At 43.0% G+C, this 120,190-nt stretch overlaps 3 protein-coding genes, 1 long non-coding RNA gene, 1 other non-coding gene and 1 pseudogene across 9 annotated transcripts; 4 read left to right on the plus strand and 2 right to left on the minus strand.

The window, feature by feature from the left end:
- Nucleotides 1–4,319: 4,319 nt before the first annotated feature.
- FAM76A (family with sequence similarity 76 member A) lies at nt 4,320–27,448 on the plus strand. Of its 3 annotated transcripts, XM_004741046.3 has the most exons (9): nt 4,328–4,769; nt 5,998–6,062; nt 9,436–9,490; nt 10,219–10,371; nt 13,307–13,464; nt 16,612–16,698; nt 21,095–21,230; nt 24,513–24,614; nt 25,133–27,448. In XM_004741046.3, the coding sequence occupies exons 1-9, from the start codon at nt 4,689–4,691 to the stop codon at nt 25,217–25,219; spliced, it is 924 nt and encodes a 307-aa protein (XP_004741103.1). In that variant the 5' UTR covers nt 4,328–4,688; the 3' UTR covers nt 25,220–27,448. The 3 variants fall into 3 exon arrangements, with proteins under 3 accessions (XP_044919975.1, XP_004741105.1, XP_004741103.1); XM_045064040.1 differs by lacking the exon at nt 16,612–16,698 and having other exon boundaries at nt 4,320–4,769; XM_004741048.3 differs by lacking the exon at nt 25,133–27,448 and having other exon boundaries at nt 4,322–4,769; nt 21,095–21,272.
- Nucleotides 27,449–35,060: 7,612 nt separating this feature from the next.
- Nucleotides 35,061–74,408, plus strand: STX12 (syntaxin 12). Its single transcript, XM_004741045.3, has 9 exons — nt 35,061–35,314; nt 51,157–51,226; nt 53,404–53,503; nt 59,191–59,328; nt 65,457–65,500; nt 67,048–67,153; nt 69,816–69,888; nt 70,600–70,682; nt 72,392–74,408. The coding sequence occupies exons 1-9, from the start codon at nt 35,197–35,199 to the stop codon at nt 72,482–72,484; spliced, it is 825 nt and encodes a 274-aa protein (XP_004741102.1). The 5' UTR covers nt 35,061–35,196; the 3' UTR covers nt 72,485–74,408.
- Nucleotides 50,532–50,702, minus strand: LOC123387482 (annotated as a pseudogene).
- A 7,470-nt stretch (nt 74,409–81,878) lies between the features above and the next one.
- PPP1R8 (protein phosphatase 1 regulatory subunit 8) lies at nt 81,879–100,723 on the plus strand. 3 transcript variants are annotated; one of them, XM_004741044.3, is made up of 7 exons: nt 81,879–82,039; nt 83,904–83,964; nt 89,184–89,337; nt 90,636–90,856; nt 92,449–92,593; nt 96,820–96,884; nt 99,270–100,723. In XM_004741044.3, exons 1-7 carry the CDS (start codon nt 81,984–81,986, stop codon nt 99,621–99,623), a joined length of 1,056 nt encoding a protein of 351 aa, XP_004741101.1. In that variant the 5' UTR covers nt 81,879–81,983; the 3' UTR covers nt 99,624–100,723. The 3 variants fall into 3 exon arrangements, with proteins under 3 accessions (XP_004741101.1, XP_044919976.1, XP_044919977.1); XM_045064041.1 differs by lacking the exons at nt 89,184–89,337; nt 90,636–90,856 and having other exon boundaries at nt 81,885–82,039; XM_045064042.1 differs by lacking the exons at nt 81,879–82,039; nt 83,904–83,964; nt 90,636–90,856 and adding an exon at nt 88,261–88,411.
- Nucleotides 85,444–85,609, plus strand: LOC123387455. Its single transcript, XR_006601907.1, has one exon.
- Nucleotides 100,724–105,374: 4,651 nt separating the features above from the next.
- On the minus strand, nt 105,375–115,701 carry LOC123387311. The gene is made up of 3 exons (XR_006601690.1): nt 115,468–115,701; nt 112,133–112,215; nt 105,375–108,524 (listed from the first exon to the last, which is right to left on the minus strand). It is a non-coding gene; the product is annotated as an uncharacterized LOC123387311 (long non-coding RNA).
- Nucleotides 115,702–120,190: the final 4,489 nt, after the last annotated feature.

Raw genomic sequence — 120,190 nt, forward strand, 5'->3', positions numbered from 1 at the left:
GGTCCTGATCCCAGAGTAGTGGGATCGAGCCCCAAGTGGAGCTCCCTGCTCAGGCAGGAAGTCGGCTTCTCCCCCTCCCATTTCCTCTGCTTGTGTTCCTGCTCTTGCTCTCTCTCTCTCTCTCTGTGTCAAACAAATAAATAAAATCTTAAAAAAAAAAAAAAGAACTGAAACTTGCATTTACATTTACAACCTGACTCTCTGGCACAAGGGGCTAGCTTTCAGCCTGCTTCAGCTTTTGACATGCCTTCCTCACTAAGCTCAATAATTTCTAGCTTTTGATTTAAGGTGAGAGACATTTGGCTCTTCCTTTCACTTGAACATTTAGAGGCCATTGTAGGGTTATATATTGGACAATTCCAACATTGTTCCCTGTGTCTCAGGGAACAGGAAGGCCTTAGGAGAGGATGAGGGAACAGCCGGTTCATAGTGTAGTCAGAACACACATTTATTGGGGTCCTTGGGTGGTTCAGTCGGTTAAGTGTCTGACTCTGATCTTAGCTCAAGTCTTGATCTCAGACTCACAAGTTGAAACTCTGCATTGGGTTCCACGCTGGGTATGGAGCCTACTTAAAAAGAAAAAAAAACCAGGGGCACCTGGGTGGCTCAGTGGGTTATGCCTCTGCCTTCAGCTCGGGTTCTAATCTCAGGGTCCTGGGATCGAGCCCCAAGTTGGGCTCTCTGCTCAGCCCTCTCTCTGTCTGCCTCTCTGCCTACTTGTGATCTCTCTCTCTGTGTCAAATAAATAAATAAAATCTTAAAAAACAAACACACACACGGGCCACCAGAGTGGCTCATTTGGTTAAGTGCCTTTGCTCAGGTCATGATCCCAGAGTTCTGGGATTGAGTTCCACATGGGGCTCCTTGCTCAGCAGGGAGCCTTCTTCTCACTCTGCCTGATGCTCCCTCTGCTTGTGCTCACTCTCTCTCTGACAAATAAATAAAAATCTTTTTTTTTAAAGATATTTATTTATTGGACAGAGAGTTCATAAGTAGGCAGAGAGGCAGGCAGAGAGAGAGGAGGAAGCAGGCAGAGAGAGGAGAGGAAGCAGGCTCCCTGCTGAGCAGAGGAGCCAGCACCCCGGGATCATGACCTGAGCCGAAGACAGAGGCTTAACCCACTGAGCCACCCAGGCGCCCCAATAAATAAAAATCTTTAAAAAAATCACATTCGCATTTATTAATCAAGTTTACCCTTTTATATGAATGTCATTTGTGGTGCCCAATTACAATAATAACATCAAAGATTGCTGATCACAGACCACTGTAACAAATAAAATAATGAAAAGATTTGAAATATTGTGAGAATTACCGAAATGTGACACAGAGACAAGAAGTAAACAAATGTTGGAAAAATGGTGCACACAGACTTGCTTGACACAGTGTTGCCATAAACGTTCAATTTGTAAAAATGCAATATCTGCAAAGTGCAGTAAAGCCAAGCTCAATAAAATGATGCATGCCTGTATGTCGAAAATAAAATGCTTCATTTTGTCTCTGAAACCTGTCCTCCTTATCTTCCCTTTTGCTGGAAATGATACCACCATCCACATAACTGGGTACATTGATCATCATTTCTTCCTTTCCCTTACCACCTCCTAAATCCAATCCATCCCTAAATCCTGTTGACTCTTTCTCCAAAATATATCTTGTATCTCTCCATTTCTCTCACTGCAACATTTTAATCGTCACCTCTCACCTAGATGACTGCAATAGCCTCCTCCCGTCTCTGGGCATTTATGTTGGCCCCCCCCCCCCACAGTCTATTTTCCTCATAGCAGCCAGCCCAAATCTTAAAAAATACAAATCTCACTTGTGTGCTTAAAACTGCCAATGGCTTATGCCCCATTATACTCCAGACATTGTGCTTTGAAAAAAAATAATCCATGTCCATATCAGGGTCTACAGATTCTATACATCTGGCCCCAGCGAAGCCCTGCCAACCTCTCTACTTGTCTGCATCCCACTAAGCTCCAGGTATAGTGGCTTCTTCATTCTTGTACATGCCCAGCTCTATTCTACCGCGAGATCTTCACCTTTCCCTCTGCCCAGATCTTTCTTGGCTAAGTCAAATGGCTAAGGTCTTCCTGACCTTCTTGTCTTGGCACCTCCTCAGAAAATTATCCCCTCATCTTCTCTACCCAGGTGACTCCCCTTATCTTCTCCCCTATCCTAACACTCTTCTCTATTCCTGCGGTACGTCTCATCATGCATGCAGTCCTTGCTGTTCAACTGTCTTTGTTAGTAGGCTTTCAGCTTCACAAGGGCAGGATTCACATTGGTTTTCCACACCAGTGCATCCCCAATGCCTAAGCCAGAGCCTGGTACATAGTGAACACTGAATAAAGATCTGTTGGAAGAATGGATTAATTCACCCTGCACTGGATAAAGAGGATACAGAAATGACCTAGATATGGTCCTTATATTCCATAATGCCATAGTCTGGTGGATGAAAAATGTGCAAATAGGCAATTAGAAAGCTGGTAAGTAATACACTGGAGACCAGAACTGGAACACAGAGAGACTCATACTCCAGTGTGGGGTTATAGATGTGAGTAAAAGGGAGGCTGTATTTACATGATCCAAGGCACCAGCGTCTCCCTAGTAAGAAACACAGTTTTTATCTTCTAATAATGAACATTTACCTAGTGCACCAAGTTCCATCTACTGTTTTCACTGTTTCTTGTTTTGTTTATTTTGTGTTTAATATGCCCCAAATAATACAGCTTTTAAGTGATAGAGCTGGGATTCAAAGCGACACAGTCTATCTCCCAAACCTACATCTTTTTTTTAATGATTTGAGGTAAAATTCACATAATATAAAACTGCCATTTTAAAGTTTAGTTTTCTTTTTTTTTTTAATATTTTATTTATTTATTTGCCAAAGAGAGAGATCACAAGTAGGCAGAGAGGCAGGGGTGGGGCAGGGAGCAGGCTCCCTGCTGAGCTGAGAGCCCAATGTGGGACTCCATCCCAGGACCCTGAGATCATGACGTGAGCAGTGGCTTAACCCACTGAGCCACCCAGGTGTCCCAAAATCTGCCATTTTAAAGTGAACAATTCAAGGGCAGTAGTACTTTCACAGTGTTAGGCAGCCACTACCTCTAACTAGTTCCAAAATATTTCCATCATTCCAAAGTAAAACTCCTTACTTACTGAGTAGTTTCCCCATTATCCTCCATGTACTGTTCTGTACTGTCTCTGATCCTCATAATGCTTCAGCTGTGCAGCTGAGTAAAGTGACGCTCTGAGAAGTTCAATGATAAATCCAAGGTCACATCACATAGCTAGGAAATGCGGAACAGTAATTTTGAACCCTAGCGTTCTGACCCCAGAGCCTAAACCTTTGATTTAACACACATCTTTGGGTAAACTCCCAAGAAGGGGGCTGGATTTGGGTTTAAGAGGTCAATTTTGTTGGGCCAGGAATGTAGAAACCCTAAGGGCATCCTCAATTATAAAAAACGCACGTTGAAATAAAGCTGCGATTAGGACTGTATATTATATAGGTGGTTGGCAGAATCTGAAATAATCTAAGGCCAAGAGCAGCTATAGGGCAGGGACTTGGAAAGGTCAGCACTGCAGGAAACTTTGCCAAAGTGTCAAGAACAAGAAGTTCATATTTCCTCCTTGGGGGCCCCTATATGTGCCAAGCTGAGAACTGAAGAGTGGCTGAGTATCCAGGAGGATGTGGCTCCCCTTGGGGTGGGGTGGGGCAAGGTCAGCCAGGAGACCTCAGGTGGTTGCAAGAGAAGCTGGGGGTGCAACTGGGGAACACAAAGTAGGAAATAGGCCTCAGGCCAAATGTGTATCCCACTCTGAGGGAGGCCACCAGAGCAGGAGGTCTCCGAGGGGTAGAGGGCCTCGCCTTAGTATTCTTCTACAACGTCCTGCAGGGGCTGTCATCACTCTAGCAGCCTTCTTCCTCCACACAGGGGTCCTCTTTCTGGGGTTTCCCACGTTCTCTCTGAGGTCAAGGATCCCCGAGTTACCCCCTTTTAGGGATCTCTCAGAGAGGACACCCCTCTTAGGTTGTCTCTCATGGTTTCCTCTTTTCTCTCCCTGTGTGGGCCCCTCCTGTCCAGACGATGGTAGTGTTCTCTCACAAGCCCCCAACCTTTTTCAGGCTCGGGATCTTGCGCGAGTTCTAGTCCAACAACGCGGTGCTCTTAGCCCAACCGCGCCCCTCCTGCTCCCAGAAGGCAGCTCCATGGAAACCAAAACATCACAACTCCGCGGAGATATCGCGAGAGGCGCCGTTGCCACCGCGGCCGGGGAGAGGCGGAGCGAGGGCGGGAACAAAGAGCGAAGTGGGAGGGGTCTGGGCACTTCCGAGGTCCCGGGCGGGAGATGGTACCTCCTAGTGGCGCCCCCGCGTGACTGCGCTTTACATAATCGAGGCCGCGCGCGTCATAAGTGGCGTACTCCAGTCCAGACCGAATCAGAGTTGTCATAAGCTCTGTGTTCCGCCCCTTCGTGCTTGATGGACGTCGACATGAACCAGTGAACGGGCGACCAACGCCGCCACGCCCGCCTTGATCCGCCCGCACTCGCCGGCCAGCCCGCCTGCCGCAGCCCGCAGCTTGCTGCCGCCGCCGCCGCCAGCTTGTCTCTCAGACTGTCAGATAAAGCGGCGGGCCGGGCGGCGGGCCGGGCCGGCTGGCCGGTGAGCACGGCCCGGGCCGGACATGGCGGCGCTCTACGCCTGCACCAAGTGCCACCAGCGCTTCCCCTTCGAGGCGCTGTCTCAGGGGCAGCAGCTGTGCAAGGTGCGCGGGCTGGGGCGGCGGCCGGGAACTGGGACGCTAGAGGCGCGGCCCGGAGCCCCCTGTTCTGCGGGGCCGCTCAGCGGGGTCCGCCGGGCAGGGCGTGGCAGGCCCGCCCAGCCGAGGCGCCTCATCCTCTTCGCTGGGGGCCAGCGGGGCACGTGGGGGAGTCCCGGGCTCAGTCCAGGCCCCTGCGGCCGGCGTGTCCGGGTGCTTAGCAACCACGAGGGATTGTTCTCGGACCCCTTGAGTTCAGGGGAGGGGACAGTGGGTCTCCTGCTTTCCCCCAACCAGACGCACCACACCGAGATCCCTCCGGGGCTGGCTTCCCCGCCGTTGGTTGCAGACTGAGGAACCCCCCTTGCCCCGCCTGGGACTGAACTCCAGAGTTGGGTGCTGCCTGGGAGGAGAGTCTCCCAACTCGGGCGCCTCACGGGCACTTTCCAGCCAGTCTGAAAGTCTGAGGTGGCGCGACTTTATAGAAAAGCCCTACAATTAAGCGCAGGAAGCAAAAGGATTTTTCAGCACCCAGTTGGTGACCTTCGGTCCCGGCCCTAACCAGCTACTGTTCAGTTTTTACTCCTGAAGTTCCAAGGTTTTTTTTCGTTTGAGTTGCCTCATCTGCTTTGCCTATTTAAGTTAGTAGAAGTGCTGTGAGGTGACAGTTAAAAGTAAGCAAGGCTGCCTGGGACGGATTTTCCCATATTCCCAGATCATTCAGTTTGTGCCTCTAATATGGGTAACTCATAACTGTATGTCGCCGTTGCCTCAAATGGCCCTGACTTGTCTACTCTGTTTACTCTGTAAGAAAGAGCTCAGATGTTTGAGATATTTATATACATATATATCTTTTAAGGAAGTTTCATATAGGTAAGCAATAATGATTTTAATTTAGCATTTTCATTTTCCAAGTGAACCTGCTCGGAAATTAAATGGTGGAAGTGGCAGAACTAGAACCAGAATCGAGGGCTTTCGATTTCCAGTCTGAGCCTTATTCATACATACTTTGTTTTACAATTTATGACTAGTTCCTTATAAATTCCCTTTTAATTCCCACATCAATGCAGGCCAGTGATGCCAGTATTACAGAAGAGAAAAGGCCCAGAAAGTTCAAGTGACTCACTCAAGCTCAGTGGCTATGCTGGGAATAGTACCTAGGTCTTCTGCCTCCTACTGAAGGCTATTTCCATTTCTGACTGCCTTTTAAAATTATATCCTCATTTCATTTCAGGAATGTCGGATTGCACACCCTGTTGTGAAGTGCACCTACTGTAGAACTGAGTACCAGCAGGAGAGGTACAGTTTTTGTTGACCATGGAAGATGTTGATAGGCTTTGTCCTCTTAAAATCGACAGTTAGTTGCTTTTCACATTACAGATCTGTAATTGAGCGCATTATACACAGATTCTGTGTTTTTTTTTTAAATTATAACACATTGACAAATAAAAAACACACGTATCATTCCCTAGTTATCCATTGATTGCTTAAATTTTTAAAGTTACTTTTTTTCCAGATCCTTGGTCATTTTATATTGTGTTTATAAATCTTTATGACATGAAGAAACCACAACAGTAAAACAATGAACCTCTTGTTTCAGTATGTTTGTATTCAGAGTGTCAAGAATTTATAATCCAAAAGAAGATACTTTGGGAAATGTGACAGTTCTGATAAGGGTTTCTTAGCCCTAGTCACATTTGAAACTCACTTGCCTTATGTAAATCTCATTTTTTTTAAAATGTGAAAAACATTTAGGTGTCAGGAAACACACATTTTTGGGAGACTTTCAATAGTAGCAAAGTAGTTTATTGGTGTAAATTCTGTGGGACTACAGCTGTAATAGTTTCTTCAAGCAGGGTGGGGTCTGTTTGCAAGCTCACACATAGACCTAGAAGCCTAATTTTAATCAGTCTTATTTCAGTTCTAGGAACATTTTTCCCAACATTTTATTATGGATATTTCCAAACCAGAAATGGTTGAAAGAATTAGACAGTAAACACTCATATATCCACCACTTGGATTCTATAACTTACATTTACTATATTTGCATCTATGATCCATCTTACTTTAAAGTTGTGGACATCACTATATTTGATCCTAAACAGTTAAGCAGGCATATTGTTAACAAAGTTCAACATTTGTTTACGGTCCTTTATTTTTTAGAGGTAAATTTTGTGTACACTGAATGCTTGAATCTAAGTATGTCATTCGATGAGTTTTGCGAACTATGTACATCTGTGTAGCCCCAAACCCCTTGCAAAATCTAGAACATTACCATCACCACAGAGAGTCCTCTCATGCCTCATCCCACTCAGTCCCTATCCTTCTTGTCTCCCCCACACTACTGTTTTGATTTTCCTTTCCACCACAGATCAGTTTTACCTGTTCTAGCTCTTCATAGAAATGGAAACATATAAAACATCTCCAGAAGCATTGTTTTAGCTTTAACATTTGGGTCTATGATCCATCTTGAATTAGTTTTTGGGTGGGGGGGGTAGATAATGAAGTTTGACCCTTCATTCACTCTGCACATAAAAATTTACTGAAGATGGGGATGCCTGGTTGACTTAGTCCATGGAGCATGTGACTCTTGATCTTGGGGTTGTAAATTCAAGCCCCATGTTGGGTGTAGAGATTACTTAAAAAAATTAAATCTAAAAAAAAATTGATTCAGGGGCACCTGGGTGGCTCAGTTGGTTGAGTGTCTGCCTTTGACTTGGGTCATGATCCCTAAGTCCTGGGATCAAGATCTTCATCGATCCCTGTGCTTAGTGGGGAATCTGCTTCTCCCTCTGCCTCTTACCCTCCTCATGCTTTTTCTCTCTCTCTCAAATAAATAAATAAAATCTTTTAAAAAAAATTGATTCAAGATGGATCATAGTAATAGTTTTTCTTTGTATGTTTTCTAAGTTGTCAGGAGCATTTGTGTGTGTGTGTGTGTGTGTGTATCCCACTTCTTCAGTAATCTAAACATAAACCAAAATGTTCAGCATCACAGAATTTCTGATGGGAAGCCTCTTTCTGAAAGTTTCCTTTAAATGCACCTTACTTTATTTTTAATCTCACTTTTTTTTTTTTTTTAAAGATTTTATTTGTTTGTTTGACAGAAAGAGATCACAAGTAGGCAGAGAGGCAGGCAGAGGTAGAGAGGAAGGAAAGCAGGCTCCCTGCTGAGCAGAGAGCTCCTTATGGGGCTCAATCCTAGGACCCTGGGATCATGACCTGAGCCAAAGGCAGAGGCTTTAACCCACTGAACCACCCAGGTGCCCCTCACCTCACTACTTGTACTGCCTCTTTAAAATGGCAGAAAATTGCCCTGGAAAATATTTTGTTTGAATATTCCACTTTTAATTTAAATGTTTTCTACTTTGAGACTTCTCTTTGTTTTAAGTTTATGGTCACTTTTGTAGGACTCTATGAGAAAATAATCACAGAGGCTAATAGGCTGGATTTTTATGTGATTTTATTTTCAGCCCCAGAATATAGTTTATTCTTACACATTAAGCATTTGTTCGTACCTCCCTTTGTGAAGAATTAAACTTTATTTGAAGATGGTTTTATTCCCCCATGGTAGTTTATCAGTTTAGATATTTAGGTAATATTATGACCTCTGGACCTTCACAAGATAGAAGATGTTTTTATTTTTGTCAGTGCTTAGTTCTTAGGGAAATTGGAAGTATTGATAAAATATTTGGTCATGGGTGCTTGGGTGGTTCAGTTGGTTAACCAACTGCCTTCAGCTCCGGTCACGATCCCAGAGTCCCGGGATTGAGTCTTGCATTGAGCTCCCAGCTCCATGGGGAGTCTGCTTCTCCCTCTGACCGTCTTGTCTCTCATGCTCTCTCTCACTGTCTCTCAAATAAATAAATAAAATATTTTTTTAAAAATTTGGTCATACCATCTATTTCCCCACATCTAGGATTTTCTTTTTTCTTTCCTTCTTTTTTTCTTTCTTTCTTTTTTTTTTTTTTTAAAGATTTTTATTGATTTATTTCACAGAGACAGAGAGGGAACACAAGCAGGGGGAAATTAGGAGGGGGAAGCAGGCTTCCCTCTGAGCAGGGAGCCCAGATACAGGGCTCTATCCATGCGGGGCTTGGGACTTGATCCTAGGACCCTGGGATCATGACCCAAGCTGAAGGCAGACGCCTAACAACTGAGCCACCCACGTGCCCCACATCTGGGATTTTCGTATGCTTTTACCTACTCAGGAGAGAGTAGACATAATATAGTCTACATGGATAGAGTCTCTTAAGTTTGTATTCCAAACACATATACTTCATTTCTCACCTCAGGTTTCTCAGATGTTTATCTGAATTGAGGAATTACTGTGAGTGCATTTCAATCTAATCTAATATTTTTTTGAGGGTCCTGTCCATATTTGATAATTTTGGTTAGTGATACTTTGAGATGTGATAATCAGAAATAACTCACTCTCTACTTTAAAGTCTCATTTAGTCTGAGCTAATAAAATTAATAACCACAAGATAATTAAAAAAGAGTTAGTGGCCAGATACTCAGCCTTCAGTTAGCCAAGTATCTAGACCACATATCACCTTGGCACTTAGCAATGAGAAAATTCTGTGGGCTTAAGGAGAGACCAATTTTCAAATGTTGTGAGTAAAACAAGTTTTTTCTTATAAAAGTCTTGTGTGTCTTTTTTCCTTAACAGTAAAACCAATACAATATGCAAGAAATGTGCTCAGAATGTGCAGTTATATGGAACGGTAAGTAGGGTTTCTCTGTACCTAACAGTGAGTACTCAGGTCCTTGGAACCTTATATTCTGTGGATTATCAATGTAATTACTATATTTTTATTAGGACTTCTTATGTGTAAATACTTTCTCAGTGAACTTTGTCCAGTATTTGAGCTTTCGAGCAGGTCTGTGTTTATGGTCATGATGGCAGGATTGTCATAATTTTCCTTGAGAGCTTCAGTAACCAGTGTGAAAAGAGGAGGAGAAAGATGGATCCTATGATGTGACCTCTTTGGTAGCATTTGACTTCATTTGGATGAATGGATTTTTTTTTTTTTTTTTTTTTTTTTTTGGTCTCTCAGTATTAGGATTCTGGATATTATGTCCTTGCAGGGAATCTCCTAGCCTGTGACACTGTGATAATGACAAAGAGGTCTTTTGAGAAATTTGGAAGCACTTGCTGGTTTCTTCAAAGTACTGGTTCTTTTGAATTTCTCACAGAAGTCCCAGCATATACACGAATGGGCTTTTGTTATTTGTTCATTTATTTGTTTTAAAATCAATAGTCTTGTGCAGAAAAACACCTTACATAGTGTTGGGAATTGGGCTTCATTCGATTGGTGTAGAAGGAAATTTATGAAGTTGGGAATACATTTTTACAGTGAATAACGAACGATGTAATAGGAATGGTTGCTTTAAAAAATGTACTGACTGGTATTTTATAATATACTCAGTTGACACTTTTTCTCTCTTTAAGCCCAAACCTTGTCAGTACTGCAACATAATTGCAGCATTTATTGGCAACAAATGCCAGCGCTGCACGAATTCAGAGAAGAAATATGGACCACCATATTCGTGTGAACAGTGTAAGCAGCAGTGCGCATTTGACAGGAAAGATGACAGAAAGAAGGTAAAGCTCTGTGTTTTTGTTGATTTTTTTTTCTTTCAGAGAAATTAAGGTGGGTCACTTATGTCAAAAAGACATAAACAAGGGGCGCCTGCTGGGCTTAGTGGGGACCATATGACTCTGGATCTTAGGGTTGTGGGTTTGAGCCCCATGTTGGGTGCAGAGATTACTTAAAAATAAAATCTTTAAAAAGGGGGGCTGCTCCTGGGTGGCTTAGTCACTTAAGCATCCGACTCTTCATCTTGGCTCAGGTCTTGATCTCAGGGTTGTGAGTTCAAGCCCTGACTTGGACTCGGTGCTGGATGTGGAGCCTACTTTACTTTAAAAAAAAAAAAAAAAGGACATATGACAGAGAAAAGAATTCTCAGTTTCTCTGCTAGATGTTATTGACCTTGAAGATTTTTAGCCTTTAATTTCTTCTTTTACTAAATGTGGACCATTTTATTCTCTTTTTTTAAAAAATAGCATATGTATTTTTTTAAGATATTTGTTTGTTTATTTAAGTGATCTCTACACCCAAGGTAGGGCCCGAACTCATGACTCCAAGATCAACAGTTGCATATTCTTTTGACTGAGCGAGTCAGGTACCGCCGGAGCATTGTATTCTAGTATCTCATGAGAATCTGAATTACAGTGATCAATATCTCATGTAAGTGAAGTGATGACTGCCAAAAGTCTATTGAATTCTGTAAAGGAAAGATTGTGACTTAAGCAGGATGCATGACCAGTTTCACTATCTGACTCTTTAAGTGTTTCTATGTATTGAAGTTAAAAAATTACAAGATGACGTGAAAGAGAGCCCTATGTGGAGGGATGGAGTAGGATAAAAGTGGTTTAGATTTGTTCTGTTTTAAAACCCAGTGGCTTCCAGCTGCACTTAGAATAAAACCCAAACCCCTTCCTTGGCCTGCATGGCCCACACCTGCCTCTCAGTCTCATCTGACCTCACACCTCCTGCCCCTCACCTTGTTTCAGCCACGTTGGCTGCCTTTCAGCCCTTTAGACATGCCCGTGTCATTCCCACCTTTGTGCTAGCTGTTGTTCTGCCTGATACATCCTTCTCCAAAGCATCTTTAACTGGTTCCTTATGCTCAGATGCCTCTTCTTCACAAAGACCCTTTACTAACTCACTTACTCACCCCTTATCATATTACCCTGTTTTATTGTCTTCATAGCATGTAACATTGTGAGAAATTAATGTTGTTTATATGTTTGTCAACCTCCACTAGAACATGAGCTCTGTCTTGTTCTTTGCCACATTTCCAGTGGCCTGGCATATAGTAGGTGTCCCCTCTAATATTATTTTATATATATATATATATAAAATAATGTAAAATATAAAATAATATTAGAGGGGATACCTACTATATATATATATTATTTATATATATGTGTGTATGTATATATAATATATATGTTACATAAATGTATATGTATATATTTAGGTTGATAAGAGTTATACTTTGTTGAGAAATATTTCCTTTTTCTTTTGTTTTACCAAACATGGCCAAAATATTAGTCTGAAATATATCTCCAGCTTGCTGTTACTTACTGAGAGAAAGTTTACTTCTCACTCTCTACTTTTTAAAAAGTGACTGAAAAAGTGATTATTTTATGTATCTTTTTAAATTGAGGTGTAACATACCTTATGTTAGTTTCCTATCTATAGCATAATGATTAGGTATTTGTTTATATTGGAAAGTCATCAGCACAATAAATCTAGTTAACATCCATCATTATGCACAGTTAACAGAATTCTTTTTCTTGTGATGAAAACTTTTAAGATTTACACTCTTAGCAACTTTCAAATATGCAACGTAGTATTATTAACTGTAATCATCATACTGTACATTATATCCCTGTGACTTATTTTATAACTAGAAGTTTATACCTTTGACTACTTTTACCCATTTCATCTACCCTCCACTCCCTGCCTCTGGCAACTATCAATTTGTTCTCTTCAATAAATATTCTTTTATTTTATTTTTATTTTTATTTTTTTTAAAGATTTTTATTTATTTATTTGACAGACAGAGACCACAAGTAGTCAGAGAGGCAGGCACAGAGAGAGAGAGGGAAGCAGGCTCCCCACTGAGCAGAGAGCCCGATGTGGGGCTCAATCCCAGGACCCCGGGACCATGACCCAAGCCGAAGGCAGAGGCCCAACCCACTGAGCCACCCAGGCGCCCCCAATAAATATTCTTTTAATGAAAGAATACAGTACAGACACTTTTTCAGTGTCCAGAGCTACTTTTTGGAGACGTTTAGGCTCATAAGAGCTAACTCTTATTAACCAAATTCCATTAATTTACAATGGGAGGATGTAACTCTCCATTGACCAATGAGAGCAATGGTCATTGCTTCCTGCCAATGAGAGCACATTTTCCCTGAATCAAGATACTGGAGAAGCTGACTTAGGAATCAGGAGGCAGCGTATAATAATAGTTGGAGTATAAGCCTCTCTGTCTCATAGATCTGGGTTAGCTGAATGATCCTGGACGAGTTACTTAATCATTTTTTTTTTTTTTAAGATTCTGTTTATTTATTTGACAGACAGAGATCACAAACAGGCAGAGAGAGAGGAGGAAGCAGGCTCCCCCCTGAGCAGAGAGCCCAATGCAGGCCTTGATCCCAGGACCCTGAGATCATGACCTGAACCAAAGGCAGAGGCTTTAAGCCACTGAGCCACCCAGGCGCCCCGAGTTACTTAATCATATTATGCATCAGTTTCCTCTTTCCAGTGGGAAACAACAGTAGCTGCTTCATAGGACACAGGGAGATTTAGTTGAGGTAGAAGACTTGCCTAAGTTCACACATCTCACAAGTGGCAGAATTGGGACTTAACCCAGAGGTTCTAGCTCCCAGTACCTATATTCTGTAGTACCCATGTACTACATTCTCTTTTCTTTATCTTTATCTTTGTCTCCTTGTCTTTCAGGTAGATGGGAAATTGCTGTGCTGGCTTTGTACACTTTCGTACAAACGAGTCCTCCAGAAGACTAAAGAGCAGAGGAAACATCTGAGCAGCTCTTCCCGTGCCAGCCATCAGGAGAAGGAACAGTATAGTCGACTGAGTGGTGGCAGCCATTATAACAGGTAACCCCAAGATGCATAAGATAGGACTGGAAGTACTGGTTGGTCCTACAGAATACACAATTAGCCATGGGAGATACCATTTAGTATACATTTTCCTGGTCTTCTCTCTCTGGTTGCCTCTACCACATTTTACAGTTCGTATATCTTCCAAGTGCCGGAGAGATTTCTGTAAGGTATCAGGATTTCCTGACTTCGTTTGTACTATCTGAAAAGTTTGTGGAACTTTCCCTGTAATGTTCTCCTCACCTTTGGAGTGGGCTATCTCCTTAGAAGTTTGAACATTTCACTTTCTGAGGCATGCAGCATTTTTATGCATATTTGATCAGGAGATTGATAGATGTTCTAGGTTTGTCCTGGTGGGATCTAGTCAAAAAGACGTCCTTTCATTGTAGCCTTAGCTTTCTCAGAGTATCTGAAGTGTTAAGAGTTCTGGGTCTGGATTGAATCCCAGCTCTGTCAGGTTCTCTGTGTGGGATCTTGGGTAAGCTTTTTTCATCTTTAAAATAGGGAAATAATAGTATTACCTCATGGAATTGTTGTGAAGATAAATTATATAGTGCATGCATAGCGATTAGTTTTATAACTGGCATGTAGGAACCATTCACTATATTTTAGTTACTGTTTGTTGCTGTTACCATTATGATTTTGTTTGTTCATTTAGCAAACGTTATTAAGTACTCTCATGGGCCAGCGACTCTGCTAGGAAGGCAGAGATGAATACAAGAATCAAACTGCTCATCGAGAGTATGCAGTCTGGTAGGGAAGACAGACCTGTAACCCAATCATTGCAATATAATTCGATAAGCATGAGAAACATCGAGATACAGGCACGAGAGGCAGTAGTAATTAACTACCTTGGAAAGTCAGGCAAGAGACCCTCAGAGAAGAGCTGGTGTTAGGCCTGGAGCTTAGGATGAGTTGGAATCCTCACAGAGGGAATGAGCAGATGCTTCCTAGGCTGAGGGAATAGCATTTGCTGAGACATGGAGGGTGTGAGACCACATGGAACCCTGGGGAACTACAGGTCCTTTTATGTTGCTGGACCTTATGTTCGAGAGCCAGGAAATGGGAGAAAAGAAGGTTTTGCAGACATGTTAAGGAGCATGAACTTGAGCCTGGCGTCCTTAAAAAAAATTAACCCTGATTATTGTGGAGAATACACTGGAAGAAAGAGACTGGGGGATAGTTAAGAAGCTTTTCATATGAGTCCACAATAAGAGATACTAATATTAGAATCTCAACTGAGGCCATGGCACCGGAGATCAAAGAAGCAGATTCAGGAAGATAGTTTAGAGGGAGAATTATGAGAAATTTAGATAATTTGATGAACAGGTAGAAGGGCAGGAGCTGGGGGAGTAAGGGATAATTCTCAGGTTTCTTACTTGGGGGAATAGGTAGATTCTTAACTGAGAGAGAATATAGGAAGAAGGGAAGTTCAGTTTTTAAAAGTTGAGTTTGTGGGGCGCCTGGGAGGCTCACTTTGTTAAGTATCTGCCTTCAGCTCAGGTCCTGATCTCAAATCCTGGGATGGAGCCCTGCGTCAGGTGCCCTGCTCAGCAGGGTGTCTGCTTCTCCCTCTCCCTCAGCTTCTCCACCCACTCATGCTCTCTCTGTCTTTCTCTCAAATAAATAAATAAGATCTTTTTTAAAATTAAAAAAAAAAATAAGTTGAGTCTGCGGCATCAAGAAGAATTATTTTTTGGGAGCTTAGCCTAGAACTGAGAAGAAAGGTTCAGATGTGGCCCATTGGTAGCAAGGAAGAGTCAGTAGGAATAGAAGTTGGTATAAAGTGTGGATTCCTGCTGCTTTACCCCCGACTTTAATTCATTAAGATGTAGGATAGAGTCCATGAAGCTGCATTTGGGGAATACCATTTCCAACCCATATGATAAGTAGTTGTTAAAACCATACTCTTGGATGATGTAATTCAAGTTGGAGGCTGAGAACAGAACTCTAGAAGGCCTCAAGAAGGATGAAATAGGAGTGCCTGGGTGGCTCAGTTGGTTTAGCCTGTGCCTTCATCTAGGTCATGATCTCAGGGTTCTGGGATCAATCCCCGAATTGGGCTCTTTGCTCAGCCAGGAACCTGCTTCTCCCTCTCCCTCTGCCTGATTCGCCCACTTGTGATCTCTCTTTTTCTCTGTCAAATAAATAAATAAAAATCTTAATAAAAAAAAAAAAAAGAAGGACGGAGTATTTGCAAACCATGTATCTGATCAGGGGTTAATCTACAAAATATATGAAGTGTTCATACAACTCAATAATTAAAAAAGCAAATAATCCAATTTAAAAATGGACAAAAGACCTGAGTAGACATTTTTCCAAAGAAGACATACAAATGGCCAGTAGATACATGCAAAGGTGCTAAACATCACTAATCATCAAGGAAATGCACATCAAAACCACAATGAGCTATTACCTCACATCTTTTAGGATGGCTGTTCTCAAAAAGACAAGAAGGGTGCCTTGCTGGCTCAGTTGGTGGAGTGTGCGATTCTTGATCTCAGGGTCATGAGTTTGAGCCCTACATTGGGGATGGAGCCTACTTAAAATTTAAAAAATTAAGATTTCTAGAAAAGTACTTTTTAAACAATAAGATGAATTATACTTCTTATTAAGATTTTATTGACTCTGTTCCCATAGTTATTAATAAAGCAGGTAATATTTAGTTCAAGCTAAGAATTTTGGGGGCCTATGAAGGAGAGCTAGCCATGCATTCAGGACCTATGAAATCAACATGTTGGTGGATTTTAATAATCAAGAATAGGGGCACATGGGTGGCTCAGTTGGTTGAATATCTGCCTTCACCTCAGGTCGTGATCCCAGGGTCCTGGGACCTTTGAGGACAGACCCAGGGCCAGAGGATGGGAATGACTGTTGGTATAGTGGCTGGTTTCCAGCAAGGAGCTCAATGGGAGGTCTGCTTCTTCCTCTCCCTCTGCCTGCCGCTCCCCCTGGTTGTGCTTTCTTTCTCTCTCTTTTGTCAAGAGAATAACTGAAATCTTTAAAAAAAAAAAAAAAAAAGACCGATTAGCTCTTGTATAGAAGAGCTATGATGTCATGTTGGTCCCATTTAACAAACCTTTATTGTGATGTTTTATAAATCTTTGATTTCTAATGTGTGTCTCTCTATTTTTGCATTAAAAGCCAGAAAACACTTTCTACATCTTCAATTCAAAATGAAATCCCAAAGAAAAAATCCAAGTTTGAGTCAATTACAACCAATGGAGACAGGTAAGCCAGTTGGTGTGTCTGCATGCTTCCATTTGAGCTCCTGATACAGTTCCTGAAACAGGACATTCCAGGGTATCCCTTGGACCTAATCTAGGGTTTTTATTGAGGCTCTGAGCATCATTACATTAGCCGCTCAGCATCTTACCAATAAGCGGTGCCGATGTTTGTTTATAACTAATCCTGTCAGTAAAAGACAAGCACATATAACTGGATTTAATAGCACCTGAATTCTGTAGTCCACAAATAACTCCCCCGCACTGATTCTAAGAAATCAGGAGCTATATGTTTTTCGCTATGATCTGTGCCTGTGGCCTCCTCCAGGCAGGACAGGAGTTGGTCTTGAGAGGTGCAACAGAGACCAGTTAGAGTTAAGGCAGTATTGCTCAGTCTGTGAGGGGGTAATCCAAGCTTCCTTAGTATGCAGAAAGCCCAAGGCAGATAACGAATTAGCAGTGAATGAGATGCATTCAAATATTTTTACTTCTTTTAAACCTGTCTAAATACATATTTTTACTCAGTATAAGCCATTTATAAAGTTTAAATGCTACAATTTTATACCAAATACTCCTATGTTTATTTGCTAAAAATATATATATATTTTTTTATTCTTTGCTTTCTCTTCTCCTGACCGACGTGTCCTCTTGCAAGCTGCTTTGTCCTAATATCCAGAGTGCCCCATCCATGTTGGTAGAGTGGCTGGTTTCCAGCTAAGTCTTGGGGCCACCCATTTTCCCGTTTCTGCAGGCTCAGGAATCCTGAAGTGAGACACTGACATACTCTTCCCGAGAATTCTTAGAATCATGTCCATTCTGAAAACTCCTAGTATCAGTTCTCCCTCCCAGCCAGTGGTGGGTATGGGAGCAGACTAGCACATAGGCTTACCAGGGCTGAATTTCATTTAGGGGAGCACAAAGCATCTGTGAAATTTATTCTTTCCTTTTACCTTTTTTATTACGTTGATTTTAGATTCTACAAGGTGTCTAATTTTTTTTTAAGATTTATTGATTTATTTGAGACAGAGAGTGTGTGAGGTGGGGAACGGCAGAGGGAGAGAATATCCAAGCAGACTCTCCACTGAATGCTGAGCCCAACCCAGGACTCCATCCCACAACCGATGAGATCGTGATCTGAGCCAAAACCAAGAGTCGGGTTTAAACCAACTGAGCCACCTAGTCACCCCTACAAGGAGTCTTTTTATCAGCCAGTATCACTGATTTATACTTTTTGAATTGAACCTTCTGGAAATGTTTAACTTAGATATTCAAATTATATGGGAGAAAGAACCATAAAGACCATCTTCTTTGGTCAACTTCACTGTGCTGAGCACAGAGCCTGACATGGGGCTTGATCTCACAACCCTGAGATCACAACCTATGCCAAAATCAGATACTCAACCAACTATATAGCCCCCTCAGATAGCTTTATACTTCTAAAATGGTTTTTGTTGGTTTTTTTAAGTATCCTGCAGAATTCATAGCCTCCCTCTCGTATTTTCTAGTTTGTTGAAATTGTAGCAAAAACTTTCCAATTTGATGAAAGTCTGAGTTGATTTCTAGCTTTCCTTCCCAGAGGAAAGCTACTTTTTGATCATATTTATTTATTGTTCTGTTGGTAATAAAAAAGTACCCTCAATAATGGGTGATGCCCAGGCAACCTTGTGGTTTATTGTTTCTAAAGGAGTTTCTAAAGGACATTCTTTTCCTTTCCTCATAGGTTTTTGTTTTTGTTTTTTTAAGATTTTACTTTTATTTTTAAAGGTTTTTTTTTTATTTATTTGACAGAGAAAGAAAGATTACAAGTAGGCAGAGAGGCAGGCAGAGAGAGAGGGGGAAGCAGGCTCCCCACTGAGCAGAGAGCCCCGATACAGGGCTTAATCCCAAGACCCTGAGAGATCATGACCCGAGCTGAAGGCATAGGCTTAACCATTGAACCACCCAGGTGCCCCAAAATTTTACTTTTTAAGTAATGTCTACACCCAGCATGGGTCTTGAACTCAGGACCCTCAGATCAAGAGTTGCATCTTCAAGTGACTGAGCCAGCCAGACACCCCCTCCCCCTTGTAGTTTTATTTCATTCTTCATTTGAAATATGCCTGAAAGAGTAGACTTACTTTGTGTGGCCTTTGAGGAAAGAAGAGGATGGGAATGACGAGGCAGGTTTTGGCTTAACCTGAGGAGGATTATTCTTATATTAAAAGGTTTAGAAATGACAAGAAGCTTCCCAAAGAAGTGTAGTGAGTTTCCTGTCATTGGAGATATTTGAAAAGAGACTGGATCTAATTTTCTGCCTTGCTAACCTAACCATTTGTTTTCATTTGATTTCTAGCAGTTCTTATTAATCAAAAGTTAGAGAGTTAGAAAGGTCAGGCCCTAACACAGCATAGACATGACTGGTTTTGTCAACAATGTATTGGAATGGGAATAATCTTCCCTTAAGAAGCAGGTAGAGAAGAGCATTAGAAACTTTGGGGACCACAAGATTAATATTAGCCCATGACTCTGTTTCATTTGTCATTCTAGTTATGGGCTTACGTAAATTCTTTTGGATCGAGGGAAGACAGTCCCTTGGCAGGTATTGAAACTGGTGGAGACTTTGATGGGTTCTGTCAGTATTTTCTCCTGCTTGCCTTGTTTTATTATATGGCATTTACTTTTTGTCACCCAGTAATTCTGCGTATTCATCAGTTATGAAAGCACAGGTCCTTTCTTCTGACATGCTTCATGTAGACCAAGAGAGAATATTCTTAGCAGTGGACTGTGTCTTTTAGCCATAGAAATGTTTGACTTGGTAACTGTGAGGCTGTCCAGTGATTCTGCTTGCTGTTTAGAGGTTCTGCCTGTGTAGAGAAATGCTGGTTGTTAGGTGTAGTTCAAGATGGAGGAACGAGCCAATAGCAAGGGGGACCTAGAGTCCTTGCCATATTGATGCAGGGAGCTGAGAATAAACATTCTGGTGTGTGCTTAGGAAAAACAGGTCTGTGTTTTACTTTAAAGGTTGCCCAGGGAAGAGTAAGAGCTTTCTTTGGGAAGTCTTTAGAGAAGGGCAGGATTTGACTCTCATGGCGATGATTCCTTAACTTGTTTTGGGTATAAGACATCTCTGACCAACCAGGGAAAGCTATGGATCCTCACCCTAGAAACTGCCCATTGTATGTATACATTGAATTGTACATACAATTTCAGGGGGTTACAGATTCCCTGGAGCTGGGCCTGGTTAGAAGACTCTGCTAAGAGGACAGAGTTCACCTGGCACTTGGAAAAGATGAAGTGCTCAAGTGGTGTTACTGGGAAGAATCTGTTAAAAACCCAGGTTGTGGTGTGACTGGAATTTGCTAGAGTCTTTTCCGGGAGTGTGCTACGATTGAGCCCCACATCTGGCTCCCTGCCCAGTGGGGAGTCTGCTTCTCTCTCTCCCTCTGCCCCTCCCCCTGCTTGTGTTTTCTCTCTTTCTCTCTCAAATAAAATCTTTTTTTTTTTTTAAGATTTTATTTATTTGACAGAGTGAGAGAGAGCACGAGCAGGGGGATCTGTAGGCTGAGGGAGAGGGAGAAGCAGGGTCTCCCCTGAGCAAGGAGCCCCACCTGGGACTGGATTCCAGGAGCCTGGGATCATGACCTGAGCTGAAGGCAGCCGCATAACCAAATGAGCCACCCTGGTGCCCCAATAAGTAAAATATTTTTTAAAACTATCATCTTTTTATAATTTTTAAAAGGGACTGACTGCCTCCGAGATGGAATCAGCAGCTTCTTTTTTTATTTTTTTAAGATTTTATTTATTTATTTTAGAGAGAGAGAATGGTGGGGGGGAGGGACAGCAAAAGGAGGGAGAAGCAGACCCCCACACTAGCAGGGAGCCCAACGACAGATGCTAAACTAACTGAACCACTCAGGCACCCCTGTGTAGCGGCTTCTTAGCAGCTGTACCACATCACAGTACTTTGGAGCAGAAAAAAAAAGAACCAAAAGATGAACTCTATGGGGAGCTTTAAAAGAAAAATACATGAGCTTACAATTGATCATTTATCCAGATTCTGGGGAAATTAGTCACAAAAAATTGACTGTTTCACCCATAAATAATTGGGCATCTTCAGTGCACCTGAAACAAAAAGTCCTTGACTCTTGGAGAATGCATTTGCTTTCACCTTGACTATGAATGCTGCAGAAATGCCCTGGGTTGTGGTTTGGTTGGTATAGTTATCTCATGATCACCGTGCCTGTGCAGTTTCACAAATGCTGTTGATTCTGGCATTTGTGGAGCCTTGTGCTTACTGCTGGGAATTCAGATAGTTGTTCTCACCCTTGAGCTTGTCATCAAGTGGCCTATGGTGTGTCCTCAAGGAGAAAAAGGTTTATCCCTCCAAGTTATGATGTTTTTCGCCCCTCCATGTTTCTACTCAGCTTTTCCCCAGACCTGGCTCTGGACTCACCAGGCACTGACCACTTTGTCATCATTGCCCAACTGAAGGAAGAAGTGGCCACTCTGAAGAAGATGCTGCATCAAAAGGATCAAATGATTTTAGAGAAAGAGAAGAAGGTACAGTTTTGTTAATGCCTCTCAGGCCAGAGTGATGCCAGGGTAAGCATGTGTACCGTGGGGCATGGTGCTGACTCTTGTTTAACTGGTATTTATTTGGTACTGACCACTGACGCTTTGAGAGATACAATGGCAAGGTTGGGCTATTCTGGGGGAGAGTTACTATCTGCCAAGATGACTCATGATCTGGTAATACTGTGGTGAAGCTACCTTGGTCAGGTGCATTTAGCAAGTTGATTTTTCTCAGCATTTGGTGGGAACTTCCGCTTTTCAGGGAGGACTTGTGTTGACCAGGCTTACAGAGGTTATGTAAAAAACTACAGTGCCCCTCTTAATTCACAGTGGGGCATACCTGGTTACCATTCTCAGTGTGAGCTCCTTTAGAAAGTTGTAATCAGAAGGTGCTGAATGAGCAGAGAGTCAGGACAAGAGGAGGTAGTTATATAATTGGAATTTTTAATGCTCTCAAGCTAAAAGAACCTGATGTCTCCATCTCTATTATTGGGAAGGCCATGTCTGTGGGACGTAATACTCAAAATATGTGGGCCAGGTCTTCCTCCTTCCTGGACAGTGTTCAGGTAGGCCTTCCTCCATGACTCTTGTGTTACTTTGCTTCCATTACTTCCATTGCTGACAACTCCCTTCCTGAGTGACCCATTCTTGAAACACATTAACACCTTCAGAAAGTCTTACTCTGGTCTAACAGTTAGCCTCCCTCTTTAAGGGAACTTTCTACATCCTTCTTCTGACTCAGGTCTATTTATCTTGTTTTTAGGTTCTTAAACAATATCTCATTTTTCTCTTAATATATTAATAACAGTAATAGCTAACTTTTATCAGATACTTAAGTACCTGACTGTTCTGCATGCTTTCTGTGTATTAACTCATTTGTCTTTTTTTTTTTTTAAAGATTTTATTTATTTATTTGACAGAGACACAGCAAGAGAGGGAACACAAGAAGAGGGAGTGGGAGAGAGAGAAGCAGGCTTCCCGCTGAGCAAGGAGCCCGATGTGGGACTAGATCCCAGGACCCTGGGACCATGACCTGAGCTGAAGGCAGATGCTTAACAACTGAGCTACCCAGGCGCCCCCTCATTTGTCTTTATAATAGCTCTTTGAGAGGGGAATTACTGTTATCATTATGTCATAGTTGAAGACAGCCTCCAATATTTTCCCTCTTAGGCTTCCATTCCCTTCACCTGGTTGGGTTTTTTTTTTTTTTTTTTCCCTGAAGCTGGATGTTTTTTTGTGCCAAGTTTGGAGTGCTAGTGTTCATTGTGAATGGCTAACAAAGGCATTTATAACATTAAAATATTTATATGCATTCTTTCTACTTTCAACCTCATTTTATAGATGAGGAAATGAACCCAAAGATATTAAATGATGTACCAAATCCCACAACCAGTAAATGGCAGAACAAAGTAATTAACTCAGATCTTTCTGACTCTGCTGTTCTTTCTACTAGCCTATGCTCTCTTCTGCCAGCAAGGTGGAGATTCATGGGGAGAGACCAGTATTTACTACATGGCTATTGGAAGAAAGCAGACCCAAGTGTATTTTCTTCATGGACTAGATCAGAAGGGCACATTAAAGGATTTTGCAAATTAAGATTAAATGGACCCTTGGTTTACTGCTTTGCCAAGTTTGGGCTTTAAAAGGAGCAAAAACAGGGCACCTGGGTGGCTCAGTGGGTAAAAGCCTCTGCCTTTGGCTCAGGTCATAATCCCAGGATCCTGGGATTGAGTCCCGAACTGAATCGGGCTCTCTGCTCAGCGGGGAGCCTGCTTTCTCCTTTCTCTCTGCCTGCTTCTCTGCCTACTTGTGATCTCTGTCTGTCAAATACATAATTTTTTTTTTTAAATTAAAAAGAGCAAAAGCAAATAGTAGATTGTTTCTCATCACTTTTAGGATCAAGGTCACGCTTCTTGGCTTAGAACACAGGCCCTTCCACATCATGCCTGCCTATCTGTTGTATCATCTCCTGCCACTCTCCATGCTCATCAGTCATTCGAACAAGCTGTCATTTACCTCGTACTCTCTGGCTGTGTCCATACAGTTTCCTTAGCTTGGATGCTCTTCTCCCTATCTCGTGTGCCAGTTGTAGCTAATGTACCTCAAAACTCAGCTCACACATCACTTCCCTCTCTGTTCTTTGAATAGTGTAGTCAGTAGAAGGAGGCCTAGGGTTTGAATTCTAGCTCTGTTACTTGCTAACATGTATGATCTTAGCCATGTTACTTAACCCTTTCTAAGCCTTGGTTTTCTCATCTATAAAATGGGAAAAATAATATTGCCCCCCCCCAAAGATTTATTATGGGATTGAATTAAAAATATAATCAAATAGGTTAGGGCCCCTGACTGGCTCATTTGGAGGAGCATGCAACTCTTGATCTCGGGATTGTGAGTTCAAGCCTTACACTGGGTACAGAGATTACCAAAAAAGCCAGAACAAGGGGTGCCTGGGTGGCCCAGTGGGTTAAAGCCCCTGCCTTCGGCTCAGGTCATGATCCCCGGGTCCTGGGATCGAGCCCCACATGGAACTTTCTGCTCTGCGGGGAGCCTGCTTCCTCCTCTCTCTCTCTGCCTGCCTGTCTGCCTACTTGTGATCTCTGTCTATCAAATAAAAAAATAAAATCTTTAAAAACAAAAAGCCAAAACAAAACAAAAATAACCAGAGAGAGAGAGAGATTACTAAGCAAAAACAAAACAATTGTGTATATATTCAAACATTTTGCCTGGAACAGGGTTAAAAATTCAATAAATGCTTTTATTCTCCTGGCTTCTCTCAAACCGTTAGTCATATTGTATTATAATCACTGATTTATTTGGAGGATTATTGACATGTATTAAATACATAAAGTTTTTGTTTTTTTGAGATTTTTTAATTTATTTGACAGCGCTCACAAGTAAGCAGCGAGGCAGGCGAAGGGAAAGGGAAAAGCAGGCTTCCTGCTGGGCACCAAGCCCAGCGTGACATGGGGCTCATGACCTGAGCTGAAGACAGATGCTTAACCGACTGAGCCACCCAGGCACCCCAATACATAAAATCTTTAAAACCTGGCAGTGATGAAGTATCAGAAATGATATGTCAGGATTTTGTATAATTTTCAAGAAATCTTCAGACTAGGATACAGAATCTCTTGGCTTTGATTTAGTCATGGATCTTCAGGAGAGTCCTGGATTTCATTCATTTGGGAAACAATTTAGTTCTTTGGTACCAGAACATTTTTCATTGTACAAATATTTCTTCTGGTCATTCTGCCTTTTTTTCCCTCCCGTCAGATCACAGAGTTGAAGGCTGATTTCCAATACCAAGAATCTCAGATGAGAGCCAAAATGAACCAGATGGAGAAAACCCACAAAGAAGTCACAGAGCAATTGCAGGTGATTCTGCTTATTTTATGTGATAAGCCTGGTGTATTTAGCTGATTGTATTTTAAGTGATTGTCCCTTATATTTTTTTGTTCTCAGGGAATTGACAAATTCACATTAACTCACCTTATAGTTGTCTTTTATTGTTTGACTGTTGGGAGTGTTCTGATCTTTTTCCCTCAAAAACAGTGGAAGTAATAAATGCGTATTTTAATTTTTGGATAAGCCAGATGTGATTCCAGATGTCTGGATTATGCATTCTGTTTATCCAGCACGTTAAGGCACTCCATGGTTTGTTTTTGTTGCACAAAGCACCTTTTGTAACCGTAGATCCCAGGAGGTTGTAGTGTGCTGATTAACCTCCAGCAAACACTGTCTTCCTCTAAACCAAGCCCTAGAGCTTTCTGTTGTTTTCTGCCTCAAGAGCTTGTTCTCTTCCTGACCCTCTATATTGTATGCCCTAGCATCTGCATGAAAAACGTGTCCTGTCCTGTTAAAACATCCTTCTTGCACTGACTTTTTTTGTTTAGGCCAAAAACCGAGAGCTCCTGAAGCAGGCAGCTGCCTTGTCCAAGAGCAAGAAGTCTGAGAAGTCAGGAGCTATAACCTCTCCATGAGAGATCATAAGGAGGCTCCCAGCCAACAGCAGCGGGATTCCTGGGTTAGGCTTGGTGACCGGGCTATTCTCTGGGAATTGCAAGCTTTCTTAAGAAATCTCTATTTTATTACAGTTGCCCTTCTTTGTGGGATTGCAGTGGGCTGAATGGAAACATCTGGTTAGTGCTGTGTCTTGACTGCATGCTTGGATGTTTGGGGTTCCAAGCTCTCTGTCTCGTGCTCTCACTTCTCTTCCCCCCCACCCCCAACCCCCAGTCCTACTCTCTGTCTCTTTGTCTCTCCCTTTTGGTACTATTCTTTGTGTGTGTGTGGTGGTCACTGCTCAGTGTTACGTGCAGAATGATTTTTTGTTTGTTTGTTTTGTCCATCATTGCATCCTGCCATACCCATGAGCAAATAGTTTGGCATTAATTACATATCACTGCCACCCTCTGAACTTTCAAAACTGCCACCTTAAGACTTGGTAAATGGAAGAGGCTTTCTCTCTCCAATAAACCTTTTGCTTCAGGGTATATTCTTGGGTTTTTTTCCAGGTATATTATGTATGAACTTTGTACTATGTATAGCCAGAGTTTTATTTATTTTTTAAAAAAAGAAACTTTTTCTTGATAAAGGAATAATGGTAGCCTAGCTTGTTCTTCTTGTAAAAGTGATGCCTCTTAAAAAAAAAAAGTTCTACTCTCTACCTTTTCGTAAAGGAATAAGACCTTTTCTTGTTACCTTGGAGTCTTAAAAACTGATTGCTGAGGTGAAACAACTCAATGCAGAAGTATGGAGTTAAGTGCCTTTTGGAGGATTTCTTGGAAGAGCATTTAAGAAGAGGATACTTAAGGGAGATAGCAAAGATTTGAACAGTCTGTCTTTTTAAGTAAGGGCAGAAAGAAAGGTTGTCCAGGTTTTACTGGACATTTTCCTCCCCTATCCCTTTCTTGATTGTTTTATGTGACTGATTTTAAATTCTCACACTGCCACTTCTTTAGAAAAAAAAAAAAGCACCCTTATATCAGTTGTTATATTGGGCCATTGTCAGAGAACTTTTTTTTTTTTTTTTTTTAATGAGCAGATTCAAAATAGAATCATACTCGAACTACAGAGCATTTTGAGAGTCAGTATGAGCTGCTCAAGTATGGACTCTGAATCTGATTGCAAGAATTGATATCACCGTACCTTCTCCCTACTCCTCTTCATCCACCCCAGCCTGTACACTCCCTGCTTTGAATGGAAATATATTGAAAACAGGTGCTTATCAGAAGCAGCTTGGCCTCAGCCAGAATTGTTTGTGTCCTGTTTTCCCTTCTTGACCCAACAGGCACATGGATTTACTTTTCTAGGAGAGGAGATAGATTTGCACTTCTAGCCATTCTCTCAGGTCCTCTATGGGATGTTTGTGAAAGAAATGAAAGATGTGTAATATGCCATGAAACACAGTAAAATCAACTACCTTGGAATCCTTAATGGAGAGGGAGGGGTGCTGAGGCTAGAGGTAACGATGAGGGCAGATGACCTTTGTACCTCAGTGTACCAAAATTGTAAGCAGTCAGTTTAACTTGCTAGGCAATTCCTAGAGGCAGATGCTTATGATTTGTAATAACATTCTCACAAGTGGAGCCATGCACAGAATTGGACAGAGATGTGGAAATGGGTGGCTTTTTTTCTGAGAAGAGAAACAATGGACCATGTTGCTTCTATCTCACTCTAGTAGGGGAGGTCATTTTCCCTTCTAAGCAGGGGGAACGGCAGTGCTAAATAGTTTTGTAACTTTTTGAATGAGAAACTTTTAGGTAAAGATAAACTGTCAGATAATATTTTTCAGACGCATTTACATTTGACTATGGGGAAATGATGGTGAAAAAAGTTACAGTCATGGTTTTTTGGGTTTTTTTAATTTGGAAGACTTGAGAAATTCTGTTTCATGAAGTGATAATATAAAAACACATAGTTAGTTTTATACTAAATCTTTTTTTAAGGTCTTGGCATTTAATATAAAGCAGATTCACACATTTTCTAACTTTCCACAAGTTCCAAAAAGTAAAGGAAGAAAACTCAGTCTTAAAATTTTGGTTTTTAAAAATCATGACACTGTTTTACCATGAAATTGAGTAGCTAACTTTTGGTAACACCTTTTGTTCATTTGTATGTTTGTATAATGGACATTTTGAAACACAGGAATGTTTTGGTTTGTACAAACTTTGAAAAATGTGTGTTAATAAAAATTCAAATTGACCCAAGTATAATTGTTGGATGATTGATTGATTGAAGGCTGGTTTACCAATGGACATACCCATGGTGCCCATCAGCCTAGAAAACATTTGTCTTGCTTGTAGACTTAAACAATTAAAAGCCTAACTGTGGTAACAGGGAGTTTCAGATCTCCATGATCAGAAAATAAACTCTCTTTTTTCTTCCACTTTATTTTCCAGTTTAAGTGCTTATTTTGTTATAAACACTATGCTAGACAATTGAAGGAAATTGACAAAGTTACTGTCCTTACAGGCTTCCATTTAGTGAAATACTGGACAACACTAGTTGTCTTGTTTCTTGATTTTGTATTTACCATTGTTTTTCAAAATATAGGATGAATCTTTATAAGGTATGAGTGAAAGGATTTTGAGATACCATCTCAAGAAGGAGAGGAATGTTACTAGTTTGAAACTTTGGTACTGATGAGTTTTATTTTTTTACTTTTATAAAGATTTTATTTATTTATTTGTCAGAGTGGGAGAGATAGTTAGAGAAGGAATACAAGCAGAGGGAGTGGGAGAGGGAGAAGCAGGCTTCCCGCTGTGCAGGGAGCCTGATGCGGGGCTTGATCCCAAGGTCCTGGAATCATAACCTGAGCCAAAGGCAGATGCTTCACAACTGAGGCGCCCCAGTACTGGTAGGTTTTAAAATTAATAACGGGTGCTTCTCATGTACACTGGAATGTTTATAATCCCACAGTAGCCAAACTATGGAAAGAAACTAGATGTCAATCAACAGATGAATAGATAAAGAAGATGTGGTATATATATATATATATATATATGTATGTATGTATATATATATATATATATACATATGTATACACACACAAGGGAATATTATGCAGCCATCAAAAAACTCTTGCCATTTGCATTGATTTGGATAGAACTAGAGGGTATTATGCTAAGCGAAATAAGTCAATCAGATAAAGAATTATCATGATCTCTCTGATACAAAGAATTCGAGAGGCAGGGCGGGGGTCATGGGGGGAAGGGAGGGAAAAAAAATGAAACAAGGTGGGACCTGGGAGGGAGACAAACCATAAGAGACTCTTAATCTCAGAAAACAAACTGAGGGTTGCTGGGGGCTGGGGGGTGGTTAGGGATAGGGTGGCTGGATGATGGATATTGGGAAGGGTATGTGCTATGGTGAGTGCTGTGAATTGTGTAAGACTGATGATTCATAGACTTGTACCCCTGAAGCAAATAATACATTATATGTTAATTTTTAAAAAACACATACTTTTCAGACATTGTCACTGTCACATCCTGATCATTCTATTCCATAGACTCAATGACAACTTACTTTCCCTAAATTAAAGACTGTCTTATTTTGTAAGTACCATGGTCTGAATGTGCCTCCCGAATTGATATGTTGAAAACTTATCCCCAAAGATTATAGTGTTAGAAGGTGGGACCTTCCTTTGGAAGGTGCTTAAGCTCTGCCTTCATGAATAAAATTAGAGATACCTTGCCTCTACCAATGTGTGAAGACGCACCTTACATAGGACCCCTCCATATGTAACTTCACCTTCTCCAGTATAGTGGGTCAAGGATATCACTTCTTTCATGGTGGCTCTAGAACTCCAAGCACAAGTGATCCAGTGAACAAAGCTGAAGATGCAGACGTCTTCTGATGTGTCCTCAGAGGTCACATTACCTTACTCGTGCAGCAGTCTATTGGTTGAACAGTCAGAACCCCATCCAGAGTTGAGGGGAGGAATCATAGATCCCTTCTCTTTATGAGAGGATGACAAAGTAGAAGAGCATGTTGGATGGAAGCTATTGTGGTGGCTAACTTAAAAAATAGAATCTGCCACGTAGGGAATAGATTCTGGAACCAAACCAAATCCAAAAGAGCAAGACAGAGCTGCAATGTCTTTCATGGTCTACCTTCAGATGTGACTCTCCGGCATTTCTGCAATACCTTACTGGTTACAGAGGTCAAATTACTGACACTATTCAAGGTAGAATGGTGCCACCCACGTGGAGGCAAAGAGGTAAGGATCATTGGGGTCTGTCTTGTAGGCTGGCTACCACATTGCCTATAGAACTGAGTAAAATGATGTGAACCTCTAGATTTGGAAGCCAGAAATGAAAGCTGTCAGTTTGGGGGAAGTAGTTCATATTCCTCAGCTCTTTGTGGAATCAATGACTACTTTCCCTACCAGTGTCTGTCAGGTTGTTATTGCAACAGATTATCAACTCTGCTTGAAAATTGATACCGGTGCCATGCCACAGTTAACTCTGAAGTCAGATGCCAGAATTTGAGTTCTGTCTCTACCTACTTTGTGGTGGTTGTGAAGATTAAGTCATATCTGTAGAAGTCATTAGAACAGTGCTTGGTATTTAGTATGCACTAGATTTTGTGAGCAATTTTTATGTGTGACTTCTATAGAATCTACATTTTCTGTTTCCTGAGAGAGAAGGTAATAGAGTCACAAATTGGAATAACCATGGATGTTCACTTGCTTTTGGTTTCTATAGTTACTGTATCCTAAGATCACATTTAGGCCCTCAGAACACTCATGCAACCCACAACTGGTATATCCTTTTTTTGACTCCAATCTACGCATCTCATGCATGGCACTTTATCACACTGGTTCATGACACACTGGTGTCATATATTTTTTTAGTTTAATAAGATATCGTTTGCATACAGTAAAATTTACCCATCTTCGTATATAGATCAAAGAGTTTTTATAGCTGTATACCATTGTATAATCACCATAATCAAGATATAAAACATTTCTATCAACCTCAAAACTTCCCTATGCCCTTTGGTAGTTAATCCCCTTCCCCCAACTCCAGCCCCCGGCAACCATTAATTTGATTTTTAGCTCCGTAGCATTGCCTTTTCCAGAATGTGTCATAAATGGAATCATACAGTATGAAGGCTTTCATGTCTGACTTCTTTCATTCAACACATGCTTTTGAGATTTGCCCACACTGTTGCATGTCTCAGTAATTCATTCCATGTTTCAGTAGTCTGTTCCTTTATTTTATAGCTGAATAGTTTCCCATCGTGTGAATACACCACAATTTGTTTATTCAGTAGCTGATGGGACATTGAGTTATTTCCAGCTTTTGGTTATTATGAATAAAGCTGCCTTGCACATTTATGTACATATCTTTATAGAAACATGTGTTTTCATTTCTCCTGGGTAAAAAAACACCTGGGGGTGGGATTGCTGGATTGTATGGCAAATTTGTTTGATTCTCCAAGAAACTACCAAACTCCTTTCCAAAGTAGCTATTTGATTTTGCATTCCCATGAGCAATGTATGATGAGTGCCCATTTGAATAGTTTTCGTTGCAACCTATGTGAATATCTCCATTGATCCTTTCCTATCATTCCCAAGAAAACTTGCCATATTGGTGATAATGATACTTTATTTTTAAAATAGGAAACTTATTGGGGCACCTGGGTGGCTCAGTGGGTTAAAGCCTCTGCCCTCGGCTCAGGTCATGATCCTGAGGTCCTGGGATCGAGCCCCACATTGGGCTCTCTGCTTAGCGGGGAGCCTGCTTCCTCCTCTCTCTCTTTGCCTGCTTCTTTGCCTACTTGTGATCTCTGTCTGTCAAATAAATAAATAAAATCTTTTAAAAAATAGGAAACTTATTTACTGATGTACAGCATACTTCAGAAGAGGACACATTACATGTATATGACTTGATTAATTTTCACAAAGTAAACACACCTATGTAATAATCACCACCCAAATCAAGCAGACTGCTACCAACATCCTAGAAGCTCACTTTATGTGCCCATTCCCAGTCACTTCCTCTCTCAAAACTAACTACATACTGTCCTGACTTTTCATAATAATTTTGTTGATTATGAATCTAATCAAAATGGATTAATACAGGATGTACTCAATTTTTCTTTCTCTTCCTTTTTTTTTTTTTAAGATTTATCCATTTGAGAGAGAGTGAGAGAGAGAAAGCATGAGAGGGGAGAATGTCAGAAGGAGAAGTAGACTCCTGGTGGGAGCTGGGAGCCCAACGCTGGGACTCAATCCCAGGACTCCAGGATCATGACCCGAGCTGAAGGCAGTTGTTTAACCAAGTGAGCCACCCAGGCGCTCTATACTCAATTTTTTCTGGCTTCTTTTGCTATACATTATGTTATTTTTAAATTTTTTTTAAGTAGGCTTTATGCCCAACATGGGACTTGAACTCAACATCAAGATCAAGGGTCACCGACTGAGCCAGGCAGGCACCCCATAATGCATTGTTTGGATGAGTTCACCCACATTGCTCACATAGGAGTAGGAAATTTATTTTTGTGTTCTATAATATTACTACAATTTATCCATCCTACTGTTGATGGACATTCAGATCGTTTCCAGGTTGGAATTAGTAAAAATAAATGCTGCTGTGGCCTTCGTCATGATAGCCTCAAATTTGAAACAATTGAAATGTCCGTTGATAAGAGAATGGATAATGCAGGGACACCAGGGTGGCTTAGCTGGTTGAGCACCTGCCTTTGGCTCAGGTCATGATTCCCATCCTAGGATCCTAGGATCCAGGATCGGGCTCCTTGCTCAGCAGGGAGTCTGCTTTCCCTCAGCCTGCCTGCTCCCCCTGCTTGTGCTCTCTCTCTCTGACAAATAAATAAAATCTTAAAAGAGAGAGAGAGAATGAATAATCAAATTGTAGTATATTCATATGATAAAACAGTACTAAATGATAAAAAAAACTAAACCACTGATATATGCAACATCATGAATAAATCCCCCAAATATTTTGTTAATTGAAATAAGCCAAATCCTAAACAATACATAAAATTTGATTCCATCTCTACGAAGTCTAAGAACAGGGAAAACAAATTTGCAGTGATAAAAATTGGAAAGTGATTTCTGGGGATGAGAGAAACTGATTACAAAGGAGCACAGCTTGTTAGAGCAACGTGTACAAACCTGCAGTTCACTGGTGTTTTCGTACAACCCACACCCATTTGCTATGTTCCTTTTTCCCCCCCTATAAAGTATGCTATAGAAAGGAGCATAGCTCAAGGAAACTTCATTGGGTGATTAAATGGTCTATATCTTGAGATAGGTGGTTGTTCTATGGATGTATACAAATGTCAAATTGAACACTTAATACCTGTACATGACACTGTATTGTAAGTCAATTATAACTCCATCAAAATAATTAATACAGAAAAATGCTGCTTAGTCCTAAAAAATGTTATTATGAACACTCCTATACTTGGTTTTTGAAACACATATGTATTCATATCAGTTGAGTATTTAGTTAGGGGTAGAATTGCCCGGTCATAGAATATGTATGAATCACGGCTTTGCAACGTAATAGCTGTAGAGCACTGGGCAAGTACCCAGGACCTCTAGAGAACACCAGATTCCTTATCTGTTACCAAGGAGCTTAATCTCCCAGTGATGGGTGCAAACCAAGAAAACTGTTTTTGTCGGTTAACAAAAGGACATAATGCTGAGAAAAATCACAGATTTTCAGGATATTTGCTATTCGAAATATCAGTAGGAATGGAATATTCCACTCCTGCCTGGAGGATTTGAGTTACTTTGACACAGAGGAGCAGCCTCAATTTCCAATCCAGGTGCAGAGCTTCAGATAAGGGGTTTCCAGATACAACAGTCCACATTTATCTTCACGTTGTAGTTTCCAAGGAAACAAGATCCTGAGTCCTCTTGTTAGCTCAGGCCTGATGATAATCCCCTTAGCCTGGTGTGCTTTGAGGCTATCAAAACACTGCTTCTTTTAAATTTTACCTACACTCCATCTTTTCCCCAAATCCTAGGATAACTCTATCTCCTCCTGTGCTTGGTGAGACACCCCATGATTCCTCTGACGTGCAGTCTTCCTTGCAGCATTAAGTTAATAAACCTAACTATGTCAGACCACAGGTGGTCTTTATCAGATAGGTTTTATCTTGGGGGATAAGGTTCATAAAATGTGTTCACATTGCCTGGATAGGCATTTAAGAAACGGTAGTTATTTTTTACTATTCTTGTATAAACATAATAAATGTTCATTTGACATCCAGTATTTGCAAGACACAAATGTATTGCTATAACAGTAGGAATGAACAAGATAGCACAAGGCACATATGGAAAACCACTTTTATTTTAGATGGAGAAAGAAAACAGTAACAAAACCTTATGTCTTCAATTCCTAGGAGAAAAATACCTTTACTGAATTTCACTCTAAATAGAGTCAAGTGTAAATGAAAAAATACTCAAGACTATTTTATAAGTAAAAATGTACAACTTACATGATTAGCTAGAAGATTTGATATAAAACTATGGATTCTAAGAAACGGTAGCATTTTAATAACCAGAATGAGAGCTCACAAATGTCATCTGTCCCTTTCTATAGAGAAATGCTCTTAAAAATGCCACAAAGAGATCTGCGTACAAGATCTCTAGAGCTCTTTCCCTCATTTGGGGTCTCCTCCCAAATAGGCAAACAGCTTCCTCTCTTGCCAATCCCCAGAGATTGAAGAGTAGGCAGGGGTGGGATTGGGTGGAGAACACAGGAAACAAACATTGCCAGTTTCCCTTTCGCTTCTCCCTGTCTAGATCTCTTCCAAAATCCAAATCCTACCCACGTCTGTCCGTTTACGATAAGCTCACAAAATGCATTCTTCTAAGGGAACACTGAGGTCATACAAATTACTTGGGGAAATTACAAATTACAAATCTGCAAATTACTTGGGGAATGATTTTTCCCCACCCTCAAGGGAATGATTTTTAAAATTTGAGAGTGTAGCTCTCAAAAAAAAAAAATCCTGGTTTGGGATATATAGTAAAGGAAGAGGCTGTTTGGGAAGGATTTAGATGGAGAATGAGTTTGGGAATGTGAGAATGCGTTTAGGGAAATATCGAGATGAGTATGGAGTTAGCTTAGTGTTTGGGTTTGCAGTCAAACTTCAGAAAAGCAAATTAACCACTGTGGTCTTCATTTTCTCAGTTTTGCAAAAGGGAAAATAACTCTTGTTTTATCGAATTACTTTGCTTCAACAATTAAAAAACCGATTTTCCATTATCTATTCTGAACGTAAAAATATGGTTAGAACATTGTCCTTTGCTATGGTAGAGCTTATGAACAAATGAATTGCATTGAAGGCTCATACATAGTATATGCTCAATAAATATTATTATCATCGCTTTATTGTTTAGATTAGAAGAGGGGTGGAGGGAGAAATGAAAGCGGTCTGTAAACCATAAAAGCGCTCTGCAATTACTACAAAGCCCTGCAGGACCCAAGTAGAGTGAAGAATTTCAGGAGTTTGGTTACCGATCTGAGTTTCAGGGTTGTCGAATTCTCCCATATTTGGGCCTGAATTCTCAGACTAGAACAGAATAGGCTGTCAGGGCTGAGATCATCTGGTACAATTTTATGCTAATCGAAAATTCTTGCCTCCTGTCACCGTGCTCCGGCGAGAAACAACACTACCACACCAGCTCCTCCAATCCGAGCCCCGACCGTGTGACGTCACGCCCCGCCCCGTTTCCCCAAGGCCAAGGCGTCCAGTCTCTAAGCTACGGTCCCCGGCACCAGTTCCAGCGGCGCCTGCGCACTGTGGGGCGGGGCGCGTGCGCGCGGCGTGGGGGCGGGGCTAGTGCGCACGCAGCACTAGTCCCTTCCCCCGCCCTTTCTCTTCTCGGTTTCCCCGTCAGGCTGCGGGTTCAGTCTGGCGGCTGCTTCCGGTAGGAGCTCGGTGCAGGAGAAGTCGGTCCCAGTTCCTCGTCATGTCCTACGGTCCCTTAGACATGTATCGGAACCCGGGGTCCTCCGGGCCCCAGCTCCGGGACTTCAACAGCATCATACAGACGTGCAGTGGCAACATCCAGCGGATCAGCCAAGCCAGTGAGCTGGGGGTCCGGGATGGGGGGCAGGGGCTGCCCCGGGGACAGGCCCGGGTAAGGTTGTCGGGATGCGGAGCCCGGCCGAGGCTATGGCCAAAGCCACACCTGAGGCGGTCTTCGGGCTCTCCAGTGCGGGGGCGGCGGCTGCCATCCTCGAGTCTGTCAGGCCCAGGCTCCCCGAGGGTCCCGAGCCCCAGCTGAAGCTTGAGTTTCTTCTCAGGTGTACTGCCCTCATGGTATGGGGGCCAAAGCAGGAGCCTGACAGCCTTAGGGTGGGAGGGGTATGGGTGTCATCTCGGGAGCAGTGAGTGAGTTCACTTGGCGCAGTGGTCAGCCGAGTTTTTCCTGTCATCTGCCTTATCCCCACCCACCTCTCTTTCCTCTCTGGCCAGTTTGGATCGCGAGTTGTTTACTGATCAAGACTTTAAGTTACATTCTGCTCAGCTTTTTGCTCCTTGGAAGTCAGCAGCTTTCAATTAAGGGAAGTGGAGAGTGCATGTGTTTGGGTGACTTAATACCCAGCTCTTCCTGTAATGAATTTGGAAGTCAGATACAATGACATGTATATGAGTGGTAAGATAACTTCTGTTTTAATAAAGAGAATTCACCGCAAACATTCCCATTTACATGGTTTTGTCTTTTGTAGCAAAAGATCTGCACATATTTTTGGATTTCAAGCTGATGAAACTTCTGCATTCCTTCCCCGTTCAGCAGCTTTTTTAAACAGATCTCTTAACACAGAGAAGTTCAGGGACTTGGCCACAATCACATAGCAAGCAAGACATGGTAGAGTTGGTGGTGGATTTCAGAATGTCTTTGCTCATCTTAAAACTAACCCCCACCCCATCACTAAGGTCTGAGTAAGACTGATTGAGCTGATTGAGTCAAATATAGGCAGTTTCTTGTGTGGGAAAATCATCACAGAGCCTTATAAACAGGTCAGTGGCACAACTTTACTTGGAAAGAATGGGGACCAGCATCCTTGTTTGTTACTGCGTTTTTGTGAGCTTGGCTGTACTCTGTTAATAGGTAGAGCTCAGTTAGTCCTGGATTATAATTATGTTCTATATAAAGAGGGGGAAAGTTTCTGATGAAGAGTGTGAGACTGGGTGAATTAGAAGTGGAAGGAAGATGACATGGCCTGCTATGTATAAAAATTAAAAAGAAAATTAATGTGACCACTGGTTTGAAAGTATAGTACTTTGTGTTCCAATATATCCTTTTGTGAGGAAACTGTAGTACCAGTTAGAAGATTCTGGTTCAAGGCTGAAAGTTTATTGTTGAGGCTAAACCTAACCTTAATGTCTATCTGTGAAATGTTCTACATGTATTTGTTTGAGTATTAGGCATATGAGTATAGGAACTGGCATGGCGTGGATTCTTTCAACAGGGAGCCCTTAGAGTACATAACAACTAAAATATAAAGTTGAAAGGGTTCGGTACTATAGAAGAGATCTAGCAGCATTGAGTAGGCATTCAGGGGAGAAAGATACCGTTTTCACTTGGGAAGGATCTGGGGGGTGGGGTGAGGGAAGGGGCAGAAGGAGAAGTAGGCTCCCCACTGAGCAGAAAGCCTGACTCAGGGCGCCTGGGTGGCTCAGTGGGTTAAGCCGCTGTCTTCGGCTCAGGTCATGATCTCAGGGTCCTGGGATCGAGTCCCACATCGGGCTCTCTGCTCGGCGGGGAGCCTGCTTCCCTCTCTCTCTCTCTCTCTGCCAGCCTCTCTACCTACCTGTGATCTCTCTCTGTCAAATAAATAAATAAAATATTTAAAAAAAAAAAAAAAGAAAGCCTGACTCAGGGCTCCATCTCAGGACCCTGAGATCATGACCGGAGTCGGAGGCAGCTGCTTAACTGACTGAGCCACCCAGATGTCCCTTGGATTTAGTTATTTAGAAATGTATAAATTGAAAAAAAAATTTATAAATTAAATTGGAAGGAAGAGACTGGAATTAGAGACACCAGTTAGGAATTGTGAAAATGAAAAGGAAGGAAAGGAAAGGCTTCTTTGGTGACAGAATTAAATAGGATTTAGCTGTTGGTTGGGTATCTGGCTCAAGGGATCATTGGAGTCAACCATTAAGAACACTAATAGAGGGGCGCCTGGGTGGCTCAGTGGTTCAGCCTCTGCATTTGGCTCAGGTCATGATCTCAGGGTCCTGGGATCAAGCTCTGCATCGGGCTATCTGCTTGGTGGGGAGCCTGCTTCTCTCTCTCTTTCTGCCTGCTTCTCTGCCTACTTGTGATCTCTGTCAAATAAATAAATAAAATCTTTAAAAAAAAAAAGAACACTAATAGATAACATATTGAGTACATACTGTGTGCCAGGCAATGCGGGAAGTGCTTTATATGCAGTATCTTACTTAATTTTTTAACAACTCCATTAAGTAATTACCAATATTATTTCCTTTTATGGGTTAGGAAACAGGCTGAGAAGGTTTATTTTTTATTTTTTTAAAGATTTTATTTATTTATTTGACAGACAGAGATCACAAGTAGGCTGAGAGGCAGGCAGAGAGAGAGGAAAGCAGGCTCCCTGCTGAGCCCAGGACCCTGGTACCATGACCTGAGCTGAAAGCAGAGGCTTTAACCCACTGAGCCACCCAGGCACCCCAGGCTGGGCAGTTTTAAATAATTACTGAGAAAATGGGTGCTTGGGTGGCTCAGTCGGTGAAATATCTGGCTTTAGCTCAGGTCATGATCCCAGGGTCAAGGGATTGATCCTGATGTTGGGCTCCCTGCTCAGGGGACAGTCTGCTTCTCCCTTTCCCTCTCTCTCTGCCTCTCCCCCTGCTTGTGCTCTTCCTCTCTCTCTCAAATAAATAAATAAAATCTTTTTTTTTTAAAAGATTTTATTTATTCATTTGAGAGAGAGACAGTGAGAGAGAGAGCATGAGCGAGGAGAAGGTCAGAGTGAGAAGCAGACTCCCCATGGAGCTGGGAGTCTGATGCGGGACTCGAACCCGGGACTCTGGGATCATGACCTGAGCCGAAGGCAGTCGTCCAACCAACTGAGCCACCCAGGTGTCCCAAATAAATAAAATCTTAAAAAAAAAAATTACTGAGCAAACAAGTGGCAGTGGCTGAATTTGAAACCAGGTCTATCTCTTATGACCGGTAATTAGGATTTTTATAATTTTTAATTAATATTACAGTATTGTAGCACCTGGCAGTTCAAGTTAGAAGTGACTTGGTTTTTTTACTCTCCATAGGAAACTAGGGAAAACCTGAGGCTATAGAACTTTCTCATGTGGTGTGTCTAACCTCTGCTGCTAGATTGTTAGCTCCTTTCATGAAGCATGGGGCATGACTTACTCATTTTTATATTTCTAGTACTTATCTCAGTCCCAAATATATGATAGATTCATACATTTATTGTTGTTAACAGATACTCTTTGAGCACCCTCTATACACTGGGGTTGGCGTCATGAATAAGAGACAAAATCACTGCTGTGAGAGTGTGTGTGAACATATGTGTTTGTATACAGGTGTGTGTGTGTGTGTGTGTGTGTGAGTTTCTCCAGTAGTAACAAGTGCTGTGAAGAAAATGGCTGGGTAAGGGGATGGAGGTGAGGAGAGAAAGAGGGTGGGTGTTGTATATTTTAGATCAGATGGTTAAGGAAGGGCTCTGTGAGGAGACATTTGAGTAGACACCTGAGTGAAGTGAGGGAGAGAGCTGTGTGAGTAGCTGGGGGAAGGCATTCTGGGCAGAGGGAATAGCAAAAGCAAAGATAGTAGTGTGTTCTTCTTCTTCTTCTTTTTTTTTTAAAGTCGGCTCAGTGCCCAGTGTGGAGCCCAACTCAGGGCTGGAACTCACAACCCTGAGATTGAGATCTGACCTGAGACCAAGAATCAGAGGCTTAACCAACGGAGCCACCCAGACGCCCCTCAAAGTTTATTTTTAAGTAATCTGTACACCTGATAGGGGGCTTGAACTCACAACCCTGAGATTAAGAGCTGCGTGTTTCACCAACTGGGTCAGCCAGGTGCCCCCTCCAGGGTGTTCAAAGAATAGCAAGGAAGCTAGTGTGGCTAGACTGTGGTTAAAGATGGGGAGTATAGTAAGAAAGAAGTCAGGGAGGTAGCCAGGGGTCATATCATTTAGGGTCTTGATGCTTACTAAATGGTACATTTGAATGAATGAGCTTTTCTACCATCTTTGGAGTCTTCCTGCCACATTCTCCCTGTACTGTGTGGTAGCTGCCACATCTTAGGACCTTGGGTGGTGTCAGTTGGAATTCTTCCCTGAGGGTTGTTTGGTGAGGAATTAGGAGTTTGCAATTAGCAGAGTTACACTGTTTCCACCGTGTTATCAGGTTAATGACTTTCCCCACATCTCTCCAAGAGCTGGTTGGTGGTCATACTAAGTGTCCGCTCTGAATGTGAGCTCACAGACATATACCTGCGGGGAGTATGTATCTGTTGAGAATTTGAGAGGATAGTTGTTCTTTTTTCCCAGCTGTTCAGCCACAGATGTGGGTTTGAAATTGCTGAGTGTATAAGCTGAAATACAGCAGGCCACTACTTGGGTTGTTAAGGGTACAGCTAGGGTCGATTGCCTGGTACAAAAAGGGCTGTTATCAGTATGGGTGGGGTACAGAAGAAATGTACTTGACTGTGCCTATTATGGGGATCTGGGCAAGTATTACTGTGTCAGATATAGGAAAAAAACTAATAGTCTCCAAGTTATCTCTGAAGAGATTAAAGAACAGCATTTCTCTTCTTTAATGTTGCTTACTTATTACTATGTTTTTTTTTTTTTTTTTTTTTTTACTAAAAAAAATTTTTACTAAAAAATTTTTACTAAAAAAAAAAAAGAAAGGGAGTTGAATTTTTTTAAAGGTTTTTTTTTTTTTTAAGATTTTATTTATTTATTTGACAGAGAGAGATCACAGTAGGAGAGAGGAAGGGAAGAGATCACAGAGAGAGAGGAAGGGAAGCAGGCCCCCTGCTGAGCAGGGAGCCCGATGTGGGACTCGATCCCAGGACCCTGAGATCATGACCTGAGCTGAAGGCAGCGGCCTAACCCACTGAGCCACCCAGGCGCCCGAAAGGGAGTTGAATTTTTAAAACCAATTATTATGAAGTCCCATAGGCTGTTTTTTCAAAGTTATTTTCACATTTGCGATTTGCTTTTTATTTCATTGCCATCTCTTAAATCTTCCTGATCTCAGTATCTGTATCACAGCAGCAAACTCTCAGTGTCTCTGTTTCCATTCCATTCATCCTGGTAACGCTCTCAGTAGTAGTATGTCTAAAATCCTGTTTTCATTATACCACTCACCTTCTCAAGAGCCTGCCTTAGCTCTCTCTTTGTCTGCTGCATCACTTTCTACCTTGTTTTCATTCTCTGTCATCTTTTTTCCCCCCAATATTTTATTTTTAACCAATCTGTATGCCCAGTGGGGGGCTCAAACCTACAACCCTGAGATCCAAAGTCACACACTGTACCGCCTGAGCCAGCCAGGCGCCCCTCACTCTCTGCCATCTTAACCCGGATCAGCGCGATTGTCTCTACTTCTCTGCACCCTTTGCCACAGGCAGGCTATTTTTCTTAACATCCTTAAACACTGGTTTTTGCTCCAAGTTTTTACTCATTCTGTGCCTCCTTTAATATCTTTCCCTAACTCACTAGCTATCTAAATTATACAAATCCTCTGAGCTGTGCTTCAGTCCTGCCCTTTGTAACTATCTAAGGTCTGTAGATAGTTATGTATACACAATATGCATTGTGTAGATACAATGTGTAGATTTGATTTTGAAAGAAAGTCAAATCAGAAATAGCATGGGTTTTAGGGTCAGCAGTTCTGTGACTGAGTCCTTGCCCCTATATGCGCTGTTAACCTTGGGCAGGTCATTTCCCCTTTTTATCTATAACGCTGTCTGTAAAATGAATAGAATTGTCTGTTGTTGTTTTTAAGATTTGTTTGTGTATCAGAGAGGGAGAGAAAGAGCACTAGCAAGTAGGTGAAGGGCAGAGGGAGAGAGAATCACAAGTAAGAGTCCCTGCTGAGCATGGAGCCCCATGTGGGGCTCGATCCCAGAACCCTGAGATCATGACCTGAGCCAGAATCAAGAGTTGGCCACTTAACTGCCTAAGCCACCCAAGTGCCCCATGAGCAGAATTATTAAAGTGGGGTTTTTGAAAGTAGAGTGACTGGCACATTGTAGACATTCAGTTAATGGTGATATTATTGTTTGAGTCTCTTGCCCTACTATGGTAAAGTAATTAGGTGAGCAGGTTTGGGAGTCAGACTGTCTGGGTTTGAATCCTAATCTGCTTCTTACTACCTGTGTAAACATACAGCTTTACCTCTGTAATTCTCAATTTCCTCATCTATAAAGTAGAGGTAAAAATAATATCTACTTCATAGGGTTTTGAGAATTAAATGATGTAATTGTGTAAAGTGCTTAAAACAGTGCCTGCAACATAGATGTTTAAGAAATGTTGGTTATCCTTTTGCTGTTGTTTCATTGAATTTGCAAGCACTTTTCATTCACAGTTTAGCACTTTTCCGGTATTCTTTAATTAATTTTTTTTGACCTTGTCATTCTGACCAGGGAGATTATTTTTCATTTTCTGGGGCTAGAGTCCGCGTGCATTGTATGGTTAGTTCTATTTAATTCCAGTGCCTGGCACAGCAATGGATATGTAGTTGGCATTCAGTATGTACTTAATTGATGTTATCATTGCTAAATATATTGTTCTTGGTCTTGAGTTTGATAATTATACCTATCCTTAATTGAGTTCTTTTATGTGCCAGACACTGTTCTAAATTTAGCTCTACATTATCTCATTTTATCTGCTCAAAAACTGTATGAGAGTTCTCTTGTTACTCCCATTTTTTAGGTGAGGAAACTGAGGCACAGAGGAGTGAAGGCTTTTGCTCAAGATCATAAAGCTAATTTGGATGCCTGGCTGGCTCAGTTGTTGGAGCATGCAACTCTTGATCATGGTGTTGGGAGTTCAAGCCCACATTGGGTTTAGAGCTTTCTAAAAAGGGATCATAAAGCTAAGAAGTGGTAGAACCAGGAAAAACACATAGGCAGTCTTAATTCAGAGTATGCTCTTCACCATTACATACGTTGACACTGGTACAGTAAATGGAAGATTGTGCCTTTGATATTTAGTGCTTATGTTTGGTTTAGAGCCTTAATATTATAATATAGTGACTACATTTTTCAAGTCAGGTCATTTTCATTGTACCTATATGAAAACAGAATATAAACCTGATTTTCAGAGTAAGACATTGAGATAACTTCATTGTCATAATCACCACATAGGCTATCCTTTTCCCATTTGGAAATTTTCGTTTGGTGTAAATAAAGATTTTCCTTTGAAAAAGAAACACTGCTGGGCGCCTGGGTGGCTCAGTGGTTTAAAGCCTCTGCCTTCGGCTCAGGTCATGATCCTGGGGTCCTGGGATCGAGTCCCGCATCGGGCTCTCTGCTAAGCAGGAAGCCTGCTTCCCTCTCTCTCTCTCTGCCTGCCTCTCCATCTACTTGTGATCTCTCTCTGTCAAATAAATAAATAAAATCTTTAAAAAAAAAAAAAAAGAAAAAGAAAAAGAAACACTGCGATGGTCGTTACTTTGATATGACTAGACTTCGATTTGGATTAAGGTTCATTTGGAGATTTGGGGGTGCCTCAGTGGCTTAGTCGGTTATGCATCCAACTCTTGATTTCAGCTCAGGTCATGATCTCAGGATCCTGATCTTAGGGTTGTGAGATCGAGCCCTGTGTTAGGTTCTGTGCTCAGTGCAGAGTCTGCTTGAGATTCTCTCCCTTTACACTACCCCCCCCCCAATAAATAAATAAATAAATAAATAAATAAAATCTTTTTAAAAAATTTAGTTTAATTTAATTTTTTCAGTGTTCCAAAGTTCATTGTTTATGCACCACACCCAGTGCTCCATGCAATATGTGTCCTCCTTAATACCTACCACCAGGCTCACCCAACCCCCCACCAAATAAATAAATAAAATCTTAAAAAAAAAAGTTCATTTGGAGATTCAGATTCTACTTAAAGCTGGTATCAGCTAAAAGCACATAAAGAGTATTCAATTTAGAGTAGTTTATAGTGTGGATATCAGCTGTAATGTACAACAAATTGATTTGTTTTGTAGTCTTAAAAGTTCTAGCCAGGACATGCTTTTAAAAATAAGAGGTCAATGATAGATATTGAGATCTAGTTTTAAAAATAACAAAATTGCTTACACAGAACTTAAGGACTTGTCTTTATATTTGGCCTAGTCATCTGGTTTCCAGATTATATAGCATTTCATAGACTATTATTTTCATCCAAAATGTTGTAACAAGTCTACCTAAGGTAAAATTTTTATTTACCAGAGTGCTTAGAAAAGGAGTTTTCTGACTAACCAAGTTGACCAGAAAGTTCTTATAGATTCAACCCATTTTTATAAAAATCTTTCCAAAAAGTATCACTTTACTTCATTGTAAGTACACTCCAGTGAAAATAGCTGTGTATAGGAACATCCTATTCCTTTCTGGGCTTTAGGTTTACTAAGGGATAATATTCTTAGATATAAAATAGATGGGTCATTGAGTCACTATTTTTTTTTAAAGATTTTTTATTTACTAATTTGACAGAGATCACAAGTAGGCAGAGAGGCAGGCAGCGAGAGAAAGAGGGGGGAAGCAGGCTCCCCGCTAAGCAGAGAGCCCGGTGCTGCTCCATCCCAGGACCCTGGGATCATGACCCGAGCCAAAAGCAGAGGCTTTAACCCACTGAGCCACCCAGGCGCCCCTTGAATCACTATTTTTTAATAGATCCCTGAAGTTGGTGGTTATGGAGGATAGTACACAAAAAATTCTGCTTCTTTGGATTTTAGTAAAGTAAGACACTACTGTCCTTACGATTTGAGTTTTGTGGTATCTGTTACCTGAGTCTTGCTGGAAACTCTTAGGAAAATACCTTAATATTCAGAAATTTAGTAGGAGTTGATGGAGGCTTGGATTAATTCTGGTGCTTAGTTAGGAAATGACTCTGTAAATCCCTTTTCCCCGAACTTTTGTAATTGGCACCCCCACAAATTCAGGTACCCTCAACAAACAAAAGAAGTCAGAAAAGTCTAGATGAAAAAAGTTCTCAGTTGAGAATACACGAAGAATAGTTGATTTTTAATAGATTTTTTCCATGTCCTGTAAAATACCATTGTTCTCTAGGGTATTTACTTATTTTTATTATTATTTTTAAAGATTTTTTATTTTATGTATTTGACAGAGAGAGATCACATGTAGGCAGAGAGGCAGGCAAAGAGAGAGGGGGAAGCAGGTTTCCTGCTGAGCAGGGAGCCTGATGCGGGGCTCGATCCCAGGACGCTGAGATCATGACCTGAGCCAAAGGCAGAGGCTTAAACTGAGCCACCCAGGCACCCCTCTAGGGTATTTAATACAAAAAATTTTTAAGTTTATTTTTTAGTTAATCTCTATACCCAGTGTGGGGACTGAACTCACAACCCTGAGTTCAAGAGTCACATGTTCAGAGTTTCTGGGTGGCTCAATAGGTTAAGGGTCCATCTTCAGCTCAGGTGGTGATCCCAGGGTCCTGGGATCTAGTCCAGAATCCCGCTCCCTGCTCAGTGCAGGGAATCGGCTTCTCCCTTTTCCTCTGCCCCTCCCCTAGCTTGTGCTCGCTCTTGCTCACCCTCTTTCCCAAATAAATAAATAAAATCTTTAAAAAGTCACATGCTCTTCCAACTGAGCCAGCCAGGTGCCCTGGGTATTTAATGGGTTTTGATAGATGATTATTGATACCTTGATACTTTGACATGTCTCTAGAGTTTCTAAGGAGGGTACTCTGTAAATACAGTCAATAAGATGAGATCTGTTTCCTTAAACTCTTTGTAAGACCTGCCTTTATATGTCTTCATATATTCAACCAGCTATTTTCTGGAAGTGTATATGTGTGTGTTGTTATGCAAATTCAGAAATGAGTAGAATGTGGCCCCTGCCCTCCTGGATGGGAGGACAGAGCACATACTTCATCCACTCCCATTTGTACGCAGGTGGAACCTCTCTAAACCAAACTCTGGCTTGCAAAACGCACTCTTTGATTACACAGCATCATTCTGGGACTAGAGCTTATTTATTATCGTTTTAGCACCGAGCAGGATGGGAGGACTCAAAGAACATTTATTCCTCACACAGTTGTAAAGATTTAATGAGGAAAAAATAGTATAGATGGTAAGTATTGTAACAATAGGAAGTGCTCAGTGTGTGTTAGTTAAACCTGATTATCACATACAATTGGTGAAGAGAGACCCAGCAACATGAAATGACTTGCTTGGCACCATGCATCGAGTTAGTGGTCAAGTGTGGCTTAGAGGTCAGGTCTCACTATTCCCAGCTCATGTTCTCTCATATCTTCTGCCTTAAAGAAAGTGTCATGATATAAAAGGGAGGTTAACTCAACCAACAATGACTTATGTACCCACTGGGTGCCTGGCACTTGGCTGGATTCTGGGGAGTACACAGGAATGTTCCCAAAGGTGGGAGGGAGTTGGGGAAGAGAGCAGGTTAGAGCAAGGACATCGGCCTACCTCTGCCAGAGAGCTATTGAGTTAGGGAGGCGTCAGATAAGCAGGGTGGGGCTAAGTGGAACACTGGAATTGAGGCCTGCCCTGTGTCACTCCATTCTGTTTCCCTTAAGCCTTAGCCTTTTGAGAAAACATAACGTGGCACAAAGAATATAGCCATTGGAATTTGCCCTGGGTTTGAGTTCCGGTTATTATGATACCATGTGGCTTCCCATTTCATTCCAGTTTAAAGTTCTTGCTCTAGTTAAGAAGGCCCTATATGATCTGGCCTTTACCTCTTTGGCCACTCTCTCGCTTGCTCTACTGTAGTCTCACTGGCCTTCTCACTGTTCCTCCTTCACAAGAAGCACTTTGCCTTGGGGGTTCACTTCATACTCTGTTAGAAAGCTGCCCCCACGCCCCCCCCCCCCAAAAAAACACAAGCAAGCAAGCTGCTTCCCCATGTCTTTGTATGGCTTGATCTTTCACTTCCTTTCTATCTCTTCTCTGTGTCACCTTCTCAGAGAGGTTTTCTCTGACCACACTGTGGAAGCTAGTATACTCTCCCCACCCTGTCTTTCCAGCCCTTACCTGAATTTCTTTTTCTTTTTCATTTTTTAAAAGATTTTATTTATTTATTTGACAGAGAGAGAGCATAAGTAGGGGGAGCAGCAGACAGAGGCAGAGGCAGAGGGAGAAGCAGGTGTCCTGCTGGACAAGGAGCCTGATGTGGCACTGGATCCCAGGATGCTGGGATTATGACCTGAGGCAGACGTTTAATGGACTAAGCCACCCAGGCGCCGTTATTTATCTTTATAGTACTTAATCACCACCAGAGATACATGCTTACTCTCTGTCTCTTTTCTCTAAAATGTTAGCTTCTTGGGTGCCTGGGTGGCTCAGTTGGTTAAGCAACTGCCTTCGGCTCAGGTCATGATCCTGGAGTCCTAGGATCGAGTCCCACATTGGGCTCCCTACTTGGCAGGGAGTCTGCTTTTCCTGCTGACCTCTCTCCTTTCATGCTCTCTTTCTATCTCTCTCTCAAATAAATAATAAAATCTTTAAAATCTTAGCTCTTAAGAGCAGTTGTTTTCTAGAGCATAGGACATAAAGAGTAGGTACTCTGAATGAATGAATGGGTGAATGAATGAATGAGTGAACTAACGAATGAATTCTGTCTCAGTCATGAGCCTCAGTGTACCCATCTATAATACTGAGATAATAATGTTTATTTAAAGGGTTGTTGGGATCAAATAAAATCATGCTTATCAAGTATAAAGGAAGAATACTCCTGTTTTTCCTCTACTTCAATACTTCTGACATTAGATGTGTGGATTTTCCACACACCAAACAATTCTGAGATTCTCCAAACACCAGTTAGATATCCTGCAATTTAACCCAATTCTGACACTTCTACCTGGAGTTAGTATCAGATGCCACAAGGGTTGAGTCCCATGTAACTGTTCCCCTTCAGACACCAGTTGCATCCGGTTGTTACTTGTGCTTCTGACCAATGGACTCTAAATCAGAGATTCCCATCAACCACCCCTTGGGTTTGATTAATTTGATGGAGCAGCTCACAGAATTCAGGAAAACATTTACTTATTACAATATCAATTTATTATAAGAGGACATAATTCAGGAACAGCCGGATGGAAGAGATGCCCAGGGCAAGGTATGTGGGAACTAGCTTGGACACCCTCCAACACCCTCCCTGTATATTTGCCTGTTGACCAACCCAGAAGCTCATCGAACAGTGTTCCCGAGTGTTTTTATAATGCTTAGTCTCAACCTGCAGCGCCTATCATCCCCGCCCCCTGCCCCCTACCGCGATTTCCCTAAAGTCAGTGGGTGGGGCTGAAAGTTCTGGCGTAATCACTTGGTAGTTCTGGTGACTAGCTCCACCCAACCTAAGGCAGTCTTGCCCTACCTCACCCTAGGAACTTAAACTCAGTGTGCTCAGAAGGGGCTCTTTATGGGGTACCTAGAGGGTTCAGTCCCTTAAGCAGCTGACTTTTCTCGTTGGCTCAGGTGGTGATCTCAGGGTCCTGGGATCCAGCCCTGCACAGGGCTGTGTACTCAGCGAGGAGTCTACTCGAAGGTTCTTCTCTCTCTCCCTCTGTCCCACCCCCTGGTGCTCTCTCTCTTTCTCAAATAAATGAATAAATCTTAAAAAAAAAAGGGGGGGGGGAATCTTTATGAGTAACAAAAGACACTCCTATTACGCACAAAATTTCAAGGGTTTTAGGTGCTTTGTGCCAGGAACCAGGGACAATGAATATATATATATATATATATATATATATATATATATATTTAAGATTTTATTTATTTATTTGACAGAGACACAGCAAGAGAGGAAACACAAACGGGGAATGGGAGAGGGAGAAGCAGTAGGCTGCCTGCTGAGCAGGGATCCTGATGCAGGGATCAATCTCAGGACCACCTGAGCCCAACGCAGACGCTTAACCAACTGAGCCACCCAGGCCCCCCACAAATATATTTTTTATTATAGCATGTCAAGTACCTAGCCCTGTGTCTGGCACATAATAAGTGCCCAGTTAATGCTAATGTCAGCCCTCTTATAAATTATTTGTATGGCTAGCCAGCTGATAGCTCTGTTGGTATCTTGATTCTAATTTGACTGAGATAAGAGGGGAAATTCCACATGTTAGTAACAGAAAATTTATTTATATCTTACAGAATGTTGTCTTAGCAAAATACATTCATTAGAGTGCTTGCTTTTTCCTGTGGAACCATTAAGCTAAAAGTAACGCTTAATAGAATAATTAATCTATTTTAGGAAAGTTGGTCAAAAGGCAAGATTTAAATCACTTGAACACTATATTTCCATTATAAAATTGAAGTTACATTTTTGCTAAACAAAAGAAAAACACGGTCTCAAAGTAAGATAAAATCATAATTTGAAGTGCTAGAAGTTTATATATTTTTGACTTTGGAATTTTTTGCTTTCTAACACGCATGATGTAGTGATTTTGGCTAGACAGAAATAACTTGTACATATTTCTAAGGAATAGGTTGTTCATTTTCTGCTTATGAGTAGAGAGTCACCAGCAATCAATTAGATTTTGCTTCATCATTGTTTCTTATCAGACTTAGAGGCTATTAATTCATCTGTGTTTGTAAAGGTAACTTGGTATTTAATAAACTTCAGCTTGCCTTTTTACTACTCTCTCTCTCTCTCTTTTTTTTTTAAGATTTGTGTATTTGTTTTAGAGAGAGAGCATGGGGGGTGGGGCAGAGGGAAAGGGAAATAGAAGCAGATACCCCGCTGAGTTCAGAGCCAGTCTACAATCCTGGAACCCTAAGATCATGACCTGAGTCAAAATCAAAAGTTGGACTTTTAACTGGCTGAGCCACCCAGGTGCCCACTTCTTTGTTACTCTTGGTGACCAGATTAGGAGCAAGATTATGATTGACCCTCAAATTTTATTATTTTAAGGAGCACCCTATCATAAGTTTAAATAAGTGAAGGGTTTTTTTCTTAGTGGACATGGAAGCACAGTATGTACGTTGTCCCTGTAATATATACAAATGATGATTGATTTCCTCCTCATTTTCCACTAAGCCAGTCATTTAGCAGTCTGATATCTCACAAGTGAAACTTTGGCATTAATGCTGAGAGAATAGGAAAGGCCTTCACAAAGGAGACGATGTTTTGGCTGGAAGAGTCATGTACCTATTGTGTCCTGTTATCTCTTGAAGTTCTGGTGAAACTTGAAGATAATCCTGTTTCCTCTGGGCAGGAAGTACTCTGTTATTATGTTCTGTACTCCAGCAACTTGGAATAGAAAACAGCAAATGCTCTTCAGAAGCAAGCAAGCAGGGGTACCTACCTGGGTAGTGCAGTCAATTGAGCATCTGACTTGGTTTCAGCTCAGGTCATGATCTCAGGGATGTGAGATCGAGCTCAGTGTCAAGCCCCATGTCAGGCTCTGGGCTCTGCATTCTTCAGAGTCTGCTTGGAATTCTCTCACGCTCTCCCTCTGCTCCCCTCCACTCCCTCCACCATTGCACACGTTCTCTCTCTCAAATAAATAAATCTTAAAAAAAAAAAAAAAAAGCAAGCAACAACAAAAAGAAATACAAGAAAATTCCAACCTCTACAAATGAATGAATGAATGAATCTAACTCCGTCATCCTCCCCGCCAGTCAGGAGAGGAACAGAAAGCAGGACACAAAAGAAATCAAAAGGTCAACTGCACTTCAAAAAAACCCACCCCAAACCCCAAAATATTTAGAATAAGAGAAAAAAAAAAGAAATCAGGGCTCTATTTCTGGTGCACAAATCGGTGAGGTCCAGGGCTACTCACATTCCCAGGCAAGCTGCTGTTGGAGTGTTTTTCCTTATAGGTAGATGATCAGTTTCTCTGGACCTCTGCTTTCCTAGTCCAGGGCTAGAGGCCTAAATATCTAGAATTCAAACATGACTGTCTTAGCAAAATATCTAGGACGTTATCTGAACAAAACCATACATTTGACTGTAGACAACATAGTTTAAAGGACATAGGCCTTGGAGTACAATGTATCTGGGATTGAATTTTTTGCCCTGTTACTTAACCATTGTGTACCCTTGCATAATTAACTTATATAAATTTAACTTTTATAACTTAGCTAAATATATTTCCTCATCGGCAAGATGAAGATACCTACTTTAGACCATTGCTGTGAAAATTAATAAAATAATGTATATGGAACTTCTAATATAAAAGCTCCTGGCACATGGAGGTGCTCAGTCAGTGGTAATTTATTATTATTATTTTTTCAATTAGCAGTAATCGTACCTTGTATAAACCTCATTGGCTACGATACTGCCACTGCACAAAGCTTATTATAATTACTTTTTAATGGTAATTTATTATTAACAACAAATGTACATTGTCTTTCCAAAAATGTTTGCTATAAAAAATTATTGTGAAAAAAAGGAAAAATTATTGTGTACTATGAATTTAAATTTTAATTGTTGCAAGTTGATATTTGGTTCTAAGATCCTTGCAAAGGTGTTGAAACTTTAAACCAGCAACATGGGAAATCTGGAAAATTTTGGAAGTTCTTTGGGAATGATGAACAAAACTGCCACCCTCTACTTGGTGACATAGTTATCTATAGGAGAAAGGTGAACCCCGTGATTAGTTTTAGAAGGAATAGACATGCCGAAGTTTCAATCATAGCATGCTTTCTGTTAGTTGCATGAACTTATTCAGGATGTGGACAGAGAGACCAGTGATCTAAGAAGTAGGATGCTCATGATGAATGTATTTTTCTTTTCCCCCGTCTCCCCAGCTGCTCAGATAAAGAATCTGATGAGCCAACTAGGAACTAAGCAGGATTCAAGCAAGCTACAGGAAAATCTGTAAGTAGCTTCCTAATGTGGTTGGGTTCTGTGAGGCCCTGTGAGAATTCTTTTGAGGACACACCCACTGTCCTTGCTGCATGGCAGCTTAGGTTTCCAGGAAAGCCTGTGGAGTTAGCATGACAAACCGTGGGACACGAAGTAATAGCTTAGCTGGATCTAGATGAGGGACAACAAAATATATTCATGGGTTGTGATCTCTACTGCCTTTCAAAATCCTTGAACACAGATTCTTTCTTCCCTTGGGCTGTTTAGCAGAACCCTCTGAGGAAGTAGGGAGGCGAACTTTGACCACTATTAGTCTGTAGTCTGCCAAAATGAGCCTCCTTGTTGATCAGCTGCAGAGATCATCTAGTCTAGTGGGATTTCCAACCGTAAAAATTCAAAAAACGTATTCACAATGATCTGAGGGGTGTCTGAAGGAGAGAATGGACTTGGAGTAGGGACTCACGATTCTTTTTATTACATCCTTCTTGACCCCATTTCTGCTTTTAGAAGTTATTTTCTTCATCTTTAAAATATACTGAGCAAAAAAGAAATGAAATCTTGCCATTTGCAACAACATGGATGGAACTAGAGCGTATCATGCTTAGCGAAATAAGTCAAGCAGAGAAAGACAACTATCATATGATCTCCCTGATATGAGGAAGTGGTGATGCAACATGGAGGCTTAAGTGGGTAGAAGAATAAATGAAACAAGATGGGATTGGGAGGGAGACAAACCATAAGTGACTCTTAATCTCACAACAAACTGAGGGTTGCCGGGGGGAGGGGGTTTGGGAGAAGGGGGTGGGATTATGGACATTGGGGAGGGTATGTGATTTGGTGAGTGCTGTGAAGTGTGTAAACCTGGTGATTCACAGACCTGTACCCCTGGGGATAAAAATATATGTTTATAAAAAATAAAAAATTAAAAAAAAAAAAAAAAAAAAAAAAAATATACTGAGCAATATTCTTTGTTTTCTGTCCTCAACAGTGTGAAGTGAGAGAATGACTTACTACTTTGAGCTTTTTCCAGGGAGATGTGAAAAACACATCTTTGGATGTGTTAGTAATGTCTAGGAGGTACAGGCTCCTGACTGCCTCCTTCTTGTTTTTGACTCCCTCGTTTTTTTTTGTTTTTTGTTTTTTTTTTATCTTGGAGGCCCCTTTGCAATGAAAAAGTAGTACTGATTGAGTAGTATGGTTTCTGTCCTCCCTTAAAACCTCTGTAGAAATGGCCATAGAGTAGAGGAAAATCATGACCAAAAGGGGCTCTTTTTGTGTTTCCACTACTTTCCAATCCCACTTAATATGATGCATATTCCTCCTTTTTTTAATATTCTTCCTCTTATACTCCTTATATGTTTTTATGCAGTACAGGGCTTCTTTGTTTTGGAGGGAGGAGCCAGAAAGTCAAGCATGAAGGACAATAGGGAGCCAAGAATAAAGCTGAAAAAGCACCAGCTTTAAGCAGGAACATGGGAGTAGATCTTCGGAGATTGTTCCTTAGGGTAGAAGCTGTGCTTTTTTTTTTTTTTTAATTTTATTTATTTATTTGACAGAGAGAAATCACAAGTAGATGGAGAGGCAGGCAGAGAGAGAGAGAGGGAAGCAGGCTCCCTGCTGAGCAGAGAGCCCGATGCGGGACTCGATCCCAGGACCCTGAGATCATGACCTGAGCCGAAGGCAGCGGCTTAACCCACTGAGCCACCCAGGCGCCCCAGAAGCTGTGCTTTTAATGCATGTTTCATCCAACCCCCAGTGTCTGGATCCCATCTCCAATCAGTGCCTGGACAGACAGCAGCTAGGCAGAACTGCCGGGTGATGGACGGGAGAGTTTTGTGAGACCTTGGTGTGTTCAAACTATCAGATTTAGATGTGGGGGCAGTTGCTCTTATATTTCTATCAGAACTGCTGGTAGGCCTTTCTTTTCTTCCCAAAGACTTAAAATACCTATCAGCAGGTTTCACTGAGGTAGGTTTTTTCTTCTCAGTAATATGGAGATGCCTTGCAGTGGGTCTGACTGAGTAGTATTTCTGGAATTTTTTTTTTTTGTGAAACTGGGCCTCTGGGAACCCATTCTTTCAAACACCCCCTTTATTCCTTGTACTGGGGCACTCTGATAACTAACTGTACTAACTGTAACAGCTCTCAAGCTGTGGAAATAATCCTGAAACATGTCTTTTCTCTCTTAGGCAACAGTTACAGCATTCAACAAATCAGCTCGCCAAGGAAACAAATGAATTACTGAAGGAATTAGGGTCCTTGCCCCTTCCCTTATCTGCTTCAGAACAGGTTGGTATTTTCTGGTATGTGTGTTTGTTTAATAGGAAAGGACTTTGTTTTAATGGGAAGACTGTGTGAAACAAAAACAAGTTGGTCTTTGGTGTCAGGTAGACCTTCTCTGACCCTCAGTTTCCTTATCTGTAAAATTGGGCTATGTGACTATTGTGACAATATAAAGAATGTATGCACTGGGTCTTGTAAAGTGCTCAGCATTCAGTAGCTACTCAGTATCGGCTGTTATTATTCATAATAACATACTATTATGGGTGCCTGGGTGGCTCAGTTGTTAAGCATCTGCCTTTGGCTCAGGTCTCCTGGGATCAAGCCCCACATTGGGCTCCCTGCTCGGCGGGAAGCCTGCTTCTCCCTCTTCCACTCCCTGTGCTTGTGTTCTCGATCTCCCTGCATCTCTCTCTCTCTGTCAAATAAATAAATAAAATCTTAAAAAGAAAACCAACAACCCATACTTACATATTGATAAAATTAATTTAACTGGTAAAGAACTTCAGTGTTTGCATCTCTAGGGTTTGGCCAGTAGCTTTATGTTGCAGGTTAGGTCCTAGTTTGTCTTGTAGTCAGTTTCTATAAATCTCAATCAGATGTTTTGCCTTCTATTTTGCAGTCACTTTCATGTCCCATCATGAGTCATTCGTAGGTCTCAGGTTGAAGAAATGCCCAGGGAAATTGAAATCCTTTAAAAAAACCACTATTTTTAACAGGAGTTCATTGTTCCCTTGATGTTCCAGGCCTTTTCTTCACATATTCCAGAAGTCAGTGTGCCTCTGCCTTTATTGTGGCTTCACCTGTTTTAATTATCATTCATAGTTCTACCTCAAATCCTTTCTCTTCCAGGAAAAAAAATCAAAAACCTTCTCCATCTACATTAGCCTACTATGATTCCATTTTTCTTTAGCTTCTCTACCATTCCTAGGAGCACTTGACTTGTTTTCCTTTTTATTATTGAATTTTTTTCTGATGATGTCCTATCCCTGATGGCTATAAAGACAAAGCCTACAACTTCCCCATTCTGGGTTATTTTTCACTCTGTGAGTTGTGCCTGGTTGGAACATGAAATAATTTTAGTGTGCTGTGCTCATCATTTAGAAAATAAAATAGAGGGGCGCCTGGGTGGCTCAGTGGGTTAAGCCTCTGCCTTTGGCTCAGGTCATGATCTCAGGGTCCTGAGATCAAGCCCTGAATCGGGCTCTCTGCTCAGCAGGGAGCCTGCTTCCTCCTCTCTCTCTGCCTGCCTCTCTGCCTACTTGTGGTCTCTCTCTCTCTGTCAAATAAATAAATACAATCTTTAAAAAATAATAATAAAATAGAGTAGGAGTATCTGAATATATACCATGTAATAAAGGAAACTATTCTTACAGGAAGCTTTCACTTCATACATATGTGTATATACGGTACTAGGTCAAGATGTCACATTATTTCTGCATGTCTCCATCAAAAAAGTTTAAAAATGTTGGTTTAACCCATACATGGCAAGCTCTTTAATGGAGCACTAGTCTGTGGAGTTTTGGCGCCCCCCCCCTTGCACAAAAGAGAGGAACCAAGACTAGATGGTTTGTTGTCATGCTACAAAGGAGCTCTGATAAAAAGTAATCTTAAGGGGCGCCTGGGTGGCTCAGTGGGTTAAAGCCTCTGCCTTCAGCTCAGGTCATGATCCCAGGGTCCTGGGATCAAGCCCCGCATCGGGCTCTCTGCTCAGCGGGGAGCCTGCTTCCTCCTCTCTCTCTGCCTGCCTCTCTGCCTACTTGTGCTCTCTGTCTGTCAAATAAATAAATAAAATCTTAAAAAAAAAAAAAAGTAATCTTAATGTAATCACCTTTGGTTGTCCATAGGTGTGCTGTTATTCTTGCTGAAATTTCACGTAGAGGCCAGTTCCCCTTGCCGTCCAGTATCTCCAATAAACATCACCTCTTTTGTCCTCCCAGCTGGGCACTTAGGCTAAGCTCCACTTAGGGAATACACACTTGTGAATGGTTCTAGTTAGTAACAAAAAAGGAGTCTAAGGTTTTTTTTTTTTTTTAAAGATTTTATTTATTTATTTGACAGAGAGAGAGAGAGAGATCACAAGCAGGCAGAGAGGCAGACAGAGAGAGAGGGATGCAGGCCCCCCGCTGAGCAGAGAGCCCGATGCAGGACTTGATCCCAGGACCCTGGGATCATGACCCGAGCTGAAGGCAGGGGCTTAACCCACCGAGCCACCCAGGTGCCCCGAGTCTAAGGGTCTTGATGAAAGCAGAAGTGTTGGGAGTCCTTAAGAGTTAATAGTAGCCTAAGCAAAAATAAATAGAAAGTTATATCTGCTACCAAAAAGAGAGAGAGAGAGAGAAGGATTTAATGTAGTCCAAAGTCAAATAGAAGTTATTTTTGGGTCATGCATGCTATTGTTCCCTTCCGTCATCTTGGATCCTTAAGAACACGAAATAGATCTGCAAATAATTTTTTTTTAAGATTTTATTTATTTATTTGACAGAGAGAGATCACAAGTAGACAGAGAGGCAGGCAGAGTGAGAGGGGGGGAAGCAGGCTCACCACTGAGCAGAGAGCCTGATGCAGGGCTTGATCCCAGGACCCTGGGATCATGACCTGAGCTGAAGACAGAGGCTTTCACCCATTGAGCCACCCAGGCGCCCCTGCAAATAATTTCTTGATCCCTGTCCTGTTGTGCTGAATACCGTTTGCCCTTTCAATTCTTTCTTCATCTAGTCAATCTTAGTCTTACCACCATCTTTTTGCTGCTGTCCTGTATATCAGATCATATATCCTCCTTTCAATCTTTCGTACTTATGTGCTATCATCAGTGATCTTCTTGCTGCCAAATCCAGTGGGCTTTTTTCTGTCTCATTTGAAACAGCCCATCCCATCTCTACTGAAACTGTCTTCTTCTTCCCATGATCCCCTTTCAGTATGTCTTCCAACTCTGGGATCCCTTGCTGGCCTCTTCTCTCTTTCCCCAGGTAGAGTCTCATTCTCCTTCCCTGACTCTTGGTCTTCCTAGGAGTAAACATGTCCCAAGGCTGTGCCATTGACCTCTCATTTTCTTAGTCTCTGCTTTTTCCCTCAGGAGGCTGATCTATTTTTATGAGTTTACCTTTATGAACATGACCCCGAGATCTTTTCCTGGCTCTAGGCTCTAACCTCTAAGGACTGGGCCCATATTGTCATTTCCTACTCTAAGATCTCTTCTTGAATATATTGCCTTCATCTAAAATTTAATGCGTTGTCTTATACAGGATTTCTCCCATTTCACTCATATCCCTTAACTAAGCTGATTGATATTACTGATTGTCTTAAAAAAAAAAAAGTTTGTGCCTTTTGACCTAATATTCCCATTCATGAAAATTTGTCCTAAGGAAAAAAAGTTGGAAGAAAAAAAAACTGTAGTCTGGAGCTGGATTTCCTGTATTTAAATTCTACCCCTTCCACTTACTGACAGTGTGATCCTAGGCAAGTTACTTAACTTCTTCGTGCCTTGGTTTTCTGATCTGTAAAGTAGGGACTATAATATAGGTTGTTTAGGTTAAAGTGAGTTATTATGTTGAAGTACTTATAACCGTATTAGTACATGGTAAGTACTGTATTAATATTAGCAATTACAGTGGGGCTTCCATTAGCTTTCTTTATAATAGTTAAGTAGTTAAAACATGGGCATAATCTAGAAGGAATGTTTACATAAAATTTCCTAGATCAAATTTTCCTTGATAGGGTATTATGTAACAAAGGCCATAATTGTGAAGAGGATGATAACATGGGAAATGTTTATGATATACTTCAAGATAGCATTTTTTGTGGGGCACCTATCTGGCTTAGATGATGGAGCATGCAACTTTTGATCTCAAGGTTGTGAGTTCAAGCCCCATATAGCGCCTACTCCCAAAAAAAAAAAAAGAAAAGTGTTTTTGAATAGTAAGATTAGGGAATGATGATTTTTCCCTCTTATTGTTATAATGTTAATGTGAAAAATTTTTTTAAATTCCAGAAAAAGAGGGAAATGTTCCTCATGTAAATTTGCTCTCAGGGGCACCTGGGTGGCTCAGTGAGTTAAGCATCTGCCTTAGGCTCAGGTTATGATCCTAGAATCCCTGGATTGAGCCCCACACTGGGCTACCTGCTCAGCGGGGAGTCTGCTTCTCCCTCTGCCCTTTACCCTGCTTGTGCATGCGCTTGCTCTCTCTCTCTCTCTCTCTCTCAAATAAGTAAATAAAATCTTAAAAAAAAAAATAAACAAATTTTCTTTCAGGGCGCCTGAGTGGCTCAGTTAAGCATCTACCTTTGGTTCAGTCATGATTCCAAGTTCCCAGGATCGAGTCTCCCATTGGACTCCTGGCTCAGTGGGGAGCCCGCTTCTTTCTCTCTCTGTCCCTCCCCCCTGTTCATTCACACACACTCTCTCTCTCTCTCTCTCAAATAAATAAAATCTTAAAAAAAAAATAAATTTGCTTTTAGTATTACCATAATTCTCCCAGGTGTGATATTTGAGTCATTCTTGACTTTAGCCCCCTTGCAGCCCTATAGGCAGTTGCTAAGTCATAATGTTTCTTAAATTCATGTCTTTGGGGTTCCCATTATTGACACAATGTCCTCCTGACCTTTAACCTAGAATATTGCAAAAGTCTTTTTGACATGCTTCTTTTTTCCATCCTGCAGACTACTTTTTCTAAATTATCATTTTGTACCCATCATGTTTCCTGCTCAGGAATCTTTCTTGTTTTTTCCTTAGGGATTGAATCCCAAACTCATTAGCTTAGCATTTAAAACCTGCTCCGGTCAGCCCCTTCTCTGTCTTTCCAGTTCTGTCTTTTAGCTAGTCTTACGAAAAAAGCTTTGGTTCCAGCCAAACCATCTCCTTATAGATGCTCTTCAGATATTTACTGTCACACCTTTGCTCACACTGTTTCTTTGACGAATTTGCCTTACTCCTTCCATCTGCTTATTCAGACCTTTCTCTTCCTTCAGTGTTCACTTTCTCTTGGCCTTTATGGCTACTTGAGTTCTTAACTGATTATACCTGCCTCCAAACTCCTATAGTATTAATAGGATATAGCAGTTATTTATAATGACTTGTAATTTTTGTGTCTATATCCCTTATCTATAAGTAGTTGGTAAGCTGTTTGAGGTCAGGGATGAGTTTTTACTTCTGTGTTCTCAGCACGTAGCAGGAGCTCTCAGCATGTGTTTTTTGAGACACAGAATCAGTAAGCTTAGTAAAGATAGCCTATAAGAGTTTCCAGGTTCTCAAAGATTTTAAATCTCATTACAGTATAAAGGAAAATGATTCTGTAGTTTTCAGGGACACTATGAACTCAGTGTGGATGAATATTTTTTAATATTTTAACATAAAACAATCTCTTTTGGGGTTCAGTCTGAGTCTAAAGTTATTTATTCTGCTTTTAGATTCTCCAGGGAACCAAAATTCTCAATTGCAATTCCCTCTGATATTACCTTACAAGGTAAATGACACACAGTTCCAAGTTTGTCAGAATGAAAGAAGGAAAACTCAGACTTGGTCTATGGCATTTGAGGGATTTGAGTTAGCAAAGAACAAATTTATTAAGGAAGAGCCTGTTTTATAGTAATTTTCCTGGTTAGAAATCTTTAGGGGGAATAATTTTGTTTTTAATGGAAATTAGAACCAAATGATTCAGGGTTAATATGAAATTTCAAGTCCTTCTTTATTTCCGTAGCGCCAGCAGAAACTTCAGAAAGAACGCCTCATGAATGACTTCTCTGCAGCCTTAAATAATTTCCAGGTTGTGCAGAGAAGGGTATCTGAAAAGGAAAAGGAGAGCATTGCCAAAGCAAGAGCTGGATCTCGTCTCTCGGTGAGTTGATTCTGCAAAGAAGACCCTTGCAATTGCAGGATGTTCTTTCCCACCTTGTTGGGTTATTTTTTTTTCCTCTCCTATTTCTGACCATTTTGACCCTTAGCTTTTGTTGTTATTTGCTCCCCTTAATAATAATAAATATAGTCATTAGCTGTTGTGAAAATACCAGACTGGCTCAACTGATATAAAAAATATGTATGCAGGGTACCTGGCTGGCTCATTTGGTAGAGCATGTGATTCTTGATCTCAGGGTCGTAAGTTCAAGCCCCACGTTGGGCGAGGAGCCTACTTAAAAAAATTTTTTTTTAATAAAAATAAATTTTAAAAATATGTATGCCTGTAGTCTCAGACTAGAAAAGAATATGCACAAAGATTTGAAAAAGTGACAGAATTATGTGTAATTTCTTTTCTGTTATTTTATTTGTCTTATATTAAAAATTAAGAAAAAAAGGAACAATGAATCTATTTCCTAGAATAAGGCGGCCTAGATTATTTGCACTAGACCTCTCTCTGAAACAAATTAACAAATATTAAATTTTAACAACCCAACTTCTCAAAAGTATCAAAGAGCCATGAAAATATTAAGGTCAAAATCTAAGAGAAGATGAGAACCCCTAGAGAGGTAAGCAGAGCACTGAAACTGTTTGTGCATGGAGTACATTTACTGAGGGCAAACTTGAACTTCAGTTTTGATGTCCTTATGGTATGAGGGGGAAGAAAAGCCCAGAGTCCACACAAAGTGGGAAATCTAAAAGAAGTTGCTCCTCCAATCAAACTGGACCCCAAAAGACTATATCCTTCGGGTATGGGTAAACCAAAAGTAAACCCTTCTTTCCTACAAAAAGATTGCATTAGCACTTAACTGAGTAGGAGGTAGAGGACAGCAAGAGAGAGGGGAAATCCTGACACTAACTTGTATCACAGAGGAACTTTGGGGCAAATTTAGTGCTCAAATTCATACTGCATTAATGATCCAAAAGCATCAGGCTAGATGCCAGACAGAAGCAAATACAAATAAATCCTCTCTGGTTAGACACGTTTATCCTAGCCCTGAAAGAATACCCTCAAACAATTTTTGAAGTGTTATGAGCAGCACAGCGTTAAAAAAACCCAAGTAGGGGCTCCTGGGTGGCTCAGTGGGTTAAGCCTCTGCCCTCAGCTCAGGTCATGATCTCAGAGTCCTGGGATCGAACCCCACATGGGGTTCTCTGCTCATCGGGGAGCCTGCTTCCCCTCTCTCTCTGCCTGCCTGTCTGCCTACTTGTAATCTCTGTCTGTCAAATAAATAAATAAAATCTTTAAAAAAAAAATACCAAAGTACACAAAGAAACAAATAACTCTTAAGTAAAGTAAGAATGAATAGAAACAACAGTGAGGTGAAATGGACCTACTTCATGTATTAGAATTATAAGACAACTGTCCTTATTGTATTTAAAGAAAATCTTGAAAACATCTGCAAGAAGCAGGAGGCTACAGAAAAGACTTTGGAAAAGAGTTAGAATACTTTCTAGAATTGAAAAATATAATGTGGAAACTAAAAACTTAATGGGTAGGTGATTTAACTAGGAAATAGAAAATATTTTCTATCTCACGATATTATGTATCAACATGTAGGACAGAGGGTTAAGAAATTCAATAGGAAGAAACCTTCTGAGAAAGGGAGAATGAAGAGGAAGGATCTGACCTAGTTTTTATTGGAGTTTCAGAATAAGAGTGGAGCAAACATAGAATAGAGGGGAATGACTGGTAATATTTTAGAACTTATGAGAGGCACTCATTTGCAGTTTCAAGAAGCCCAACAAATCCCAAAAAGAATAAATAAAAGACTCTTATCTAGATACATCAGAGAGAAACTTCAGAACACTAAAGACAAAGAGAAAATCATAAAAATAGCCAGGAAAACAAGATACTACCTTCAGAGACACAGTAGTTGGATTGGCAATTTTCTTCTCAGCAGCAACAGGGGAAACCAGTCGAGGGCCATCTGTAATATTCTAATAACTGCCTGGGAATCTAAACCCAGTGAAAGAAGATATACGAATGAGAATTAAAGACATTTTTTTTTTTTTAGATTTTTTTTTTTTTTTATTTGACAGAGAGAGATCACAAGTAGGCAGAGAGGCAGGCAGAGAGAGAGAGGGAAGCAGGCTCCCTGCTGAGCAGAGAGCCCGATGTGGGACTCGATCCCAGGACCCTGAGATCATGACCTGAGCCGAAGGCAGCGGCTTAACCCACTGAGCCACCCAGGCGCCCCTAAAGACATTTTCAGTCAAAGGTGAGTTAGCTGTCAGCATATCTTACTTAAGAACATTCTAGAAAATATACTTCAGGCAGAAGGAAGGTGATCCCAGATGGGAAGTCTGAAAAGCAGAAAAGAATGAAGAGCAAAGAAGGTGGTAAATACATGAAAAAATAAACTACAAACAGGGAGAAGATACTGTTATATGTATAATTAGCAAGGGACTAGTAACCAGAATAGATACAGAACATATAAAAAATTCCTGTGAATCATTATGAAAAATATACAACCCAATACAGCATGAGTTTCTCAGACTTTTTGATCTCAGGACCCTTTTAGACTTAAAATTATTAGAGACCCCAGTGAGCTTTTTATTTGTATGAATGGTGTATATTGATATATGTTAGAAATTAAAACTGTGAGGTTTTTAAAATGTTTTTTCATTTATAATTAATAATAAACCCAATATATAGTAATATAAATATAAATGACATTTTAATTAAAAATAACTTCTTTTCCAAAACAAAAAAGAAATTAGTGGGAAGAGTGGCATTGTTTTCATTTTTGCAAATCTTTTTAATATTTGGCTTAATGGAAGGAAGCTGGATTTTCACATCTGCTTCTGTATTCAGTCTGATGTGATAAGTTGTTTTGGTTGAGGTATCTGAAGAAAATCAGACTTACAGGGATATGCAAGTAGAAAAGGAAGGAGTATTTTAATTAATCTTTTCAGATCATTGTTGATATTATTCTTTGATACTACATCAAAACTTAACAGAAGTTAGTGGAATTACAGAGTCTAAAATGGTATTAATTACTTTTTCAGACTCTGCTACATTCAAATCTGTTGGTCGTATGTTTTGATTGGATCTTTTTTCCATGTATGATTTTTATATCATATATTTATCTTTTGGAAAATATTGATTTCCTGAGTTATGCAGGTCTTCTAAATGTTGATATATTTCATTATACGATATCAAAAGGTAATGTAGTATCTTTAGTTTTATCGGAAGAGTCTTTAGATATTTTAAGGGGGGTTGTGAATCTCTTAAGTTCACAAGTGGTGCCACCCAGGTGCCCCTTATTTTTTATTTTTATTTTTTAAAGATTTTATTTATTTATTTGAGGGGGGAGAGAGAGAGTAAATGAGAACAAGCAGGGGAGGGGCAAAGGAAGAGGGAGAAGCAGACTTCCTTGCTGAGCAGGGAGCCCCACTTGGGGCTCAATCATAGGACCCCAGGGTCATGACCTCAACCAAAGGCAGACACTTAACCAACTGAGCCACCCAGGCACCCTGAAAGCTAGATTTTTATCACTGGCAACATACACTGTCCATTGTTTTCCTTGATGTGACAGGCTTACATTGTTTATCTTCAAGAGTTTATCTGCCAGGGGTGCCTGCGTGGCTCAGTCTGTTAAGCGTCTGCCTTTAGGTCAGGTCCTGATCCCAGGGTCCTGGGATTGAGCCCCTGACTGGGCTCCCTGTTCAGCAGGGAGTCTGCTTCTCCCTCTGCCTTCTACTCCCTCTTCTTTTACTCTCTCTCTCTCTCTCTTTCAAATAAATAAATAAAATATTTTTTTAAAAAGTAGGCTTACATGGAGCCCAATTGGGGGGCTTGACCTCACAACTCTGAGATCAAGTTCTGAGCTGAGATCGAGAGTTGGATACTCAGTGGTCTGAGCCTCCTGTGATTTTGCTCCATGAGTATAAACGTCAGCACAGTGAAAACGGCAAGTAACATCTTTGTATTATTTTGAATAATGGTCAAACAAACGGAAAAGTGCCCAACTTCTTTAATCACCAGGAAACTGCAAATTGAAACCACAGTGAGGTAGTATTTCATGTCCAGATGTGGGGCAAAAGTGTAAAATTCTTTGAACACTGAAGGTGATTGTTATAGATATGATGCAACAGAAACTTTCCTACCTGGCCAGTTAGAGTATGAATTGGGACAACCACTGGAAGATATTTTGCCTGTGAACTTCTGAACACATCAGTTCTACCCTAGAGAAAACTGGAAATGTTTGTATCAGGATATATGTATAAGAATGTTTATTGCAGGGTGCCTGGGTGGCTCAGTGGGTTAAAGCCTCTGCCTTCAGCTCAGGTCATGGTCTCAGGGTCCTGGGATCAAGGCCCACATCGGGCTCTCTGCTCAGCAAGGAGCCTGCTTCCCCTCTTCTCTCTGCCCGCCTCTCTGCCTACTCATGATCTCTCTCTCCCTCTGTCAAATAAATAAATAATGTTTAAAAAAAAAAAATAAAGATTGTTTATAGCAGACACACCTGGGTGGCTCAGTGGGTTAAGCTGTTGCCTTTGGCTCAGGTCATGATCTCAGGGACCTGGGATCGAGGCCCCCATCGGGCTCTCTGCTCAGCAGAGATTCTTTCCCTCTGCCTACAGAGACAGAGAGAGTGATCTCTCTCTCTCTGTCAAATAAATAAATAAAATCTTTTTTTTAAAATATTTTATTTATTTATTTGACAGAGGGAGAGAGAGATCACAAGCAGGCAAAGAAGCAGGCAGAGAGAGGGGGAAGCAGGTTCCCCGCCAAGCAGAGAGCCTGACGTGGGGTTCGATCCCAGGACCCTGGGATCATGACCTGAGCTGAAGGCAGGGGCTCAACCCACTGAGCCACCCAGGTGCCCCAATAAATAAAATCTTTAAAAAAAAAAAGAATGTTTCGGGCGCCTGGGTGGCTCAGTGGGTTAAGCCGCTGCCTTCGGCTCAGGTTATGATCTCAGGGTCCTGGGATCAAGTCCCGCATCGGGCTCTCTGCTCAGCAGGGAGCCTGCTTCCCTCTCTCTCTCTGCCTGCCTCTCCATCTACTTGTGATTTCTTTCTGTCAAATGGATAAATAAAATCTTTAAAAAAAAAAAAAAAAGAATGTTTATAGCAGCATTATTTGTTGGAAACATCTGAATGTCCATCGGTAGTTGAATAGGTAAATACATTATGGTATATTCACATAATATCATACAGCAGAGAGAATTAATGAACAGCAGTTACATTCAGCATCAGGGATGGATCTGGCACAATCTGGCATGATCCAGTGAAAGCACGGAAGAGTATAAACAGTGTAATTTCGTTCATGTGAGGTTGAGAAGCAGGTAAAATGATATTAAATAAGGATACATGTCTATATTGAAAATACGAGAAAATGATCATTGGAAAGTCAGGATGGTGGTTACTTTAAGGGCAGAGAGGGTGTGTTGTAATTGGAGAAGGGGAGAGAGGTAGGCTGGAGGGCGCTACCAGTGTTCTGTTTCTTGAAAAAGTAAACATTTCAAACAACAACAGTAACAACAAAAAACCTCACAGTGTTCCTCTGGGTGGGTAGAACTTTGAAATTTTCCTCATTTTGCTTGTTCTGTTAATTATGAAAAGGGAAAGACTTGTTTTTTTAATGGGAATAGATTGCTCTTTTAACGTTTTTTCTTAACTTTTTTTTAATACATGCATTAGACTGATTTTTTGAAATGAGTCTGTCGCTTTAGCGCCTGATGTGCCATACATGCCCATTTTTTAATCTTTACATGTTCTGAAGATTTGTTTCCCTGCAGGTTTTCCACTTGTTCCCTTGTGCTGCTTCCCTGCAGACTGTAAATAAGTTATCACTATTACTGTTGTTTACTCCTCTCTCCGACCCACGTTCCTCCACCCTATTCAGTCAGGTTACCATTCCGAGCCCAGATTTGCTTTGAACTACTTCACGCCCATTTTATAGTAGAGACAGATTGCCAGAGCCCTGTGTCGTCTTACAGATCCCGTTGGAGCCAAGGGTTGTTGCTTCTTTATACTGTAGCGACAGGAAGCCATTGTTTTGTGTGTCTGTCTGTGACATGTTTCTGGATAACAGCAGTAATAATGCCATCTGCTTTCTAGGCGGAGGAGAGGCAAAGAGAGGAACAGCTCGTCTCATTTGATGGGTAAGGAGTTATCCATCCAACCCCCTGGCTTGTTGAGAAGGGATTCTGTACTTTCTACTTAATTCTAATTTAAAACATCAGTGTGGAGAAGAAGGAAAAATAAAGGCAGACCTGGGGTGGGTAACTTATAATCCACCAAGTAAAATAAAAAAGTCAAAACCTTGTGCTTTTCCAAGATCTTTGAATTAGGGAAGAAACAATTTCAAGGTAAATAAAAAAGCCAGAGAAATCCCTGATGTCTTTGTGTTGGGGAGAGGGCTTGGCTCACTAGGAATAAGTACGAATCTATGAATCTACAGATTAGGACTTTATCTCTAATACAGATTTAAGTTTTTCTAAGTTCTTGGGTGTCCGTTTACCCATCTGTAAAACAGAAGCAACTCATTTTTTTAGGAGTAGTGCAAGAAAAAGCAGACAATTTGCATCTGAAAGACATCTTCTTTCTTAACTTCTCCACACTGAGTTAACTGATTCCATAGAAATGTGTTGGTGTTATTAATTCAGAACTTAGAATGTTTTATCATAGTTATGTATCTGTCTCTTCCCACTACACTGTGAGCACCTCAAAGGGGTGCCTGATGGGCTCTACCCTACTCCATTTTGTGTCTCTAACGTGTGGAAGAAACTCTAAATACTGTTGAGACAATGTCTGATTTATGCATACTGTTGGAAAAATGCTTAATACTGGAGTTTCAAAATGTTTTATGTCTAGCATCATATGTAGTATGCCTTTCTTCTAAACGTGGTACCTGAAAAGAAGAGTTACAGCATTTCACTAGCTTTTTTACTTTAGTTTTCTCTTAAGAGGCATTTAACCCAGGAGCTCCTGGGTGGCTCAGGTGGTTAAGCATCTGCCTTTGACCCAGGTCCTGATCCCAGGGTCCTAGAATGGGGCCCCTGGGGCAGGCTCCCCGCTCAGCGGGGAGTCTGCTTCTCCCTCTTGCTCTGAACCTTCTCCTGCTCATGCTCTTGCTCTCTCTCTCTCTCAAATGAATCAATAAAAAAAACCTCAAAAGTATTTTTTATAAAAGAGGCATTTAACCCAAAATATAATCTCAAGGAATGATCTGAAAACCAGAAGGTGTGATTCTGTTAGATTAATTGGAGAAGCCCTGACAGGTCACTTAGCTTGCTTTTCTCCACCCACTTAGTACCAAAGAGACCAACACAGCTTACTCTCTGAGGGTGCTCTAGAAGAGGATGGGTCAGTGTGCTTCATTGACTTGAAGTCTCTGTCTGCTTTCCTTGTCTAGCAAGCTCTAGCAGGATTGCAGAGTGTACCTCTAACTAGAAACTAGCAAGGAGGCCCTTATAACCCTGTTTCATCTCAGTTTTGCCCAGGGAAGCTGAGACTTTGTTTTCTTGTGGTATTATCAACTCTTTGGCTCCAGATATGAAGAATGTGGCCCTTAAGGACTTTGTATCGATGCCAGAGGGGTTGGAGCCCTGGTAATGGCTTTGGATAGGCTCTGCTGGTAGTAGAAATGTGGGTGTCTTGTGCACACCTTAGAGGGGAGGAATCAACTAGTGTGCTTATCTCCTTGCAGCCATGAGGAGTGGAACCAGATGCAAAGCCAGGAGGATGAGGTGGCCATCACTGAACAGGATCTGGAACTTATTAAAGAGAGAGAAACAGCAATTCGGCAGCTGGAGGTAAGAGCCACGTCGTGTCTTTTGTTTGACTCAATGTATCTGCCACTCTAGTCCACCCGGATTTTCTCTCAGCTATTAGAAAAAAGTATGAAATGAGTCCTTAGGTGATTTTCATATTATGTCTCAGTGCAATCATGGTGAATTTGAACTACTTTTATGATGGTATTAGTCATGGTGCCCAGGAAGATTCAAATCCTTTCCTCCATGGTCTTACATGGTCTCTGGGAGAACAGGGATGAAGAACAGAGCAAGGCAAGGCAAACAAATATTTTATTCCTCATTAAGACTCAGTCTGTTGGGCATCTGCCTTTGGCTCAGGTCATGATCCCAGGGTCCACAGCAGGCTCCCTGCCATTTAGGATTTTTATGGAGGCTTCATTATGTAGACACGATTGATTAAATCATTGGCTCTGGATGGTTGATTCAGCCTCCAGCCCTCTGATAACAAGGTTGATTCCCCTGGCAACCAGCCCCCATCCTGAGGGGTTGTTCTTTAAGCTCTGGTGTGGTTGAAAGGAGTTTGTTATAAGTAACAAAAGCTAATTTTCTCTCTTCACCACTTAGGAAATTTCGAGCATTTTAGGAGCTCTAGTCTAGGAATGGGATGAAGACTAAATATATCTTTCTTATTATAAATCACAGTTTCACACTCATGTTATAACCAAGCTAAGCTATTTGTCCTTTAACTCAATTAACTTTTTGTTTATTTGGCTTTTCTTTTGCTTTAAGGTACAACTCAAGTCTTGCTGCTTCTGAAGCCTTCCTCTGCACACCTTCGTATACCATTTACTAGTCACTTCCTCTGTAATGACTTTTCTTATTTATCTTGCTATATGCTCATCCCACCCCCGTTAGCTAGTAAGCCTTTTTGTATCCACAGCAACTAGCAGACTGTCCCAACTACAGAAGACTCTTAGCAAGTAACTAAGGTTTTGATGTGCTGGAAGAACTAGTCTTGCCAAGCTATGATTCGGAAGTCATGGCTTTCAAGGCATTGTTTCTTTTCTTTTGTTTTTTTCCAAAGATTTTATTTATTTATTTGACAGACAGAGATCACAAGCAGGCAGAGAGGCAGGCAGAGAGAGAGGAGGAAGCAGGCTCCCTGCTCAGCAGAAAGCCTGATGCAGGGCTTGATCCCAGGACTCTGGGATCATGACCTGAGCTGAAGGCAGAGGCTTTAATCCACTGAGCCACCCAGGCGCCCCTCAAGGCATTGATTCTGACTGTAGTGTTCTGAGAGGCAGTGTATTATAATCCAGAGAGCATGGGCTTCGGAGCTATTCTGGCTGTAATGCTTAGTTTCCTAATGGACCAGCTTTGTAACTGGACAGTTCTATAACCTCTCCGAGCCTTATTATTCTCAAAGATACTTGACTTCATAGAGTGACTGAATGATTAATGTAAATATCAAAGAAGCATAGTAACATTATGAAAACATCATGAGGGGCACCTGGGCGGCTCAGTGGTTTAAGTCTCTGCCTTCAGCTCAGGTCATGATCCTAGGGTCCTGGGATCCAGCCCCACATCGGGCTCTCTGCTCAGCAGGGAGCCTGCTTCCCTCTCTCTCTGCCTGCCTCTCTGCTTACTTGTGATCTCTGTCTGTCAAATAAATAAATAAAATCTTAAAAAAAAAAAAAAAAGGAGAACATCATGAACTTTTAATTCTCAGCTCTGCCACTTGCTAGCTTTGAGACCTTGGGACAAGTCATTAAACTTTCCTGAGCCCCAGTTTTCTCTTCTGTACGATGGGGATGATACATGTCTCATTGTGTTGTCATGAGAACCAACTAAATAATGATTAATCATAGCTGACACATGAAGTGCTTATTGCACAGTTCCAAGAACTTTACATATATCAACTTACTTAGTGCTTCTGTACTTTAATATGAGGTGGGTACTATCATTGTTCACATTTCAGAGGGAACAGACCAGAGGGGTTCTTTGTTTGTTTGTTTGTTTGTTTGTTTATTTGACAGAGATCACAAGTAGGCAGAGAGGTAGGCAGAGAGAGAGGGGGAAGCAGGCTCCCCGATGAGCAGAGAGCCCAACGTGGGGCTCGATTCCAGGACCCTAGGATCATGACCTGAGCTGAAGGCAGAGGCTTAACCCACTGAGCCACCCAGGTGCCCCAGGCCAGAGGGGTTCCTAACCTACAATGGTACAATTAGACTGTGGAGGATTAACCTCACACAGCAAGACTATCCTCTCTAGCTGACTCTCAGGCTCCAAGAGTCTGTTTAATTACCTACTTGGTATAGTTCTTGGCACATAGTAGGCATTTAGTAGATATTAGTTAACTTTATTTTCATTTTCAGTTTACGGAGAAAGCATGATTTATAAGCCTTAGAAACACATGTGTTGGGCGCCTGGGTGGCTCAGTGGGTTAAGCCGCTGCCTTCGGCTCAGGTCATGATCTCAGTATCCTGGGATCGAGTCCCGCATCGGGATCTCTGCTCAGCAGGGAGCCTGCTTCCCTCTCTCTCTCTCTCTGCCTGCCTATCTGTCTACTGTGAACTCTCTCTGTCAAATAAATAAATAAAAAATCTTTAAAAAAAAAAAAAAAAAAAAAACACATGTGTTATGTTTACAGCCAAAATTTTAGCTAAGTAGAGGGATCGTCTAACACTATTGCTTTATGTTTGTTATTTTTTGTATTCCCTAGGCTGACATTTTGGATGTCAATCAAATATTTAAAGATTTGGCCATGATGATCCATGATCAAGGGGATCTAATTGGTATGTATCATTGATACCATAAACCTCGAGGTGAGTTGATAGCAGTACTTGTGTGTGAACAAGTCAGTAAGACATATCTGAAGAAATTAGACATTTAAAAATTATTAAATTCTTTGTTTAGCCCCCTTTTTATATTGTCAAATGTAAAAACTGAAATGAGACCTCTGTGATTGCTCAGCTCCCTTGCCGTTAGCCTCCTGCTAAGTCTTTGGCTGTTGAGGGAAATAGCTGTTGGCTTCCCAGCTTTTATCTCCAGAAACTTAAATAATTTGGGGGATTAGTAACCTCTTTTTTTAAGCTTTTTATTTGGAAATGATTTAAAGTTTAGAAAGGTTGCAAAAACAAAAAGACTACAAGGAATTCCTTTGTAACCTTTACCCAGATTTACCTCTTGTTAACATTCTACCCCATTTGCTTTAGACTTGCTCCCTCTCTCTCTAAATATATGTGTGTATGCATAATTTTTTCTGACCCAGTCGTGGATAAGTTGCATACTTCACAGTGCTTTGCCGCTAAAATAGTTCAGTGCTTATTTCCAAAGAATAGAGCTATTGTCTTACCCAGTTAGTAACTTTGGATTCCATGGCTGGATAGTTGGAATGGTGGTAGTAAAACGAGGGCCAACATCATCAAGAGTGTGTTTAATTTGCAATCTTGAAACGTCTGATTTGGTAAAAACATCCACTGCCCTCCTTTTTTTTTTTTTTGCAGATAGCATAGAAGCCAATGTGGAAAGCTCAGAGGTACACGTAGAGAGAGCAACTGACCAATTACAGCGAGCTGCTTACTATCAGGTAAGAGCATGTACCCAGGAAAGTCACTGGGCTGCCGACTTCACGAGCCATCACAGCTCATTGACACACTGAGAACAGCTGCAGCTTTGGCTTAGGTTTAAGCTGGAGGCCGGTGTTCATAGTTGCTGTGGTGGTCCATTTGTAATATTTTCCTCTGTAGAGAAATCTACAAAAAGACATCAGTCCTTGAATAAACTTATACAGAAGGCTTTTGGCTACAAAGCTAACCCCATTAGCTGGCATGCTACCTAAATCTGGTATAAAGCTAATTTTATATTATGAATAGCTAAAATTTGTTTCAATTAGTGTAGTAATAGGGACAAAGTAAGACTTTGTGGATACTTTATGTTGACTGTGGCCACAGAGGATGGACATAAAATCAGTTCTAACTACTATTTGTGAATAAAGAGGGGGTTCTCATTCTTCTAAGAATAAATGGGAGTTAATCGTTCTACTTTGTATGAAGTGATTTTTTTTACATATTAGCTGAAATGCTGGTTTTGTGACTTTTACCCGAGTCTTTATCTCAAGTGTACAAATACTGTAAATGAGGTCCTTTTCATTTCCTCTCCATTTGGTGCTATATGATTTTTTAGGTGTAAACAGCATTTCAGTCATTTTCCATGTTCCTAGGATAGTTGTATTTTACCTGGAAATGTTCTTAAAGGAATTTGTGTTTAGTAATAGTGTTTCCTTTTAAAAACTGAGTGATGATGTTAGTGTCAGACAGTAAAGGAAATATGAAGTAAATTATATGCATCTACTCAATATTATGTGGGAATTAAAAGAGATGTTTATAATAACAACAATTTTATGCTAAAATAGTAAGTGAGAAAAATGTCAAACATCATACAGTGTGATCCCAATTCTGTCAGATAACAATATGCATAGATAAAATATCATGAGAAAATACAATAAAAATGTCAGCAATTTTGGGGCGCCTGGGTGGCTCAGTGGGTTAAAGTCTCTGCCTTCAGCTCAGGTCATGATCCCAGAGTCCTGGGATCAAGCCCCGCATGGGGCTCTCTGCTCCGTGGAGAACCTGCTTCCTCCTCTCTCTTCCTGCCTGCCTCTCTGCCTACTTGTGATCTGTCTGTCAAATAAATAAATAAAATCTTTAAAAAAAAAAAAAAGTCAGCAATTTTATCTGTAGGTAATTATTTTCTTTGTATTTTTTAAGATGAACACAGAATTTTATAATTGGTATAAAACCTTTATTAAAATACATATGCACAATGGGGTGCCTGGGTGGCTCAGTGGGTTAAAGCCTCTGCCTTTGGCTCTGGTCATGATCCTGGGGTCCTGGGATTGAGCCTGACATCAGGCTCTCTGCCTGGCAGGGAGCCTGCTTCCTCCTCTCTCTCTGCCTGCCTCTCTGCCTACTTGTGATCTCTGTCTGTCAAATAAATAAATAAAATATTTAAAAAAAAACATATGCACAAATAACTTATTTATTACAAATAATGCCTAGCAGCATAGGTATAAACAATCCCTTTGCAGAAATGTATTAGGGGATCTGGAATTAAAACTGGCACTACTGCCTCGTGCTGGTAACTGTTGAGATTTGGGGAAGATCTCTGAATATTCAAGCGCCGATAGAGTTAATGCTGGATTATGAGGTGGCAGATTTATGAACCACTCTTGAAGTCTCAGATAGCAAAAATTTTACTTGTCTCATGAGTGTCTTCTTTATATATTTTTCTCCTCAGAAAAAATCTCGCAAGAAGATCTGTATCCTGGTGCTTGTCCTGTCTGTGATTATCGTAATCTTGGTACTTATTATCTGGCGAATTTATAAATGAAGTGATTGCCTCCGAGCCACCTTCTGCTGAGCTGTTTTCAAGGGCACCTGCTTCCTGGAGTCTTGCCAGAACAAACTGATCACAAGAAGAGAGCATACACCAGAATGTCCTGTAATAATTTAGTTAGAAAATAACTACTAACTAGTCCTTTGGAATTAGTGACCCGTGGAGACAGTATTTATCAACTTATGTATACATTTTATTGATTTCTCAAATTAGTAATTAATTTATGTGGATTTTGCTTTCTCTTGTATTCTGATTGCCCTTCATCTCCAAGTGTTTACTGAAAATTCCATTCTAGATATTCTTCTTTTGACAGGTGACACTACAGTCTTGTAATATTGTCATTTTATGTGTATACTGGATTCACCTTTTTCTAGCCACTGAGATAGAATTACTTTCTGACAGCCAGCACATTTGTCAGAAACCATATAATAAGCTGATACTTTTTGTTATTTAACATTTTAATTTGAATTTCGAAGAAGCCTATTCTCTATCTGCTTTGAAAGATTTTGGCAACGTATTTAACGAGAAAGTAAAAAAAAAGGCACATTTGATCCCAATTAAAAGTATCTATTTGAGCTGGCCAGTCGTCAAGGTAACCGTTAATGGGGTTTGAAGTTTACCTTATTATCTGCTAGTGTCAGCCATGGCCGTTCATCTGCACACACACTAAACCATCTTGTTCACTTTTTTAAGAGGTTAATTTAATTTAACATTATGCTCTCTGGGGTCCCTCTCCCCCTGTCTGTATAGAAAGGGAGAATTAGACAAAGCATGCTTTTGGAAAGCAAATAGGAACTGTTTGGAATGATTTAAACTTTTTGTTGTTGTTCACTTGTGGTTCTACATTCCTGGTGAATGATGAATATTGCTGTCAAAAGGCTGCCCCTTCCCCATAAGGGTTGCTGGGCATTTGATGGCAGGAAGATTTTAAAAGCTAGACTTGAAGTTGGTTTAAAATTTAGTTCTGTGAACCTGTGATAAAGCGAAGAAAAGGTTCATTTTTGTAAATACTGATGGTTTGGAATAGTGATGTTAGACTTATCCTAATTTATGAACAAGAGATTAATCTCCATGCATAGTTTTAGACAAAAAAAAAGTTTCAATAAAAGATTGCTGTCTTGTAATAGAAATGTTGTCCACTTCCCTTTTTCACACAGGTCTAGAGCCGTTAAAGGGAATATAATTTCTGTCGGCTCACACATAAGTGTGAATTGGGCCAATGATTTCAGTTCATCCTTTAGTGAATTAGAGGACTGGGCTGCCCTGGATATATTTATGTTAATTTCTTCCACTCTGTTTAGTGTTAATCTCCTTTTTACCAAACTAATGTGAATAGTAGGGAAACAAGGGCCCAGATGCCCAAGTTTCTTTGTACTCTTGCACCATTCCACTCCTTAATATAAATAAACATTTTAAAAGCTTTTGTAGTAAGTTTTAATGAGTTAACTTGTGGTAGCTATTAGGTAATTTGCTATCCTGAGAAAAATTGAACCTGGCAAGAAGACTAGAGGTCAGTTGATTGGTTTGGGGGGTGGAATAAAGGCTGCTGCTGCCCTCTCCTTGAAAAACAGGATGACACCCTATTGGGGTGTCACAGTGGCCCAAGAAGCAGCTTCGGGGTTCATTCCTTGGTTCCACAATCATGGCCCCTTCAGCTCCAAAATTACGGCTGGACTTGGATACATCATTTGTAACATTTCAGACAAAAAAATTCCTGATTGTGAAAAATGGTTTTCAGTTTGGGTTAAATGAAGCTATTCATAGTTCTGTTCTATAATACTGTGTAATCCAGCAGTGGTGGTGGTAATAGTGATTGTGGGTAGCAAATTTGACCTTGGCTTAGAATTCGAGTGGCCTGGAGTTTAGGGTAGTTGCCATGAGGTTCTGCTAGATGATCTTAATAAACCTGTTCACAGAATCCTCCTTATCTGTGCTTTGTTTGTCTTTGGGGGGAAGGGGGCACCATGGTCTAGGACAGTGGTTTTTAACCATGGCTTCACATTAGAAACTAAAAAAAATACTGATACCTCAGTGCCCCGCCACAAGATTTTCATTCAGTTAGTCTGGAGTATAGACTGGGCATTTAAAAGCTCTAGATAATTCTCATGTATAACCATGGTTGAGAGCCATTAGTTTGGTCAAAAGCCATACTGGAGCACAGAAGGCTGAAGAATCTTGGCTCTGCCATTAACATGCCATAGGTATTTGGATAAGTCATTTAACCTATGGGCCCTAAGTTTTCCCAGTAACTCTCTTCTAGCTATAACATTTTTTTTTTTAAGATTTTATTTACTTGTTTGACAGAGAGATCACAAGTAGGCTGAGAGGCAGGCAGAGAGAGATGGGGAGGCAGGCTCCCCTCCGAGCAGAAATCCTGATGCGGGGCTCAATCCCAGGTGGAGGCAGAGACTTAACCCACTGAGCCACCCAGGGGCTCCTCTATAACATTTTCTGGTTATAAGGATCCACAGGGGTTTGGTCTGAGCATACGGATTCTGTTTGCCTTGATATTTCTTTCCTTTTCTCTTCCCCTTTTTCCTTCCTCTACAGAATGTTCTGGAAGCACTAAGCAGATCTACCATTCTTTTCAAGTAAATTAAAACTATAGTACTATATAGGGTAAAGTAGAAATGTCATTGTGGGCCTTTCCTCTGGGAATGTTCTAGAACAAGAATTTGTAGCTGCTAAACTGATACTCACAGGGCAGGTTTTGTCTTACCTGCTAAGGGGTGGTGATACACACTGCCTTATACTATTGGGCAACAATATCAAATTGGAATTACCATTGTATCAGTGCAAAGTTAAACACCCTAAGCCGCCTCCATTCATTTTTTTAATTGAAGTATAACTGGCATACAGTATTACATAGTTTCAGGTATACAACATAGTGATTTGATATCTATATACAATATGAAATGGTCACCACAGAAGTCTTGTCACCATCTGTCACCAAATTTTTTACATTATTGATGATATTACCTATGCTGTTACATAATATCCCCATGAGTTATTTTATAACTGGAAGTCTGTACCTCTGAATCCCGTATTTTGCCTGCCGCCAACCCCTCCCCACTCTGGTAACCAGTAGTTTGTCTCCTGTATATAGGAGTCTGTTTCTGTTTTATTTTCTTTGTGCATTTGTTTTGTTTTCTAGATTCCATATAATTGAAATCATATGGCACTTGTCTTTTCTGTCCTATTTTATCTAGCATAATACCCTCTAGGTCTATCTATGTTGTTGCAAATAACAGTATTTCTTTGTTTTTATGGCTGAGAAATATTATATATATATCCCATTTTCTTCATCTGTTCATCTCTCTGGACACTTGGTTTGCTTCCATGCCTTGACTATTGTAAATAATGCAGTGAACATTGGAGTGCATACGTCTTTTTGAATTAGTATTTCCATTTTCTTCAGATAAATACCCAGAAGTGGGATTGCTGGATCATGTGGTAGTTCTATTTTTTTTTCTGTTTTCAATTTTTCAAGGAAACTCCATACTGTTTTCCATAGAGGCTCTACCAATTTACATTTCACCAACAGTGCACAAGTGTTCCCATTTCTCCACATTCTCACCAACACTTGTTATTTCTTGTCTTTTTGATACTGGCCATTCTGACATCTGTGAGGTGCTATCTCACTGTGGTTTTGCTTTATATTTCCCTGATGATGAGTGACATTGAGTTTCTTTTCATGTGTCTATTGGCCATCTGGATGTCTTGGAAAAATGTCTACTCAGGTCCTCTGCCAATTTTTTAATTGAATTTTTGTATTGAGTTGTATGAGTTCTTTATATATTTTGGAAGTTAACTCCTTATTGGATATATCATTAGCAAATATCTTCTCTCATTCAGTAAGTTGCCTTTCCATTTTATTGATGGTTTCCTTCACTGAACAAAAGCCTTTTAGTTCGATATAGTGCCATTTGTTTATTTTTGCTTTTGTTGTCTTTGCCTGAAAAGACAGATCCAAAAAAACTATTGCTAAGGTCAATGTCAAAAAGCTTCCTGTTTTCTTCTAGGAGTTTTATGGTTTCAGGTCTTATATTTAAGTCCTTAACCACTTTGGCTTAGTGTGTGTGTGTGTGTGTATGTGTTTATAAATTTTTTAAAAGATTTTATTTATTTATTTGGCAGACAGATCACAAGCAGGCAGAGAGAGAGAGAGAGGAGGAAGCAGGCTCCCTGCCGAGCAGAGAGCCCGATGCGGGACTCGATCCCAGGCTCCTGGGATCATGACCTGAGCCAAAGGCAGTGGCTTTAACCCACTGAGCCACCCAGGCGCCCCTAGTGTGTGTGTTTTTTTTTTTTTTTTTTTTTTTTTTCATTTGCAACATGGACTTTTTTTTTTAATATTGTAGTTTTATTTTTCTTTAGTGTTCCAAGATTCATTGTTTATGCACCGCACCCAGTGCTTCATGCAATATGTGCCCTCCTTAATACCCATCACCAGCCTTACCCAACCCCCAACACCTCTCCCCTCCAAAACCCTCAGTTTGTTTCTCAGAGTACACAGTCTGTAACTTAAAAGAGTGGTTCAGTTTCATTGTTTTGTATATAGCTGTCCAGTTTTGCCTACATTTATTTTTTTTAATATTTTATTTATTTATTTGACAGAGATCACAAGTAGGCAGAGAGGCAGGCAGAGGAAGAGGAAGAAGCAGGTTCCCTGATGAGCAGAGAGCCCGACGTGGGGCTCGATCCCAGGACCCTGGGATCATGACCCAAGCAGAAGGCAGAGGCTTTAACCCACTGAGCCACCCAGGTGCCCCTTGCCTACATTTATTGAAGAGACTCTTTTCCCCTACTATATATTCTTGCCTCTTTTTGCCATAGATTAACCATATGAGAGTTAGTTTATCTTTGGGCTCTCTACTCTGTTACATTGATCCATGTGTCTATTTTTGTGCCAGTAACATACTATTTCACTTACTATAGCTTTGTAGTATAGTTTGGAATCTAGGAGTATGATATTTCCAACTTTGTTCTTTTTGTTCTTAAAACTCCGTTCTTTTTTATGGGTGCGTGGCTGGCTCAGTTGGTGGACTGCGTGACTCTTGACCTTGGGCTCATGAGTTTGAGCCCCATACTGAGTGTAGAGATTATTTAAAAATAAAGTCTTTTAGAAAATCCAAACAACTTCATTCTTTTTTTTTTTCTTTTTTTAAGATTTTATTTATTTATTTGACACAGAGAGAGAGAGATCACAGTTAGGCAGAGAGGGAGGCAAAGAGGGAAGCAGGCTCCCCACTGAGCAGAGAGCCCAGATGAGCCCCGCTAAGCAGAGAGCCCTTACTGCTTCCAGAACATTCTGGCCCTATCCCAGGACACTGAGATCATGACCTGAACTAAAGGCAGAGGCTTAACCCACTGAGCCACCCAGGCGCCCCTCTTTTTTTTTTTTTCTTTTTTTTTCCCCCTTCCTATTCAGAGGTTATCCTTAGTCACAGGAATGAAGCCTTTGCTTTTGATCGCTAAATGCAGACCAAAACCCAACTCAGATTTCATTCAATCCTATTTCCTCAACTAGGAATCACCCGCTTCTCCCTGCTTTTCTAAACATGTTAAGTGTATCCCTACATTTCATGGGATTTTTCAGTACTGTTTTTCAGTGCTATGAAATACAACTATTTTAGACTCTCCATTTAACCAGGGTATAGTGTGAAGGATTTTTATACCCAATCCCAGATCATACTCACAGGCCGTTTGAGTAATTCATTTTGATATTTATCCAAAATGGAATTTGATTGACAATGTGGCACTTGATTTTTAAGGGATAAACTTGAAATAATAGAATTTTTAATGTTGGACTCTGATTATGGACCGAGTTTTTACCAGTCCATGATGAGAAAAATGATGTAATGGGCTTTTTATTTTTATTTGAGAGAGCACAAGCCAGGGTAACTGCAGAGGGAGACGGAGAAGCAGGCTGCTTGCTGAGTAGGGAGCCCAACACAGAGCTCCAGGGGATCATGACCTGAGCTGAAAGCAAAAGCTTAGCCAACTGAGCCACCCAGGTGCTTTTTAAAAAGTACCATCTTTGGGACGCCTGGGTGGCTCAGTTGGTTAAGCAGCTGCCTTCAGCTCAGGTCATGATCCCAGGGTCCTGGGATCGAGTCCCACATCGGGTTCCTTGCTTGGCAGGGAGCCTGCTTCTCCCTCTGCCTATGCCTGCCTCTCTGTCTGCCTGTGCTCGCTCATTCTCTCTCCCTCTGTCTCTGACAAATAAATAAATAAATAAATCAGATCTTTAAAAAAAAAAAAAAAAGTACCATCTTTGAGTCTGAGATAATGACCTTCCAACTTTTTTTAATTTTTTATTATTTTTTAAAGATTTTATTTATTTATTTATTTGACAGACAGAGATCACAAGTAGGCAGAGGCAGACAGAGAGAGAGGAAGGGAAGCAGGCTCCCCGCTGAGCAGAGAGCCTGATGCGGGGCTCGATCCCAGGACCCCGAGACCGTGACCTGAGCTGAAGGCAGAGGCTTAACCCACTGAGCCACCCAGGCGCCCCACCACCTTTAAAAAAAAAAAAAAAGATTTTATTCATTTATTTGACAGAGAGAAAAATCATAAGTAGGTAGAGAGAGGGGCGGGGAAGCAGGCTCCCCACTGAGCAGAGAGCCCAGTGTGGGGCTTGATCCCAGGACTCTGAGATCATGACCTGAGGTAGAGGCAGAGGCTTAACCCACTGAGCCACCCAGGCACCCCAACCTTCCACCTTTTTAAAAAGGATATTTCAAAACTATAAAAATAGGTGATGTCAGTTGGAAGTCTTCATTTTTAAATCTTCTTAGGTGACAAAAGTTGAGATCCCTGTATTACTTTTTCCCCCTGGTCCATGACATCTCTAATGTCTGTGAGACACTCATGTAGACTAGCCCCATCACTTTACAACTGAAGAAGCTGAGGCTGGGAATGGCAGCCTAATACAGGAATTTAAAGCTACAGGAAGTGTTCTACGTGTGCATGGTCATTTGTGGGATAACATTTGAATCCTTACTACCTTATTATGCTAAATGCAAATTTTTTTGTGTATTTCTTGTCTCCTTTTTATGGATTAGGAAACTGAAGCATAGTAAACTGCAGTATTGTCTGCCCGTGGGCACACAATTTAGGAATGACAGAGCCAGGATTTGATCTCAAGCACTCAGACTTAAAACCACACTTGAGACACTCTACACTGTCTTTTGCTCACCTCCTCTTTCATGTAGCAGTCTCTAAAAATCTGGAGTAGTGGCAATTTCTGCCCATCTTTTCTTTGGTCAGCACCTTGTGAAAAACTTTTCATTCACCACCCTGCTAAATGAAGCCTCTGCTTTGTAGTATCTATTCACAGAGAAACTTTTGGTGTCTCCAGTCGTTCACTCATAAATCAAAAAGGTTTTAAGAAAGTTTTCTGACATCAATATACTCCTAATGTCATTAGGTTCTATTCTAAGGTGGTCTCAAAGTTGAAAAAATTAACCTTAGTTGAGACACCAGATCCCAAGGCAGCTGGCCCATCAGTCTTTCCAATTCAGGGACTGCTGCCTTTCAGTTTGCTGATCTATACTGACATCATTGGCGCCCAAACAAAGAGCATTTTGCTTTATAAGGCCTAGGTAAATGTAAGGTGCCATTACATCAGAAGCCAGTATGACTATCAGCTGTGCTGGAAACAAGAAGCATGGCCAAGGAGTAAAGAATCATAAGGGTAAGAATGTAGCTTTAGGTTTCTTGGATGTATGGTCAGCACTAGAAGGGATCAAATAATGGACCACACACAGAAGCTGAGAAATTGAAAGGCAAAGTTGACATTTGTTATCAGGTCACTGTTAGCTAGAAATGGTTTCAACACCACCTTATGCCTGAAAAGGGCATGGACACTTGAAGACCTGGACAATCTCTGTAGATAAAAGTACATTGTTCTTTTCTGTTACACTCAAAATACTTGAGAATAATTCCTTCTCAGGAATCACGTACTCATGCTCAAAGGAGGGTGTTTCCTCAGAATTTGTATTTTCCCTATCAGCCTGGTCTTTAGTATCCTATGTTTGGAAACGAGGATATTAACAGGTCATTTGATAAGTGTTCCAATCAGTTAGCATCCTTGCCGGATAAGTTTACTCTGCTTCTGAAGGCCAGAGGAAAAGGTGATTCTCCTGCTTGCCTAAGAGTTGGTAATTTAAAAATCCGACTTAATATTATGCTGCAGTTAAGTTTAGATGCCTTGGAAATGTCAAAAGAGCAAACACCAGGCTGATGTCTGATTTAAAAAAATCTAAAGCACCAGCAGCAGGGAATGAAGAAAAGAAGTAACCCCACTACAGCGATAACTTGCTATGCAGGGCCTGTTTTAGTGAACAATAATTTTGCAGTTGGTTTCTTTAAAAATGGCCAGATAATCATTGCCTGTTTTCTACAAAAACGAAAAAGTGTCGGGAATCAACTGTGTGCTAATAATAAATGTAATTGTACTAACATCTAAGTATGAGAGACAGTGGTGACTTAAGAGCATGACCTTTGGCATCAGGCAGATTTAGGTTCGAATCCCACTCACCACTTGTTCTAGGGTGAGACTGGGTAACTCAATCTCTGAGTCTCCCCTCAGGAATCATTATACCTATCTCAACAGTGTTGTGAGGATTAAATGAGATGACCCATACAGAACACATACTTGCACAGACAAGTAAGCATTCAATAAAGCCATTACAATCAGAGGCCCTGCTATTTATTGGTCTCTTTCAGCCCGCCGTAGGCCTAGGGCAGGCCTGAATCCTAACGCTTCCTCGCACTATTTTATTACCATGACCAAAATTTTAAAATACGAAGGAGCCACAGCTGGACTATTTCATTAATGCACACTTAAAATTTGAACGCCTGCCTTCAAATTGGATCCGCCCCCTGCTGCAGTTTGTGCAGTTTTCATAAACAAACTAGAGGACCCCCTAAAGCGGCCTCCCAGATCACAATCTACAGAAATCCTCTGACCCAGATTTGGATTAGGAAGGTGATGTAGTAGCATGCATGCGGCTCTGCGGAGAAGGGCCGTTAGAAGAGAAACTGAGCACTCCATGCTCTGAATTCTGTCCTCTAGCTTCTCTCCAGATTGGGGTGGAAAGGCTGATGGCGCAAGCCCAGCACAAGGACAGGGTCCCAAGACTTTAGAGCCCAGCGGCATGTCTGGAAGAGAACACAGGGTAGACCGATACCTCTCCTTACAAGCCTCTTTCCTCAGACACTCCCCGGTCAAGAAATGCCCTACCCTCCCGAGACTCTTCCAGAGACTCTTCCAGAGAAGGCCAGCTGTCTCAAAACAGCGAAAAAGAACTTAAAAACCACATCCCAGTCTCCACGGCCGCTAGACACGTCCTACGCGTGCGTAGATGTACGTGCGCGCACCCGCGCGCGTGCGTACGCACGGACTGCTGGGATGCCGCCTCTCCTCTCGGGTCTTCCAGTTTCCCGGCGTGCTTAGGGCCCGCCAAATGGGAGGGGGAGACGCAAGATGGCGGCAGCCGCGAACTCCGGCTCCAGCCTCCCGCTGTTCGACTGCCCGACCTGGTGAGTGGCGGGGCGGCCAGGGCCGGAGTGGCCTGGCCCGGTCCGGCTTGGCTCGGCCTGGCAGGGCGGCTTATTTCTCGCAGCAAGCCGAACGGCTCAGAGACGCTGGAACTGATTGAGGGAGAACTGCCCGTCGGGCCGGGCGGCGTGTGGAGGAACCGGGAGCCTGGAGCCCGGGCCCAGAAACTGAGGAAACCCAGACTTGGGGGGCTCTGAGGTGTTCGCTTAGGCAGTCCCTTGGGCGATCAGCCGGTTGCCGGGGCGCTTCGGGGCCTTGGCCCCGAACTTACCTCAACTCCTGAGTGAGTGCCTGGTGCTCTTGTGGAGCACGGTACCTGCCCCCCTGCTTTCTGTCCCGAGCGCGCACGAGCCCGCTTCCCGGCCCCAGCCCAAGCTCAGTGCCCCGCATCCCTCTGTCGTTGCTGCATCTCTTTTGCGGTACTTGTCTGTCTCCGGCAGACGGGAAGCGCCCTGAGGGCAGGGACGGCTCTGACCCACCTCGAAGCCGGCAGGCAGTAGTTGTTGGGATGAACCCCTTTCAACCCTTCTCAAGCTCTTGGGAACAATGGAGGAATTTAATTTAGTCTTTAAGCAAGGTACAAGATGGATACATATGAATTGCCTTGCAAGGAGACCCATCCGAGAGAAATGTTTCTGCTGTAGCTCATCACAGTTTATGCTTATTTCTATCTCTTTCCCTTTATAGGGAGCTCCTCAAGGGCAAGGGCTGTCTGATTCATCTTCCTGTTCCTAGCTCCTGGGCCTAAGCCAGGCACATAGTAGGAGTTCAGAAAGGATGTTGTGGATGTAACATTTAACACTCCTTTTTCCATACAAAATGAGCTTTTGTCCAATACACTGTCCTTTCAGCTACGGTAGAGGAGTTGGGGCAGGAGAGATGACTGTGTTGCATCTTCAGTTAGATGGATGAGGATGCATTGTGTGTGCGCTTGCAAATGTAGGGGCTCTGGCAAGATTGTTCTTTCTTCAAACTTAAAAGGAACAAAGACCAGAAGCAAGTGAAAGGGTGGCCGTTTTCTGGGTCCTTCTGCATTTTTTAGTACCCAGTTATTTCAGTCTACAAATTGTATGCCTATTTTTGGTCCCTTGCTGCATTGATTTGGACCAGGACTTAAAGTTGGACCAGGACTTAAACTTAGAGTTAGAAGAGACTAATTGAGATCACCTACCATTTCCTCGGAGTCTGGTATGCACCAGGCACTGTTTGGTGTTTTGACGTATATGTATCCCCCATGAATGGTGTTAAAAGAAATATAGAGAACAGTTCCTTAAACATGCCATTGTAGGAAGACCTGTTCAAAAGTGACAAACTTTTTTTGTATTTATTGGTACCTGGTTTTATGGGCATGCTTTTGGATTGCCTTAGCTCCCTATAATTTTATACCCCTGATTTGGTCTCAGGAGCTCAGGACAGTACCCTCTGTTTATTCTGTGATGAGACTAATCTTGATCAGACCCACTCACCAACTGATTTATTTTACCTTTATAGGGTATTAGTGGTAAATCTTAGATTCAAACTCCAAGTAGCCAAACTACCCTAGCTGTAGTACTTGGGCTCTTTGTGCTGCTTTTTCTCTGAGGTTGATATCCAGTGTTAAAATATAGGTTTCTTTGGTGCTGCTCTAAATACAGATCCAGTAAAGTCTGTTTTAGAGCAATTGAATCACTGGGGAAGTGTCAAATGTAGAAAGGAGCTGTAATAACAGTGAAGTAGATGACATTTCTGCTTGAACATGAACTAATTATAGGCTGGTAGAAGAGCTGCATTGTTGAATGGGACGGTGATTGTAAACGACATTTACAAACTCATCCTGAAAATGCTGTTCTCACTCTTATTTTTCAGGGCAGGTAAACCCCCACCTGGTTTACATCTGGATGTAGTCAAAGGAGACAAGCTAATTGAGGTATGGAAATACTTGTCTTCCCTTTTTTTCTCCTCACACTAAACATTTTTGCCAATGACTCACTTTTCCACCCCCTCTCCTGTGCTTTGTTTTCCACCAATGCTACTTTCGTTCATCCTGATTTTTTTTTTTCCTATTAAAAGCACATGGTGATATAATACATTCAAACCTGGTATCTCCCACAGACACTCATTTTTTGGTGACTTCTCTCACCTTCCAGATGAGGGTTTTAATTGATCATAAGCTTATGGGTCCCTATGAAACTGGGCTTGGGAAATTCTGTCTTTCTGAGTACATGGAGTTATGTGGAAGTTGCAAGATATGCAGTAACTGTAGAAGAAAGTGAATGATGTAGATTGCATTTCACTTTTAAGTTCCTTTTATGCTGAAAATTCAAGCCCAAGCCCTTCAGAGAAATATAGTAAGCTAAGACGATTGCTCAGAAAAGAGAATGGCATGGTGATGAAACTCATTCATTCATTCAAAACATTTATTGAATGCTTACTGTACGCCAGTCATTGTACTCAGCAGAGGAGGGACTACAACAGTGAACAAAACAAACATGGTAAGAAACACAATCACACAAAAATTACATGGCTATAATTGAAATAAGTACTATACCGGAAAAGTTTAGCAGAATTCCAGCTTTTATACAAGTCTTTAGAATGGACACCACATGGAACTTCAAGAGAACATGAATTTTGATTAGCTCTTAGGTTCTGTAAGTTTTTTTAATCCTTATGGTGCCATTTACTTACCAAGAAATGGAGATTATGCCCCCTATGACCATGGAGTTGTGAGTCTCCATGTCTTAAGACAATTTTATGTTTGCTTACTTAGGCAGAATTTAGTTTCAAAGGCCCCATTATTGAATGCAGTTGGTTTTCTTTGGTGTGTATAGTAAAGATCAAGATGTTCCATGGTTGAAAGGCATCTGAGATCTGAAGGAGACCCAGGTGTTTTGCAAATTATTAAGGCATGAGTTGTGATGAATTCTGTTAATTCATCATACCATTAGCCAGTCACTGATAGAGGCCTTTTGTGTTGAGTTCTTCTATCTTAGAGGTTACGAAACACCCAGATTATTCAAGGAAATAATTTAGCTAAAATGTCTGTCTTTTTTACTACAAACTGTTCCACAGATGTAAAATATTGTTGCTAAATAGCGTGAAGCTTTGAAGACATAAAGGAATTTATTTTCATACTAGAATTTAGTAAATCTTTAGTTTGTAGTAGAAACAATGAGGCATAGCCTTAAAGCTAATATCACATTCCTTTGTGAAATAATTTATATTTTCAAAGCACTAATTTGTCAAACATCCCTCTGATTACTGGTTTCTAACTGATCATCTTCTCTGTCTTTCAGTGCTCTTAGGTATGCTCAGTTGCCACACAATTGTCAAGTTACAATCCTTAGGTGTCACTGTATTGTTTCTGAGGGGAGTAGACCTAAGATGTGCTTATTTTTAAGGGTTTAGGCAGCACTTGATACTAACTGGGCTATCTATATCCTAGCCTTGTGTCAAAGGCTTGTGATGTGTTGTGATAGCTGGGTTTAAGAAGTGCAATATTAAAACAAAAGCCATGAGTCTCTTAAGCCCAGTGTGTAAAGACACACTCTGAGTTATAACTCAGAGGCACAACTGAATACTGTTACTAGCGATAGCTGGGCAAGAAATTGTGGTGTTAGTTACTATTGAAAGAGCAATGTATTATTTTGTTCAGTTGGTATCATTCAAGAATTAACACATTTCCTTGATTCTAAGTTATACTATTACCCCCATATATTTGAACATTCCTGTAATTGAGATTCCTTTTTTTTTTTTTTTTTAAGATTTTATTTATTTACTTGACAGAGAGAGAGTGGGAAAGAGCACAAGCAGGGGAAACGGCAGGCAGAGGGAGAGGGAGAAGCAGGCTTCACCACTGCACAGGGAACCCGATGTGGGACTCAATCTCAGGACCCTGGGATCATGACTGAGCCAAAGGCAAACACTTAACCCACTGAGCCACCCAAAGCATCCCTTGAGATCCCTTTACTAATGAATGTATATCTTTTTAATTTGGAGACCCTTTCTCCTTCCCCACCCCCACCCCACCAGATTACCAGGAGATAACCTGGTATCTCCTTTCCCACCTGGAGATACAGGTTAGGTGACCGGACACCTAAATCTGGTCGGTGTTACATTAGAACTCAGGAGTTACATATTACTTCCTTGAGACCAGCCTGTGGGCACTGTAGTTAGCAAATTGAAGTTTTGTGCATACATAATCTGTGTGCATGTAAATATAAACAAAAAATGCTGTGAGATTCAGCCTGCATAGACAGTACCTGGAAAGAACAAGATGTTGACATTTCAAGGATCTCTCAGTTCTAAATCAATGTCCTATTTTTAACCTAAACATTAAAACTTGGTAGTGACGTGGGATGGTTGATTGAGCTGTCAGGCTGTGGTTCAGTCTCAGTGCTCCATAGTGGTACGGACCTTGCACAGGCTTTGCCAGCAGCAGATGGGCACTGCTGGACAGAGTTTCCCAGAGGTGACCCACATACCTAGACTAGCTTGAACCAATTGAGCCTTAAGACTAAGCTTGGAAGAGACTAGGTAAGTGATAGTTAAAAGAAAAATTAACAATGCGACCCATAGTACTTGTTCACTTCTTAAAATGTTCCTTGCCTGATGGTGCATTTTTTTTGATGTAGGTAGAGTGAAGAAACTATATAATGTAGTGGCTAAAAGAGCTTGGACTCTGAAGAAGATGGACCTGGATCTCTAATCCAGCTTAAAAATCAGTAGTATCCCCCATTATCCATGGTTTTGCTTCCCACCATTTCAGTTACTGACACAGTTGATCCTCCTGACATGTTGTCAGAGATCAGTAGTGGCCTGATGCTGTGTCACAGTGTCTTTGTCATTCACCTCACTTCATCTCGTCACATAGGCATTTTATCATCTCACATCATCACCAGAATGATGAGTATATATTGAGTATAGTACAATAATATATTAATATTAATTATTAATATATAGTACAATAAAATATTCTGAGAGAGTTGCCACATTCACATTCACTTTTATTGCAGTATATTGTTAAAGTTGTTCTTTTTTATTATTGTTGTTAATCTCTTACCGTGCCTAATTAATAAATTAAACTTTATTACAGGTATGTACATATAGGAAAAGACACAGGATGTAAGATTTGGTGTTATAGGAGGTTTCAGGCATCTGCTGGTGGTCTTGGAAGGTATCCCCTGCAGATAAGGAGGCAACTACTGTGTTTAGTTGCCTGAACTTGAATATGTTAATTATCTTCTTTTGGCTCAACTTGATCATCAAAATCAAATAAGAATAAAAGTATCTGCCCCCTGCACAGAGTGGTTGTGGAGATGAAGGGACACAGCAGGAAACCTAGCACAGTGCATGGCACCGAAGTGTTGTGCAGTTGCTGCAGTATCCGTAGGGGATATATTTCTGGATTCACAAGAGGAACACTAAAGCATGGGGGAGAATGGTGGCCCACTGTGCGTTCAGTGATAAAGCCAGGAATGAAATCTAAGCCTCTTGGGTCCTACCTAACTTGACTGTTTCTCTACTCAGCTTCGTGCTATCTTCTCTTGGGGATTTTAGGAGGAGTGTAGTGTGAAATGTGAACTAGAGCTTAAGGAGACCTTGTGTGTAAAGGAAAAACACAAACATTTTCTTGAGCGGTCAAGTTACAGACTTTTGGAACTGGGAGAAGTGTAATTCATCTAGAGTCCTTCATCTATAACAACCTAGTCTACAGCCAACCAGCAAAGTCTTTACTGATTCAGGGTTAAAGAAAGATAAGGATTGGGAACCTGGCTGGCTCCGTTGGTGGAACGTGCCACTCTTGATCTCGGGGTCATTGAGTTCAAGCCCCACATTGGGTGTAGGGATTACTTAAATAAAGTTTAAAAATAAATAAATAAAAATAAGGATAATGTGAGTGTTCCATAAAGCTAAAATGGGCTCAAACAATGTCCTTTATCCTTATCCTTCCTACTTACTTGATGTTGAAATGACCTTCTTTTATAAAATGATTACGATGATACTAATTGGTGACAGTTTTTTTTTTTAATGTTCTTATTTGGCAAAGTCAAAAGTTAACAGTGCTACATCAGCTCCTACTCTCCTCATAGCTTTTTTTAAATAATAGTTTGCTGGTCTGTGAAATCTCCTTTTATGGTATTATATTGGGTCATTCTATAGTTTTAGATTCTTTTTCGTGCCATAGCAGTGTCTAGAAACGTTCTAGAGCTCATCTCTTAGAATTGTTTCAGACAATGGCACATTCTTTACAATATTGGCATTGCAGGTCATTCTCACCTGAGTTCAAATCCCAGCTCTGCTACTTAACCAGCTGGGTCACCTTGGATGAGTGACTTCATCTCTTTCCATCTGTGTTCTTGTCTTTAACAATAGAGGTGATACTTGTTTCACAGAGTTGTTTTGAGAATTAGATGATATCATGCTTAAAATGCCTAGCAGTAAAGGGTCTGTCAGTCAGTGTTAATCCCCATACCCTTCTAACCCAGACCTAGAAAATCTTTGCCCCATGAAGTAGTTCTATGTTTGGATATAACAAATACTTATTTAGAGTTAACTTAGAGTAATACTTTTTTTGGCCAATGAAGTTGGATTTAAATACCCATACCATGATATGTAATGTAATTGTACTTCCTAAAGAGGGTTCCAAAAATACTCTGGGGCTATGGCAGCACGATTAAAATACCCATAGGTTTTTACACCCCTTTCCTTTCCTCACCAGTTGTTACTATTCATCTGAATGTAGGTTTTCTGAATAGCATTCTCATTACTTTGTAGTCATGCTTTGTACTTCTTGTTTCCTGGTTGACCTAAAATTAAGATCTAGTAAAATCTTAAATTTCCAATGGGTGGAAGACCGCCACTCCCACAGCCTACATTCATCTAATAGAATTGAGAAAAGTTCTTTTCGTACCAACACAAGATATTTAACCACTGCATTTGGGGAGATTAATTACAATTCACCCCCCAAAAATGCTAGTATATTATTCTGAGCTTTTTATCTTGAAGAATAGTGGGAAATAATTTTGTTTTCACCATGGGGCAAGGAATTTTATCTACTCAAGATTCTCTGTTTACTAGATTGGAAGAATTTTTGCTGAACCCTGTTGAAACAAGATTTAAGTAATATTTAATTTAATATTTATTTAGAAACTGATTATTGATGAGAAGAAGTATTACTTATTTGGGAGAAACCCTGATTTGTGTGACTTTACCATTGACCACCAGTCTTGCTCTCGGGTCCACGCTGCCTTGGTCTACCACAAGCATCTGAAGAGAGTTTTCCTAATAGATCTCAACAGTAGTAAGTAACTCACATCCCATCCTGTTTCACACATTCCCTTTGGGGCAATGTGCAAATACTCTTTGGGTTCTTCAGTTTTGAAATCATGTTTTATTGCTCATCAAGGAAGAAGCTTATGTTTGGTTTTTAAATGAGCTCTTTGTTTCTGTGATAGCTCTCATTTTCCTGAAATAATTGATGACTAGAGAGAGAAGAGAGTTTTGGGGAATCATTTCCTGGAATGGCAATAGGTATATACAGAGAACAAAAAAACGTACCCAGGAACCACGGGCTCCGGGTATTCAGGTGTTCATAGGACTGCGATAAAATTGTGGTCTGGTTTAAGCAGAAGCTGTGGAAAGTTACGTTAATGTATTAGAGTAGTATTGCAGGACATTAAAAAATACTTACTTTGAGCAAAATTTAATTTTTTATAGTGGGTTCTTTATTCCAGCTGCATTTTGCTCTGACTACTAATAATACCAATTTTAATTCTGTGAGCACACTCCGAGTAAGATTTTCATCTTTGCCAAAGATAATCCCAGAAATGCACTTGAGACTTAACTGCATGGGGCTCTGAAGTTTGTTCAGTTTGCCCACGTTTCAATATAATGTAAAATGTAAAGCCTGCTCCTGGGCTGATCATATGCTACTCTTTCTTCCCTCCCCTAACACACACACACACGTATACCCCCAGTGTGCTTATATAATGGCCTTGGAGAGCCTTGTCTCGTAAGTACTTACTTGCAAATTTATCGCATCTTTTCTCTCCATTTTGTAACATGCAGAATGCTGACATGAGAAAACACTGAGTCTCTCCAGTAGAATTTTGGCTTATCTTGGCATACATATTGCACCTGTTTCAGCCAATGTCCTTTGTTGCCCTGGGAAAACCCAAACATAACTGCTACCAGGCCAGAAGTTCTTATTTTCCTTACACTTGGGGCTGGAGAGGTCAGACCACAGCAGTGCCTGTCTTCTGCCTTGTGGGGCATGGCTGTTGCTGGGTTAGTGCCATACCTGCTGGACCCAGAATGAAGCCAAACCTACCTGGCACCAGAGAGCGAGCCGTGGTCTTTGTTCTGTGGGGTAACGACAGGTCTGGAGATGTGTAAGAAATCCACTGAAGAGATTCAAGACTCAGTGAAGAGTGTCCTTTTCATTGTGACCCATGACAAGGGATGCAAAGTGGACCCAGTGCTATTTTCATTTTAAAAAGCAAAAATGATGTGCTGGGAGGAGCTACTTGCCCTTCTACAACTCAGATTGGTTTTTGTTTCTGTTTTTCTCTCTTATATTTCTGATTTGGTTATTCCCAGCACACGGCACTTTCTTGGGTCACATTCGGTTGGAACCTCACAAGCCTCAGCAGATTCCCATCGATTCCACAGTCTCGTTTGGCGCATCCACAAGGGCCTACACTCTCCGTGAGAAGCCTCAGACACTGCCATCAGCTGTGAAGGGAGATGAGAAGATGGGTGGAGAGGACGATGAGCTCAAGGGCTTACTGGGGCTTCCAGAGGAGGAGACTGAGCTTGATGTAATTCTACGTCCATCTATGCTGTTGTTTTGTCTTTGGGGACTCTGGTTTTTGCAGTATGTAGCTGTTCTGTGCAGCTCGAAACGCCAGTGACTTAGCATCGGGAAATTTTCTTGAGCGCAGTAGTGGGCCTCTGCCATTTTGCCATACAGAGTTGCTAGATATGATGCACCTGTGCACACGTGGTGCTAGATATGATGCACAACTGTGCTGTGTGGGCTTGGTTATGTCCAGCTGGGCCTTGAGAGGAGTTCCTGTCAGACCTTCATGGTAGTCTGTGCCCCATCACTGGATGTTAGAAGCCAAGGCTGGGAGTTGGACTTTTCTAGAGCTGCCCTGTCCAGTGTGGTAGCTACTAACCACATTTCTGGTCCTCAGTAGTCAACATGTGGCTAGCGACTACCATATTGAATGACAATGATATAGAACATTTCTGTCACTCAGAAAGTTCTGTTAGACATCACAGGAGAGAGACTGAAGCTTTTGTTCATTTACATTGCTTTTTTTGATATGGTTCAAAAGGCCCAAGAATCTCTGAGTAGAACTAGATTGCTTTTGGTCTTATAGACCTAGCTGTCCAAAGGCCGTGAATTTACAGGATGTGATTTTAAAGTGCTAAAGTTGTCCTTTTCTAGAGGCTAGCCCCAGTGGTTTATGATGTGGCTGTTGTCCTTAACGTATCCCTCACTGCACTGGTGTGACTGGTCTATTCATGTAGACCGAATGCCAGCATGTCCTCAGCCATCCTCGTGCATTTACCTCTTGTTCCTCCGGGCAGTTTGCCGGCCCTTAGGAAAAAAGCACAACAAAAATCTTATCATTTAGAAGTTATTTGTTCTAAAAAAGTAGCCTCGTAGCTGGGCACCTTGCTGAGAGTCACTCTTGCCCATCTTTCCTCCAGGTTGCTCCCCTGCTTCCCTGTCTTTTAAGTTTAGTTTGTTAGGTCTGCCCTGGGTGTTCCTTCTCAAGACTTTTGGAGTGTCTCAGACTGCAGTGCAGATTGGAATAAGTCCAGGGAATTGGGAAGAGGCAGGCAGCAGTACTGAGGCCAAGTTAATCATTGAAATAGATGGGTGGTTATGAATAGAAATGGGGCCATACACAGGGCCGGGTTGCGACAAACTATTACTGCCAAATATTAAGTGCTCTGGCCCTGTCCTTCTGAGCTTCAGTGGGGAGAGCTGCTGGGAAAGATGCTGTCAGTTGCCCTCTCTCATCTCTGTTTCATTACTTTAAGGCAGTTCGTAGAGTTCCTCCAAGTCACGTTCTTTGATTCTCAGCATGAAGACATGATAGTCTTTTCCCCCAAAAACAGAACCTCACCTCAGTGATATTTGCACAGATGACCTGTTCTCAACTCAAGGTTCTTCAACTTCTTTTGACCATCACTGCCCCACTAGTCAGGATGTTCCATATTTTGTCGAAAGAGGCTTGTTAATAGTAGCCTGAGTTTTTCCTGAATACAAGAGAAACTTGTTTGCCTGGAGAAGTTAATGTTCGCTCCTAAAGCCTTCTTGCCCTTTATTTAGCTGTATATTCTTCAGATCCCCTGTGTACTGACTCCTGTCTGTCTTGTGTGAACCCTGGCCTAGAACCTGACAGAGTTCAACACTGCCCACAACAAGCGGATTTCCACCCTGACCATTGAGGAGGGGAATCTTGATATTCAGAGACCAAAGAGGAAGAGGAAGAACTCGCGGGTGACTTTCAGTGAGGATGATGAGATCATCAACCCAGGTGAGGTGTCTTCCTAGCTTCTTCCGATGACAAAGCTGTGACCTCTGAGAATAGTGTGTGCAATGTGTAGGCTGGTTTCTCAACAAGGTGTAGGATAACCAGTGCTATATTAAGGAATGAGAATTCTTACAGGTCACCGATGGTGTGCCCTGCAGCCCTCAAGCATCATGCAGTTGCAATGTGATAGAAATAGCGGAAGGGCCTATGTAACTCAGTAAACAGAGCCAGGCTCTAAGTCCCACATGATCCAGTAGGTCGGTGTCACAGTGGAGGCTGAAATAGAGTTGTTTGTTGTGTTTTACCTCAGAGTAGAGCATTACTTTCTTTGTGGAATTCTTTTTTTTTTTTTTTAAGATTTTTTATTTGAGAGAGAGACAATGAGAGAGAGCATGAAAGGGGAGAAGGTCAGAAGGAGAAGCAGACTACCCATGGAGCTGGGAGCCTGATGCAGGACTTGATCCTGAGACTCCAGGATCATGACCTGAGCTGAAGGCAGTTGCTTAACCAGCTGAGCCACCCAGGCACCCTCTTTGTGGAATTCTAAGTGTGAGTGGTAACTCTAAGATTGGAGAGCATTCTGCTGCCACCATTAGGTGCACGAAAGACTTGCTTCTCTGTAAGGAAGTAATGTGTAGAGAGTTTGTACCGTAGTGTCAGCAAGATGAGAGCATCTTGTTTATGGGAAGGCCGCCACTTCCACCAGTTTGTTCCATCATTCAACATCCATTTCTTGGTCTCAAATTGTACGTCAAGTACCTGGTAGGTAGATAACATCAAGCCAGGAAGTATCATTTGTATAATGAGGATGAATTTGAGATTCTGAAAACCTTGTTAGAAATCAGTCTCAATGGATAGAAACAAGGATCCCAAACTAATAAGTTGCTTTTACTTCCCAAAGGAAATAACAGTGAGAATAACTTTCAGGTCCTGCATTTAGGTTTAAAAATACCAGTTATTTCAGTGGAGATGATCCATCCCAGTGACAGCTCATGAAAAAAATCTGGCGAGTTCAGTTGATTGAATGAGCCATCAGGGGCATCTGGAAACTAAGCAAGTGCTTAGTTCATAGAAGAGTAGGGGACAGTAACCCTACTCATCTGCGTTCTGAGCAGAACTTACCCAGACAGGTTACCAAATGCAAACACAGCCTCAACCCTCAAATGTGTTGTGTAGTTCCTGAGGGAGAAGGAGATGCAGAGCTATGGAAGACTGTCCCCCAAATGCTAGGAATGGGGGGGACACCCATGCTTGAGGCACGGCCGCCATAGTTGGATATTTGCGGGGCTGACCTTAGGAAGGAAGGAGTGGGCAAACCTAGAGCCAGTGAATAGCAAGTATTTGGCTCAGCATAAAAAGAAACAACAAATCCTTCTTATATTTAGAAGAAGAGTCAAAAAGAGCCATATGAAAGATCCAGGCATCCGTTTGGTGTGAAGTAGAGGGTTACTATCCAAGCAGTGGGTGCCCAGTGGAAGTGTTCAGGCAGGGGCTGAGTGACCAGTTGGGAAAATACTTCTGGGCCCCAGAACCTATTGAATAAGAATTCCTATGGGTTGGACCTAGAAATTTTATAGTTTTAAACAAGCTCTTATTTGTACTGATAAACAGCCAGCAATTTGGGAATCACTGGACTAGTCAGTCTTTTTTTTTTTTTTTTTTTTTTTTTTTTTAAGATTTTATTTATTTGACAGAGAGATCACAAGCAGGCAGAGAGGCAGGTAGTGAGAGAGGGGGAAGCAGGCTCTCTGCTGAGCAGAGATCTCAACATGGGGCTGGATCCCAGGACCCTGAGACCACGATCCAAGCCAAAGGCAGAGGCTTAACACACTGAGCCACCCAGGTGCCCCTGGACTAGTCAGTCTTTTAAATCCCCTTTAGAACTCAGGGTCTGGTCTGCTGTTTTTCTCCTTGAAAATTATTGCCCTGGGGGGCACCTGAGTGGCTCAGTCAGTTAAGCATCCCATTCTTGGATTTGGCTCAGGTTGTGTTTTCAGGATTGTGGGATCAAGCCCCTTGTTGGGCTCTGTGCTGAGCGTGGAGTCTGCTGGAGTTTCTTTCTCTGTCTCTCTGTCTGCCCTTCCCCTTGTATGTTTATGCTGTCGCTCCCTCTTCCTCTCAAATAAATAAATCATTTAAAAAAATTTTTTTAAAAAGAAGAAATCATTTCCGTGGAGTGAAATGTATATTCAGACAGAGCCCAGCATAACAGTTAAGAGGACCTGGGTTTGAAATGGACCTCTTCACTTAGTATAAGCTCTGTGACCTTGACCAAGTGACTTAACAGATATCAGCCTCACAGGATTGGTGGGAGGCTGAATGATTAATCCATGTATAAATACTTTAGATCAGCGCTTGGCACTCATTAGGCCACTGACAGATGTTAGCCATGATCCCCACTGTCATCAAGCCCTGCTTTTGCATTTTATCCACGCCGCCGCTCCTGTACCAGAGGTAGACGTAGTAGCAGAGAGCTTCGAGGAGCAGAGATCTCATGGAATGGGTGTATCCTCTTTCTTGGAGTGGAGTGGCCAGAGATGAGGAGAGGGTGAGAGGCCCTAGCACTGTTCAGCCAGCGCAACCCAGGACGGGGTCCCCCAGAGAGTGAGCCTGCTCCTCTGCAGGCCTGTTGCACTTGCACACGTGGGGCGCATACCCCATGAGCCAGCCCAGGCTGCTCTTCTGCTTCATGTCACTTGCCTTGCTAAAGGGATGGTTGGAACAGGGCTCCTATGGGGATGAGGAAAAAGGTAAGGGAGAATGCTTTTCTTAGAAACCTTGTCTTTTTCCTAATGAGCCTGGATATCTTTCCTTCTTTCCTCTATGTAGAAGTCATTCGATTGTTCGTTCACTGAACAAAGACAGGGTCTCTTGTTTGGAGGCATCATAATATGTGAAAAACCAGACTTACTAAATAAACCAGGGATTAATTACTCAAATACTGGATCTTTGTTCAAAGGGATTCATAGGAGTGTTTTCTTTGAATAGCAGACACCCTCTTTGCATTTAAAATAAGCTGTACAGGGGCGCCTGGGTGGCTCAGTGGGTTAAGCCTCTGCCTTCGGCTTAGGTCATGATCTAAGGTCCTGGGATCGAGCCCCGCATCAGGCTCTCTGCCCAACAGGGAGTCTGCTTCCCCATCTCTCTCTGCCTGCGATTTCTCTCTCTCTCTGTCAAATAAATAAATAAAATCTTTAAAATAAAAAAATAAAATAAGCTGTACAGCCCCTATTAGGGAAACAGTTCCTTTCCTACGCATATATTAAGACAAAGGGCGCATGGAGTTATTTTTTCAGTAATGATAATAAGTCTGCCTGCCTTTTTCTACACCCCCAGCCTTTGGCGAGAAAGGTCCTGTTCATCCAAGGTGATCCAGGCCACTCGTCTCCTGTGTGCTCCAGGAATGCTATCTTGCACCCCTCCGTTATGTTGTAGCCTATGTTTTTCAGCTGTGAACTTCTTAAAGGCAGGACAGTATCTTGCTCTTTATTTCTATGCTTGATGTCCAGTAAATGAGGCATGAGAGCGTTACTGCAGGCATGTCCCTTCCTTGGTCTTAGCACTTTCTTCCTGCAGTGAATCAGGCTAGAGCCAATAGTGTGTGTGTACCCTGTGAAAAGGGGGCTGCTCTCCACCATGCCTGAACACTGGGCTTCAGCTCCTTTAGTAAGTCTTGACTGTGTACAGTTGTTCAGGTCACAAGGCCGGGTTAACTTGGAAGCCCTGAGCCTGAATCCTATTTCTGGTGTTTGCTAAGAGCAGGCACCGGCAAGGTATGTGGTGTGTGATCCCTTCCCATGTGTCACGTGTCACTGTGTTATCACTAGCATGGGATTGACCAAATCTACTCTTTGGTTTCTCCCTTCAAAGAGAGATGTATATGGAATGGAAAAGAATCTGGGAAAGGCAGTACAGCGCAGTGGTCCAGAGCCCAGGCCTGTTTCTGACCGCTTGGACGTGAACCCTGGTCCCTCCACTCCCCAGCAGGGTGACTGGACCAGGCACTTCACCCATCAGGCCCGAGCATGTCTGTTAGGTGCTAACTGGTAGTGCCCGCCTTGTAGGGCTGTGAGGGTTTAACACAGTGCCAGCACTGAGTAAGCACTTGAAGTGTTCACTGCGTTTCTGTGTTTTGATAAGAGTTGTGATTACTTTGTTTGCAGTGGGTCCTGTTCCCTTAATCTTTCCAGCAGAGCATCACACTAACCCAATCTTGTTATCTTCTGCAGAGGATGTGGATCCCTCAGTCGGTCGCTTCCGGAACATGGTGCAGACTGCAGTGGTCCCAGTCAAGGTAGGAAGCATGTTGTAACAGTATTTGAAATGCCATACAGTCTGGTTTAAAAACCCACTCTTTTATTTGTAGGTAAGTGTTCATTGTGTGCTTAATTTTAAAACACATTCTTTGCTTTTCATCATGTGGAAATACTTTCATTCCACCTGAATCTAGGGGATCCTGGAGTGCTGTAGAAAGACCGCAGGTGACTGCCAGCTTGATGCTGCGTGTTAATGGTGGTACACTGGGAGTCTGTAAATTTACCTCCCAGCAGGGTGCAGAGAGACCCACTTTTCTTTAGCCTTGCCCTTCTGACTCCAAGTAAGCTAATCAGTGAGGAAGAGGTATTGTTGCATTTCTGCATGGCCTCTCCAGCTTTGGCCATGCCTTTGTTTTGTGACTGGAAATGGTATGGATAGGAAAGACAGCCCAGATGTGGATTAGGCTGAAAGGTCGGATATGTTGAAGAGCCAGGAGATAGAAGTTACAGAGATGGTCTCATTGCTCAATACATGGAGGAACTATGTGACTGCTCGGACTGTCCAAAGGGAGCAGATGGCCCCTTGAAGTAGTGAGATGTTAGAGATGCTCACGAAGTGATTGGAAGATGGTCGGAGGTGTGATAGAAAGTTTTATTTTAAAAACTTTTATTTAAAAAAAGTCTTTAGGGGCGACTGGATGGCCCAGTTGGTTAAGCATCTGCCTTTGGCTCAGGTCATGATCCCAGGGTCCAGGGATTGAGACCCACATTGGGTCTCTACTCATCAGAGAGTCTGCTTCTCCTTCTCCTACTCCCTCTGCTTGTGCTTGCACTTTCTCTTGCTCTCTCTCAAATAAAATCTTCTTTAAAAAAAAGATCTTCAGGGGCGCCTGGGTGGCTCAGTCAGTTCTAAGTGTCCAGCTCTTGATCTTAGCTCAGGTCTTGATCTCACGATTGGTTGTGAGTTAAAGCCCTGAATTGGTTCCATGTTGGGTGTGGATCCCGCTTTAAAAGAAAAAAATCTTGGGGTACCTAGGTGGCTTGGTTGGGTGTCTGCCTTTGGCTCAGGTCATGATCCCAGGGTCCTGGCTGAGCGGGGAATCTGCATCTCCCTATCCCTCTGCTGCTCCTCCTCCTTGTGCACGCGTACTCTTTCTCTGTCTCTCTCTTGGTGTCAAATAAATAAAATCGTTAAAAAATAAAAAATCTTCAGACTGCAATAGACTACAGTGTGATTACCTATGTCAAGTTTTTGGTTAGTCTTTTTTAATCCAAAACGGGTAGAGGGTCGAGGGGGATCTTTCGTGAATGTTCATAAATGTGAAAAAGTACTAGAGGGAATGTTTCTCTGCATCTCTATAGCATTTATGTCACATTTCTCCTAGAGCTCTTTTCTCTTTTTGCTTCTTCCTTTGGAATGTTCTCTTATCATTCCAGTATAAAACCAGGGGCTCCTGGGTGGCTGATTTGGTTAAGAGTACTCTTGATTGTGGCTCAGGTCATGATCTTAGGGTTGTGGAATTGAGCCCTGCATCCGGCTCCCTGCAGGCATGGAGCCTGCTTAAGATTCCCTCTCTCCCTCTACCCCTCCCCCGCTAAGAAAAAAATACAAAACCAGCAAGGGGCACCTGGCTGACTCAGTCAGTAGAGCAGGTGACTCAATCTGGGGGTTGTGAGTTTTGAGCCCCACTTTAAGTGTGGAGATTACTTTAAAAAAAAAGGCGTAAAACCAGCAGATATTTTTACTTCTTTGTCAGTTTTATTATAATTTACATACAATAAAATACACACATTTTAATTGTATAGTTTGAGTTTTGACAAATGTATGCACATGGGTAGCCACCATTATTCTAATTATATAGATTAGAAACCCCAGAAAGTTCCCTTATGTCCCCCGTGCTGTCAGTTTCCCCCACTCCCAGCCCCAGGCATGCAGTAGACTACTTTCCATCACTACAGATTTGTTTTGCTCTCAGAGTAATGTTCAAAAATTGGGCTGTCAGTATGAAGATACTAGCTTTTTACTGGAATTCTTATCACCACCTAATAACACCTCTGCTTCCTAAAAGGGTATTTTAACATCAGAAGAGAGGAAGGCTATGACCATAGGAGAAAGAGTAGTCACTTAAACTGGATAGGTTTGCTTTATGAAAAGCTCACACATTGTCTTCATTTTTCTCAGCGTGACGTAGGATGGTGAACCCTTTGTGGGCAGTGGTGTTCGGGAGCCATCGTGTTAGACAGGGACCGTCTGGTCTCTTCAAATCCTGAGACTTAAGGACAGTGAAATAGGTCGTCTGGGAAACAAAACAAGCTAGAGGGTTGGGGGCCTTCTCCATGTTTTCTAGGACTGGAATAGAAAAGGCTAACTAACACCGTCTTGTGCCTCACCTCTTGCTTCCTCTGTTCCTTATGAACCACAGAAGAAGCGGGTGGAAGGCCCTGGCTCCCTGGGCCTGGAGGAGTCGGGGAGCAGGCGCATGCAGAACTTTGCCTTCAGTGGAGGACTCTACGGGGGCCTGCCCCCAACGCACAGTGAAGCCGGCTCCCAGCCACACGGCATCCACGGGACAGCACTCATCGGGGGCTTGCCCATGCCATACCCAAACCTCGCCCCTGACGTGGACTTGACTCCCGTCGTGCCGTCAGCAGTGAACATGAACCCTGCACCCAACCCTGCAGTCTATAACCCCGAAGCCGTCAACGAACCCAAGAAGAAGAAATATGCAAAAGAGGCTTGGCCGGGCAAGAAGCCCACACCTTCCTTACTGATTTGATATTTTTGGTCATGGAGAAGGGTGGGATTGGGTGGGAATTGGGTGGAAGGGTGAGGGGGGAGCTAATGAACTAGGGAGAAAACTTTCCATGTGTGCGGTCTCGTCTTTCAGAATGTCTCCTGGGGCCCTAACCATGTACTATTAAAGCTGGGGAGTAGCCCATAAAGACCTGTCTTCAGAACACTCCGAGTGTAGAGCAGTGTTTCATATTTCCTGCCAAGTAGGCTGCCCTGGCTCTTTCCCAGGCCTTCCATGACCTCCTTTTTCTGTTCTCCCTTGTTTTAGGGTCATTTTGATTTAAAGTCCTGTACCCTGAGGGGAGATTCCAGGCCCTCGGGTGGGATCTCGAGCCATGGCGCTGGCAGCGGCATCAGCAGCCTGTGGGGCCAGCAGCCGGATTTCTGTGGACTTTCCTTGCAGGTCCCAGGTAGCAAAGGGGTTGCCATGGATCCCAGGTCAATCAGAAGGGGGTTTAGAATTCTTCAGTTAAGCTAAGGTTTCAACTCAGAAATGTTTGCCTAGGTCACTGGTTTTGAGGTCCAATAGTTAGGCTTTTTTCTCTTTTGTCCTTTCTGTTGGAATGAGAACATTTTGATTTTCCTTCATCTGTGACCAGTGCCATAGACACGGATGGGTAGTTAAACTTACAGTATTGTTGGATCTTTACCTGTTTCTCTTGTCACACCTGAGTACTCCACTTCCTGAAGTTTCTCGTTTGATTCCAGAGTACCGTCCTCCACTTGCTAAAGCCTTGCTTTCCTTTTCAAGTGTGTTGTGAAGGTAATTTTTTAAGGATATGACCAGTCAGAGCAGCAATTCCATTAAAAAGGAAAAGATTACTTTGCAAATAACGGATGTCTTTAAGAGGACATTTTTAAATGTTGGTTCCGCGGCTCTCCCCTCCTTCACTGAGAGCTCTCCTAACCCAGAGCTCCAGGACCGGGCCCAGCTAACAAACCTAGGAGACGAAGGTAGCAAACAGTGATACGAGCTTTGTACAGAGATTTGTACATTTGTGTAATAGGCCTTTTCACGCTTTATGTGTAGCTTTTTACCTGTAACCTTTATTACATTGTAAATTAAACGTACCTTTTGTCATTTGTGCCGGCTGTGATTGGGTCGCCGAAGGAATTCCGGCTGCTGTGGGAGCAGCAGAGGATGGGCTTGGGAGGCACTGCTCTGGCCCTGTTTCATGACGACAGATAAAGATGCTCCCTGCCGAAATTCTCATTAGAGGTTCCAGTTCCCTGACTGGAGCCTTACTGAGCAAAATGGGGTAAGAGGTGCCTGCTGCCCTTCTTTGGGAGGCAGAATTGCGCGACGGACACGGGGAGACCTGGCCTCAGGCCACCGGTGTGTGGTGGGCACTGCTCCAGCCTGGCCGCCTGTGCTCTGGCTCCGGCCGCTCGCCTGGGGAGGTCTGTACCCGCAACCTCAGATGCCGGGAGTGACTTTCCTAAAGATGCCTAGTGGCTTCTAGATCCCTTGGGTTGAGAGTTCGGACTGGGGGCAGGAGTGCAGAGGAAGAGGGATCCATAAGATCCCAGCTGTGTAAGAAGCTGACTTCTTAGCTGGCTTCTGTAAAAACGAAGGTCCTTGTCTTAGAAGGGCGCCTTCAGCTGTAGTGAAGGTGACTGTCCGTGCTGGTCACAGCCCCTCACCAAGGCCCTGTATACCCTGCCCACCATTTACAACAAGTCATTTCATTTCCATAGCCCTAAGGAGGGGCCTGTTTTTATCCCCACTTTACAGGTGAGAAAAGACAAAAAACCTCCCCCTGATCCCACTGTAGCGAAACTCCAGCCTGAAGCCAGAGCCAGAGCGAGGGCTCACACAGCCTCCAGGGCGAAGGTGACTGATGTGCTGGGCAGCCTGCAGCTCTGTTGGGGGCTAGGTTGGTTAAGAAGTTTAAAAAAAAAAGTTTCCCAAACTGGACAACTCACTGGAAGTTACACTAAAGGGTTTAGATGTAGTTGAGATGATAAAGTAAACCCTTGCTGGTTTCAGAATTTTAGTTGGGGGTTGGGGATGGCAGTGTTGTCTCAGAGAAGCCTCAGCAGAGAATATCCGAGCCTGCCAAGATACTGTAAGGGTCCGCTTGACTGCAGTGGAAGCAGGACCGGCTTAATCCGGTAGTTCCTAACATAAGGAGGTGTGTGTGTGGAGAAACTGGCCCCTCCGCACCATGCTTCCGAGTCATTCCAGTCATGTCCTAGCACTTCTCAGAGACGAGCACCACGGAAATGGGCTCAGTTGCCTCCTACCCTTAATGCGGCTCGAGATGGGCCACAGGTGCCTAAGCCCGTCCTGTTCCCCACCAGGATCTGCGGATGGTCGTCGCTCCAGTGAGCGTGACTCTGCGGAGGAACACAGCGCCTCCCCCACCTGGGACGCACACCACTCCAAGAGAAGCAGGTTTCCATGGAGTCCCCTGTCCACTCATGGACCATCAGCTAAGGAGGGAGGGAATGACCATTGTTCCCTTCCCCAGGACAGGGGAGGGTGGTGAACCCCACAGAGAAGGATACCTGTTGACAGGAAGTGGCCCATTCCCCAGGTGTTCCTGGCTCAGGGTCAGCTGTTTGGTGACAGTTTGCCAAAAATATGCCCATTATCTGCAAATCATAGGATTCTAGAGTCCGAAGGACTTAGGAGATCCTGTCTGGATCCTTCATTTTGCTTGTGAGCAAACTATGGCAGTGGGGACCCACTTCTTTCAGCTCTTAGGCATGGAAATGTGCGAGCTGGGCACCCAGAAGTACACCACGCCGCCTGCAAGAGGCTTGCCAGGCTAGCGACATGGTCACCTGCTGAGTGCTTTAGTGGGACGAGGACGGACAGGGTAAGGACAGCAGAGATGGACAAGGGGGGGGCGGTCAGGGAGGCCTCTCGGGAGATGACATTGGAGCAGAGCACTGAAGAAAAGTAGGGAATTGCCATAAGGAGGAGTGTGTATTCAAGCTTCTCCAGGCAGAGGAACCAGAAGGACGGGGGTATGACCCATAGTGGGAGAAGGGAATCGGAAAGCTAGAGGCCACCACAGGTGAGTCTCCCTGAAGCCAGTTCTAGCACTCCCTCTCTCACAGTTTAGCAAACCTAGAAGTTAAGTCTACCTGTCGAGAGAATAAGGGAGAAAAAGTTTCCAGTAATTCTGTCTTCGGAAGGGAGGTAGGCCTCAGGCGAGAGGGTCCTGGAATGCTTCAGAGGGGCGACCTTTGATCTTATCTTTTTCCTTTTTCCTTTCCTTTTCTTCTCTCTTCTCTCTCTCTCTCTCTCTCTCTTTTTTTTTTAATGTTTTCAAGTGGCAGAGGGAGGGTACGCAGGAGGAGAGGCGGCAGGTGGATTAAAGTCCCCCGCATATGATGAGCCTGGCAGGAAGGCTCTGGAGTGCTCACCTACTGAGTTCGGAAACCACTGCTTGTCCCCCTGGATTCCGAGGCAACCCTCTCTGAAGCCGGGAGGAGGTGCAGTTCCGAACTCGGCCAGCAGGCGGGGCCCCGCTCCAATTCTTGGAGCTGCAGTGGTTCCAGCGTGATCTCCCAGGGCTGTGGTGTGGGAGCGGAAGCCAAGAGGAAGGACAAGAGGAAGGAGACCCGTCTGACTCCTGGTCGCGCGCACCCTTACCGCACTTCGTGTATGTTATTCCCCTTCATTCTCCCAACAGCTCTGAGAGGAAGCCAGGAGAGCCCCATCTCACAGCCGGGGAACTCGAGGCTCTGGGAGAGTCACACGCAGGCAAGTCAGCAGTGATTCAAGCCTGGGCCTGGTGTTTGGGACTCTGAAGGGCACAAGGAAGCTCCTGACCTGGGTTGCTGCCGTTTCCGGGCAGGGGGTGTGTGTGAGAGACTGGAGCTTGGGCCTGGGCCCTTTCTAATTTTTCTCCCTCTCAATGTCCTACTGTGGCCAGGACATGGGGGTTCAAGAGCATCCAGCTCCGGGGCCCCTAAACAGACCAGGTTTGGCCACTCACCACTGACAAAATCCAAAGACAGAGGGACGAGTGGTGGCGGGACAGGAAAGGCATTTATTGGGGCTCCTGGGTGGCTCAGTGGCTTGAGCTGCTGCCTTCCACTATAGTCATGATCTCAGGGTCCTGGGATCAAGCCCCACATCAGGGTCTCTGCTCAGCAGGAGCCTGCTTCTCTCTCTCATGCTCCCTCTGTGCTGTCTCTCTCTCTCTCAAATAAATAAAATCTTTAGAAAAGAAGGGGGGCGGTATTTATTCAGTGAGGCCGACACCGGAAAGACAGGGGACTAGTGTCCCAAAGACTTTCTCCCAAGTGCCAAAGTGCCAGGCTTATATTAGGAGAATGTGGGACAGGGGCCAGTGGGTCCAAGCAGGGGGACAGTGAAGGTCAGTCAGGTCCATCATTGTCTTGGGGTCACGGGGTCTTGCTGGCTCAGGGCTGTCCTTATTGCTTGAGGTGGGAGTTCCGGTTACCTCAGGCTAGGCTTTGCCTGCTCAGTCTTTCACCTGAGTTAAGAGGTAAGCTGGAAGGAACTCAGAAAGTTTGGGGTCAAAATGGAAGTAGCACGAGGCCTCGTTACTCCTTCTGTCTCCATCTCTGGTGTCTTCTTCCAGCTGGGCTCTCTCTACCCCGAACCACACACACTATCGCACCTTAGCCAGGGAACAAGGTTACTTACTCATCACCCACAAGCAGAGGAGCAGAGCAGCCGTGCAAGGAGCTCTCAGGAGAGAGCCTCTGCTGCCCAGGTCTCCTGCCCGCCATTGCCTCCACCTTCCTGCTCCAGCCACGTCATCTGGGCACCAGAGCCTGTCTGCCCTCCCTGCAGCTATGCCCTCCTACTGACGGTCAAGCCCACCCTCTCCTGGGCCCATTACTGAGCACTCAAGCTCAGACCACTCTAGACCTTCTCTTGATTCCCTTTCCCCACCAGCTACCTCAGCTTCCTTCCATTTCTCTGCTGGGCTTTGCTGTCCACCTCCTGGAAAGAATGGTCTTGTCCTGCTGCATCAGCTTCCTCTTTTCCACTCCCTCCTGCATCCACTCCTGGCAGGCTTTAGCCCCAACACTCCCTCAAAACCTCATCTGCTTATATACCCTGGTCAGTTGCGTCACAATCACTGCTCCTCCTAGAATATTCCAGAAGTTGCCCCTTAAACCTCCAGAGGAAGACCGATCTTTCCACTGCAAGTCTGGCTCTACTCCGCACCCACCCCCAATATCTCTCAGTTTTCCTGCGTCTCCCCGCCTTGCTGACACTGTTGCAGCCACCCTCGGGGGGCTGGCTGGTCTCCCAACCCTACCCCTGTGGCTGGGACTCTTCCCCAGACGTCAGCATGGCCCCCTCCCTCAATGCCTTCAAGTGGTGAAAGAGGAAAGCAGGCTTTGACCTCTAGGAGCTGGCCTGGCACTCACCACTGGGCCTTGGTGTTCTCCTATCGAACAATTTCACAGCACATCGACATCAGAAAAAGCCCCGCTGTGTCGATGATGAACACAAACAGGACCACTCCATAACCAGGTCTGAACACAGACAAAACATGAACATTGCCCAGACCACAAAAAGGACCACCATCGGGGCACCTGGGTGGCTCAGTGGGTTAAGCCTCTGCCTTTGGCTCAGGTCATGATCTCAGGGTCCTGGGATCGAGTCCCGTATCAGGCTCTCTGCTTGGCAGGGAGCCTGCTTCCTCTTCTCTCTCTGCCTGCCTCTGCCTACTTGTGATCTCTCTCTCTCTGTCAAATAAATGAATAAAAAATCTTTAAAAAAAAAAAAAAAAAAGGACCACCATCTTTATCATGGGTTGACTTGTGGTTCCAAAAGGTGTGCCCACCCAGAACCTCAGAATGTGACCTTCATTGGAAAAAGAGTCTGCCATGTAATTACAGGATAAGGTAGGGATCTTGAAATGAGATCACCTGGATTAGAATGGGCACTGAATCCAATGACAAATGTCCTTCTAAGGAACAGAAAGGAGGAGAGACACACAGAGGGGGAGGCACACGAGATGGTACAGAGTTTGGTATGACGTGTCCACAAGGCAAGGAATCCCAGGGATTGCCAGCAGCCCCTAGAAGCCAGGAGGAGGCATGGGACAGGTTCTCCCCCAGAGCCTCCAGAAGAAACCAACCCCGCCAATACCTTGGTTAAACCCTTCCAGCCTCCAGTCTCCAGGCCTGGGAACGGCCACATTAATGCTGCCATAAGCCATCCAACGTGTGTGATTTGTTACAGCAAACCCTGGAAAGGAATGCACTCTCCCGTGCCAGCTCCTAGGAGAGGGTGTTGCTTCTTACCAAAGACAGCTGTGGCCTTGGCTGGGTTTCCTCTCCTTCTAGATAGAGTTTATTAGGATCCCCAGGGGTGGAATTGGCCTGGTTTCCTGAAAGCATCCAGAGTCAAGCCCTGCTTCCATCAGCACTCCCAAATCCCCTACCCCAAGCTCAAATCCTATAGCAATGCCTTCCTAACCCTCCCTCACCAAGTCACCTGTAATCCTTGTGGAACCTGCTGTCCCTTGCTCCCGAGTCATAAATCCAACTTGCTAACTGTCCTGTGTTCCAGCCCTCTGTGGCTGGAGGGCACTGACAAAGTCTTCACCCAAAGGCCGGCCCACCTCCCTCTCTCCTCCCCCCTCCCCTTCTCCGTCTCCCCCTGCCTCTCCTCACCTTGTCCCACACTAGGTCACCTTAGTGACTTTCTCTGTGCTGATGGTGGTCTGCTCCCCCCAACCCCCATCTGAATGTGAACTCCACCACGGGGCAAGGATTGTTTGTCCGTTGTGTTTCTGGAACTTTTCAAAATGGTGAGAACCCAGCCCTCCCTGGGCTCTTGGGGTAAGACTTGTTGATTGAGGGAATGGCAGCCAGGCCGGGAGCAAGCCCAGGGAGCTGCTAACCAGTCTGGCCATCGAGAAAGCTTCCCTGGAAGGGCCTGGGGTGGGGGCTGGGACTGGATGAGTAAACAGACATGATCCAGGCACAAAGAGTGGGCTTTATGAGAATGTTCTGGCATGTGCGAGAAGCCTGGGGAGGCAAGGGGTTACTTCAAGATTGGAGGAGAATGAGCACTTCAAGGTGGCTGAAGAGGAGGTTCTGGAAAAATCAAGCCAAGAGACGAGGCTGAGAGCTGTCAGGGGCTGGGACGTGAGAGGCCAGGTCATGGGGCGGCAGACTGTGCTGGGGAGCAAGTGAGCTTGGGAAGGCCAAGGGCGTGCCCGCTGGAGGGTGAAATGCCCTTAGCTGGGTCATTGGCAGCCGGAGAGAAGGGGCAGGGTCTGGGGAGAAGGGAGAAAGCCCAGGGTGAATCCTGGGTGTCTGGTCTGGGCATCTGGGGGTGCGGAGGTGCCATTCACCACGGAGGGGAACACACGTCTGGAGTTCAAGGTTGGACTGGAGACCAGGCTTGGCAGATGAGACTGAAGGCGCAGAGGGGGATTCCGAAGATTTCTACCAGAGAAGCCATAGTGGGGAGGGCTTCTGGGAAGGGCGGAGGGAGGCTTACTTCTCTCCTCCTTTCTGTCTGGGGCTCGGGGTCACTTGCTGGGACAGAGGGCTCCTGTCTTTGCTAATGAGTAATTCGCTGCTTCAAGCTTCTTTCGCTTCTTTCGAGAGTGGGGGTGGAATGGGGGGGACGGGAGGGGGTGAGTAGGGGTGGGAGGTTCTGCGAAGCAGCAGCCCAGACAGAGGCAGCAGTGGCCACTCTGGAACCAAAGCCCCACCTGGAGGCGGAGAGGGTGTTCTGGCCCTGGGACTCAGGCCCTGTTGTTCTGGGAAAGCGCATTACCGGCGCTGAAGTGGGCAGTCACCAGAGGAAGTCTGGCCACCATCAGCAGTCCACAGGCAGCAGGGCTGGGGGCGAGCCTGGCACAGGCTGGCACGGTCCCTCCTCGTCCCAATGGCCTCAGCCCCCAGCTCCCCCGCAACCCCCACCTGAGCCGGAGGCAGCCCTGCCCAGGTGGGAAAGGGCAGGCGGGTGCTCTAACCCAGAGCCCATGGGCTCCATCTCCCGCTACCATGCTGCCTCCTAAATGCCTTTCTGGTCTGCCTCCTGCCCCCCCGCCTGCCAGGCCTGGTGGGGCCTCCCCACCGCCCTCTGAGCCCAGCAACAGCCTCCTCAGAGCTGCCCCTGCTTTCCACGCCCTCTTCCTCACCTCCACCAGAATCTTGCTAAAGTGCAATTCACCTCATTCAGTGAATCAGAGACTCGTTCTCAAAACCTTTGGGTTAAAGGCTAGACTCCTTTCTGGAGTTTTGCAGGGCCTGTTCCTACCAGAAAACTTCTTTTCAGTTCCTCAGTGTGTATCCTTCCTGCTGCCCTCCCCCTTGATCTCTCCCTCAGTCTCCGCCTCCCATCACTTCCTCTGGGCAGCCTTCTGTGGTCCTGGGGTGCGGAAGGGTCTGCTTGTGTAACCCATACTGGCTGGGTTTTCCCCCACCTGGGAGCCCAGAGGACAGAGACTGGTAGCCCGGTTCACCACGATTTCCCAGCAAACCCACAGGGGGCCAGAGATAGAGATGGTTATGGAGCTCTTCCAACCCCCTTTCCTCCCTGGATCCTTGGATCCTGCCCCACTGGGAAAGCAGGTTCTTCCCAGCTAGAAGAAACAGGCTGAGTCGCGACGCTGTGTCCTTTCGCTTGTGACCCCAGAGCCCTGAGCCCAGTCGCCCTCCCGCTGGTGCTGGGAGGACAGAGACATCACCAATCTGAAGTCACATTTCCGCAAGACTCCCAAATCCTTGAGGAAGTAAGGGAATGAGGAGGCAGGGCACAGGCTCCTGTGGAGATGCACAAGAGAGGATGAGGAAGGGACCTTTCCCTTCTCCGAGCCGCACAGAGGGGTGGTTCGAACCCAGGATCCTGGCTCAGTCCTTTCCTGACTGCAGGACTTGGCACATACCGCTTTACCTTTCTAGGTGGCAGTTTTCCCATCTGTAAAATGGAAAGAAGATCATTTATCCCTCGGGCTATTTGCAGGCTTCATGAAACAATGCACAGAAAGCCGCTGGCACAGTGCCTGCCCTTGGTGAGCCAAGTTCCCCTTCCTGGGCCTTCTCAAGGCCTCATGAATAAGCAAATTCAAGTTTGTGCATTGCCTGGCAGGGGATGGATGGGGCAGACCCAGGGGAGCGGGAAGAGGACACAAGGCAGAGTGCTGGGGGCCCGTCTCTGGGCTGTGGGACAGGTTCCTGGGGCTGAGGAAGACGGAGAAAGCCTAATGAGAGAGAGAGGGATCTCTCAACCTACTCCAGTCCCCTTTCCTTACAGCTGGGGAAACTGAGGCTAAGAGTGGGCAGCAGCTGTTGTTGTTGCCCGAGTATCACTCAGAGCCAGGTTAGGTACTGCAGCTTTCCTGAACTTACTGCAATGAATGCAAGTTTTGCCCCTCTCTGGAAGCCAGGCCAAGAGAATCACGATGGTGAGGCCAAGCACTTTAGACTCAGACAATTCTTTGGCTCAAGGTCACAAGGAAGAGGCTGTTGTGTGACAAGCCAAAAACCCAGGGCTCCAGACTCTCTGGAACCCTTTCTTCTGCCCCAAAAAGTGTCATCCTCCCAGGATCTGGAGGAAGGCATGGGGGCTGGGGGAATGAGGGCTGATCCCATTCCAGAATCCTCCCATTATCTGTTCAAGGAATGCTAGGAAATAGGCAAAGAAGAGACACGCCCAGCTCTCGTGGAGAAAATCTGCCAGAACAGAATGTGTCTTTGTGGCAAGAGGATTAATTTAGGCTGACTTTTTTTTTTTTTTTTTTTAGATTTTATTTATTTTTTTGACAGAGAGAGAGAGAGAGATCACAAGCAGGCAGAGAGAGAAGGGGAAGCAGGCTCCCTGCTGAGCAGAGAGCCCGGTGAGATCCCAGGACCCTGAGATCATGACCTGAGCCAAAGGCAGAAGCTTAACCCACTGAGCCACCCAGGTGCCCCTAGGCTAATTATTTTTATGAAACAGAAAACTCGAGAAGTTTCTCTTCTTGCCTCTCCCCCAACTCTTTAAAAGGATTTTGATGGAAGACCTGTCCCAGGAAGGGAGCTGTCACCAAAGATAACTACCGTATAATATAAACCTGGTGTGGTAGACAGGAGGAGCCTAGGAAAGTCTGCTTGTGAAAATTCTCTCTAGGCCCCATCCTTTCTGTAGGCACCCCCACCCCAAACCTTTGTTAACCAAACATTTACTCTTTCTCACCTTCCTGTGATTGTCTTCCTTCTCTTTGAAGTTCCAGATTACTAAGCCCTTCTTTTTAGCTCCTGATGGCCTATAAACCTTAGCTGCCAGACTGGGTCTCATATTCTTATGGCATTGCCATAGATAACATAATTACATTTGATTTTCTGTTGATCTGTCTCCTGTCAATTTAATTCTTAGACTATCCAGAAAATCTTGAAAAGTAGAGGAGACTTTTTTCCTTCCCAGCACAGCCTGCCAGGGAAGAGATGCTAAGAAAAGAAATCACAAGTAAAGGTCACATTGTAACCATGAGGAGGGCTGTGGAGAAGGGGTTCCTGATACTGTACTGGGTGACCTAAGGGACCATACGCTGTCTGTGGGAGGTTCAGGAAGCCTTCTTGAAGACGTGATGCTTAGGCTGAGACTCAGGATGGAAAGGTTACTAGGAAATCTGTATCTTGGTCTCTACATCCTGTTCCTGACAGAGGGCTCCTAAGCCCTTATAAATTCCTAAGTGGGGGCAGCTGGCTGGCTCAGTCAGTGGAGCATGAGACTCTTAATCCCAGGGTTGTGTGTTCGAGCCCCAGGCTGGGCCTAGAGATTACTTAAAAAAAATTCTTAAGTGAGAAGAGCACTAGGAGCATCTTTGTTCTATGGAGGGGACTCTGGGTGGGCTCCTGGATGACTCCTGGAGGGCGGCTGGTCACCAGAGGGACCAAACCATGACTAGAAGCTTAGAATTTTCAGACCCTGTGCCCGCCCTCCACACACTTTTCCGGGGAAAGGAGAGGGGCTGGAAACAGACTTACTACCCGATCAGGCCTATGGGAAGCCTCCATAAAATCCCAATAGTACAGGAAGGTGTGAACACATCCACACCAGGAAAGTGTTATACCGCAACTCTTTAGGGATAGAGGTTTCTGCACTTGGGACCTTCCCACGCCTTGTCCTTTATATCTCTTCACCTGAGCGCTCATCTGGATCCGTTATCACATCCTTTAATAAACTGGTAAGTGTAAGCAAGTGTTTCCCTGAGTTCTGTGAGCCACTCTAACAGATTAATCAAACCTAAGGAGAGGTTCCAATCCATGGCCAGTTGGTCAGAAGCACAAGTGATGACCTGGGCTTGCAACTGACAATGAAGTGAAGGAGAGGGTCAGTCCTGTGGGACTGAGCCCTTACCGTGAAGCTCTCTCTGGGTAGATAGTGTCAGAACTGAGTTGAATGGTAGGACACCCATCTGGTGTCACAGAGAATTAGTTGGGATGGAGGAAATTTCTTGGGAAGATGTTTTTTTTTTCCCTACACAGTTACCCAGGCAAGAAGGTGATGTGTATTCTAAGCAGAGGGAATGTCATATGCAAAGGTCCTGTGGTGGGAAGAAGTACAATACAATCTAGAAAAATGCTCCAGCTTTACCTTTTCAAGAATGCAAAGTAGAGACATCTTATTTCCCTTTTCTTCTCCAAAATCACTCCCTACCCATATACACACACATACAGGATGAGAAGAACAAGAAACAGAAATTACCTTCTAGGAAGATACTTCCAGGAAGTTACCTCAAACTATAATACTGTAGAAAAGCATCAAATGCTCTGTATTCCAGTACTGTTGAAAAATGGAATTATTAAATAATTGTGTCTTTTTTCTAGTTCTAAGACTTGGCCTCCTTAGGTCAATGAAATTCCAATATCTGGCTGTAAGAATGAAAATCTTCCTAATGAACAAGAACTGTGAAAACAAGCCTCAGAAAGATGAGAAGGTACCTGTCCTCTGTGTCCTGAAGCTGTAGAAACAGAAATACTTATTATACTCCATCATAAAAATGAGTTCAAGGATCAGACACCATAGGGGTCAAAACAAGAACTTTCATAAAAGTATCCATCTTTAAAAAAAAAAAAGTATTCATCTTGTTTTCCTGTCCAATATAGGAATTTGATTTTGTCCATTAAAAACATATTAGCTTTATTAATATAAATCTGTCCTTGCACAAGAGAGTCTTCTTTTTTTTTTTTAATTTACTTATTTATTTATGAAGAGAGAGAGAAGAGAGAGCACAAGCAGTGGGGAGAGGCAAAGAGGAAGCACAGCACCCAACTGGGGGTGGGTAGGAACTCGATCCCAGGCCTTGGAGATCATAACCTGAGCTGAAATCAAGAGTCAGCTGCTTGGGGCACCTGGGTGGCTCAGTCAGTTGGCCGTCTGTCTTTGGCTAGGGTAGTGGCCCCGAAGGGGACTTCCTGCTCAGTAGGCCATCTGCATCTCTCTCTGCCCCTCCCCTCACTCATGCATGCACAGTCTCTCTCTCTCTCTCTCTTTGAAATAAATAAATAAAATCTTAAAAAAAAAAAAAAGTGTCGGCTGCTTACCTGACTGAGTCACCCAGGTGCCGAAGCACAGGAGAATCTTGAAAGATGATCATTTCACATTGTACGACACTCTGTGGAAGTAACTTTAAATCCAAATATAAGCCTGAAGCTTTGCACAGTGGCAGGATCATGGGCAAGGAGGTTTATTAGAGGCACGATTATTGCTAATTGAAAACAAAAATAAGGGCTCCTGGGTGGCTCAGTCAGTTAAGCGGCTGCCTTTGGCTCAGGTCATGATCTCAGGGTCCTGGAATCAGGCCCCACACCGGGCTCTCTCCTCAGCAAGGAGCCTGCTTCCCCCCTCCCTCTGCCTGCTGCTCTGCCTACTTGTGATCTCTCTCTCTCTCTCTGTGTCCAATAAATAAAACCTTAAAAAAAAATTAAAACAAAAAAAGAAAACAAAAATAAGCCTGTGATGGTACTGGCTATCTTCATTGATAACTTGGTCTGTGATAATTATGTTACAAATGTCATCTCTTAGTTACTTCTAAGCCTTTTCCTGTGGAGGGGTGGGTCAAAGCAGAAGTCAATCCTTGGCAACTCCCTTTCTCACATGATATGTAATACCCATGAAGAACAGAATGAATCAAAAATGCAATTTTTTTTTTTAGATTTTTATTTTTAGGTAATCTCTACACACCCAATGTGGGGCTCACAACCCTGAGTTCCAGACTTACACCCTCCACTCATCAAGTCAGCCAGGCACCCCTCAAAAATACAATTTTAAAGAAGTTCTTGTAGATTAAAAATATAAAAGCAGGGGCGCCTGGGTGGCTCAGTCGGTTAAGCCGCTGCCTTCGGCTCAGGTCATGATCCCAGTGTCCTGGGATCGAGTCCCGCATCGGGCTCTCTGCTCAGCCAGAAGCCTGCTTCTTCCCCCCACCCTCTCTCTCTGCCTTCCTCTCTGCCTGCTTGTAATCTCTGTGTCTGTCAAATAAATAAATAAAATCTTTAAAAAAAAAAAAAAAAAAAAATATATAAAAGCAGAAACTATTAGAAGTAGAAGAATGGTTCGAAGATGAAGTCTGAAATTTCCTAAAAATTTCCTAGAATATAGAACGAGAGGGCAGGAGATAAAGAAGTGGCCCAGAAGATACAACATATATTTAAAGGAGCTCCTGAAAGAAAACAAAACAAAACAAAACAAAAAACCAGAAAACAAACAAACAGAAAAGCAAGGAAATTTCTAGAACTGAGGGGTGTGAGTTACCAGATTAAAAATATCCATAGGTGGGGCGCCTGGGTGGCTCAGTGGGTTAAGCCTCTGCCCTCAGCTCAGGTCATGATCTCAGGGTCCTGGGATCGAGTCCCGCGTCGGGCTCTCTGCTCAGCAGGGGGCCTGCTTCCCTTCCTCTCTCTCTGCCTGCCTCTCTGCCTACTTGTGATCTCGCTCTGTCAAATAAATAAATAAAATCTTTAAAAAAAAAAAATCCATAGGTGACCAGAAGCAAGAATGGAAGACCCACAGACGGCTGAACGTGTGAAATGAGCCTCAGGGACTGAGAGAAGACTCCCAGCCTTCATACTCAAGGGGTCTAGGATAAGAATGACCTTGGACTTCCCAACAGCAAACACGTTACTACAAGACCATGGAGCCATGCTTCCACATTTGGGGGGAACATTGCTTACAACCTGTACCTCAATACCAGCCAGATCACTGTTGAAGAATAAATGATGCTAGTGGTGCTTGGGTGGCTCAGTGGGTTAAAGCCTCTGCCTTTGGCTCAGGTCATGATCCCCGGCTCCTGGGATCGAGCTCGGCAGGGAGCCTGCCTCTCTGCCTACTTAGGATCTCTGTCTTTCAAATAAATAAATACAATCTTTAAAAAAAAAGGACTTATTTAAAAAAAAGAAAGACTTATAAGAATAAACGATGCTATCCATTGGATTTAGGTTTAGAAACAGAGATGATTTTTTTTAAGATTGTGATAAAATACACATAACATAAAATTCGCCATCTTAACCATCTAAAAAATTTTATTTATCTATCTATTTATCTGTCTATCTATATTCATTTAGAGCATGTGTGTGTGGTGGGAAGGGACAGAGGGAGAGGGAGAAGGGGGAATCTTAAGCAGGCTCCACTGTGGAGCCCGATGCCAGGCCCCATCTCATGACCCTGAGATCATGACCTGAGCAGAAATCAAGAGCCAGATGCTTGGGCGCCTGGGTGGCTCAGTGGGTTAAGCTGCTGCCTTCGGCTCAGGTCATGATCTCAGGGTCCTGGGATCGAGTCCCGCATCGGGCTCCCTGCTGAGCAGAGAGCCTGCTTCCTCCTCTCTCTCTGCCTGCCTCTCTGCCTACTTGTGATCTCTCTCTCTGTCAAATAAATAAATAAATAATCTTAAAAAAAAAAAAAAAAAAGAGTCAGATGCTTGATCTACTGGGCCATCCAGGCATGCCTAAAAATATTTTTTTAAAGTAATCTCTACACCCAGCATGGGGCTTGAACTCACAACCCCAAGATCAAGCGACATATGCTCTTCCAACTGAGCCAGCCACGTACTGCCCATCTCAACCATTTTTCTTCCTGAAGATTTTATTTATTTGTTTTCTTGAGAGAGAGCGGGAGAGGAGCTGAAGGAGAGGGACAGCTGCCTCTGCACTGAGCGTGGAGCCCCACGTCGGGCTCGGTCTCAGGACCCAGAGATTAGGACCTGAGCCAAAAATCAAGAGTCTGACGCTGAACCCACTGAGCCACTCAGCCACTCAGGCACCCCCGCCCCCACCAGCCATTTTTAACTACGGACTTAGTGATGTTAAGTACATTCACACTGTGATACAGCCAATCCCCAGAACTTTTTCATCTTGCAAAACTGAAACTCAATCTTGTTAAACAACAACTCCTTATTTTTCCCTCCCTGTAGCTCCCAGCAGCCACATTTTACCTTCTTTATGAAGTTGGCTGCTCTAGGTATCTCCTGGACTGACTTATTTCACAGAGCATAATATCCTCAAGGTTCATGCTTGTTGAAGCACGCGTCAGGATTTCATCCTTTTTTATGGCTGAAGAATATTCCACTGTAGCTGTGTCCATTCATCTGCGGATGGACACTTGGATCTCTTCCACTTCCTGGTTATTATGAGTAACACCACCATGAGCATCGTTGTGCGAATAGCTATTTGAGTCCCTGCTTTCAATTCTTTTGGGCGTATACACACCAGAAGTGGGGTTGCTGGATCATACAGTAACTCTATTTTTAATATTTTGATAAAGAGACCACTTTTCCTTTAACTTCTGCTGGAAGGAGACCGCAGCCCCGGGCTGCTCTCCGCTAGCCCAGAAAGCCTGATCCCTGCCCCAGAAGGGAGCCCTGGTCCTTCCCTCTGCTCACCAGCCAAGCAGGTGCTGTGGTTCCTCCGCAGAGAGGAGCAGGTGGTCTGGCCTCCATCGGATCCCAGTGAGGAAGTACAGGGCCAGAAAGCTCTCTGGGCTCAAACCCGCTTCCCCAGGCTGGAGGCTGATGGTTTCCCTTTCTGGTCTGTTCCTTCCTGGGCTCTCCCCCAGTTTGAGACCTAGTCAGTTCCCTGGCCCGGGGAGCTCCTGCCCAGCCCTCCCCAGCAGCGGCTTTCCCCCCCTTCCTCCCCTCTTCCTCTCTCCTCCAGGCTCCTCCCCTCCCCAACCGCCCCGTCTCTACCTCTCAACCCTCGGTCTCCTCCCTTCTCCCTTCCCCTCTCAGATTTCCTCCCCTCCCCCTCCTTTCTCTCTTCCCCGCACCTTCTCTGTCCTCTTATTTCTCTCCTCTCCTTCCCCCTCCTTTTTTCTCTGCCCCTCCTCCTTCTCCCCTCTCTCATGCCCTGCCCCTCCTCCTCTTTCCCCCCAACACTGGGGGCTGCGAAAACTCCTTCGCCTGCCCCTGCTTCACAAGGTCTAGAAGATAAGGTTTGAAGGACTTTCTCATCACACGGAGGCTGACAGCCCTTCAAAGCTTCACAACCAGTCACGTGAAGTCTTCATTGAGGACAGACGGAGAGCGGGCATTTCTTTCCAGAAGTCCCTACCCCCATCCTTGTGGAAATCTGCAATGGCGGTGGTGGGGGTGGGGGGCTCCCTCCAGGATGGCCTGTGCCATGGTCTCAGGGAATCCTTGGCAGGGAGCGGCTTATATTATCCTTACAAACCATGTTCTAGAAAATCTAGAAAACAGGGAAAAGACAACAGATGGCTCTTCAGGTCCCCGGGGCTCCCGGTGCGGTGAGCAATCCTGGTTTCATCCGTGAGTTCTGGGAATTTGTCTCTGCTGACCTGGACGGTGACGGGCCCCGGGGCTGAACCTATGAGCCTGTGTGTAACTGTGCAGGCAGGCACCCCCGAACCCCACAAGAGCCTTGGGACTTGGGAAGGGGCCACCTCTGGGCAGCCAGTGGGGCCTGTGCCAAGAGACAGAAGCCCACAGCACCAGAAGCCTCCTGACTGCTACAGTGTTTTCCGCCGACCCCCCTGGCTAGCGGGCCACACTGGTGGACATAAGGGGACAACAGGTTGCTGTTAAACAACCCCCCCCCCCCCCCCCCCCCCCCCCCCCCCGCGAGATGCTGCATTGCCCTCCTGGAGAGGACCCCCGCCCCTGTTTGGGCCAAGTACCAAGTGCAAAAGTGTTTGGTGTCAACAAATCAGGCAGGGACCCAACCCCTACCCCCTCACCCCCAGTCACCCTGAATCACCCTACTACTGTGACCACAGGAAGCCTGGAGCCACTCATCCTCTGATGCTGAAAACTGTGAGACTTACAGAAATGAGGAACTCCTGTTCTGGGTTGTGGCAGGCCTCTCCTCAGGCTGCCTTCCCCACTTCCCCCTGCCTGCCCGCCCCTCCTCCCCTCATCTCTCCCCCAGGCCCCGCCCACCCGGACCTCTCCACACCCCACTCCACCTCTGAGGAGCTCCCAGGCTGGGAAAAGTGCCAAGGGCTGAGGCCAAGGCTACCGCAGGCCAGGCCCGGCTTCCAATACCATTTCCTCCATTTGCATGCTGTGTAACAGCGAGGAGGAGAGTTTTCCACTCAGAATCTCATTTACCTAAACTAGAAGGCAGGGAATTAAGAGAAGTAAATGTGATGAGGTTCCTGAGAAAAGTCAGAGGCACAAGAGGCCCTCCGAAAACAATCATAAGAACAGATATTGAGCGCTGGGCACGTGCCCTAAGCCCATCACTCTACCATTTCTACCAAGACCCTGCTCCCACCAGCCCACTGGAAAGAGGGGGACCGAGGCTCAGAGAGGTTAAGGAACTTGCCCAAGATCACACAGCTAAGAAGTGGTGGAGCCAGGCTTTGAGCCCAGCTCTATTTTCAAAGCTTATCTTTTTATTCTTCATCCTCTGCTGCAATTCTAGGCCAACCCGAACCGAGCAGAAATCTGTCAGACTTGCTTGGTCCACTGAAACCTCTGGGGAAGAGATGAATAATTATCACTGTTTCCTCCAGCCTGCCTCAGAAGCCCTCGGTTCCTCGGGGCGTCTGGCCGGCTCGGTGGTAGAGCACATAGCTCTTGGTCTTGGGGTTGTGAGTCTGAGCACCATACTGGGTATAGAGATCACTTAAATGAATAAATAAAAACTTAAAAAGAAAATTCCTAGCTTCCTCCACTTTCTTGTCGCATGATCTCAGACAATACTTTTCTGAGCCTCAGTTTTCTCACCTGTGAAATGGGAATGATAATGTCTGTCTGTCTTGCTTGTGGGGAGGCATAAGTGAACATATGTTTGTATTGAGCCTGCGCAGGGTAGGTGCCCACAGAATCACACCTGCCAGTGTTTCTGGAAACAGAGAAATGGCCCCCCTCTGCTTCACATATCCTCCTCCCTGGCCTGTGGCCCCATGGTCCCTGGCATACCTGTGTACCTCTCCTCTCAGCTCTTGCAAGAGTCCTTCCTTTTCTTATTGGGTCCATTGGAGGCTCAACAACCTTTCAACATGACAAATATGCCCACAGAAGCTACAAACACCAGCATACCATTTGGCCCAGAAATTCCACTTTGGGGATCTATCTCAAGGAAACATTTTCCACACATTCATTCAGTGAGTCATTAACAACAGTAATTTATTGAGCATCTACTGTTTGCCAGGCCCTGTGATATGCTGGGACTATACTGGGGAGCAAAGCAGACTGCTACTCCAACCTCTGACCACCAGAAGACAATGATCTTTTTTTTTAAGTTCTGGATTTAAAAAAATTTTTTTTTCTATTTTATTGTAAGTAGGCCCCACACCCAATGTAGGGCTCAAACTCGTGACTCTGATGAACAGTTGCATGCTCTACCCACTGAGCCATCCAGGCGCCCCCAGAAGCTAACTGACTAATTGCTGAGGAGACATTAAATAAACAATTACACATATAAATATAAAACTGCAAAATTGTAATGGCGAGGAAATGTTTCAATGTGTTGTGTTGTAGCAGGCTTTTGCCTGCTAATCTTGTAGGTCCACTTCTGTGCCCAGGAATCTGGGAAAAGATAAAGGCAAAGGAAAGGGAGGATGGTTTTTTTTTTTTTTTTGAAGATTTTATTCATTTAGGGGCACCTGGGTGGGCTCAGTGGGTTAAAGCCTCTACCTTTGCTTCAGTCATGATCCCAGGGTCCTGGGATCAAGCCCGGCATTGGGCTCTCTGCTCAGCAGGGAGCCTGCTTCCCCCTCTCTCTCTGCCTGCCTCTCTGCCTCCTTGTGATCTGTGTCTGTCGATTAAATAAATAAAATCTTTTAAAAAAAATTTTAAAAAAGGATTTTATTCATTTATTTGACAGAGAAAGAGATCACAAGGAAGCAGAGAGGCAGGCAGAGAGAGAGAGAAGCAGGCTCTCTCGATCACAGGATCCCAAGACCATGACCTGAACTGAAGGCAGAGGTGTTTTTTTTTTTTTTAAAGATTTTATTTATTTATCACAAGTAGGCAGAGAGGCAGGCAGAGAGAGAGGAGGAAGCAGGCACCCTGCTGAGCAGAGAGCCCGATGTGGGACTCGATCCCAGGACTCTGAGATCATGACCTGAGACGAAGGCAGAGGTTTAACCCACTGAGCCACCCAGGCACCCAGGAAAGGGAGGATTTTAAAGTTTTCTGTTGAGTGTTATCACTCAGGAACTTCTCCTTGAAGGTCAAGGCTGGACCTGATGTCAGCTGGGTCATGGGGTGGGCAGCGCGTCTGTAATGTTTATGCAAAGAAAGAAAAAGACAAAAATAAGAGGCAACCTCGTGGCATGGCGTACTCTGCGACAGATTGTGGGTTCCAAATGCCATTCTCCAATAAAAGGAACCAGGCTTCTGGGGGAAATGGCTGCATGCAGGGCTGGGGCAGAAAAAAGACCAGATGAGCCTGAAGCATCTTGTAGCATCAGACAGTAAGAAGTGCTGAGAATGCAGAACGAGGAGGGCATGGCCAAGTGACCCAGGGGCCAACCCGAAGGAACTCCCCAGGCTGGAACGATTTGAACAACAACAGAAATAATGTAGTAAAGTAAATACCCATGACTCCATACTCATGTAAATAAATAACAGAATAAATAGATAAATGGGAGGAGAAGAGACACATCTTTCTTACAGAGGACTCCCAATAATTTATTTGGATGTTCCTTCTTCTGTGAAGTGGGGCTTAGCTTTTCCTAATGGTGGGCTGCACTTAGCGACTTGTTTCCAAAGACTGGAGTATAAATGGTGGAAATAGCAGGTATCCAGTGGAGAAACCCGGAAACACCGCCTTAACTAAGCTATCACGGTTAACGTCACAGTGAAAAGTCCTGTGCCCATGTCATGTGCTCCCTAGGAGAGGCAGTGATGAGAAGGGCATATCACCTTGGTAGTATCTTGCTGGAAAAACCAAAGCCCCAGTCTAATCATGAGGACGGCATCAGAAGAAATCCCATTTGAGGGGCATTCTGCAAAATGCCTGATCTGTTCTCAAGACTGTCAAGCTTAGAAGAACTGGAACGGTTGAGAACGGGTCACACACAGGAGACATGAAGATTAAATGCAATACGGACTCCTGGGTGAGATTTTGGAACAGAAAAAGTACATCAGAGAAAAAGCAGATAAAATCCAAATAAAGTCTACAATTTAGTTAACATTA

This window comes from Mustela putorius, unplaced genomic scaffold, assembly GCF_011764305.1.
Source record: "Mustela putorius furo isolate JIRA1106 unplaced genomic scaffold, ASM1176430v1.1 tig00003853_pilon_pilon_pilon, whole genome shotgun sequence".
Classification (NCBI taxonomy): domain Eukaryota; kingdom Metazoa; phylum Chordata; class Mammalia; order Carnivora; family Mustelidae; genus Mustela; species Mustela putorius.

Excerpts from the sequence above, each read along its gene's own strand:
- FAM76A (XM_004741046.3), top strand. The coding sequence starts at position 4,689 with ATGGCGGCGCTCTACGCCTGCACCAAGTGCCACCAGCGCTTCCCCTTC. Across the intron at positions 9,491-10,218 it reads ATGTGCAGTTATATGGAACG|CCCAAACCTTGTCAGTACTG; the intron begins GTAAGTAGGGTT and ends TCTCTCTTTAAG. Across the intron at positions 24,615-25,132 it reads AAGTCACAGAGCAATTGCAG|GCCAAAAACCGAGAGCTCCT; the intron begins GTGATTCTGCTT and ends TTTTTTGTTTAG.
- STX12 (XM_004741045.3), top strand. The coding sequence starts at position 35,197 with ATGTCCTACGGTCCCTTAGACATGTATCGGAACCCGGGGTCCTCCGGG. Across the intron at positions 59,329-65,456 it reads GAGCTGGATCTCGTCTCTCG|GCGGAGGAGAGGCAAAGAGA; the intron begins GTGAGTTGATTC and ends TCTGCTTTCTAG. Across the intron at positions 65,501-67,047 it reads CAGCTCGTCTCATTTGATGG|CCATGAGGAGTGGAACCAGA; the intron begins GTAAGGAGTTAT and ends ATCTCCTTGCAG.
- PPP1R8 (XM_004741044.3), top strand. The coding sequence starts at position 81,984 with ATGGCGGCAGCCGCGAACTCCGGCTCCAGCCTCCCGCTGTTCGACTGC. Across the intron at positions 83,965-89,183 it reads AAGGAGACAAGCTAATTGAG|AAACTGATTATTGATGAGAA; the intron begins GTATGGAAATAC and ends ATATTTATTTAG. Across the intron at positions 90,857-92,448 it reads AGGAGGAGACTGAGCTTGAT|AACCTGACAGAGTTCAACAC; the intron begins GTAATTCTACGT and ends ACCCTGGCCTAG.